The 144,179-nt window shown below is 43.7% G+C and overlaps 3 protein-coding genes and 2 long non-coding RNA genes across 5 annotated transcripts in view; 2 read left to right on the forward strand and 3 right to left on the reverse strand.

The window, feature by feature from the left end:
- Positions 1–4,759, reverse strand: part of LOC138797112 (vomeronasal type-2 receptor 26-like) — an 8,704-nt gene extending 3,945 nt beyond the window's left edge. The window contains exons 1-5 of the mRNA XM_069976913.1: positions 4,274–4,759; positions 3,716–3,718; positions 2,809–3,021; positions 1,379–1,466; positions 1,211–1,297 (exon numbers count right to left, since the gene is read on the reverse strand). Coding sequence (XP_069833014.1) covers positions 1,211–1,297; positions 1,379–1,466; positions 2,809–3,021; positions 3,716–3,718; positions 4,274–4,759 — 877 coding nt within the window. The remainder of the gene's footprint in view (positions 1–1,210; positions 1,298–1,378; positions 1,467–2,808; positions 3,022–3,715; positions 3,719–4,273) is intronic.
- LOC138796685 (uncharacterized) overlaps positions 1–5,898 on the forward strand; it is a 13,471-nt gene extending 7,573 nt beyond the window's left edge. The window contains exon 3 of the long non-coding RNA XR_011363786.1: positions 4,857–5,898. This is a non-coding gene — a long non-coding RNA (uncharacterized lncRNA). The remainder of the gene's footprint in view (positions 1–4,856) is intronic.
- A 31,171-nt stretch (positions 5,899–37,069) lies between these two features.
- DDRGK1 (DDRGK domain containing 1) lies at positions 37,070–71,062 on the reverse strand. Its single transcript, XM_069976319.1, has 9 exons — positions 70,945–71,062; positions 66,663–66,812; positions 60,474–60,598; positions 59,319–59,420; positions 48,333–48,455; positions 42,598–42,636; positions 39,661–39,717; positions 37,781–37,829; positions 37,070–37,423 (listed from the first exon to the last, which is right to left on the reverse strand). Exons 1-9 carry the CDS (start codon positions 71,030–71,032, stop codon positions 37,251–37,253), a joined length of 906 nt encoding a protein of 301 aa, XP_069832420.1. The 5' UTR covers positions 71,033–71,062; the 3' UTR covers positions 37,070–37,250.
- An 8,093-nt stretch (positions 71,063–79,155) lies between these two features.
- LOC138796687 (olfactory receptor class A-like protein 1) lies at positions 79,156–80,209 on the reverse strand. The gene has a single exon (XM_069976321.1). It carries the CDS (start codon positions 80,130–80,132, stop codon positions 79,164–79,166), a length of 969 nt encoding a protein of 322 aa, XP_069832422.1. The 5' UTR covers positions 80,133–80,209; the 3' UTR covers positions 79,156–79,163.
- Positions 80,210–84,251: 4,042 nt separating this feature from the next.
- On the forward strand, positions 84,252–111,268 carry LOC138796688 (uncharacterized). The gene is made up of 4 exons (XR_011363787.1): positions 84,252–84,426; positions 94,753–94,971; positions 106,520–106,648; positions 111,043–111,268. It is a non-coding gene; the product is annotated as an uncharacterized lncRNA (long non-coding RNA).
- Positions 111,269–144,179: the final 32,911 nt, after the last annotated feature.

The raw sequence follows: 144,179 nt of genomic DNA on the forward strand, positions 1-144,179 counted from the left end.
GGGAGCACACAGGGGGTATATACAACTGGGGGCAGCACACAGGGGGTCTATATACAACTGGGGTAGCACACAGGAGCTCTATATACTTCTGGGGGAGCACACGGGGGGCTATATATAACTGGGGGAACACACAGGGGTCTATATAATACTGGGGGAAGCAAGCAAGGGGTATATACTACTGGGGGCAGGACACAAGAGGTATATACTATTGGGGGCAGCACACAAGGAATATATATGACTGGCGGTAGCGCACAAGGGGTATATACTACAGGGGGCCACACACAGTGGTCTATTGTTTTGGAACGTGTGTCGAGGGGGGGGGGACCCAGACATAACTTCGCTTGGGGCCCCAGAAATGCCAAGACCGCCCCTGGCTGATGACCAGCGCCACCTTCTGGATCTGCTTCATATTACTTATCTGGGCTGTTCAGTATCTCCTGGGCTTCTGACATACTGCACCTGCCTCATCCCTGCCTGGTTAGCCATTACCTTAACCAGCACCGCTCTTGGGGTAGCGACATGGTATCCTCTAGCCACATAGAAGACAAAGACCAGCTTCTGCATACTGGAACAGGATAAAGGGTTTGTATACTTAGACTCCACTTCTAAGTTTGGTCCAAAGTCAAACCGGTAGGTAACAAAACTGTTGGGTCATTACAAAAATTTATACTGGAATAAAAAAAAAGACTTAAATATGGTAAAAAGTGAATTCCATTTTTTCACTGGAAAACCTTTGTGATATTTCAATGACTGTACCCACGGCATACAGCCAACACATGACATGACTGCCACCTCCAGACAACAAAAATATATTTGACCTAAATGACCTTATACTTTTTGAACATTTAGCAGAATAGGCCACTATTAAAGGGCAATATGGAAGCTCTTGTGTCTTGCTTATACCTATTTTGGCTGCCATATATGAGTGGTTTGCTATCTTGCCCCCTTTTACCTCTCTGTAAATGCAGCCTACATTTCCCATGATGGCTCAGAGGAGGCAAAGTTCTATCAATGAACCTGTTCTGAGTGATAACTAAGTGTACCTAGTGATAGGTTTTTTCCCTGTTTGCTCTTACAAGCAAGAGTTAGAGAAGAGGCATCACAATGAACACAATGAGGATTCTATAGCTGGAGCTGAGTATGGACTTGCCTACTATATCACTGCACTCCTGGTCTCTTTAGATAGGATAGAAAGAAGAAGTAATTTTACCTGTCTCCTTAGATATTTCTCCCTCTGAACATTCCAAACATTTGAAGCAGCATTTATGTATTCCCGGAGCTAAAACCTTCTGGTAGCCTGGAGGACATGGAGGAGAGCAGGTTGACACTGGAACCTGACATGATGGATATGAAATAAAACATTGTTGTTACTTTTTACCAAATCCTTTTACAAGTTTTATCTTTAGGAAAGCAGAAGAGATCATAGATGTCCTGTCCGGGGCATCTGGAAAAGATTTGTCTGTAAACTGGGAAGATGTACAGTAAATTTTAGCAGCATAAACTGCAAGTTTATTAGTGATTGGACCATGTTGAGTATAGTGCAAAATTTTTACGCAGATGTGAAAACAATGCAGTAAAGTAAGACACTTCTCGTCAGGGGGGCATCCAGCTCCAAATTGTTATTCTGCAGCAGGAAAACCTCCCCAAACACACAGTCACTGTCATTAAGAACTACCATGTAAAGGAAACCCGGAAGTGATGATAGTGCCCCTACTGAACCCCGATCTTTACATCTTCAAATCTGTCTGAGATTACAAAGTCAGAACCAAAAAAAAATAAATTATAAAAATTAAAACTGGTGACATTTTGTATTGTAGCATTCAGGAGCCATGCTCGCCATGATCATGCTCCTATTATGTCCTGCCATAGACAGGGTGCAATAGGGAAACAGAAAAAGAAGAGTACACAACAATATTTTATTTTGTAGTGTTTTGTACAATCATTTACCGGGCCTCCTTGCCTGTCAATCATCCTGTAGAGCAGGCTGACAGGAAGGAGAACCGTGACTAGTCACAGCCCAGATGACCCGGCTCTTCCCGCTGCACGGGACTGAACAGTATTTTACCGGACATAAAAACTATGGAGCCTGGAACCCTTGATACCACCGGAGAGCCGGATGCCAGCTGCATGCAGCCATTCCGGGAGCCCAGTCAGCACAAATGTGCCTATTGGTTCCCTTTAAAGGAAATCTGCCAGGTCTGTACCAGGTACAGAGCTTTGCAGAGTAATAAAATAGCATTTTTCTTTGGAAGTTAAAGTGCCACACAAGTACAGCTGAGCCACAGTATGCACATCTCTCCCCCCCACACACAAACACACACACACACACACACCTTAACTGATTGATGTGCAGGATTTAGCCTCCAGCCCTGTATAACAATAACCAAGGAAGATTCCCTTTAAGTAACCTCAGATTGTGGCCCCCTTGTTTTAGGGTAAACATAATTAGGGGGTGGTATATTGTTTCTAGTTGTGAACCTTCAGATATAATAACTTTAAAGGGGCACACATTGTTAAAATATAAAAAAAATATATATTTGTCCACAGGACGCAGTTATTGTACAAACTTTTATGTAGCACATTTTAGGAAAAGAAAAGACAGCTGTATTATCTTATTCTTTACAGCTGTATTTTGCTTTTATATTACTGTGTGTGTGAACACTTTACATCATTTTATATTTTACCACTTCTATTTTTGAAAGCAATCTTACCTTACAGCATGTTTTTCATACCTGCCTTAAATATTTGCACAGTACTCTATTACATCATGAATACCAATAATGTTAATCTCTAATAATTATCATTTACTTCTCCATTTTTCCAAAAAGTTCCATTATTTGTTAAGACAAGCCCATTTTCTTCAGGGGATGATGAATTAAAATTTCCAATATTGATGAGAAGATAATTCCCTTCCAAAGAAATCACAAAACTGAAGATGTCATAGGACGTGGTCATTTCTCCTTTTTCATTAAAACGCACATGTTCCCCAGTAGGATCCTTGAAAGAAACTCTTCTTACGAACTAGAAATAAAAATAAAAAAATTATTGTGTACGACATAAAAAAAAAAAATCTGCACATAAGAAATTAAAGGGGTATTCCCAGTTGGGAATCTTATCCCCTATCCAAACACTTTTCGATGTTTGCACTATGGCACTGTACCAGCCTCTAAATGCCACACAACGCCCATAACTTCCACTAGCTTTTTCCAGGATATTTTTCCATACTTGGACATCATCTCTCCTGCTGAATTACTGTTCATCCACACGAATGGAGGACAGCTGTGTATCACTACTATAAAGATACTGTCGGTGCCGTGCGCATAGCATGACCACCTAAGGTGAGCCACATCCTATCTGTCACTGCTTATCCTTCCCTACATATTGCAGTCAGGGGAGTAGCTAAGATTCATGGGGTTCCACAGCAAAAAAACTGTACAGGGTCCCCCTTCCCCTATGCTCAACGCAAAGCACTGCATATATATAGGCTCGGTTATGTGGCCAAAAATAAAATCTTTTGTGGCCAAAGGCAGAAACCTGTCTGAATCCACAAGAGTGACTGGCAGAGCAGAGAGCCAATGACTGCTTGCTCTGTCAGTCCGTCCACTGTATTTAACTATAAGGGCTCATTACAGGCCCTTATGGTTAAATACATAGGTGCAGGAGGTACATAACCCCTTATGTACTGCAGTGTGTAAGTGACTCAAAGTTCACTTACATGCTGTAACACAAAAAAGAGTTAAAAAGCAGAAGACAAGTGATCTCTGCTTCACTGCTCTGATAACCCTTGACCTTGAAGCTTGAAGCCAAAACAGAGGTCAGGGGTTATAAGCGCAGTAAAGCAGAGATCTCCTTGTTTTCTGCTTTTTAACCCTTTTTTGTGTTGCAGCATGTAAGTGATCTTTGGTTCAACTACACACTGCAGTACGTAAGGGGTTAAAGCAGAAGGACACAGGATGGCTCTTACCTTCCCTGTGCATCCCTGGGCCCCCCTGCCATCTGCCTCTATGGTAGCTACCCCTCTGTTTGAAGTATTCAACTATATATTGTATAGTGTATAGAGTACATAAAAATATATATAATTTTGGTGTTGGTATTGTGTTTTAATTATTTTAAATTCATGTTTTTTTTCAAGGCAAAGTCACCGAGAAAAACTGAAATTCTGGAATTGGGTACTTTTTTCCCCTTTAAATTATAAATTGTTAAAGGGGATGTTTTACAATTTTTGAACTGGTCTCCAACTGGTCACAACTGTATATTCACAGTCAGATCTTACATTTCTCATATATCTGTGACTTTCTCTGAAGCCCTCGTTGTTGTTTTTTAACAAATATCTCAGCACATTGTGTAGAGAATGGGCCATGGCATAAACTGATTTATACACCAGATAAGTAACATGGAAATTTTCTGATGGGTTTAGGTATCTCACCAGTTCACCCAGTAATAAAGTTCTGTTGCAGCTATGAGGTTGGATTTTATAATATTTCTGATAAAACTTGTTCATATCTGGATCCAATGTTACACAGTTAAAATTATATGCTACAATGTGCTCCATAAAATAGTCACTTGGACGACTCACTAGGATCGTATTCTGGATGTATTCTTTTAATTCTGGAATCCTTTTGGATGGAGGTGAGAATACCAGACTTCCATGAAAAAGAGATTTACTTGTATTAGAGCTCAGCGGTGTGGCTGTCCACCCTACGGGTATAATAAACGTCTTCTCACCAATATGATCACATTGGTCCTGTATAAAGGCCATAATAAGTATTGAAACTTTACCACAAATGATGATGACTTGTGAAGTTGCTTTTTCAATAATTTCCTTTTTCTTTCTATATTGTTTCTTCTTTTCACAGATTTTAACAATATATTCAACACAGATATCATATTTAGCCGCCATTGTCTTTAGCTCCTGGCTCTGCTTCTCCCCGACATCATCATCGGACGCAATAACACCGATCCACGTCCAGTTATAATGTCTGAGTAATCGGACAATCGCCAGACACTGGGTGTGATAATTGGGAAGTGCTTGGAGGAATTGCGGATAGAGCTTTGAGTTGGTTAAAAGAGGATCTGCCGAACCGTAACTGATCTGAAAATATATTATACAATGATTGTTACAGATCCCTACTACTCCACCATTAATACATCAAATATAAAGCAACAGAACAGGCTACGGCTAGAAAATAGAAAATAAACCAAGGAGGGTTTTTCTAGTTTAAAACACTTCTTCAGGCCTCTTCTTTTCTCCCTCTCTCTACTCTTAAGGGTTTCTTGGACCGTTGTGCCCTTGGATTCTGAAAAGCCTTGCAACTCCACCATTTCTCCTTTCTCTTTCTTCTCCTTCACCTTTTTTTCGCTCCATCACCACATTCGAGTCTGTCTGCCTGGGCTCCGTCACTCTATGCCACTTACTTTCCCTCCTCTATGCCATGTTGGGCTCCCTACCTGAGCCCCCCATATCTGAATTTCTGGGAGGGTTATCTTCTCCTTTCCCTATCAGCAGCTAAGGTAACGAGGATGCCTATGCTTACTTGCTTCTCTTCCATTTCTTCATGCTGGCAAGAGGCAGAATAAAAGGTGCTTTCCAGATGCTACTGTGTCCCTATACGCATCCTTAGTATGCTCTCTGAGGCCTCACTGCTGTGCAGGAGGAACTGTGTAGAAGGGGGGTCTCTCCTGCACCTTTTTGGAGCTCCCCAAAGCTGGGTTCTTTCTGGAGGGAGGTATGGCACATAGCCTCCACATTCACAGACCACCAGGCTCCTCCAGCATTTGGCCCCCTGTTGGTGCAATACGCCATTGTTGTTCTTACATTATGCAACGTCATGCCCTTTTGGATATTTGTTTGAACTATACCGGGTGCTGTTTGTAACTTTTTTATATAAAAATTTAATAAATGCAATTTTTAATTTTTTTTTTTTTAAAGACAAATAAATAATAGGTTGAAGGTTTTTATTAAGAAATAATCTGAATAGTAAAATAAACTGAATGTCCTATTAAAAGTCATATTTATGATACTAACCAGAATGTGAACTTTATGGTTATTTTTCAGAAATATAAAAAACATAGATTGTAGGCAGAAAAGAATACAATATAGTATAATGGTAGTGTAGAGGGCAAGTCACAACTATCACAGGCATCTGCTACATGCAAACAACCGTGTAAATATCCCTCCATAACTTTCTGCAGGAGCACCGGGCTGCACGATTGGCCAGGAGTTCCTGCAGTGCTAATTGGTCAGTCTGACACAGCCCCGGCTACTGATTCGCTGCATGGATGCAGCATCAATGGACCGATAGGGTCCCGGACTCCTGATGAAAATTATTTAAAAAAAAAAAAAAAACAATATCAGGTATATCATCTTTATAATGAAAAGGTTGGGGTCTATGAGACTACGGCTCACCTGTGCATATCCATACATTCTTAGTATTTGGGCCATATGTAACGATATCTCTGAACTTAGGTCTCCAATAACACCGACCAAGTGACCAAACTCCTTACAGCTGTAATTGGGAATAAGGTCTCCAGGACCAGAGAGAATCTGTAAGACACTGTCTATAGCCTTATTCACATTGTTACAGGAGTCATACACATGGTATCCCAGGGTCATATTTGGTAAAATATCCGGGTTCTTGTTAATCTCATCGATGGCAAACATGAAAGCCAGGACGTATCTGTAAAATCTAGGTAAAGGTCTGTGGAGAGTTTATTGGCATAACCAGTGAATATGATACTACATCATAATTAGTCATAGAAAACCCTAAGGGGGAGATTTATCAAACTGGTGTAAAGTAAAAATGGCTCAGTTGCCCCTAGCAACCAATCAGATTCCAGCTTTTATTTTCCAAAGAATATATGAAGATTAAAAAGCTGGAATCTGATTGGTTGCTAGGGGCAACTGAGCCAATTCTACTTTAAACCAGTTTGATAAATCTCCCCCTAAGTGTCCACCATTATTCCTCATGTGAGATTGTTTTTGTATGGTTAGATTGAATCTATTTTCAACTCCAATAAATGAACATATTTTGGTAAATAATTTTACCTGTCTGGGGTGCTTTACGCTTTTATTTTTCTGATACAAACTGTCCGCTCTGTTTTCTTCAGCCTAACTTCCTGTCTGGTATACATCATGTAATGGACTTCCTGTTCTGATGTATAGGACACTCTAGTCAGGAATTCAGCCAACTCCATCCCCCTACTATCTTAAAGGACAACTCCCGCGGGACCCCAAAAAAAAAAAAAACACAGACACACACAGACACCATACTCACCATCTCTCCGGTGACGATCGTCACTCGATTCGCCCGCCGTCCGCCTCTCCGTCGCCGCCTTCCGCCATCCAGCGATGTCTCCAACTTCCGGGTCCAGGGGATGGAAAAGGCTGCCAGTGCGCTTGCGCACCGGCAGCCTTTTCATTGGCTGGAGCGCATCACATGGCTTCCAGCAAGCTCAGCCAATCAGGGCTGAGCAAGCTGGAAGCCATGTGATGCGCTCCAGCCAATGAAAAGCCTGCTGGTGCGCATGTGCACCAGCAGCCTTTTCATCCCCATTCACTTTGCATGAAGACGCCGAGGAGGAAGAAGACCCGGACCGCCCCCCGGCTCTGACGTCGTCGTCACCAGATGCCGCCCCGGAGAAGAGGACCGTGACGATCGTAATAGGTAATGTATACATTCCTTAACTTCCGGGGTGGGGGGTCAGGGGTCCGAAAGTGGGGGAAGGGGGCCAGGCCGGGTATTTAACCACATTACAAAGTTATATAACTTTGTAATGTGTGTTAAATGAGCAAAAAAAAATTTTTGTGGGAGTTGTCCTTTAAAGTCAAGAAAATGTAGTGGGACGGAGGGAGAGTCGGCTAAAGTCCTAGCAAAAGTGTCTTATACATTAGAACAGGAAGTCCTTTACATGATGTATACCCAGACATGAAGTTGGGCTGAAGATGACAGAGCAGACAGTTTGTCCGGGATAATTTGAATGAATGAACTCTGTTGGGGCTGCGGGAGACATATCAGTAAAGTACACTCACTTGTATCACTCCCCCACTACTGCCAGATCTCGAGTCGTCCGTTCTCTGCCACTGTCAGTGTTATGGAAACATCCGGTGACATCCCGCTCCCTCTGGAAATAACCGGTCAGCATAGACAGTATAGGATCTATTCTCACTGGCCATTTCTGGAGGGTGCGGGAAGCCACCGGATATTCATTTATTAGATAGTTGAATATAGGACAACACCTTTAAGAATGAATTGATTTACAGTGTGTAGTGATGTGAGCTTGTCACAACGTTCAAGAACAGAATTGTATCTAATGTAGTCCCCTTTCCTGGGTCTTAAAAGTGGACAGTACCAGGACTTTCAGTAGGGCCAAAATTATGTAAGCACCTATCAATGCTGGCAGGAAAAAATAACAAGAATAGCAAAACTATGGTAGATGACAGGAGCCAAGTACTGATGGAATGGACGATGGCACGAACAAATGATAAACCACAAATCTTGCCCTAAACGTTGGTCCTAAACCCCAGATTTCACAGATCCTTGTTGTCCTAAGAAATATCCCAGACTGAAACCTTCATTTCATCATGGTGGACAAGAGCATCCATGTGTTACATGGGTCTTTTATTTAAATGGACTTTATGTAACACTACATAGCTGGTCATTGGAGGTCTCAAAAAGTATTAGGAAAAAATGTAAAAAAAAAGAAAGTTTTTAAAACCAACATAGCCCCTCCCCTTATTACCATTTTACAAATAAAGGCTGGGTTCACACTACGTATATTTCAGTCAGTATTGTGGTCCTCATATTGCAACCAAAACCAGGAGTGGATTGAATACACAGAAAGGATCTGTTCACACAATGTTGAAATTGAGTGGATGGCTGTCATTTAATGGCAAATATTTGCTGGTATTTTAAAACAACGGCTGTTGTATTGAAATAATGGCAGTTATTTACTGTTATATGGCGGCCATCCACTCAATTTCAACATTGTGTGAACAGATCCTTTCTGTGTTTTCAATCCACTCCTGGTTTTGGTTGCAATATGAGGACCACAATACTGACTGAAATATACGTAGTGTGAACCCAGCCAAAACATGTACAAATAAAAAAATAAACATATATATATATCGTAGCATGCGTAATTGTCCGATTTGATAGTGTATAACAATTTTATTCCTGTACGGTGAACAGCGTAAAGGAAAAGAGGAAAAAAAGGCCTGGACTGTGGTGTAATTTTTAGTGATGTAAGACAATGGTAACACGAGTATAAAAAACTTACACATGGCAAAAAGAGGCAAAATTTTCATTATATTTAAGATGTATTAAAAAATTGCTGAGGGTGAATATCCCTCCGATGATGGCGTCTCCATCCTGCAGGTACTGTGTATTAAATAAAGGATCCCTCTTCCTGATGAAGCATTGCGGTGATGTGCTGGGTGTCAGGCAATGAGAGGGTGCATGGCTACAGAGATGCACAATGCTGAGGAGGAGGAGGAGAAGAAATTCCCGGTACATGGCGGAATCATGTAGAAAGGACAATCAGGTGGTAATAAGTCTCGGCAGATCCTGTAACCCTGACACATTCTCTATCCCCTCCTGTATGAAGTGTGAGTCTTATATAGTGTGGAGCGTATAAAGCTGGGTTACTGTGGGTTATTTTCACATCCTTAGATTACTATCATTTTGTCGATTTATAATTTAAAAAAAGATGTCATGACTGAATTATCTTTATTGGTGTAAAAATAACAGAGATAATTTAGTTTGTACATTGTATCTATGTATAAGGTTTATAAGGAACAACAGTGATACCAACAATAATGGGGCTGTCCAGTTTTGTTAGAAGGACCATTAAGCATGAAGGACTATTATAAGTATGTCCACATTGAATCTGCAACAATTCACCACATGCAGCCTAAGGCTATGTTCACACTGCGTATGTTTCCGTCCGTAGTGCGAACCGCGAATATACGCAAGTAGTTTTGAGGTTGATGCGTTCGCTTGAAAGTATACGATATATGCCCGCACAGTGCACACTACGTATGAGCTTACGGCTGGATCGTATACGGCGCCGTGAAAAGTTAACAAGACCATTGTTTGAGGACGGAAATGTTGAAACTCACGGCCATGGATTTCCATGCGGTCCCGTACGAAGTACTTATTTCAGCCAAATTGAACTTGATTTTTCGATCCAAAAGGTTCTGTGTGGTTTATTGGGCTGGGCGAAGATTTCCAAGTAAATGACCTGCCTCAGATCGCTTCGAAACAAGCTAGGGAAGCATAACTCTACTACGGTTCGTACGCATCCGGCCGCGTGACTATTTTTCACGCGCCCGTAGTTTCAGCCGCACATGTACGGCGGCGTACGAAATGCGGCCGGACTCATACGCAGTGTGAACATAGCCTAAATGTGAGAGGAGGAGAGTAATGAATAATTTTACCAATCCACCATAGCATCAGTTTACCATTATGTTAATTTCCTGGTGTAGAAAAGTTGCCTATTTTGTTCTCAAATGAAAGGTTAATCAGCCTGAGGCCTAATCTTTACTTATGAGGGGGCAATAACCCAAAACAGCTGTCTATAGGTGGGCAACACTTCCTTCTGCTAGGGGCTCAGGAGTCAAGGCTCTTTAACCCCTTAAAGACAGAGCCTAAAAGGCTTTAAAGGGGAAGTCTGGGCAAAATAATTTTAAGATATTATGTTATTGCCCAACAAAAGACACGCATTTCCCATAATAAAGGCCCTATTCCACCGGACGATTATCGTTAGAATAATCGTTAAAGATTAACGATCTCAAACGACCGCTATTGCGAAAGACCTGAAAACGTTCACTCATTTCCATGGAACGATAATCGTTACTTATGATCGTAATTGCGATCGTTTCTTCTTCCGTATTTCTTCGCTATTGCGTTCGTATCTATTGCGAACGACCGAACGATGTCTTATTCAATGCGAACGATTTGCGAACGTTTTGCGAACGAGCAACGATAAAAATAGGTCCAGGTCTTATAAAGCGATCAACGATTTCTCGTTCGGTCGTTAATCGTTACTGCATTTCAACCGAACGATTATCGTTTAGATTCGAACGATTTAACGATAATCTGAACGATAATCGTCCGGTGGAATAGGGCCCTAAGTGTCTGTTAGTAATTTTTATAACTTTTGCTGGGCAATAACATATCTTAAAATTATTTTGCTTATCCTTATCCTTTAACCTCTTAAGGACGGAGCACAGAATGGCCTTAAGGACCGGACCAAATGTCAGGAATATGACATGAGTCTCTTTATCCATTAATAACTTCGGGATGCTTTTACCTATCCGGATGATTCTGAGATTGTTTTCTCGTGACATGTTATACTTTATATTTCTGGTAAATTGGAGTCGATACTTACAGCCTATCTTTATGAAAAAAACCAAAATAACATGAAAAATTGCATTTTTCTAACTTTGAAATTTTGTGCTTGTAAGGAAAATGGTTATGCCACATAAATTAGATATGAAATAGCATATGTCTACTTTATGGTGGCGGCATTTATTAAACTTGCCTTAAATTGTTTAAGACAATATAAAGCTTCAAAGTTTAGCAGCATTTTTCCAAATTTTCACAAGAATTTCAAAATCAGATTTTTCAAGGCACACGTTTGAAGTGTATTTGAGGGGGCTGTGTATTATGAAGCCCCGCAAAGCACCCCATTTCAGAAACCGCAGCCGCAAGCTGTTCAAAATCAATTCCAGAAAGTTTTTTCTAACCCTTTAGGTGAGTCACAGAAATAAAAGCTAAGTGTGTGAGAAAATTGAAAATTTCTATTTTCTTTGCAGAAATTATATTGTGATCTAATATTTCTCATAATAGAAAACCTATTTCTAGAGAAAAACACCATTATTTTTATTGCCCCATTTCTGCAGTTTACAGAAATATACAATATGTGGCCCTATTACGCTATTTGACGCAACCACAAGCCATAGATGTAAAGGAGCGCCTAGTAAATTATGATGCCTCCTTACAATTGGCCAATTTTTAAAGTACCACTTCTGGTTGATAGAGGCTGTGGGGTGCCAAAACCAAAACAAACACCCCTAAAGGGACACCATTTAGGAAATTACACCCCTCGAGGAATGTAACAAGGGGTGCGGTGAGCACATGGACCCCACTGGGGACAGACACAATGTGCCGTGAAAATGAAAAATTAAATTTTTTTACACTAAAGCTTGGTCTAAGCCTTAAAATTTTCAGGTTGAAAAGGGGTTAAAAGGAAAGAAAAAAAAACTAAAACTTGTAGAGAAATTTCCCCCGTGTACAAAAATACCCCACATGGGGACATAATGTAGCATGCAGGTGCAGGACACCCCTCCAAAAGGAAGGAGCACCATTTGGCTTTTGGAAGCTGGATTTGGCCAGAAAGGAGGATGAAGGCCATGTCGGGTTTACAAAGCCCCCATGCTGCCAAAACAGTGGAAACACCCCACAAGTGACCCCATTATGTAAATTACACTGCTCAAAGAATGTAACAAGAAGTATAGTGAGCATATGGACCCCACTGGTGACAGACACAAATGTGGAACAATGTGTCGTGAAAATGAAAAAATTTATGTAACTGAATTTTTCATGTTCACAAGGGGTTAAAAGAAAAAATGAACCTTTAATCATGTAGAGCAAATTCCCCTGATTACAGGAGTACCCCACATGTCGACACAAAGTGCAAAGCCGGAACACGGAAAGCCTCCAAAGGCAAGGAGTGCAAGTTGGATTTTGGAAGCTGGATTTGGCCAGAATGGAGGACGAAGGCCATGTTGGGTTCACAGAGCCTCCATGCTGCCAAAACATTGTAAACCCCCCCACAAGTGACCCCATTATGGAAACTACACCCCTCAAAGAATGTAACAAGGGTTATAGTGGGCACATGGACCCCACTGGTGACAGGCACAATGTGCTGTGAAAATGAAAAATTAAATTTTTTTACACTACAATGTTGGTGTAACTTTGAATTTTTCATGTTTACAAGGGGTTAAAAGAAAAAATAAACAACTAATCATGTAGAGCAATTTCCTCCGATTATAGGAGTACCCAACATGTGGACACAAACTGGAAAGCCGGCACACAGGGAAGGAGCGCAATTTGGATTTCGGAAGCTGGATTTGGCCAGAATGGAGGACAGAGGGTTCACAGAGCCTCCATGCTGCCAAAACATTGTAAACCCTCCACAAGTGACCACAATGAAGGAATCTGTGGCTCGTACAGGGTGAGGTCACTTAAGGGGGCTTGTGGGGCTTCCTGGGGCCTAGTCCTGGGGCAGTGCCTTGGTGGCTTGTCATCACTAAATGATGATGATGATGATGATGATGATGATGAGGAAGAAGAGAAAGGAAGAAGGAACGAGGGATCTTCCTCTTCTCCCTCACTGGTTGTCTCAGTATCAGAGGCAATCCAGGCGTATGCCTCCTCAGCTGCCAACAACCTGTGTGGGCCATTTTTTTGTTTTTTTCTTTAGAGGGGAAGTGTAAGTGTAAGTGTTATGATTTTACATGTGTAAGTGTTAGTGTGTTTGTTTTGTGTACTGATTTTACATTTTATTTGTGTGTGGTGTTTTTGACTTTTTTTTTTTTTTACTTGGGAGGCACACTGGGGGGAGACACACAGAAAAAAAATTTCTTTAGTAAAAAACAAACAAACAAAAAAACTGCAGAAGCAGGGGACACTATATCACCACGGATCCAGGGCAGGAGGAAAGGAGGAGAGGGTGGTGGGAGAGGGTAGAGGGTGGCAGGAGAGAGGGTGGCAGGTGAGAGGAAAGGGTAGCGGGTGGAAGAAGAGGGTGGCAGAGAGATTAGAGGGTGGCAAGAGAGGGTGGCAGGTGAGAGGAGAGGGTGGCAGGAGAGAGGAGAGGGTGGCAGGTGAGAGGAGAGGGTGGCAGGTAAGAGGCGAGGGTTTCATGAGAGAGGAGAGGGTATCAGGAGAGAGGAGATAGTAGCGGGTGGAAGGAGAGTGTGGCAGAGAGAGGAGAGGGTGGCAAGAGTGGGTGGCAGGAGAGGAGAGAGGATGGCAGGGGAGAGAGTAGAGGGTGTCAGGAGAAGAGGGTGGAAGTAGAGGGTGGCAAGAGAGAGGAGAGAGGCGAGGGTGGCTAGAGATGGTGGCAAGAGAGAGGATAGGGTGGCAGAACAGAGGAGAGGGTGACAAGAGAGAGGAGATGGTGGCAGGAGACATAGAAACATAGAAGATTGTCGGCAGAAAAAGACCACTGGGTCCATCTAGTCTGCCCTTTTAGTATTTTCTTTCTTTTTATCTTAGGATAGATATATGTATATCCCAGGCGTGTTTAAATTCGGTTGTTGTAGATTTACCAACCACCTCTGATGGAAGTTTGTTCCAGGCATCTACTACTCTATCAGTAAAATAATATTTTCTCACGTTGCTTCTGATCTTTCCCCAACTAACCTCTCACTGTGTCCTCTTGTTCTTGAGCTCAGTTTTTTACTAAAAACACTTCCCTCCTGAACCTTATTTAGTCCTTTAACATACTTAAAGGTTTCAATCATGTCCCCCCTTTTTCTTCTTTCCTCCAGACTATACAGATTCAAATCCTTAAGTTTTTCCTGAGACGGTAGAGGGTGGCTGGAGATGGTGGCAGAACAGAGGAGAGGGTGACAAGAGAAAGGAGATGGTGGCAGGAGACGGGAGAGGGTGGCAAGAGAGAGGAGAGGATGGCAGGAGAGGGGAGAGGGTGGCAGGGCAGAGGAGAGGGTGGCAAGAGAAAGGAGATGGTGGCAGGAGACGGGAGAGGGTGGCAAGAGAGAGGAGAGGATGGCAGGAGAGGGGAGAGGGTGGCAGGGCAGAGGAGAGGGTGGCAAAAGATATGAGGGGGTGGCAGGAGTGGGGAGAGGGTAGCAAGACAGAGGAGAGGGTGGCAAGAGAGATGAGAGGGTGGCAGGACAGAGAAGAGGGTGGCAGATGAGGGGAGAGGGTGGCAAGAGGAGAGGGTGGCAGGAGAGGATGGGAGAGGGTGGCAGGAGAAAATGGGAGAGGGTGGCAGGTGAGGGCAGAAGGCAGCAGAGGATTGGAGAGCGTGGCAGTGAAGAGAGTAGAGGGTGACAGGGGAGAGGGTGGCAGGCGAGGGTGGCAGGCGAGGGCAGAAGGCAGCAGAGGGTAGCAGGGGAGAAGGTAGAGGGTGGCAGGTGAGGGCAGGTGGCAACAGAGGGTGGCAGGGGAGAGGGTAGAGAGTGGCAGGGGAGAGGGTGTCAGGTGAGGGCAGAAGGCAGCAGAGGGTGGCAGGGGACAGGGTGGCAGGTGAGGGCAGAAGGCAGCAGAGGGTGGCAGGGGACAGGGTGGCAGGTGAAGGCAGTAGGCAGCAGAGGGTGGCAGGTGAGGGCAGAGAGTGGCAGGGGAGAGGGTGGCAGGAGAGGGTAGCAGGGGAGAAGGTAGAGGGTGGCACAGCAGTGATTGGTGCTGTCTCGGACAGCACCAATCACCTCTTAATTCTGCGGTTCAGTCCCGGAAACACAGTAAATTGCTGTGATTGGCCAGTTACAAGTTACTGGCCAATCACAGCAATCGTCGTCAGGAAGGCAGGGAAGCTGCACAATATGGGATAGTAAACAAGCCAAGTCAGAACCAAACGGGCATCGCAGTACAAAATCAGCAACCAAATCGGATAGTCAAAAATCAGGCGGAAGGTCAGATAACAAGTCAAGCAATCAGAGGGAGTTAGGAAGGAAAACACAGGAATAGACAAGGGGAAGCTGGGATCAGGGTATTAATCTAATAGCCAGCGCTGGGCTCTGCCTCAGCTTTGTTTCATGCTGAGCAAGAGCCCGGTCCGGATCCTCATTGGACCGGAGCTCTGATCCTCCAGGCTGCAGACAGGCAGAAAAACCAGTCAATCAAACAGACCATCCATCTCTGTTAATCAAATCCCACAGCTTCTCAGCTTAACTCCTGCATTGCCAGGAAGCTGAGAAGCAAGCGGGTATGTCACACAAAAGCAAAGCAGGCCCAGTTCACACCAGGTTACTGCACAATCCCGACACTGGGGAGCCAAAACCTAACAAACACCCCTAAATTGAGACCATTTTGGAAACTACACCCCTCAAAGATTGTAACAAGAGGTATAGCGAGCATATGGACCCCACAAATGAGGAACAATGTGCTGTGAAAATGAAAAATGTAATTTTTTATACTAAAATGTTAATCTAGCTTTGAAATTTTCATTTTCACAAGGGGTTAAAAATATGAAAAAAAAACAAAACATGTACCCCAATTTCCCCTAAATATGGAAATACCCCACATGGGGACATATTGTAACATGCAGGCGCAGGACACGCCTCCAAAAGGAAGGAGCGCAATTTGGCTTTTGGAAGCTGGATTTGGGCAGAAAGGAGGACGGAGGCCATGTCAGGTTTAGAAAGCCCCCGTGCTGCCAAAACAGTGGTCACAAGGACACCCCCACAAGTGACCCCATTATGGAAACTATACCCCTCAAGGAACGTAACAAGGGGTATAGTGAGCATATGGACCCCACTGGCGACAGGCACAAATGTGGAACAATGTGCCAATAAAATGACAATTTAAATTTTTTTGACTAAAATGTTGGTCTAACATTAAATTTTTCATTTTCACAAGGGGTTAGAAGAAAAAAATACCCACTAAACATGTAGAGAATTTCCCCCTGAGTACGGAAATACCCCACATGTGGACGTAAAGTGCCAAGTGGGCGAAAGGACCAATGTTGGGTTTACAAAGCCCCCGTGTATGGAAACGACACCCCTCAAAGTATGTAACAAGAGGTTTAGTGAGCATATGGACCCCACTGGTGACAGGCACATAGGTGTAACAATGTGCCGTGAAAATAAAAAAAAATATATTTCTTTACACTAAAACGTTGTAACTTGAAATTTTTCATGTTCACAAGGGGTTAAAAGGAAAAAAAATGAGTAGAACAATTTCCCCTGAGTGTGGAAATACCCCACAGAAATGCCCATTTGAGCCCCCATGCTCCTAGGACAGTGCAACCCTCCCCAAAGTGACCCTATTATGGAAACTAGGTGTAGGGAGCAAATGGATCCCAATGGTGACAGGAACATAGGTAGGGATAGAAGATAAAATTAGGAGATATACACGGCGTTGGCTGACAGTTGCAAACATTCTCAGAAAAATAAATAGAGAGACGCCCCCAAAAAAAGGACCCCATGAGCATTTCAAAAATGTATTTTCCCTGATTGAATGTGCTACAGTGGGTGAAAAGAAGAATTTCCTATTTTCACACTGGTCAACTGTCGGAAAGTCTTCCCTCCACTAATTATGTCCCCTAAAGAAAAAAAAATTGCATGTGGCTGTATTTCTGTTTCAGGGGTGGGATGAAAGTAGGGTAAGAAACTAATTTAGTCCATAGATGTGGGTATGTTTTGAAGCAATCTCCAATGCAGAGGCCTGGATTGTCGGGACAGGTGTGGCACTGATAACACGTGTCCTTTCAAATCCCTCTTTAACCCTTTGAGGACCAGGCCCAAAATATCCCAGTTTTTGATCTTTGCGCTTTTTCCCTCCCCTCCTTCTCAGAGCTCTAGCACTTTCAGTTTTCTATCTACAAGGCCATGTAAGTGCTTGTTTGTTACAGGAATAGTTGTACTTTGTAATGGTGTCATTCATTTTACCATAACATGTATGACGGAATCCCAAAGTTATTATTTATGAAGATATAAATAGGTGAAATTAGAAAAAAGAATGCAATATGGTCAGGGGCGTAGCTAATGTCTCCTGGGCCCTGGTGCAAGAGGTCAAATTGGGCCCCCCCCCCCCCTTCCTCGACCAAGCGATGCTATTGATATATATATATATATATATATATATATATATATATATATAATCTCAAGACTGATATTACCAATAATACCAGTATATAGGAAATATTGTCACCATGCATATTACCGCCATACTGTCACTAACCAAATCCTGTATACTGAGACCAATATTGCCAATAATACCAGTAAACAAGGGGGAAATATTACCGCCACACCACAACCACTACCATTAGCACCATATTGTTACTGACCAAATCCAGTACACTAAATCCAATAAAACACAGTACCAGATAACAAGCAACAAATAACACCACCACATACTGACTAACACCGCCACATACTGACTAACCCCACCGCTGCTACTGAATAATCCACTGTACACAGATCACTATCACCTCATCCAGTCATATAGAGGTGGATGCAGCTACACACAGGTTCTCTACTCCATATACATTACAGTGCAGATATATTTAGTGACTCACAGGGGACGTCTTCTCTGATCGGAGTTCTTCCCTTTTCATCTTCTCCATCTGCCCTGGGCCGTCATGAAAACTTCTCCGAGCCACGAATCCACAGAATCTGCCAGACAGACATATTAGTCTCCTCACTCTGGCACCATCCTCATCTCTACAAACTGCACATCTGTATTGACCCTTTACACCCTCGTTTAGTGGGTAGGCTGACTCTATGTGATCCCCCTAGTATATGCCCCCTCTTTGTAGCCACTATAATACATGCCCTATTGCATACACCCCCCCAGTCTAGTCCCCCTTATAGATGCCCCCCTGTGTTGTCACCCAGATAGATGCCCCCCCCATGTTATCCTACTTATAGATGGCCCAATGTTATCTCTCTTATAGATGCCCCCCCCTATGTTATCCCCCTTATAGATGGTCCCCCCTGTATCCCCCTTATAGATGGTCCTCCCTGTATCCCCCTTATAGATGGTCCTCCCTGTATCCCCCTTATAGATGGTCCCCCCTGTATCCCCCCTTATAGATGGTCCTCCCTGTATCCCCTTTATAGATGGTCCCCCCTGTATCCCCCCTTATAGATGGTCCTCCCTGTATCCCCTTTATAGATGGTCCCCCCTGTATCCCCCTTATAGATGGTCCCCCCTGTATCCCCCTTATAGATGGTCCCCCCTGTATCCCCCTTATAGATGGTCCTCCCTGTATCCCCCTTATAGATGGTCCCCCCCGTATCCCCCTTATATATGGTTCTCCCTGTATCTCCAGTATAGATGGTCCCCCCTGTATCCCCCCTTATAGATGGTCCCCCCTGTATCCCCCTTATAGATGGTCCCCCCTGTATCCCCCTTATAAATGGTCCCCCCAGTATCCCCCCTTATAGATGGTCCCCCCTGTATCCCCCCTTATAGATGGTCCCCCCCTGTATACCCCTTATAGATGGTCCTCCCTGTATCTCCAGTATAGATGGTCCCCCCCTGTATCCCCAGTATAGATGGTCCCCCCCCTGTATCCCCCCTTATAGATGGCCCCCCCCTGTATCCCCCCTTATAAATGGTCCCCCCCTGTATCCCCCCTTATAGATGGTCCTCCCTGTATCTCCAGTATAGATGGTCCCCCCCTGTATCCCCCCTTATAGATGGTCCTCCCTGTATCTCCAGTATAGATGGTCCCCCCCGTATCCCCCTTATAGATCATACCCCCCTGTATCCCCAGTATAGATGGTCCCCCCCTGTATCCCCAGTACAGATGGTCCTCCCTGTATCTCCAGTATAGATGGTCCCCCCTGTATCCCCCTTATAGATGGTCCCCCCCTGTATCCCCAGTACAGATGGTCCTCCCTGTATCCCCCCCTTATAGATGGTCCTCCCCTGTATCACCCTTATAATTACCCCGTCTGTGCAAAAAAAAAAAAAAAAAACAACAACACAACTCACCTGCACCTCGCTCCCCCGCCGTGTCTCTCTCCTCCTGAAGTCCGGTCTGGCTGTCGGGTGAGGTGCGGCTCTCGTCCCCGGCAGCACAAGCATCAGTGAGCTCTGTGCGTGCCGGGGATGTTACTTCCGGCACGGGGACGCTTGTTATCGACGCACCCTGCGCCGGAAGTACTTCCCCAGCGCACACTGACCTCCGTGATGCACGTGCTGAGCGGGTGGAAGCGGACAGAGCCGGGAGTCAGTCGGGGGCCCGTCCCAGCCTCCCCTCTTGCGGTCACAAGGGGGAATAGGAAGGGGGCCATGCGGTGGCAAGGGGGGGCCCGCAGGGCCCCCCCTTGATAGCGGCCCGGTCGCGGCGGTGACCGCTGCGACCGCGGTCGCTTAGCCACTGAATATGGTAACGATTAGGGGGTTCCTGTGTCTACGTAATGCACTATATGGTAAAAGCGACATGATATCATTATTCTATAGGTCAGCCCGAACACAACCATATGCAGGTTACACAGATTCTCTAATGTTATATATTTTTTTTAATGAAATCCTTTTTTTTTTTTAAATGGGCCTACTGTGACCCTTATAACGGTTTTATTTTTTCACCTACGGGGCTGTATGGGGTGTCATTTTTTCCGCCATGATCCGCCATGATGTTTTTATTAATACCATATTTGTGAATATGGGACGTTTTGATCACTTTTTATTAATATTTTTTTATATATATAATGCAACATAAAATCGGTAATCTGCGCATTTTTTTCCCTCTTTTCGTGTACGCCGTTCACCGTTCGCAATGACGCTTGTTATATTTTAATAGATTGGACAATTACGCACGCTACGGTATATTATATGTTTATTTATTTATATATGTTTTATTTATATAATGGGAAAGGAGGGTGATTTAAACTTTTATTGGGGGAGGGGTTTTGGGGCAGTGTGTTAGTGATTTTTAAAAATCCCCTTTGGGGGATTTGTACATACATAACTTTGATTTTACACTGATCATTGCTATGCCATAGGCATAGCATTGATCAGTGTAATCGGCACTCTGCTCATTGAGCCTGCACAATGACACGCTGCAGCGCGATCGCTGGAGTGTGTCATTAACGGTGAGCTGCCGGCTGCTGATTGCAGCCGGCCCCCACCTGCTGTGAAGCGCGTTCCGCTCCGGAGCTCGCTTCATAGCTCAGGACATACCGGTACGTCCAGGGTTGTCTGGGGACAGACTTCCAGGACGTACCGGTACGTCCTAGGTCGTCTAAGGGTTAATGGCACACTCTGCATCTTTTCTGGGATCTTCCCTTCCTTCCAGAGTGGGGGACTATCCCAGGAAAGTGTAACCCTGGTACAATATGGGGGACTGCAGTTGTAGAAGTACTTGGGCCCAATTCTCCTTGGCTGCCAAAGATTAGAGCCTTTAGTACAACTTCCTGAAACTGCAGGAAGGTCCCTTTGTTGCCGGCACATCGGAAAAGTACAAAAGCATTGTACAATGCTGGCTGTGCATGGCCAGCTTCTTCTACCACGTCCTGGTCTTCCTCATGACACTGTATGGTCTGAGGATTTGATCAGACAGATCAACTCCTCCCATGTACCTATTGTAATCCTAAATACAATCGGATTTCAGTGTCACGGTCGTGGTACCTCGCACAGGGACAGTGGTGGTGCCGTTACCATGAATCGTGGTGAAAAGAAGGACATCACGTTTATCCCTATATTTGACCAGCAACAAATTTTCATGAGTAAGGGCCCTCCTCTCACCCCTTGGGATGTGCTCGGTGTTGGGACTTCTCCGGAGGCCTTTGGCTTTTCCGCATGGTACTGCAAAATACAGTAGCTCGGGCAGCGAGGGACTGGAAGAGTGGGATGCTGGTGTAGAAGTTATCCACGTACATCAAAATTGATTTTGGTTTGGCCAGTAGGGTCAAATTGGATTCCTGAGTGGCCAACAAACTCAGGAATCTGTGGCTTGTACGTGTCACCGAGTGGGGTCCAGGTGGGATCACTTGAGGGGGCTTGTGGGGCTTCCTGGAGCGGCACCTTGGGGGCTCATCATCACTAACTGATGATAAGGAGGAGGAGGGAGAAGGAATGAGGGATCTTCCTCTTCTCCCTCACTAGTTATCTCGCTATCAGAGGAAATTCAGGCGTACCAACGATGGCACAATAAGGTTGGCACAAAGTGGCACAGGAGAAAACGGGCAGAGTCCCTGGAACAGGGGCAGGAGAGGGTAGGAGGATCTGGGAAGGAAAGGGCAGAGGGGGGGATCGGGGCAGGAGAAGACAGAGGGGGGAGGATCAGAGACAGGAGAGGGTAGAGGGCAGGAAAATCGGGCAGCAGAGAGATGAGGGCAGCAGAGGGCAGAAAGATCGGGGCAGCAGAGGAGCAGAGGCAGGGGAGGGAGACACAAGGGGACAGCTAGCAGCACGCAGGGTACTGCTAGCTGATCTCCCTGTCACTATGCCACCACCGATCAGGAGACACTGGAGGAGGCAAAGAGGAGGAGGCACTAAGGGAACACTGGGGAAGCACTGAGGGGGATCAGAGCAGGCAACGGGCACCAGGAGGCTACAGACAAAGGGCACAGTCCTTCTCTGCTCGCCGATTCTGACAGGAATGAGACGAGCAGAGAGAGATCAATATTTTATATTGGCCAATCACGGGTGATCAGGAGCATGGCATCGCGGCCACCGCCCCCCACAGACACATCGGTGATTGGTGCTGTCTCGGACAGCACCAATTACCACTCAATTACGGTATACAAGCCCAGTATACCTATGTATTGCTGTGATTGGCCGGTCAGAATTGACCAGCTAATCACAGCGATTGCAGCACGGGGGCCCGAGAAGCTGCCCCCTACGTGACACAGGAAGAAAACAGAAACAAGCAGCCTTCTTGACCCGATCGCCCCGCTGCGCTCCCTTAAAGGTACGTCATGGGTCCTTAAGTGACAGGATTCCAGAACGTACCGGCACGTCGTGAGTTCTTAAGGGGTTAAAGGGGTAATCCACCCTAAGGCTGGGTTCACACACAGTATATTTCAGGCAGTATTTGGTCCTCATGTCTGGTCCTCATAGCAACCAAAAACAGAGATAGAACTATAACGTTTCATATTATAGAAACCTAGACTCAGGGAAACATGTAAGTTTATGGAAGCAGCACAGGTGCATGGAGATGATGCAGATAATGTCTCCTGGGGTTACCAAGTCAATAGACAGCAAACCCAGCCCCCCAGAGAGGAGATCACATGTCCTGTGACTACAAAGGGAGGGGGGAAGAGGGAGCAGCGTGTTGTCAGAGAGGACACAGAGAAGATGATTTTAGATGTCCAGAGCAGGTATGAGGAAAAAAACAGGGAGTGGCTATGTTCACACAACATCAAAAATAAAGAAAAGGCGGCAGATTTTGATATTTAAAATAACGTCCATTTGTGCCGCGATTTAACTGACTGCAATAGCAATGCATTGAAGTCAATGGGAATACAGATGTCCAATGCACACAATGCGTTGAATAACAGACATTTTTACCGCGGACGTCAAAATAAAGAACATAATCATTATTTCCGAACGTCTTTTGCAAACAGCGGACGTTTTTATTAGTTGTTCACACAGTCACAGTTCACACAGTCTTTCTTTTGTCACCGTTCTTTCTCCATTTTTACTATTAAATTCAATGGACTTTTCAATTAAGCTGCATCCAAAGGACAATTAGTAACCCCAAACTAGATTAATGTACAAACACTAGTCATTGCACTAAGGGGAGGCCAGACAGCTAAATGATGTCCGTTATTTTAGACTCAAAAAAACGGATGTAATTTTAAACAGAGCTGAAAAAAACATTGTGTGAACATAGCCAAAGGGTGCAAGATAGGTTATCCGTGTATTTTAGACATAGGGTGGTTTTGTGAAGGGGGATTGTTTAGAATATATTTTTTGTTACCCGGATAACCCCTTTAAGTGTCAGTCATGGTTTTGATGTGATGCCACCTCCAAAAAGGTGGCAGCGGAGAGCAATTTTTTGACCATCTGAGGGAAAGCTACTTTACTTGCTTATTGTCACTGTCGTTATAATTTTCAAAACTTAAATTAAAAGCAGATGTTATATAAAGTAATTTACATTCATTACTTTTTTTTTTTTTGTTAAGAACTTACCAGAATTCCAGGTCCAGATTTTTAGTCTTGTGCTGACTAAACACATGGCGTCAATAACATGACTGTCTTCTCTGTGAGCGCTCAGATGATCTGGGAAACACTGGACTTCCTGTCTTTGGACTCTTTGGGGAAAAAAAAGAGTCAGAACACAGGAAGTGCAGTGTTTTTCATGATAAAAAAATAAATAATAATGAATGCAAATTGCAAACTTGCTTTATATCCTATCCCCTTCTTATTTAGATTTTGAAGGTTATAATGACAGGGACACTTAGGGGTATCATAAGGACATGACAAGCGTACCCAAATATTTTATAATTATATGTTGAAAAATGTCCTTTATACCTGTCATTAATTTAAAAAAAATAAATTTATAGGTCATAAAAAAATATTAAAAGTTTTTATACGTCAGGTTACAAGTGTTTAGACCCCGACCAATCCTAAAAAAAAATGGTCCAGGAGAGGTCTGCACTCAACCAGTTCCCTCCCAGCTGTGGGAAAGGGGCACACGGCTGCAGACTCCCCCAGCTCATTGTACAAATTGATCAGAGTTCGAGCAATTAGAACCTGACCAATGAAAATTCTGACATGTCGATAGGACACCTCAATTTTTTTTTTTTTTTTTTTTTCCGTTGACAGGTGCACCTTAAAGAATTTTTTTAAAAGGAATGCAATAGAAGATCTATACTTAGTGTATGATATTAAGGATCAATCAGTAGAAGTCCGACCGGTATCAGATAAGTGTGGCAAGTAAGTTTGTGAGTTAGGCCGTGACAACTGTGAGAAGTAAATATGTGAGTAAGGCTGCCTTTACACAGAGAGATTTATCTGACTGATTTTTAAAGCCAAAGGCTATGTTCACACGGCGTATCAGACCAGCCGTTCCGTGACCCGGCCGGGTCACAGAACGGCCAGTCTGTGCCCGGATCATCGCGGCCGGTACTTAAGTACCGGCCAGATGATCCGTCCGGCCGCGAAGCTCTGATGCGGGCACATCAGCGCGCGCCCACATCAGAGCTTTCCATAGCCCACAGTGAAGCAAGCGGCCGGAGCCGCTTGCTTCGCTGTGTGAACTGACAGGGCTTTCTGCGGCCGGAATTCACTGAATTCCGGATGCAGAAAACTGACCTGTCAGTTTTTTCCGGCACTGCATGGGATCCCGGCCGGAGCGCATACGATGTGTGTACACTCCAGCCGGGATCCCATTGCACATAAGGCTATGTTACACACCGCAAAACTACAGCCGTAGTTCTGCGGCGAGAACTACGGCCGTAGTTTTACGCAGTGTGAACATAGCCAAAGCCAGAAACAGACTATAAGCAGGAAACAGGTCATAAAGGAAAGACTGGGACTCTTCTCAAATCCATTCCTGGCTTTCTAGAACGAAAGGGGGAAGTGGTGCAGCTCACAGGTCTAAGTGCAAATGACTGAGGTTAAAATATAGTCTGCCCCTACCTATAGTGGCATATGAGTACCAAGAAGTGTTAACAAAAATGATATAGTCCTCTAAGTCACAGCAGCCCTATGTGATATAGTATTGAAACATAATAAAATAACAATATAAAATGCCGATTTAATTAGAATATAAAAAAATCACATATAATGATCATGGAAACAATAAAATACAATAGAGATACTAGTAAAAATGCCGCCGGGCCCTGGCGGGAAAATAAATAAATGAATATTTGGATACCAGCACTGCGGGCTAAGTCTGTAATGGGTGAAGTCCGAACAGCAATAGGCAGAGTAGCTATAGATATAATAGGCAGCTATGTGCCACGGAGTTTGCTGGTTACAGTAGTTCAGATGCAGTCACGTAGTTGTGGCAGTTTGTGCTCCACAAGATAGCAACCTTGTATCAATCAGCAGCAATGAATGTTTTGCTGGATAATTGGATAGCAACCTTGTATCAATCAGCAACAATGATAGCAATCCATAGATAGTCTATAACCAACAGTAGAAAATCACAAACTGTAGATTTTTAGCAGGATTCTTAGTCATATGCTGCTGCCAAAAACTGCTCTGGAGACATGAGCCTGGTGAGGATCTGTGGTATGTCAGTATACTGGTACTGAAATGGCTGGGATTGCTGGGATCTGTAGTGTGTTTGTCAGTATACCAGTACTGGAATGACTGGGATTGCTGGGATCTGTAGTGTGTTTGTCAGTATACCAGTACTGAAATGGCTGGGATTGCTGGGATCTGTAGTGTGTTTGCCAGTATACCAGTACTGAAATGGCTGGGATTGCTGGGATCTGTAGTGTGTTTGTCAGTATACCAGTACTGGAATGACTGGGATTGCTGGGATCTGTAGTGTGTTTGTCAGTATACCAGTACTGGAATGACTGGGATTGCTGGGATCTGTAGTACAACAGTGCCAGTGCAAGTACATTCTACAGACCCATGCTTATTTGTCTAGGGTGGAGGTTGTGTAGTAGTAAAGAAAGCGTCTGGTGTCTGTGACACCTCTCACCCGTCCCGATGGAGATACAGCAGCAGAAGCGATCCGGGCCGGCCTGTGGCGATGCGTCCTGGTGTAGTGGCAGGAGCAGTTCACACACTCTGCGCGGCCGCGCTCTGGATGTTCTCACCGTCCTCTTTTTGTCAGTTTCTGATGCAGCAATATTCAGGTATAACCAGCAGTTTGTTTGGAGAAAATGGCATATGTTGCTTGGCATATACTTGCTCTTACACATGTGTGGGAGCATAATGTTTAGCCATACGCGTTTCAGAGTGTCGGGTTCACTCCTTCATCAGTGGCACAGTATGCCATTCCTGGCTTTGGCTTCAAAAATGTGTCAGAGAAAGTAAATACATCATGTCCACACTGGCAGGTGTGGCAAATAAATACATGGGTTAGCATTGACAGGTATGGAAAATAAATATGTGAGTTAGGCACTGACTGCTGTGGCAGGTAAATATATCATGTACACACAGACAGCTGTAGCCAGTAAATCACAGAGGGGTGCAAAATGAAGGAAAATGTACATTTTTCATGTTGTCTTCTCAATCCACTGGGACAGACAGGTCTTGTGAGCGAACTTTTCAACAGTTCGGTTTTGCAGGTTCACCAAACCTGTGTCTTTCTTCTCCAGTTTTTGGTGTCCACCGCAGCCACCATCAGTCTGCTCAGCGAATCACTGACTAAGATAGGACAGCGCCACGACCAGTTTTAGCCAATCACTGGTCGTGACATTGTTCCATCTCAGTCAGTAATTGGTTGGGCAGGCTGAAGGTGGCTGGAGACACCGGAGACCTGTAGGAGGACACCGAGAGCACGTACAAAACTGGCCCCTGGACAGTGGTGTTCCTTAGCCGCTGACAGTACAGCATCCTACCCTCTCAGCAATGTGTGAATGACTGGCCTGACAACTGTGTGAATGGGCATTCTTCCTCCTCCACTTCCTCCTGTGGCATCATCACCTCATCCATCATGGCCTGAGCAAACACAGGATGGGGATAGTATTGGTGACTATGATGTCCATCGCTGACTGGGCTTGAGGTTTAGAAGCAACAACCGCTCGTTTGTCGGCTGTTTGAAGAGCCATCTTTCCCATTCGCCATAATCATAACCATGTACTAGGGATGCACGATGCACCGAAATATCGATACTACTATCGATATTCCGGGCAAAAAAACTTTTCAATACCAGGATTTCCTGGTATCGATACTTTACGTTAAGATGCCTAATTGTGCAGCTAAACATAAAGTATAGTACAGAAAACACAGCTGGCGGCTAGCTGAGCGCCGGCCATGTTCTCTGTGTGCCGCCCCCTGCCCCCACCTGCTCTGCTCTCCCTCCCTCCGTTCCGGCGGCGCAAATTTCAAATAGCTGGCACATAGCAATTGCTTGTACTGACTATGTAGCTGTGTAGAGGCCGCTGTCACACTGACACTGGCATTAACCCCTCCTGAGCCCACTCCGTATCCAGCAGGGGTCGGCTACTATGTGTAGCAGACACCCCGCTGCCGGTGTCTCTCTGATAATAGTGTCCCGCTCAGCCAGACTCTGTTATCATAGAAATGATTTATGTAGAAGAGTCAGAGCTGCATGGAGGTGTCCGTGGCTGAAGAAGGAGAGCGGGAGGTCCGGGAGAGAGGAGGCTGAAGAGGGAGAGTGGGATGTCCGGGAGAGGAGAACAGAGGAGAAGGCTGGAGGTGGGGAGGAGATGCGGCCACTACATCTGGCTGCACTGTGAGGTGGAGGCGACAGGACTATGAGGAGGAGCGGCAGGCTGGGGCCCTCAGATAACGTCCCGGGGCAGACATCAGTGGGGGATGAACAGGAGGTTGACCATGCTCTGACGGGGGGAAGGGGGCTGTAACCTGCAGATTACCCTGCCGCCCAAATCCAGGTCACCATGCCCTGAAAGCAAGAAAAGTGCAACTACAGCCCTCATCATCCCAATAGCTGAAGTTTGTGTTACATGACTACAACCTCCATCATCCCCCTGATTGCTAAAGTGTGTATTAGATGACTACAGTCCCCATCATCCCCCTGATAGCTGAAGTGAATTACATGACTACCATCCCCATCATCCCCCTGATAGCTGAAGTGTGTGTTACATGACTATGACCCCCATCATCCTCCTGATAGCTGAAGTGTTACATGACTACAGTCCCCATCATCCCCCTGATAGCTGAGGTGTGTGTTACATGACTACGACCCCCATCATCCTCCTGATAGCTGAAGTGTGTGTTACATGACTACGACCCCCATCATTCTCCTGATAGCTAAAGTGTTACATGACTACAGTCCCCATCATCCCCCTGATAGCTGAAGTGTGTGTTACATGACAAAAAACCCCATCATCCCCCTGATAGCTGAAGTGTATTACATGATGAAAACCCCCATCATCCCCCTGATAGCTGAAGTGTGTGTTACATGACTACAACCCCCATCATCCCCGATAGCTGAAGTGTGTTACATGACTACAACCCGCATCATCCCCCGATAGCTGGTGTGTTACATGACTACAAACCCCATCATCCCCGATAGCTGAAGTGTGTTACATGACTACAACCCCTATCATCCCCCTGATAGCTGAAGTGTGTGTTACATAACTGCAACCCCCATCATCCTCCTGATAGCTGAAGTGTTACATGACTACAGTCCCCATCATCCCCCTGATAGCTGAAGTGTATTACATGACTACAATCCCCATCATCCCCCTGATAGCTGTTGTGTGTTACCTGACTACAATCCCCATCAACCCCCAGATCGCTAAAGTGTTACATGACTACAGCCCCCATCATCCTCCTAATAGCTGGTGTGATCACACACGGTAAACAGGGCAAGTGCAAAAAAAAACCCCACCAAGTTCAGTACCACATGAAAACGTGGTACTAAATAAAACTACAGATCATGGCACAAAAAATCACAGCCATACAGGCTAAAAGATAAAGTGTTAGGAGTCAGAGTAGGGCAATTTTTTTAAGCACATTTATTTTAAATAATGGAAACTTTATTTTTAAAGTAATAAAATGTAAGGAACATAGATGGGTTTGTACGGACCTGACAGTCGGGGTGGGGGGTGGGCATTTCTATTCTTGTGGGTTTTTTTTAATATAATTTATTCAGTATCGAATTGGTATCTAGCATTGAAAAAAAAAAAGTTGGTATTGGTATCGAACTCAAAATTCTGGTATCGTGACATCACTAGCATGTACCAGGCAGGTCCTCAAAAGCAGTGATAGAGTATATTTGGCTAGGGGCGGTCTTGGCTGTGCTGAAGTTGGTGGAGTAAGTGCTACGCTGGCTGGGCAAGGAGGTGGCAGAGGAGGAAGTAAAGTAGTGGAAGCAAAATGTTTGGTATGTACACCTATTACTTGCATAGCACTCTTGAATGAAGTGCGCTTTAAAGTGAATGTACCCTCGCTTTTGTGATTTTTACATGGATAGTGCCAGTGCCGGCCCGGATTCTGGCACTGTGGTCCTTTTGTTGAACCGCGACTCGATTCCCGCCTACGGTGCCGGTCTATTACCAAGCACTGAATGGGGGTGAAGCACTGGAGGCGGGCCTGCCCGCCCCCAGTGTAACGATTGGCCCTCCCCTCTGTCACGCGGCTCAGTGGGCACCTAATGGTGAGGAATCACGTAGAATTGTTAAGTTCTGTGGAATATGTATGGTGCTGTATGAGGAAAATATTAATGTGGGACAGCCCGCCATCAATTTTATAATTACTTTTTTTTAACAGCAACTCTTAAATGCTCCCATTCAGAACCAGGGCACTGGTGGGTAAAGGGGGTACTTACGCTCTATTTATAGTGTTTGGGGGATGGAAAGATGAACGCTTCCCTGTACTGTAACATCTTCCCTTTACTGGGAGACAGGTGTCCCTGTCACTCTGGAAGGGGAGGAAGATTTCAATTTAAAGGCCTATGTCAGGGATGGAGAACCTTTGGCTGGTCCAGCTTTGGTGGTCCAGGCTAGAGATGATTGAACATCGGGAAATGTCAGGTTCTATCGAACTCGAACCTTTTGATTCCCAATGCCTTCCCGTTCCGTGGGGAAGGTAGAGACAGCCCAAGTACCTCCTGGAAAACAGGGATACAGCCTATTACCTAGGCTGTCTCCACTTTCCCCACGGAACGGGAAGGTATTGGGAATCAAATGCTGAAGGTTCGAGTTCGATAGAACCTGACATTTCCCGATGTTCGATCATCTCTAGTCCAGGCATGATGGGAAGTGTAGTTTTGCCACAGCTGGAGGGATGAAGGTTCCCCATCCGTGGCCTATGTATACAGGTTGCTTGAAACATGTCACTTTCTTTATGATTTTTGGTTTTCAACTATAAATCTGAAGCATTACCCATCCATCACTGAACCACCATTGTATTACACACTCAAGGCACATAAGTATTATTTAGGAACTTTTTTTAGCCCTATTATGGCCTGAACAGGAATCCAAGACAATGACTATGTTGCCGTGAGATTGGGTCTCTAGACCCTTGGTTGGGTTGGGCCAAAGTATAAGCATAATCGGAGTCGATGGATCTCCATTTTCTCTCTCTATCCTATAGCCTAATGTATCTTACGGTGAAATTTTATGCTATTTTGACTAGATCCTCAGTAAAATGTATTGGTTAGTTATATTTGTATGGAAAAAGACAGAAGAAATGCCATTTCTCCAACCTCAGACATATGGCAAAACCTCCATACATCTGTTTGTACATTGGGTACAATGATTCAGTGAAGAATCGGTATAGAATTACCAAGAATCATAGTCTTATGTAACAGACAATGGACAAAGTTCATGGTGTAGAGTATCAGTAAAAAGAAAGAGCTAAAAGAAAGTTTCGAGTTGGAGCCAAACAAGTCATCTGCATCCAGGGACGTATCCACATAGACTACTTCCAGGTTTCGGTAACCTCTACGGAGAGCGGTTATTTTCTTCTGTATAAATCTAAGTTGATAATTGACTTTACCAAAACTTTTCCCAGGAAAAAAAAAAGCTTCTCAGATTAAGTGTAAAAAGATAATAATTGAAAAGCAACGAAAACCAGTAATTATCGTCTGGCTTCTGGGCTCTGAGCAGTCTAAAAGAATCGGAGGAGGGACGGGAGGTGTGAACGAGGCGTCAACCTATAGGGAATAGAGACTCCGCTTGGTGTTTTCATTACATCATCTCTCCCGCGACATCAGCGAGTCACAGGATATTCCAGGAGAAAAAATCTACAGGGAATTTCTGCCGGCAATAGACAGCGTTCACTTACACAAACTACTGACAAAGACGTCACAGCAGAATCAATGCTGAATAGTGAGAGAGATGCAGGGACAGAAACATAAGTGCTGGAAAAGACCAAAACACTCACAAATCCTGCAATAAAAAAATTATCCTTATACAAAACAATACCAAAATAAAATAAATTTGAATGGCATCATCGTAAAAAATACAATAATAATAATAATAAATAATATTTTATTGTATTTTTATGGTAATGCCGTTCATTATTATTTTGACTATTTTGTTATTGCATTTTTATGATGATGCCATTAATTAGCTTTTTTTCCCACTATTTTATTTCATTATTTTTTTTTTAATGATAAAATAGTCAAAATACTAAGGAATGGCATTATCATAAAAATAAAAGAAGATTATGTAATATTGTATTATTTTTTATGCCATTTGATAGTATTTTGTTGTTGTTAATAATAATAATAATAATAATAATAATATTATTACATTAATACAATAATAAAATAGTCAAAATACTAATAAATGGCATCATATAAAATACAATAATAAAATAAAAATTGTCAAAATACTAAAGAATGGCATCATATAAAATACAATAATAAAATAGAAATAGTCAAAATACTAATGAATGGCATCATATAAAATACAATAATAAAATAAAAAATAGTCAAAATACTAAAGAATGGCATCATATAAAATAATACAATAATAAAATAGAAATAGTCAAAATACCAATGAATGGCATAATAAAAAATACAATAATAAAATAATTATAATAATAATGGTCATAATAATAAATGGCATTATAATGGAAAACAGTGTAGGAATAAAATGAAACTAATAATGAAAGAGCATCACAAAAAATAATGCAAGAATAATAAAATAATGAAAACAACACTGAATGCCATTATTAAAAACCAAAAACACAAAAATCCTAAGTTATAGAAATTGTCAATCTTCATTAACCCCTTGCCTTTTAATGCCCAGGGCCTATTTTTCAAACCTAACTTGTCTCTCTCTCTGCGGTGCTTTTACCTATCGCGGTTATTCTGAGATTGTTTTTTCGTGACATATTCCTCTTTACGTTTGTGGTATACTATGGTTAATACACTCAGTAGTTTTTTGTAAAAAGCACAACATTTGCGCAGAAATTTGAAAAATTCTTTATATTCAAAGTTCTCTTGTTCTAAGAAAAATAGTCATGCCACATGAACTAATTATTACTGCAACAAAGGAAAAATTAAAAAACAGTCATAATCAGGAAAAAATATAAAATCACTAAATATAAAAAACTGTGATACAAGAATAAAAACAAAACTAAAAACAGTTTTTATGAAAAAATAATCAGCATGAAAAATACAAAGGCAAAAAAAATTGCAAGAAAAAAAAATTGTCACCTTTGTAAAATCAGTGTTAGGCCATGTTCACACAACGTTTAACAGTGTCCGTTGCATAGCAACAGACGCTTACAGACAGCCGGCCACCAGGCTGCAGGAACGTCCTTTTATCATAATTGATTTGCGGCCGCGCTGCACATTGCGTTGTGTGAACAGCTGATGTTTCCGGACGCTGTTCAGTGAACAGCGTCCGGAAATAATGTACAGGCACATTATTTCAACGCCCGATCTTTAGAACAACGATTAGTATAACGATTTGAAATCTGCAATCATATGGCTACATTGTAACACAGGCAGATTCCAGTGCAGGAATAAATGCAACCAGATCACTGGGAAGACCTATTAACCCTATATACGCCATGTGATAACCGCTCACACACATTACTGAGGCGGGCCATGGTTATTTTATTCAGCGGCTTTAACAGAATAACATAAATAAGGCCCTGACAAAAACTGTGGGCATTTCCATGCGGCTACAGAGGACAAGAGTAATGCTGCCATATTAGTTGTCACTTTCTATAATATGCAGAGGTTTTTTTTTTGTTATACAGAACTTAGATAACCTGGGTGATCACGACCTGGTAGAACGTACTGTAAAAATAACATCAACTTAAATAATGTGCAATATATAGGGTTGGGCTGCAATGCTAAACACAGCCTTATGTATATATACCAGTGTTATATGTTATGTATATACCAGTGTTATATGTTATGTATATACCTGTGCTATATGTTATGTATATGCCTGTGCTATATGTTATGTATATACCTGTGCTATATGTTATGTATATGCCTGTGCTATATGTTATGTATATACCTGTGCTATATGTTATGTATATGCCTGTGCTATATGTTATGTATATGCCTGTGCTATATGTTATGTATATACCTGTGCTATATATATATATATATATATATATATATATATATATATATATATATATACATACATGTTATGTATATAAATGTGATATGTGTTATACCTGTGCTGCTTTACAGGTATCCACAGAGTCATTATCATAAGGTTCTATAGAACCTGTCACCATGAAATAAACCCAGGATAAAATCTAGTGCACATTAAGGCCTATAGGGGGCAATCTGCACTTAGCATACAGCCATCTATATAGACTGAGGCTTTTATGTTAGCCTGCATACAGTGTATACAGCACACAGCTAGACATATATGACATGCCAGAGATTGTGGATCTGTTTTGTGGGAAATCTTGCAGACTGTACAATACTGCCATCTTCAGTCTAATACTTGTTTGTTTTGAATTTTAAAGTCAATTTACAAAATGACCACTAGATGTCAGTATTGTACCAGCTAAGAAACACAGCTACAGACACTGTACCTGTATATGGGAAGCCTTACACTACTGTACCCATGCGTTAGGAAGCTGATGCTGTATACAGGGATATACATGAAAAGACAGCACCAGATTCAGACCTCAAGTTACGATTAGTAACCTAGAACGCTGACTACACCAATTCTTAAGGAAAAAAAAATATGCATATACTGCAAGCCACCATGTTTTTGTGATGCGGCCATTGACAACATCGTTTTAATGGTTAAAATTAAATTTTAAAATGTTTCGGTCATGAAAGGGGAAATACCAGCAGGTTAGACGACTCTAACCTGCTGCTATGTCCCTATTGCAGACAGGGCGGCGAGGAGGAAGGTGTGTGTCTTTCCTTCATCCTCGGCTCCCTTCTCATGCAGTGTAAGGCTATGTGCAGACTATGTATTAGAACGGCCTTTCCGTGACCCGGGCGGCCGGTCTCTGAAAAGATCATCCCGGCTGGTACTGCAGTACCGACTGGATGATCTTTAGCGCCGCAGGGTTCTGATACAGACGCATGCATGCGCACCCGCATCAGAACTCTGCACTGCACTCTATGGAGCGTGTGGCCAGAGCCGCTCGCTCCATAGTGTGCACTGACATGGTTTTCTGTGGCCGCTATTCACTGAATAGTGGCCGCAGAAAACTGACATGTCAGTTGTTTGTGGCGCCACTAGGGATCCCGGCCGGACCGTATATTAGGTTTATATACGCTCCAGCCGGGATCCCATAGATGGAGAGGTAACGTATATTTTCATAATAATGATGGCCGTTGTATAACGGCCGTGATTTTACGAAAATATACGTGGTGTGAACATAGCCTAATCTGGTGTCCAGAAAGGCCGTTTGGAGCACTGCTCTGCCCCTGCTAATAATCATGAGTGCGGGGGGCTCTGGGGGCCGGGCAGTGCTCCAAACCTTACCGGACACAGGACATTAAAACCGCGCTGGAATGGCGCGGAGTATGAAGGCAAGAGACACACCTATATACTCAGTGCCTCGTGTGCAATAGGAAGCTATCAGCAGGCTAGGCTGGGTTCACACTGTGATTTTGCAATCCATTTTTTTCCAGCACTATCGCTTTTTTCACACTCCCGGACACCTTCTCATATGTCGAGTAAAGAGTCTGTGAGGAATGAAAGGTGGAATCTGATTGGTTGCTAGGGGCAACTGGGCCAGTTTCACTTTACACCATGTTGGATAAATCTCCCCCAAAGCTTTAGTAATGCAATTTTTTTTCTCCACCAAAAGAAAATAAAAACCTTAAAATAAAAAGTGTAAACACAGCCTTAAAGGAGATATCCCCTTATTCCCACCTTATCCACAGGATACGGCATAACTGACTGATTAGTGTGAGTCTGACTGCTGCGATTACCCATCAATCACAAGGGCAGAGGTCAAGGGAGCAGTAGTGGGCATGCTCAACTACTGTTCCAATGGATAACATAGGCTCAGCATTATTCAGTAGTCCCACAGAGATTGAATGGAGGGGTGGTGGGCAAGTGCAGGTATATAGCAGACAACTGCTCCTAATACAATTTACTAATATAGGAGTTTACATCCTAGCACATGTTGAGCTATTCTTTTAGATTTTTTGGATGGATTTATATATACCTCTAACTCTTGTGTAGTAAATATTAATAAGTAATAAAAGTTTTTTTTTTAAACACCATTTTACAAATGGTCACTAATAAAAAGTGAGTTGTAATAGTAGTAGAGATGTAGTAAAAAGGGGTGTAGTAAAACAAATGGCCACTGGGTGTCAGTGTTGTCCTTCTAAGAGAATAGAGCAGCAGGTTATGGTTAGGCCCTGAGGCTGCTATCATACTCCGCACACATGATCAGGATCTAAGGTGTCACTCCGCCTGTATGTCCTGCAGGAAGTGATGTATTCTTTCCAGTCTGCAAAAGAGGAGCCCGTGGAGCCTCATTGAAGAGTCTCAAAACACAGGACTAGCCAGATATCCCTCCGGGAAGGCCCCAGCCAAGGGGCGGCTCCTGTAAGGAAACCACCAAATCCACCATATTATGTGGCCCTATAAGTCAGTTTAATGACAAGGGATAAACCAAGGCTAGGTCTCCCTGAGTTCAGCAATCTGTTTCTCTTATGGCTCTACTAGGCATTGCTCCCACCTAGCCAGAATCCTGCTCCACACTGATGAGGGGCAACACCCTGAAACAGCTGTATGTGGATGGTAACCTAGCCTTGATTTATCCCTTGTCATTACATTGACTTATAAGGGCCACATAATATGGTGGTTTTGGTGGTTTCCTAACAGGAGCTGCCCCTTGGCTGGGTCCTTCCCGGAGGGATATCTGGCTAGTCCTGTGTTTTGAGACTCTTCAATGAGGCTCCACGGGCTCCTCTTTTACATATTCATGTTTCCCAGGGGGAAATGCACCTAGGACTTCACTGCATTGAGCGCTTTCATTAGCAGCCAGCAGGGTTGTCGTTTGGCTGGTCTCCCTGAGTTCAGCAATCTGTTATTCTTTCCAGTCTGACGCAGTGCTCTCTGCTGCCACCTCTGTCCATGTCAGGAACTGTCCAGAGCAGCAGCAAATCACCACAGAAAACCTCTCCTTCTCTGGACAGTTCCTGACATGGACAGAGGTGGCAGAAGAGAGTACCGTGTCAGACTGGAAAGAATACACCACTTCCTGCAGGACATACAGCAGCTGATAATTACTGGAAGACTGAATTTTTTTTTTTAAGAAGTTAATTAGACTTTCTTACACTTTTTGGTGAACAACCCCTATAAGACAATGGTAAAATAAATCATCTCACTGCACACGGGAAGATTTCAGTTCTTTAATGCTGGTAACATCCTCGGCACAGGAACCATAGCTGGGAGGTACGCCGACTCCACACAGGAGCTATAGCTGGGAGGTACGCCGACTCCACACAGGAGCCATAACTGGGAGGGACCCCGACTCCACACACACCACAGTCCTCCATATAAAAGAAGATCCGGAGATCTACGACACGGTGACGGGAGCCGCGCTGGACTCGGGGTTCAGGTTGATCAGCTTGTTTGTGGCCTGAGCCAGCTCTGAGATGGAGACCCGGCCCCTCTGGCGGATGAACTGCGCCACCGCCGCCATCTCCTCCGCCGTGATGTAGATGAACTTCCCTCTATCGTCAATGACGCCTGCGGGAGGAGAGGAGAGAATGAATGGGGGTGGGGTCCATTAGAGTCACACTCCCTACTGCTTCAGTATCTCTATACATTATGGGGGACATTTATCCACGTACGCCACGGAAAAGGGATTGTGTACACCGGGGGGGGGGGGGGCATGGCACAGTGGGGAGGAGGCGTGGGCCTCTTAGTAAATCCAGCCAGGGAAAGGAGGCAGGGCTTTATCTAAGACTGCCGTACGAGTACGCCCCACATCTCCTTCAATGCAATACAGCGGAGTATCACATATTATAGGTTTCCCCTACATACAGTAGATATGGCCCTATGGGTGTATGAACACTAGGACAGGCGGCTGTCATATACACTCACCTGTAATGGAGCCGTCGGCCAGTAAGTCCTGTATCCTGCTGATGGCTTCCTGTTTGCGAAAGATCAGAAGAGAGGTCAGAGGGTAACAGGGAAAATATGGGATCAAGAAATGGCTACAAATGTTACAGCTGCTACAGCTGAGTACAATAACACAGGACTCCACTGAGATTTACTGAATTTTCTTAAAGGGGTTGTCTACATTAGAAAACCATGGCTTTCTCCTTCTAGAAGCAGCGCCACACCTGCTTAAGGGTTGGGGTGGTATTACAGCTCAGCTACATTGGAGTGACTAGAGCTGCAATATCACAAACAACCAGTAGACAGGTGTGGCACTGTTTACCTAGGAAAGGGGACATATATTTTTCTAATCCTGGACAACCCCCTTAATTCAGAGAAGTGCACAACAAATTCAGCTCTGCTTTGTCTGCTATGTCATGTGTAAGGGTGGTGGCAATACACACTACAGGAATATGGCAGGCTGAGGGATTCAGGGGTTAGATGTAACACACAGGACTCTTGTTTGAAGGAGTCTGCTCCTTGTATAGCTGCGGCTGCGGTAGTCCCCATAAATAATTAGTCTAGGCAGGGGTGGAGTTTTATTACAGGCTCCGCCCCTTCTCCTGGGCCCCACACCTGGGGAGCATCTACCATCTATAGAAGGATTGCTCCTGCTTGGTGAGACTTTTAAAGGGGTATTCCCCACAAAATTATTTTTGCATTAATACATTGCCCACCCATATCTTTCCATCTCTCTAATATAAAGTTATTACGGATTCTGCACAGTTTTGCTGTTATCTAGATGCATTCACCCCCACCAAATGCATAGAATCATCTTATCTCAGTCCAACCCTGACACGCTCCCTGCTCCTGGCCCCCACCCTCCGAGACGGCATCACGTGTCCTCCCTCTCTTCAATGGGCCGGGTTAGTGCTTCTAACCCAGCACACTGAAGCGAGGGAGGACACTGAGACAGTGACAGCCGCTACTGCTGATCACTGTCTCCCTCTGGACGCCCCCGCCGCATGTCACCTTGTGCTGGCTGCCCCCCCCCCCCCAGTCGCCCCCAGCAACTGACTCGGTGCTGCCCGCCCACCTGCGGCACAACCCCCCCCCCCCTCACCCCGCAAATCATCCGGTGCTGGCCGCGGCACCCTCGCCCACACACCCCCACACCCCGCCGCGAGTCACCTGGTGCTGGCTGCGGCACCCGCCACAGCCACGATGCTGTCCACTAGTGGCATCCCCCCACACCCCGAATCACCCGATGCGGGCCAGCGTCACCCTCCACCCCCAGCAACTGACCCGATGCTGGCCGCCTAGGGCGATTCACCCGTTACTCACTACCTGCTGCCGCCACCGGACTGTAGGACCGTCCCCAGCACCACCAGAATACCGGGAGAGGTGAGATCACCCCCCCCCCCTCCTCAGAACTAAAACTCCCACCATGTCCTGCTAACAGGTCATGATGGGAGTTTTAGTTCTGCAACCTGAGGGCATCCAAGTTGCTGAACTACTACTCCCATCATGCCCTGCTGACAGGTAATGGTGGGAGATGTAGTTCTTCAACCTGTATAGTCATCCAGGTTGCAGAACTACATCTCCCATCGTGTCTTATTGGCAGCTCCCAGCAAGCAGCAGGAGGACTTGGTGAGTAAGACCAGCTCGGTTTGGGAGAGTTTCATTTTTTGGCTCTTGGGTGGAATACCCCTTTAAAGGGATCCTATAACAATCATTGACTGCTATTGTTTCCAGGCGCTCAAGTTGCTAAGCCCTTTTGGGGTGCCCCCACAAACAGGCCCCCTATGTCCATGTACAGACCTGCTGGCTTGTATCTTAATGGACCAGCAGCCCAAAATCAAATCAATCAATCAATCCCTTACCTGAGCCCTGAGCCCGAACTGTGCCCCCAGATCTTCCAGAATCACCACTTTTGTGTCCTAAAAGAAGAAAATACAGCGTGTTACCTGCAGTGAGGGATGGAATTAGAGGTAACCCTCCGACCCCCCCAGAGCTATGTACATAAAGCTCAATCACTGCACATTGAAAACTACAGCTTGGGGAGGCGGAGCCTAAAGATGCAGATACTGGAGAGCTGGATCCCGCATCACAGAGGTGGATTCTTTACTGTAAGAGCGGTGAGACTATGGAACTCTCTGCCACATGATGTTGTCATGACTGATTCATCACAAGTACAAGAAAGGTCTGGATTACAAGTTATGGGCATTAGATCTCATGTGATAGGACGCTGATCAAGGGATTATTCTGATTGTCATCAGAGTTGGGGACAATTGGCATCTGCCTCATAAGGGTTTTTGCCTTTCTCTGGATCAACACAGCAGGGTTATACTATAGGTTGAGCCTGATGGACTCGTCTTGTCTTTTTTCAACCTTAATAACTATGTAATAAGCAGCGTGGATGTAAGTATAAACTGCTACTTGTGGTCTTTAAACTGACAGCACAGATATTATATATATTCTATGTCCTACATACATATCTGTCATACAGCCCGGCTGGTGGGTTTGTCGTGCCGTGCAAAGGCTCTGCAGACAAGCACCGATCTTGCTGACTGGCACTCATTTGTGGTCACCCGTGACCAGGGAAATCGTGTAATACAGAAGGACCTTTACACCCATGTACTTTCACTTAAAGGGGTAGTGCGGCGTCAGATGCTCAGCGGCGATTGGCTGAGCACAGTTATGCTCAGCCAATCGCGGCTGAGCAGCCGATGACGCGGCAGAGGGTGGCCGGCACTCAGGACGCTCGGAGGGATTCGGCCCGGCCGTCCGAAGACGACATCGCAGACTGAAGATCGGAAACGAGTCGGCACGTGACAGGTGAGTATGGCGCACCACACTTCAGGGTACACGGGTGGGGGTGGTGGGACACGGGGAAGGGGGCCATTCACAGACATAACATACATTACAAAGTTGTATAACTTTGTAATGTGTGTTATTCTGTGAATAAATGTTTACCGCCGCACTGCCCCTTTAAAGGGGCATTCTCATTTCAGAAAGTCAGAAAATGATCCCCCTTCTCCACAGGTAGGAGGATAACTATATCAGAGTCCTTGGTTGGATAGGGAACCCCTTTCTGAAATAAGAATACCCCTTTAAGACTGGTCTCTAGTACATTTCCCCTTTGTGTTTTAATGTGCAGAGCTCTATCCTGACCGGATACAAAGATGAAGAAGGTTTCATTATACACTAAATGACAGAGAACCCCTTTTATTTTTCACCCCCACCTACAACTGTGCAACATCATAGTCCTACAAAAGCTCCACCTTAAGAGATACTACTGTTCATGTTGCATCACGCATTATACAGGTACGATCTATACTACAGAATATCTTTTAGTGTAGTAACCTATAGATGCCAGCAGATGGCGCTGTTGCCCCATGATAACGTGGATGTGAACACTAACTAACCTGACATTAGAAATGCCTACAGAAGTCTATATAGATTATAGTCCTATCTAGGACGTCTAGGTCACATCCACCATTGGGGCCAATACTCAAGCCACAGGAGTCACTCACCTTTACCAGGACCCTGAATGGTAATTTTAGTTTCCACTATAATATTTAAAGGGAAACTATCAGCAGGCGAGACGAATCTAACCTGCTCATAGCTCCCTACCACGCACGGAGTGTTAAGGATGTAGGGAAGTCTCTTACCTTCATCCTCTGCGCCATTTCTGTACAGTTTATAGTGTAATTCACATAAATAAAATTTTCTAAAAAATTTTAATTTCTGTTTTTGCCCTTAAATGTGTAGATTTTGTTAATTATCTAAGTTTGCCACCTAGACAAGTCTTATACCGATCTTGTGATCTCGCCACCAGAGAGGAGAATGCAGTGTGTACAGAATGGTAGCCGTGACGACGTCATGGGCAGCCGAGCTGGAGGACTGGACTCTATGGGCTGCAGATACTGTACTGGAACAGTCCATGGAATTCAGTTCTCAGGGCTCGGACCTGCCATCAATCATCTCCATCTTCTGAGCTGAGACCGGCCCTGTCTGCACCGAGGAGCACAAGGAGAAAACAGGACGGAAGGCGTGGAAAATAAAGACTAAAGGTCAGAGGTTACCAGGACCCTCATCATTATGGGCAGGTGGGGCCTCAGTCAGTTCGGCTATGCCCAGCCCTCTGACCTTCTCTCTTATTCCTATTTCTGAGAAGTCACTGGCCGCGGAGGAGTCCCAGCAATGGCTCAGAGACAGGAAGAGGGGGAGAAGTGGGGGGCCGGGGTTAGGTAAGTATGATTTTTTTCTTTTGTTTTTTAATTTCCTTCCTGCCCCCCGCAGCATATCCATTATTACACAGGTGAGTGACCGCTGAGACACACAGCCAGCTTCATATCTCCACAGTGCATTTTATATAGTTTTATATCAGAAGGAAGTAATTTCACCCATTATAACATATTATTCAGGAGAACCTTCCATGCTGCCTGAACCAAGAGTCATCGGGGTAGTCCCTGCTAGCTGCCCCCTGCCCCACCAGCCCTGACTGATAGATCTCTCCTTATACACAAGGGAAACCTTTATCAACCGAGACTCGGTCAGCAGACGGGAGTCACTGGAGACCGATCTGGGGTCAGGCAGCAGAAAAGTAATGACAAGACTGCAGAATTGTGGACCACCACATCCCTGTGTACAAGGGGGTATACAAATCTACAGCAAAGACACTGTGATGATTATAAAGTGCAATACATCATATATCATATAATATATATATATATATATATATATATATATATATATATATATATATATATACACAAACACACACACATAACGTCACATCTGGGACCACCACTTACCTTAATGTAGTTGATAAATTCAGTGAGGAAACTGCGGGTCTGAAAAGGAGAAAGTGTCAAGTGAGGGATATACTCCATACATATAACAAATACATCCTTAGGCCATGTTTACATGGCGTGAGAAATCGGACGTTCTGTGACCCGGTTGGGTCACAGAACGGCCGGTGTCAGAGAAAATCATCCCGGCCGGATGATCTTAATTTCTGATTAATTAGGATGTAGGCTCCTCTGCACACAATGGAGCGTCCGGCTGCACACTCCATTGTGTGAATTGACATGTCAGTTTTTTGTGCGACCGGATGGAATCACGGCCGGAGCGTATACTATGTGTCTACACTCCGGCCACGATTCTATTAATTAAAAAGACAAATGTAACCTGCTGATATGTCCCTATTGCACAGGAGATGCTGAGGAGGACAGCATCCTCCTCGGGGCCGTTTCTGTGCACTTAGTCATTCCCCTCCTCGGTTCAGTAAGACCGCTAGCATCCCTGCCCCGCCCCCGGCCAGCCAGCTCCATTTCCCCATCAGCATAAGGATGCAAAACCCCTTTATATATACATATAGATAGATAGGAGATAGATAGAGAGGAGATAGATAGATAGATAGATAGATAGATAGATAGATAGATAGATAGATAGATAGTAGATAGGAGATAGATAGATAGGAGATAGATAGATAGATAGATAGATAGATAGATAGGAGATAGATAGATAGATAGATAGATAGATAGATAGATAGATAGATAGATAGTAGATAGGAGATAGATAGGAGATAGATAGTAGATAGGAGATAGATAGATAGATAGATAGATAGATAGATAGGAGATTGATAGATAGATAGTAGATAGGAGATAGATAGGAGATAGATAGATAGATAGGAGACAGATACATAGATAGATAGATAGGAGATAGATAGATAGATAGATAGATAGATAGATAGATAGATAGATAGATAGATAGGAGATAGATAGATATTTAATACTGTTTGCTGTTGGTGAAATGATGATGTTGCCAAATATTCCTAATTTTTGCATAAGGTCCATAGCACACAAGTATTTATGATCTGCTATTGTAAAGGAAAGCATTTAAAGGAAAGGGAATTACAGCTGTACAAAATCTACATTTTTTTGAAGTTCTTTGTATTTTGCTCTTTACACAAAGATTTGTGTTGTGTTGTAGGTTGCGTTTTTATTCTACCATTTACCACAGCTCTGCAAGAGGTGGACTGAACCTGGAGCATTAAAAAAAAATGTTTTTGTGTGGCCTAAGAAGCTTGGTAATAAGGTATGTCCGACCTTACATCTAAGCAGGGAGAAGCAGTGAAAGGGTTAACCACGACTCCTCCACTATGGTGCTCAGATGTGGTCAAAACCCAGTCTGTGAAGAAAGCAAAGGACCGGCGTGGGCTCCATCAGCGTTCAAGGCAAACGCGAAGCCTGAAGGTCATACAGCCTAGAGTCATACAGTACGTTATCAAGAACGCTTCACAAACTATTAAGATCCAGATCCACACGTCTGCTGAAGAGATTTAGGGGGCAGCCAAGACGCCCACAACATGAAGTTATGAAGTTCACTCACTGGAGTCACAAAAAGTGAAAAAAAAAAAAAAAAAAAAAGTTTGAAAAAAAAATGTAGTTAAAAAGAATCAAAAATCAACAGTTCATCAAATGAAAAAAAAAAAAGAGAGGAAAAAATAAATAAATAAATAAATTATATATATATATATATATATATATATATATATATATATATATATATGAGGCTGGACTAGTAATAAATAAATGTATATTTTAATTTAAAAAAAAAATAGCCATTTCATAGTAACATTTTTGAAAAAAAGTCATTAGGGAAAAAGGATTACAAAACAATAATGTCCATAATAACCATAAAGTATGAAAAGTGTAAACAATGTGTCAAAAAAATAAAAATAAAAATGATTACATAAGAAGGGTAAAAATGCTTATTCCCAAAAAGTTTCTCGGCCGATTTCCCGTCTTTAATGTTTCATTTAATGTAAAATTAATTTTGTATACTATAACAAAAAAATTAAATGTATAAAAAAAAAAAAACTGATGCTACACACATAAAATAATCACAATGGTTCTTGTAGCAAATTAGTAGCATGAAAAAACTGATTCCGGAAATAAAACTCTAAGGGTAGCTTCACACGTACTGTACCGCAGTGGATTTCTGCTGCGGATCTGCAGCAGATTTGACTAAATGAATAAACACAGCATTAAATTTGCACTGTCAAATCTGCTGCAGAAAATCCGCTGCGATACGGTACATGTGAAGCTACCCTAATACAGATAAATTTGGTATTTAGAGACCGCCAATAAACGGGTAAAAAAAATAAAAAAAAAATAAAAAAAAATCACAACTGTGAGGGCCCTGATGTCCACCATATCATAACACACTATGTGCCTAACAAATGTTTTAAGCCAATAATTTTTTTTTTTTTATTTTGAGTTTTCGATATCTGAATTTTGATTTTAAAGTTAAATTTTGGTTAAAGTGGAAGTTGGGAGGGGAAATTCCTGTGACATAATTTGGCGCCTAAGCGTATATTTACTTACATCCACTAGGGCTAAATGGAGAAGGCGCTACACGGCTGGTTTGTGACAACGCCCCAACTAAATAATATTTTATGGTGAGAGTACACCTAGAGCTACTAAAAAAAGTGATCAGTGCTGTATTATCTGTAGTTGTTTTGTATAATCAAGTTAAAATGTAAAATAAATTATATATATATATATATATATATATATATATATATATATATATATACATACATATATATACATATATATATATATATATATATATATATATATATATATATATATATATATACACACACACACACACACACACACACATACATGCTGTACGTGAAATATTAATAGGCATAAATGTTTGCTGATTTTTTTTTCTCTTTTTTCTATCTTGTTATTTTTTTATTTTTGACACAAAGGAGAAACTTTTTTTTTTTAATCCATATGATTAGATTTCTCAGCAGATTTATACATGTACACGTTTCACGTGAATCACGTTGTGGGTACACGGCCATGATGAGATAAATGTTTTGGCTTTAATGCCCAGGGCCTATTTTTCAAATCTGACCAGTCTCTCTTTATGTAGTGATAACTCTGCGATGCTTTTAACTATCGCGGTTATTCCTCTTTATTGCTCTTTATGTTTGTGCTATACTTTGGTCGATACACCCAGTAGTTTTTTGTAAAAAAAAAAAAAACATTTGTGCAAAAATTTAAAAAATTTACATTTCTTTATATTCAAAATTCTATTTTCCTAAGAAAGATAGTCATGTCTCATAAACTAATTAGTACTGCAACATCTACAACATGTCTACTTTATGGCGACGTCATTTGGTGAACGTCCTTTTACTTTTTAGGATGTTAGAGGGCTTTGAAATTTTGCAGCGATTTTTCAAATTTATTCTTAATTTATTAGGGACCAGTTCAGTTCTGAAGTGGATTTGTGGGGCCTGTATATTAGTTACCCCCATAAATCCCTCCACTGTAAAAACTGCACCCCTCAAAGTATTCAAATTTACATTTCATAAGTTTATTAACCCTTTAGGTGTTTGGAGGGGAAATTTAAAAATTTCATTTTTTTGGGCAGATATTCCATTTTAATTAATTTACTCCCCTTTCAAAGCAAATACTAACTGAGAAATACCACTCATTATTGATTCCCTTTATTCCAGTGTTTCTAAAAAATCCCCCATATGTGGCCGCAGTGCGTCACCTGACTCAACCACAGGCCGCAGACATGACAGAGACCTGGTGAATTTTGGGTCCTTTTTTATTTCAGTTTTTTTTTTTTTTAGCTATTACACCATGTCACAGAGGCCTTGCGGTGCCAAAATATTTGTGTAATACGAGTTGACGTTTTCATCTGTACAATTCTGGGGGACATGTGACATCCTGACCATTTTTCATAACATTTTTTATTAAGTGGTATGAATAAAAAACACAATTTAGCAGCTGTTTTTTTTCCATTTTTTTGCACGCCGTTTACTATACAGTACATATGACAGGTCGGTACGATTACAGTGAGATCCATTTTATATCGCTTTTGTTATAGTTTATGGCATTTATACTATAAATACTGTTTGTGTCATGCATATTGTAAGAGCAGCAATATTTTTATTTTCTCGCCAATGGAGTTATGTGAGGGATTTTTTATTTTTTTTTGCAACATAAGTTGACATTTTTAGTGGTACACCTTTTTGGGTACATGTGACGTTTTGATCTTTATCTATATTTTTAGGGGGTGGGATTAACAAAAAACTTTCATTTTGATTATTTTTTTACGTATTTTTTTGCAGCGTTAGTCGGGCGGTATAATTAATGTAACGGGTTAATAGACAGGGTCATTACGGATGTGGCGATACCAAATATATGTATCTCACTTATAGGGGATCATTTATAAAGAGGGGATGGAGAATGTGTAAAATTATTTTATTTATTTGTGTATTTATTTATGGGGTTAAAGGGGTTATCCAGCACTACAAAAACATGGCCACTTTCCCCCTACTGTTGTCACCAGTTCAGGTATGGTTTGCAATTAAGCTCCATTTACTTCAATGGAACTGAGTCTCAAAACTGAAGACAACTGTAGGGGAAAGTGGCCATGTTTTTGTAGCGCTGGATAACCCCTTTAACTGCCCGTGGGGGGGGGAGCGCAGCTGCCCTCCAGGCAGTGGCAGCAGGAGGAGGCTGTGTGACACAGCCTCCTTCTGCTGCCGATCATCATTAGGGACAGCAGGGGGAGGCAGGGACAGCATAATGTTTGGGAAACGTCCTGTTGCAGGAACTATCTGCATTACATGACATTTCCCAAAAGTCATTTTGCGGCAAAGGGTTAAAGGGATCCTGTCCCTCAGACAATGATACCTAATCTATTATCATCACGTTATAGAGCAGAAAGAGCTGAGCAGATTGATATATAACCCTGGGGGAAATGATTCAGCATATCTTGTAACTTGTTGAATAAAATCCTTGCCCATTTTGTTATAAGGAGTCCAGTGGGCGGTGTCACTCAAAGCACTGGACTCTTTAGCATTTCAATCAATAAATTACAAGTTATAATGAACCTTTTCCCATAAACATATATATCAATCTGCTCAGCTTCTCCTGCTCTATAACATGAAGCTGATAGCTCAGGTAGCATTTTCATGGTGACAGGTTCCCTTTAAATATAATCAAATTTCTGCAATTAAACACTGCTGGGACCTGATAAATTTCAGATAATTAAAAAAAAAAAAAAAAAAAACACTAAATATTTTTTCTTTTCTTTCAAATTTTCAGATTTTCTAGATGAGACGTAACAGTATCAGACTGTGTATTTAGCCGTCTGTTTACACAGGCACACAGATGTATACATTCGGGTATATACAGAATTATTTTTTTATTTTAGCCATTTATGATTATTTTATTAATTATTATAGCTTTCTGTGTTTTCGATCCACTCCTGGTTTTGGTTGCAAAATACTGAGAAAATTTACTGGGAACATAGCCGAAAAGTTTTTGCAGTCTTTTTATCTAACCATATCAATGACACCAAGGTCAGCCACCAGTCTACAGTGTAATATATAGGTGCTCACACACGGCTATATACTCACATGAATCTAGGCTGTGTATACAGCCATAAATAAGGAGCTGTATACATAGATATAGCAGAGTGGATATTATAGAAATATTTCCATTACCTGCTCCTCGTCCATGGTCTCGGCCACCCCTTCCTCATCCACCGTGAAGCTTTCCTTCAGCTTTAGGTACTCCTCGTAGTCCCGCTTCTCCTGCTCCTCCTTGGCTTTCCTCTTCTCTTCCTCCTATGGGGAACATAAGACACCAGTGAGAGCTGTAGACAAGTCATGTACATTGTCACTGAGGAAGAGAGGAACCTACAGAGCCTGCACAGTGCTTATATAATATACAGGATGCTGATCACCATAGTCACACCCTCACATATAATGTACAGGATGCTGATCACCATAGTCACACCCTCACATATATTATATAGGATACAGATCACCATAGTCACCCTCACATATATTATACAGGATACAGATCACCATAGTCACACCCTCACATATATTATACAGGGTACAGATCACCATAGTCACCCTCACATATATTATACAGGATACAGATCACCATAGTCACACCCTCACATATATTATACAGAGTGCAGATCACCATAGTCACAACCTCACATATATTATACAGGATACAGATCACCATAGTCACACCCTCACATATATTATACAGAATACAGATCACCATAGTCACCCTCACATATAATATATAGAATACAGATCACCATAGTCACACCCTCACATATATTATACAGAATACAGATCACCATAGTCACACCCTCACATATAATATATAGGATACAGATCACCATAGTCACACCCTCACATATAATATATAGGATACAGATCACCATAGTCACAACCTCACATATATTATACAGGATACAGATCACCATAGTCACACCCTCACATATATTATACAGAATACAGATCACCATAGTCACCCTCACATATAATATATAGAATACAGATCACCATAGTCACACCCTCACATATATTATACAGAATACAGATCACCATAGTCACACCCTCACATATAATATATAGGATACAGATCACCATAGTCACACCCTCACATATATTATACAGGATGCAGATCACCATAGTCACACCCTCACATATATTATACAGAATACAGATCACCATAGTCACACCCTCACATATATTATACAGAATACAGATCACCATAGTCACACCCTCACATATAATATATAGGATACAGATCACCATAGTCACACCCTCACATATATTATACAGGATACAGATCACCATAGTCACACCCTCACATATATTATACAGGATACAGATCACCATAGTCACACCCTCACATATATTATATAGGATACAGATCACCATAGTCACACCCTCACATATATTATACAGAATACAGATCACTATAGTCACACCCTCACATATAGTATACAGGATACAGATCACCATAGTCACACCCTCACATATATTATATAGGATACAGATCACCATAGTCACACCCTCACATATAGTATACAGAGTACAGATCACCATAGTCACACCCTCACATATATTATACAGGATACAGATCACCATAGTCACACCCTCACATATAGTATACAGGATACAGATCACCATAGTCACACCCTCACATATAATATATAGGATACAGATCACCATAGTCACACCCTCACATATATTATACAGGGTACAGATCACCATAGTCACACCCTCACATATATTATACAGGATACAGATCACCATAGTCACACCCTCACATATATTATATAGGATACAGATCACCATAGTCACACCCTCACATATAGTATACAGGATACAGATCACCATAGTCACACCCTCACATATATTATACAGGATACAGATCACCATAGTCACACCCTCACATATATTATACAGGATACAGATCACCATAGTCACACCCTCACATATATTATACAGGATACAGATCACCATAGACACACCCTCACATATAATATATAGGATACAGATCACCATAGTCACACCCTCACATATATTATACAGAATACAGATCACCATAGTCACACCCTCACATATATTATACAGGATACAGATCACCATAGTCACACCCTCACATATATTATACAGGATACAGATCACCATAGTCACACCCTCACATATATTATACAGGATACTGATCACCATAGTCACACCCTCACATATATTATACAGGATACTGATCACCATAGTCACACCCTCACATATATTATACAGGATACAGATCACCATAGTCACACCCTCACATATATTATACAGAATACAGATCACCATAGTCACACCCTCACATATATTATACAGGATACTGATCACCATAGTCACACCCTCACATATATTATACAGGATACAGATCACCATAGTCACACCCTCACATATATTATACAGGATACTGATCACCATAGTCACACCCTCACATATAATATATAGGATACAGATCACCATAGTCACACCCTCACATATAATATATAGGATACAGATCACCATAGTCACACCCTCACATATAATATATAGGATACAGATCACCATAGTCACACCCTCACATATATTATACAGGATACAGATCACCATAGTCACCCTCACATATAATATATAGGATACAGATCACCATAGTCACACCCTCACATATATTATACAGGGTACAGATCACCATAGTCACACCCTCACATATATTATACAGGGTATTGATTCAGTGGGATTTCTCAAGCACAATCTGCCATCTGCCTAAAGAAATGACATATCAATTCTTTGGGTGGATGGCGCACTGTGCTTAAGAAATCAATGGGACAAGCGAAATTTCAAGCAGAGTCCGAGACGTGAACGCCACTTGGAATTCCTCGACAATTCCGTAGTGTAAACATTCCCTAATAATAATAATAATCATTTTATTGACATATTCTGCAGCACTTCACAATTTTGGGAGTATGTACATAGACATAAGCAGACATTACAAAGAAACAAATGTACGTATCAAGTCATACATGAGGAGTGGGGACCCTGCTCACAAGAGCTTACAATCTATAAGTGACAAAGCGCTAGTTCTTATTCCACCAAAGCATGGTATCAGGTTAGGCACATACAGCGGTAGGCAAACATATGTCCAACCACAATATAGTGCCCACCACCACCTCTGCAGTGCCCAGGTAGACCCATGCACAACATTTTTGGGCACTGGGACGGCGGTGTCACAGCCTTTATGGTCGCCTTATGGTAGGAATACCCACCAACTCTCTTACTCAATGGATGTCAGATCACTTTAAATCTGGCCTAAAACTCAATTTTTTTTAACCATTTAAAGGCGCAAAATTTTATAAACAGTCTAAAAAAGAAAAAAAAAATCAGTGATGAGAAAAAAAATAAAAAGTACAGCCCTGTTGCTGTGTGTGCACAGGAAGAAAGGACCGCAGCGATCTGAACAGACTTGTGATCTTTGGCGAGGCGCACTGTTTTGCAGTGAAAAGGAAGCGTTCTCTCGGTGATAAAGTGTCAGTTGGTAAACCATTTCCTCACCAGAAAAACTCCACCGGGCCAAAGGGAATTCCCCAGCAGCAGGGTGCCGGGCCGCAGCGAGGAAAGGTAAGAGACACCAACACGGAGCACAGATGGTACAGCCCAAACCTGGCCCTGTCAGGCTCCACCCAGCCCCCACCAGAAGAAAAATAACAAGAATACTATAAAATGAAAGACTATAGAAAATATAAAAGATTAATAAATATGAAGGTCCGTTCATACTTCGGAATTTCAAGCCACGGACTCAACTAAAAATTCCACACAAATTCCGTACAGTGAACGGACCCTAAAGCAGTAAATATATAGGGGGTCATCTAGGTAGAGAGAGGAGGGTATCGGACTGATCGGTCGGAACACTCAGACACTGATCAATAAAAACTTTTGCCATGTCTTCCTGACAAATGAAAAGTTTGTTTTTTTAGTTTTTTTTTACTAACAGGGATCGACAGCAATTAAGGCTGGGTTCACACTACATTTTTTCCAATAAACGGACGTATTTATATGCATCCCTTTTGATCCATTTTTCCATTGCTTCCAGACTGCGTTGGATTATGCTGTGTCAGCTTTGGATGATTGAGCACCACTGATACCCTAGGGGTGTACTGGCCGTTGTTAACACAGACTGCATCCATTGACATTAGTAGTGGCGAGGAGATACTTTGTAGGATATCTTGCCTGCGTCTTATATTCTTCAGACAGGGCGCCCCGACACTGTCAGACATCCCTGACCCCTATCCTAATGGTCGGGCTGATCCAGTGCTGTGCCTGACTGCTGGGGGAACCATCCTCCGTGTGAGCGATCAGTGAGATCAGTGCAGGAGAGGAATCTGATGGTGATGTCCATCACCTCCGCAAACCTGCATGTAAAAGCCGCAGGGAACCTACCCAGGACCTGCAGGACCTTCAGTTGTGTCCCAGTCATGTGATAGGTCATATACCTCTGAAAAGGCCTGCATAGAGATACTGTGTAAGTAGGGACAATCTGCAGCACGTCTGTCTGTCTGCATGTGTGTAGGTAGGGACAATCTGCAGCACGTCTGTCTGTCTGCATGTGTGTAGGTAGGGACAATCTGCAGCACGTCTGTCTGTATGTGTGTAGGTAGGAACAATCTGCAGCACGTCTGTCTGTCTGCATGTGTGTAGGTAGGGACAATCTGCAGCACGTCTGTGTCTGCATGTGTGTAGGTAGGGACAATCTGCAGCACGTCTGTCTGTCTGCATGTGTGTAGGTAGGAACAATCTGCAGCACGTCTGTGTCTGCATGTGTGTAGGTAGGGACAATCTGCAGCACGTCTGTCTGTCTGCATGTGTGTAGGTAGGGACAATCTGCAGCACGTCTGTCTGTCTGCATGTGTGCAGGTAGGGACAATCTGCAGCACGTCTGTCTGTCTGCATGTGTGTAGCAGATGTGTTTGTGATGTAGCAGAGTGTATCTGTATATTGGGGTGGTAGCACTGTGTGTGTGTTTTGTATCACAGCTGCATGTGTGTGTAATACAGCAGAGCAGAGTGTGTATGATGTAGCAGAGCTGAGTGTGTGTTTTAATGTAGCAGAGTTAAGTGTGTATTTTGAAGTAGCAGCACTGAAGGTGAATGATGAAGCAGAGACGAGTGTGTGTATTGAGGTAGCAGAGCTGAGCGTGTGTATTGATGTAGCAGAGCTGAGCGTGTGTATTGATGTAGCAGAGTTAAGTGTGTATTTTGAAGTAGCAGCGCTGAAGGTGAATGATGAAGCAGAGACGAGTGTGTGTATTGAAGTAGCAGAGCTGAGTGTGTGTATTGATGTAGCAGAGCTGAGTGTGTGTATTGATGAAGCAGAGCTGAGCGTGTGTATTGATGAAGCAGAGCTGAGTGTGTGTATTGATGTAGCAGAGCTGAGTGTGTGTATTGATGTAGCAGAGCTGTGTACGTGTATTGATGTAGCAGAGCTGTGTACATGTGGGTATAATATACAGTAATGGAGAGTGTTAAAGGGGCCCTGTAAATTCAATAAACTGGGCCCCTTCACTGCATTAGACCACCAGGGAAGTCTGTTAACAATAAATATTTTTTTTCCAGTTTGTCTAAATCAGGGTTTCGTCTTATAGTCAGGAGCGTCCTGTAAGGAGACAAGAGTCAGCAGCCATCAGTATATAATATACAAAGAGGGATTTGAAGCAGATTTGTTTGCCCTCTAATTCAGCTCAGTCCATATTACAACAGCAAACCCTGAGCCTTGTGACCATGGACCTCAGTCCTCTCAGTGTTCTTGGTGCAGGTGATCAGATGGATTTGTGACCCTAATCTGTACACAGGAATATGTTAAATCATAAAAAAAAAAAACTGGGGGTGTCCTGACTTTCCCCTAAGAGGGGTACCCAGCTGCATCTTATCTCCTCCGCCCATGCATGCTCAGCCAAACCAAGTACGCGTGTGTACGGAGGGGCAGGAGTAGTGTTGAGCGGATTTGACAAACTGTTCGGGATCTGCAACATCCTCCAAACCCGATCAGTGACATGTCACTTCTTTCGAATGGTGTCTATGGAGCCGGCGGAAAGGCACGCGGCCTTGCGTGCGGACAGACAGCGGATTTCCGCGGAGTTTATCCGTGAGAATTCCGTAGTGTGCACCCACCCTACCAGCTCTGAGCAATATGTACCCTGCTACAGCTTTACAAGGCCTAAAGAATACACCAAACTTCTACTATGGATTTTACTACGCTAAAATATATAATAACAAAAAATGCAAATAGTTATATAAAAAAAAAAAAAAAAAAAAGAGTAATATACAAAAAAATTAAATAAAAAAATGCTAAGAGTTGAAAAAAAAAAAAAAGGAAAATCTAAAAAGATCTAAATAACTCAAATCGTACAACCCGATCTGTACATGAAAGGTCAGAATGAGCTGTACAGTTGTGTAGGAGGGCAGACCGTGCTCTTACTTTCCTGTCTTTTCGCTCTGGTATAAGGGCGTTTGCTTGAGCCAAAAAATATATATATAAAATACCACAGAACTAAAATGTACCACAAATATAGAGAAAAAGATAACACAAATGCAGCCGATAACAAAAGTACTGAGGCGAGGTAAATGTCATCTGCAGGCCGAGCTCATGGAGAGTGTTATACTTTATTATCTGAATTGTGGAGATTCTAGACTAACAAATAAGACAAAGTCTATAGATCTCCACACAGGTTATAAAGAAAAGCAACGGTTATTACAATACAGACCCTTCAGTCTTCTCTCCCTGCCAACCAAAAAAAAAAATATATATATATATTATATATATATATATATTATATATATATATATATATATATATATATATATATATATATATATATATATATATACAGGAGACGGCTATACCACAGCAGGTGAGCTGACCAACAAACAGACTTTTGCATATATATATATATATATATATATATATATATAAAATATTAATAAATATAAATGAAATTAAAAAAATAAACAAACAATAAATTAATATAAGTTAAAATAAATTAAAATAAAATAAGAACAATAAAAAAATAACTATACAACTCACCTAACCCACATTCGCCAATCATCCTGCACGACGCCGACATTATTATGTTGCTCTTGCCCAGAACATACCTGACCCCAAAGATAAAATAATTACCCCAGACCCTAATTTTCATCTTTTCCACCCATGCCTGTAAAATTAGCCAGATACTAAAACATTTTCTAATTTTTTATTTTCTGATTTTATATTTTTAGTTCATTATTATGGGAACTAGCAGCTTGTTGTTTTTTAAAAGGAGTTGTTCACAAAAAATTTTTTTTTAGATCAACTGGAGCCAGAAAGTGCCAGGGATTTGTAATTTACTTCTATTTAAAATCTCCAGTATTCCAGCACTTATCAGCTGCTGTATGTCCTTCAGGAAGTGGGGTATTCCTTCCAGTCTGACACAGTTCTCTCTGCTGCCACCTCTGTCCATGTCAGGAACTGTCCAGAGCACCAGCAAATCTCCATAGAAAACCTCTCCTGCTCTGCAAACTGGAAAGATTTTTTTAATAGATGTAAATTACAGCTCGCTGGCACTTTCTAGCACCAGTTGACTTAAAAGAAATTTGTTTGGGTGAACAACCCCTTTACAGGCATAGTGAGCATTAAGTTCCCTTTCCATCAAGCTCCCTGGCAACAGTGATTATCCCACACTATTCTTTGTATGGGGCAGGTTTTATAATACATATTATACAAAAGAGGGGAGATGAAACTGCCATTGTCTTCTGTACTTACTGGTGTCACCTTTTGCTGTAATCCTGTACAGATCACTTCCCAGCAGCCTCCTCCTTATCATCACAGACAGAACAGGAAAGCTTAGTTTTAGGCTTAGTGGTCAGAATGAAAACTAAAAACTAATTTTAGAATATAGACCGTTAAATGGAAAATTGGAATAAAACATCAGAAATAATTAGATATGTTTAACATTACAACTTGAATTTAAACAATAGGTAATTTTCTCATGATACTGCCCCTTTAAATGAGCTATAACTTTTGTATTTTCCATTTTTGTAGGATAAGTTTTGTGTTACCAATGGCCCCCAGTTTGAGTACATATAACCTACTTTTTTACTTTTTTTTATGCCACACAAAAAACAAAAAAAAACAAAATTCTGCCTTTTTTCCCACTAATATTAACTTTATTCTACAGGTCGGTCAAAATACACAGATACAAAACTACCTATGGTTTGTTAACAGTCCCTTCTTCCCCCACTTAATATCTGTATATGCCATGTCAGAAGGGAAGTACGGTGTAGGCTCAGAATTGGTAGCAGTCAGCAGCATAGACTGGAGATAGCTCTGATCTTGGCTGTATAACTCCCTAGATGCCACAGGCAACAGTATAACTCCCATGGGCAACAGCAGCATCTAAGGGGCTAAGCAGAGGAGTTTTAGCTGCCCACCTGCAATATGACTGCAGTGTACTGTGCAGCCAAGATGGCAGCAGGGCTTATAGTGATGGCAGCTCTTAAACCTTAAAGGGGCACTTCATTTCTCCAAGGAAGACCCAATTTAAAAAAGAACCCGCAAAATAACATTCACTTACCTTCCCAGCTCCAGCGCTGCCACCTGTATTCCGCCACTTCCTGGCCTTGAGCTTGCTGAGACATTTACCCTCTGTAGCAGTGTCCCACCTCGGTCACTGAACAGCTGAGCAGGCCTGCCACTTCATGTCCCCGGTCACAGCTCAAGACCAGGAGCGGCAGAATGCGGACTGCAGTGCTGGAGCAGGGGAGGTAAGTGGATGTTTTTTGTGCCCAGCCCCTCCCCAGGCATTTAAGAAAAAAAAACAATGGTCCCAGCCAGAGTTCTCCTTTAGTACACTACCAATACATTATTAGAACATTAAAGAAATGATTTAAAAAATTCACACACTTAAAAATAAATAAATAAATGAAAATAATAAAAAAAAACTATATAATAATAATAGAATATATTTAAAAAAAAAATCTAAAATATCCAAAAAATAATTTTCTGTCATAAAAAAAAACACCTTATGCCTGAATCGCTGTATCCTGGTTACGTCGCTTCCTAAAATACATGAATTAAAGTGTTTAAAAGAAAAAAACATTACTATGGTGCCAATAAAAACTACAGCTCAACTCTGATAAATCTGCCCTCATACAGCTCTATAGGCAGAAAAATTATAAAGTTTTTTATAGTAAAACATATAGTAACAAAAACTGAGACTGATGCAGACAGATCCTGTATATTGTGTCTGTATGTATATTATCAAGCAGTCTCCCCTCTCTCTCCGCTCCCATCATGTCAGTCCACACTGCAGTCCTAGTATTGTGTATATGGTGTCTGTATGTATATTATCAAGCAGTCTCCTCTCTCTCTCCGCTCCCACCATGTGTCAGTCCACACTGCAGTCCTAGTATTGTGTATATGGTGACTGTATGTATATTATCAGTCTCCCCTCTCTCTCCGCTTCCATCATGTGTCAGTCCACACTGCAGTCCTAGTATTGTGTATATGGTGTCTGTATGTATATTATCAAGCAGTCTCCCCTCTCTCTCCGCTCCCATCATGTCAGTCCACACTGCAGTCCTAGTATTGTGTATATGGTGTATGTATGTATATTATCAGTCTCCCCTCTCTCTCCGCTCCCATCATGTGTCAGTCCACACTGCAGTCCTAGTATTGTGTATATGGTGTCTCTGTTTATTATCAAGCAGTCTCCCCTCTCTCTCCGCTCCCATCATGTCAGTGTGTCAGTCCACACTGCAGTCCTAGTATTCTGTTCAGAGGCAGAAAGTTATTTAAGGGGCTTCATGGACAAGATGAATCAGGGTCTGCACTTAGCATAGACCATCAAAAAAGTCACACATTTACGCAAAAATTGTGAAACTTTGTCGTTTTGCACCGCACTCATCATGTGGGTGGAGAGGGGGGGACAACATTGCAAAATTTAAAAACCACAGCTCGATACATCTGCCCCTAAGTGTTAACAAAAACGTGATCTTTTGCAAAACTGCAGGTTACACCTCTTTCACGTCTACATAGAAAACACAGAGGGGGCTCCACAGCTGCAGCCCACACAGGACTGTGAGTGACTCTTCACAGATGTGTGGGAAGACATGTCTGCAGCTGGAGGAGACATCACCCGGGTCTGACCCTCTTACAGCCACGTTCAGTATTAGATGTCATGTGAAGAGGCTGGTGATGTCTGAATCCCCTCTGCCTGCACCCATGTCCTGCTGAGCACAGCTGCAGTGTAAAGCATGGAGTACACGTCATCACATAACATTCCTACCCTCTACGATAGCTTTAGGATACGATCTGGTTTCGCTACGTCACTATGTAGACATGCAGCAGATATAATCTGCATAAAATAAAGTTGTAAACTTCCATCCAGACAGTGAGGATAAGAGCAGAAATTTAAGGGCACAGGGTCTTAAGGGGCATCGCCATCTTGGGTACAACAGTTGAACCTACAACTGCTATAAACTATAATGGGGTTAAAGGGGATATGCAACATTGGAAAAACAGGGACACTTTTTTCCCCAAAGACAGCACCACTCTTGTCTCCAGCTCAGGTGTGGTTTGCAGTTAAGCTCCATTCACTTCAATGGAAATGGGTTGTAAAACCTGCATTCAAACTGAAGACAAGAAAAGTGCTGTGGAAGAAAGTGGACATGTTTTTCTAACATTGGATAATCCATTACAGGCCGGCTCTGAGGATAGAATGCCATAGGCAGGACACTGACCCTCAGGACTTCCACCGAAAGTTACTGATCGCACTGGTTCTCACTTCTGACACTGCAATCAGAAGATACAGCCAGGCGAAGTGTGTATTGATTCTTTCAGTTAACAGCGCCTCCACTGGTCTCACCACAGACATCGTGTTTCTTCTACTGATCTGCTATACTCTGAATTCTAAAATGGCTAAGGGGTGTGGCTTAACGAAATTGGTGCCCTAATGCACAGGGGGGAGGCTCCTGCTGCAGGAACAGGGGAGACATGATCTTCGGGGACACCTACAAAGGGCTCCATTAATACTAATAATGACAATATGATGAAGATCAGTAATAATGACAACGTGTACAGCTATAAATTCAGAAATAATTCACAGACCTCTCTTTCTTCCTCCTGTCGGATCCGCTCTTCATCTTTCTGTCTCTCTTCTTCCCGTTTCATATCCTGTTTTTTGCGTTCTTCTCTTTCAGCTTCTTCTGCCTTTTAAAAAAAAAAATAGCAATAATTTAAAGCGCCTGAACTTGTTTATTAAAAACAAAATAAAAAAAATGTCCTAGAATACCCCTTAAACGGCATGTCATCCTTCAGTCACATCTATAGCAGCACTATTCTGTTCTCCTATTCCTGGTTCTAAGGGGCCTATTCCACGGAGTGATAATTGGCCGAATCGGCCCAATTCGGCCGATTATTACTCGGTGGAATAGAGAAAACAATCAGCCGATGATCGGGTCATCAGCTGATCGTTTATTTAGGCCCAAACCTTAAATCATTGGTCACCCACCACGCATAGCTGAGTGGAATAGCGATGCGCGGCGGGCAACTGATGATTCAAGCAGCATACATTACCTAGCAGGGCTTCTCCTCCGCTCAGTCTTCATCCTGGTCCCACGCCCAGCAGCAGCAGCTTCGGTGCCGCCTGACTGAGCTGTCAGATGCTCAGCCAATCACAGGCCAGGACCGGGATGAAGAGGGAGCGGAGGAGAAGCCCTGCTAGGTAATGCATGCGGCAAGGACATCGGTAACAATGTCCCTGCAGCCCTCACTAAACTAACATCGGGCCATGGAATAGGCCCAGTAAACGAGTGCCGATCTAGATCGGCGCTCGTTTACATTATGGATCGGCCAGTGGAATAGGACCCTAAGGCTGCAGGGTCTTCCATTTCAATCATTCAGTATAGAGCAATAGGACTGCTCTTTAGGCTGTAAAGGCTGTTTAAGTATGATCAGCACTTACTATTCCCCTACAGCAGGAAGCTGAACTCTGAATGCAGCTCTGGTTGTGAAGCAAGTGGTTATTTTTAAGTAACAATATTAGACTGTATTAATTCATGTAGGTTTCTTAGTCCTAGGCACATTTAGAGGGTAACCTTCGTTATGATTCAAAACTCCCAACAATTCCATAGTCCACCACTAAAGCAACCAGTATATGGAATACCTATAGACTTGCATTGCCATCCACTAGAATAGTTTTCCATCCACTGACAGCCAGCTGAGATCTTAAATGTGAGCCATATTCTCACACTATCATATTACCTCGCGTTGAGCTTTTCTCGCCTGTTTTTCCTCCAATTTTTTCTGTTTCTTTGCTCCGATCTTCCCTGTAGCCTGTGTAGCTGGAGACGTCTCATCATCGTCCTCTTGTTCTTCCTCCATCACAGCTAAAAATAACATAAATAGACGCACAGGTAAGATCCCAGGCGGCAGTGACATTTTACTAATCCAGAACCACTCAGAAACAACTGATGTCTGATTGAAGAAATATAAAAAAATCTTTAAATACTTTAAAGGGGTGCTCCAGCGAAAATCTTTTTCCCAGTAATTGAAACACATTATAAAGTTATAACTTTGTAATATGCTTCAACCACCTATCTGCCCCCCCCCCCCTTCCCTAGCTTTCCCCCCCTCAATCCCCACCAGGAAGTGAAGTAAACTCATTCCTACCCAATGACTGTTGACCCCAGGCTGCTCTGTGGCAGCCATTTTGTGACAATGACATCATCAAGAGGGAGGCGGGTCTAAGCGCTGTTAGGCCAGCCTCCCTTTATCAGATGGCACAGGTTGCTCAGCTCTGATTGGCTGAACAAGCTGTAAGCCATCTAACAGTTTTACAGAGTCAGTTAGACATCACAGGAGACAAAGTGCATCATGGGAAAGCCCAAACCAGGAAGTGAAGAAAAAAATGAAGACACTAACTGGAGGTTCAGGGACCTGCAAACAGAGACAGAATCCGGAGGGATGGTAAGTGTAAAAACTATGTTTATGATTGATTGATTGATTTTTTTTATCAGTGCCGGAGTACCCCTTTTAAAGTAGATTTTCCTGCCATTTCAGAAAACTTTTGACATATCAAATTTTTTTATTGGTGCAGGTCCAGGATTGGAAACTCTCAGGGCTAATAAGAATACAGTAATACCAATTCATCTATCTATCTAACTATCTACACAATTATATATATTTATTTTTACTACTTTTGTACAATATATTATTATATAACTATTATATTAATAATAAATAATAATAATACATTTATTTGTATAGCGCCAACAGATTCCGCAGCGCTTTTTTTTTTCTATGCATACAGTACAGAGGTACATCATACACAGTTAAATTGTAATAAATAAGAACATAAATAAGAACAAAAATACAAAGTATAAACGAGACCTGCTCGTTGGAGCTTACAGACTATAAATTTTTGTTGACACCAGGCATAAGTGCTTTATTTGTCCATGGTCCGGCCATTGTACATAGTTAGAAATACAGGATAAGCCAGTAACAACGCCAATGTCCGATGCAGGTAAACATATAAAGTGCAGGAACCGTCAGAGATAGAGCAAGGGAAACAACAGAAGCTGTTTAGGGAATGTTATAGGCAAGCCTGAAGAGATGAGTCTTCAGGGCACGCTTGAAACTGTGAGCATTGGGTATGAGTCTGATGTGTTTGGGTAGGGCGTTCCAGAGAATTGGTGCAGCACGAGAGAAGTCTTGGAGGCGGGAATGTGATGTTCTGATTATGGAGGATGTTAAGGTTAGATCATTTGCAGAGCGCAGAGCACGGGAAGGATGATAGGTGGAGACGTATGGAGGGGCAGAGTTGTGGAGAGCTTTATGGGTGAGGGTGAGGAGTTTGAAGTGGATTCTGGATTTAATGGGTAACCAGTGCAGTGACTGGCACTGAGGGGAGACGTCGGTATAGCGTCTGGAGAGGAAGATGAGCCTTGCTGCTGCGTTCAGGATAGACTGGAGAGGGGAGAGCTTAGAGAGAGGAAGACCGATTAGTAGGGAGTTACAGTAGTCAAGACGGGAATGGATCAGGGCGATAGTCAGAGTCTGAGCGGTGTCAGTGGTGAGAAATGGGCGGATTCTGGAGATGTTTTTGAGATGAAGATGAGAGGAGCGTGTAAGAGCTTGGATGTAGGGGGTGAAGGATAGATCAGAGTCTAGCATAATCCCCAGACATCAAGCCTGATGCACAGGAGTTATGCTAGTACCACAGACTGAGAGTGAGATGTCGGCTTTAGGTTTGTTAGGTTTGTTACAATAACATATATATATATATATATATATATATATATATATATATATATATATATTTTTTTTTTTTTTTTTTTTTTTTTTTTTCCCAGCGTGTATTTTGAAAACAATTTGGGTTGTAAACAGTAAAAAAAAAAAAAAAAGGAGCTAAAGTCCAGGAATTGATCAGAAAGTCTTGTGAAGTGAGCGTCCCTGACTGCTGAATATTTGGAGCAGTGCAGCAGGAGGTGGCCTCATCCTCCATGGCCTCCTGGTTGACCTGTTGGCACAGTCCGCTCTCCCTGGGCATACAGCTCTGTTGGTGCCGCCCTGGCTTAACACTCAGACTGCTTTCATGTCATTAGAATATGACAGGTCTTTCTGGATTATCAGCCACAGCAAACTGCAAGACTACAGAATAATGCTATAAAGCAGTAATAACTGGGTCATACTGACTCACATCCATCACGTATCTGGCCACTTGCACTGAACCCCCAGAAACAACCATAGATGAGAATAAGAGATGAAGTAGATGTGCGAGGTGTCAGGTGTCAGGAGATCAGACCCCCCCCCCCCCAGCCAGCAGACTTCCCACGTGTGGTGGGACCGAGAACCTGCTCGAGACGCCCACACCCTGTCTGTCTTCACTGATGCTCGGAGACGACAAGAGCCCAGATCTGTGCACAAATAAAACGGCCATGAAACAAGAGGTACGGAGCAGCCCTGCAGTCCTCTATGGCCGTGTATGTGACTTATTGTTGGGATCACAAGCTGCTGCTCATAAAAGAGAGTCAGTATACATCATTCCATACTCTCTAGGTAACACTTACCATCAAAACATTCTATATGAGACTAGCTACCCTCTCCTTACAGACCTCAGATCAGACCAGTCTCTGGCTGTAGCAGCTCTCCCCCACTGCCATGGCAGATCAGACACATTAACCCCTTCATGACCGAAGGTCACAATGAAGCTTCCGATTTTATACCAGGTGCAATCCAGTCACCTGCCCCTTGGTAGGACATCAGAGGCGTGCGGCATGACTGTAGATTGCGGCAGTCAGGGCAGAGAGGGGGCACAGTGTTGCACAAAGTTTATCACGTTTTGTGCCAGAAATAGCATACAATTTTTTTGCCAGCTGTGCAGCACCCTCCGCTACGGAAAAAAATGGCAAAAATCTAAATAAGACGTGAGCACGTAGATAAGTGAGCCCCATGGAGTTCATCACTTTCACAAAAAAATAAAAATAATAATTGCTGCAATTTTTGGACCTGGCTTTAAAAAAGGTTAAAAAATAAAAAAAAAGTATGCTTTATATGCAATACATAATTTAAAAAACAATTTAGAAAATCATAATTTATGGACGTACCATGCCGTAAACTTAGACTTAGGAGGAATCGATGTTACCAAAAACGTTTTTTTTTCCCCCCCTCAATATAGAAGCTTGGCCCCCACTCCTGAGAGCAGAAGGCTATCTGTCCGGTGACTAACCCCCCTCATCATCTATACCAACGCCCCCAGACCTAACAAAATCCAGAACAACTATAAGGGTCCTAATCCACGGGCCGATGGGGGCCCAATCAACGATGTAAACGAGCGCCGATCTGCTAGATCGGCGCTCGTTTACTGGGCCTATTCCACGGCCCGATAATCGTTTAACGAGGGCTGCAGGGACATCATTATCGATGTCCTTGCAGCCCTTGTTTCATACTTTACCTGTCCGGGCTGCAGGTCTTCTCCGTCTCCTGCTCCCGCGGGGCAGCATCAGCTTCGGAGCGGCCTGTCTGAACTGACAGACCGCTCAGCCAATCACTGGCTGCGGCGGTCCTGGCCAGTGATTGGCTGAGCGGTCTGTCAGCTCAGACACGCCGCTCCGAAGCTGCTGCTGCTGCCGTGCGGGAGCGGGAGACGGAGAAGACCTGCAGTCTGGTGAGGTAAAGTATGATACTTTCAATGCGCGGGTGGCGACCAATGATTTTAGGTTTGAACCTTAATGAACGATCATCGGCTGATCATTTTCTCTATTCCACGGAGCGATAATCGGCCGAATGGGGCTGATTATCACTCCGTGGAATAGGCCCCTAAAACAAGAGCTGAACCTATCCCAGCATGGAGATTTCTGTCTGTCTTTCCCTATATCCCAATCATGCTTAGCAGCTTAGTGTGGGAGGAGCTGTGAGAAGATCGGCAGCTCTGCTCTACAAGCATTGATGGATGACGGTTTTACGATAGGAATCAGCTATATAACATTACACAAGTCCACCGCCAGCACGCTACTCGCACATCAGCCTTGAACATGTGGACCCTCATAAATAAATGGGAGCTTGACCCTTTAAACCGCCAACCTTGTTGTCAGGTTGTGTGCGGTATTACAACTCAGATCCATTCCCATTCCAGTTTAAGTCCCCCTCCCCAAACAGGTGAATATTAGCAATATGAAGCAATAAAAGTCAATATAGCTCTATATACCATACTGTGATATCACATCAGTGCGGTACTTTTACCTACTTAATGGTGAACTCCAGCGGGGGGGGGGGGGCTTCACTAATTATTTTCTGTGGAGAGAACGGTAATGTTTTGTGGACTTAGGTCCATGACCAAGACAGGAGACTTGCATCCAGTGGGGGTAAATAGTGAAAGTTCCCACTGCATGACAGCAAGCAGAGGTCTTAAAAGGGTACTCCAACAAGAAAAGAAAATCTCTTAAATCAACTGGTGTCAGAAAGTTATATAGATTTGTTTTTTACTTCTATTAAAAAATATTAAGACTTCAAGTACTTATCAGAAGCTGTATGTCCTGCAGGAAGTTTTTTTTTTCCAGTCTGGAGAGCAGGAGAGGTTTTCTAAGGGGATTGGTTGCTGCTCTGGACAGTTCCTGTCTCGGACAAAGGTGGCAGCAGAGAGCAGTGTGTCAGACTGAAAAGAATACACCACTTTCTGCAGGACATACAGCAACTGATATGTACTGAAAGACTGGAGATTTTTTTTTTTTTTTAATAGAAGTAAATCTCTGGCACTTTTTGACACCAGTTTATTTGAATAAAAATGTCCGCCATATACTACCTGGTTCTGTTTCAGGGACCAGGATCAGCAGAATCCATTGCTTTCAGGGAAGAACTCACTCATAAGGACAGGCCTACACAGCGACATTCACTGACAGAAAGCAGAGGTCATGAAGAACAGAAACACATAACATTAGTACTTTCCAGAAGTTCTTATTCCCCAAGATCTCTGCTTTCTGTCAGTAAATGTGAACGCTCATGGTTAGAACAGGACTTAAAGAGGTTATCCAGGCTTGGAAAAACATGGCCGCTTTCCTGCAAAAACAGCCCCTCTGCTGTCCTCAGTTTGGGTGTGGTATTACAGCTGAGTTCCACTGAAGTCAATGGAGTTGAATTGTAATACCAAACACAACCTGAGGAAAGGTGGACGCTGTTTTAAAAGAAAGTAGCTGTGTTTTTCCTATTCCTAGATAATCCCTTTCACTTAAATTGACTCTGTACCCACAATCTGACTCCCCAAACTACTTGTACCATCGGATAGCTGCTTTTAATCCAAGATCTGTCCTGGGGTACGTTAGGCAGGTGATGCAGTTATCGTCCTAAAAAACAACTTTTAAACTGGCAGCCCCGTGCCCAATGTGTATGCATTAGGCTGACACAACCACTCTGTCCCTCCTCCCCACCCTCCTCATCATTAGGAATGCTCCAGGCAGATTGTCTCCTATTCATCACCTGTGTTAGCCCGGCACATTGTCTCCTATTCATCACCTGTGTTAGCCCGGCACATGGGCTGGATCGTTAAGGCACCTGTGCAATGTTCAGACAGGAGAAAATGTTTTAGGGGCATTCCTAATGATGAAGAGGGTGGGGAGGAGGGACGGAGGGGTGGTGCAAAGTTAGGGCACAGACACTCCCATTAGGCACGGGGCTGCAAGTTTAAAAGTTGTTTTTTAGGACAATAACTGCATCACCTGCTGAATGGACCCCAGCACAGATCTTGGATTAAAAGCAGCTATCTGAAGGTACAAGTGGTTTGGGGGGGGGGGGGGGGGACAGATTTTGGGTACAGAGTCGCTTTAATGCTTTTCACAGAACTGGACTGGGTAAGGACAATTTATGTGAAAGAAAATACTGTTTACGGTGTTTTGTTATTCCGCCATCTGCAGCACCGGTACATATAATAATACATAATGTGCCACTGTTGGTTACAACCTTCTCTCTCCTCCTCCATGCGCTGGGCCCGTCTCTGGGCCTGCATACTACGGTTGACCCTTCTCCTCGGCATCCCCTCCGCACGCGGCTCTGGCTGGGGTCGGGGTCTCGCTGCGGCCGCCGCCACGTTCTGCTGGTGCTCATGGTCAGCTGTAAGTAATAAATAAGTGCAAACAATCAAAAAACATTGCAGGTGAATCCATTGGTCTACAAAAAGATAAATAATTCATAAACACAGGTCAAGTGGACGGCACTGGCATAAGAACTGTGATCACATCAGGGGAGTCCACTTAAAGTCGCCAGTCTTCCAGTACTTATCAGCTGCTGTATGTCCTGCAGGAAGTGGTGTATTCTCTCCAGTGTGACACAGTGCTCTGCTGCCACCTCTGTCCATGTCAGGAACTGTCCAGAGCAGGAGAGGTTTTCTATGGGCATCTGTTACTGACCTGGATAGTTCCTGACATGGACAGAGGTGGCAGCAGAGAGCACTGTGTCAGACTGGAGAGACTACACCACTTCCTGCAGGACATACAGCAGCTGATAAGTACTGGAAGATTGGAGATTTTGAAATAGACAAAAATTACAAATCTATATAGCTTTCTGACACCAGTTGATTTGAAAAAAATATTTTTCCCTGCAGTACCCCCATAATAAACAACCAACAATGGGGGGCACCAGAGATACCTTTAACCCCCTAGATATTGAGGTAAGAAATAAACAACAGAATCGAAAGGCCCTATTACTAGAGATGAGTGAACCTGGAGCATGCTCGAGTCGATCCGAACCCGAACTTTCGGCATTTGATTAGCGGTGGCTGCTGAAGTTGGATAAAGCCCTAAGGCTATGTGGAAATCATGGATATAGTCATTGGCTGTATCCATGTCTTCCAGACAACCTTAGAGCTTTATCCAAGTTCAGCAGCCCCCGCTAATCAAATGCTAACGATCAGGTTCGGATGGACTCGAACCCGAACCCGGTTCGCTCATCTCTACCTATTACACGAAGCAGTTATCGGCCATATTTGGCCCATATCAGCGCTCAGCTACATCCAAAAGCCTCATAGAGAAGGGATAGAGCACTGGTCACACACATGGTACGCTCCACTCATTTCAAGGGCATCACACCCCTCACAACCAGTATAGCAGTGGCAGACATATCACTTGTGCAGCCTGTTCAGCTGCACAGGGGCCCAGGCCAATAGAGTCAGACTCAAAAGTTTCAGCTCAGCATGGCAGATGTCTGTAGTGGGCCTTCTGGGTGGCATCAGCACCCGGGAAGTGCGGGCACCCTGCTCCTGGAGGGCCCACTTAGTCACTGGATGCTGTGCCCGGCTGGGCTGGCTCCTCTCTCCTCCTGCAGGCTGCTGCTGCTGCCAGCCCCTCCCCCTCCTGTACTCCACTGTCCGGCATACCTTGTGTGAGGAGGAGAGGACAGAGAGCGTGTGGAGAGGGGGGCTGGAGGGATCCTGCAGGGTTATGGCCGCCAGGGACGGAACTGTGAAGAGGAGCAGCAGCAGCTCTGACAGTGAGTGATTATTGTCAGTGTGTCTGTCAGGCTGCTGGAAGGTGTAAGATAGAGGGTGGACGGTGTAAGAGAAAGCACAGAGCCCCCACCCCCTCTCTGGTGCTGTAAGTTTTATTGTAAGTTTATGCCTCTTAGCCAACATATGTGCCCCCTCCCCCCAGCAGCATGGGTGTTTTTCTCTTTCATCTCCCCCTAAGCAGCCACACACAGTACATGTCTCCCACCTGTGCAGCCACATACAGTACATGTATCCCACCTGTGCAGCCACATACAGTACATGTCTCCCACCTGTGCAGCCACATACAGTACATGTCTCCCACCTGTGCAGCCACATACAGTACATGTCTCCCACCTGTGCAGCCACATACAGTACATGTATCCCACCTGTGCAGCCACATACAGTACATGTCTCCCACCTGTGCAGCCACATACAGTACATGTCTCCCACCTGTGTAGCCACATACAGTACATGTATCCCACCTGTGCAGCCACATACAGTACATGTATCCCGCCTGTGCAGCCACATACAGTACATGTATCCCGCCTGTGCAGCCACATACAGTACATGTATCCCGCCTGTGCAGCCACATACAGTACATGTCTCCCGCCTGTGCAGCCACATACAGTACATGTCTCCCGCCTGTGCAGCCACATACAGTACATGTCTCCCCCCTGTGCAGCCACATACAGTACATGTCTCCCCCCTGTGCAGCCACATACAGTACATGTCTCCCCCCTGTGCAGCCACATACAGTACATGTCTCCCCACCTGTGCAGCCACACACAGTACATGTCTCCTACCTGTGCAGCCACATACAGTACATGTCTCCCACCTGTGCAGCCACATACAGTACATGTATCCCACCTGTGCAGCCACACACAGTACATGTCTCCTACCTGTGCAGCCACATACAGTACATGTATCCCACCTGTGCAGCCACATACAGTACATGTCTCCTACCTGTGCAGCCACATACAGTACATGTATCCCACCTGTGCAGCCACATACAGTACATGTATCCCACCTGTGCAGCCACATACAGTACATGTATCCCACCTGTGCAGCCACATACAGTACATGTATCCCACCTGTGCAGCCACATACAGTACATGTATCCCACCTGTGCAGCCACACACAGTACATGTCTCCTACCTGTGCAGCCACATACAGTACATGTATCCCACCTGTGCAGCCACATACAGTACATGTATCCCACCTGTGCAGCCACACACAGTACATGTCTCCCACCTGTGCAGCCAAATACAGTACATGTATTTCACCTGTGCAGCCACATACAGTACATGTATCCCCACCTGTGCAGCCACATACAGTACATGTCTCCCACCTGTGCAGCCACATACAGTACATATCTCCCACCTGTGCAGCCACATACAGTACATGTCTCCCACCTGTGCAGCCACATACAGTACATGTCTCCCACCTGTGCAGCCACATACAGTACATGTCTCCCACCTGTGCAGCCACATACAGTACATGTCTCCCACCTGTGCAGCCACATACAGTACATGTCTCCCACCTGTGCAGCCACATACAGTACATGTCTCCCACCTGTGCAGCCACATACAGTACATGTCTCCCACCTGTGCAGCCACATACAGTACATGTATCCCACCTGTGCAGCCACACACAGTACATGTCTCCTACCTGTGCAGCCACATACAGTACATGTATCCCACCTGTGCAGCCACACACAGTACATGTCTCCTACCTGTGCCTCTACAGTGATTAAGGGCCCATTTGTTGCATCCCCTATTAGTGATAACTCTGATCCCCCACACAGCATACAGTGTACAATGCACCCAGGACCCTCCAAGTACAGCAGCTGCAAACACTGCAACTCCCAGCATGCACTGCAGCCCACAGACCTCAGGATATGCTGGGATTTGAAGTGTAAATGAGCAGACAACTCAAGTGGTTGTACCCTCAGAAACTACAACTCTCAGCATTCTCTGAGAGCTTCATAAGTGTAAGGCATTCTGAGAGTTGTAGTTATTGTGGTCACAGATACATCAGTACAGGATGGGACCAGGTCAGCATGTCGCATCTGGTAAGATCTTTATTTGGGTGCACCCCCCATTATCAGTTCTATTGGTGGCCACAGGTATCCCAGTCCCACACTGGGGCCTGCAGAGACTACAGTACAGTCCTTTAGTGGGCCCTGTGGGCATCTGTGCTGTAGGGGCCTCCCAAGAAACCAGGACACATGTACCGGATACCCGGGCGTACATATGTGTGTGCACCTTTAAGGCAGAAAGGTGGAGAAACGAATAGGTTATGGGGGCCCTAAGACATCTTTTGCACAGGGGCCCCTGCAGTATAGCGATCATCTAAAAACATTCAAAAAGAAAATACTCCCTAATACCAAAATACAGCGGGCTCTAACACAGCATATGTCCTGGGTGTCAGGCACCATTGTGCTGGTGCTTGGTCTAGCTAGTCACATGACCAGGTGATCACATGGCCTCATGTGTATATAGTGTATACAATGCTCAGCATGATACCATATATATGGCTCTATTCTTCTGGGTTACTGAAGGGGTTAAACCAATTTTATTACTCCCCACAACTTGTTACATGTGTATGCAGAACTTTAGATCACGTGACCCAGCGCTGATAGCACAGGAGGAGCCGGCACGACTTAAAGGAGCAGTCAGCTGCCACCTGTAACCAGGCTGGGAGCTGCCCATTCTACAGGTCTCCCTATTTTATATAGGAGGGCATTAGGACCCCGCTCACCTTCCTCCGCCTGCCCCCTTATCCGGGTTATAAAGAAGAGCAGCACCGCCAGCAGCGCGGCCGCCACAGCGTACAGCACAGCGTCCATTCTTACTGTACACGTCACTGCCCCAAGCCCCGCCCACACTGCGCCCCGTCACCAGCCGGCAACTCTGTGCGTGGACGCTACCAAACCGCTTTACGGGGGAGGACAGTTACTTAGAACTACTTATAAAGTGTGCAGATTCGTGTATTCCTCCTCGCGTATTCAAAAATATTTAATATAAATCGCACATAATTGTTATTTAGGCTTCTGTACGTACAGAGGTTACTGCAGGCGTAAATCATGTAATACGTCCTCACCCCCCGGCAGAGCCTGGTGGCTCCTTCCAAACATTGGTCTTGTGGTACTCGCAGCCGGTGATAGAGAAACAGAGTGGGGAGGGAGCGGCTCGTATCAGGTATGTGGTTGTCGGGGGCGCGCGCTACTGCTTTATTACTTCGGGGATTTTTTTAGTCGTGTTTTTATTTTTTTTTTTAGTCAAATTGTTTTGAAGCTACATTTTGTATATCTTTATGTGGCGTTTAATAGAGTAAAAGAAGAAAATTAAGGTCAGTTATATTGGGAATTCCCTATGAAAATAAAGAAATAATACCGCCACACAGTGCCAATATAATACTACCGCTACATGATACGTATACGCCCTTCGTGTTTCTACCCTAAAAAGAAAATTCCCAGAAACGGCAACTTCTATGTTTTCATGACAACCCAGTTTGTGTGATTCTCCAGACAAAACAAAGCTATATTGTAATAAGATTCTGTCTGTATCCCATAGCAACCAATCACAGCTCAGCTTTCACTTCTCACATTGCGCCGCAAAAAATTTAAGATAGCCGTGATTGGTTACTATGGGCAACGAACAGAGGAACTCCCCGCTGATCTGGCGTTACAGGTACACTATACTAAGCTGTTTACAATATGGCCGCATATACCGAATGGGCCTACGGGACCAGTAAATACCCGTAGATTATCCGCGCAGTAGACATTTTATTAAAATATATATAAGGGTTACCCAGGATTAATAAAATATGGCTACTTACTTACGAAAACAGCGACACCCCTCTCCTCAGGCTGTGTATGGTATTACAATTCTGCTCCATTCACTTCAATGGTACTGTAATGGTAATGCCACAAATAACCTGAGGAGACAAGTGGTGCTGGAAGACAGCAGACATGTTTTTTTTTTTTTACTTTATTCTATACTATTCTGCTCAGCTCCTCAGTTACAGGCATTCCACGTCCATGTTCCGTGCCAAACACGGAAAGTATGAATGCAGCCTTCGAGTATGTTCACACTGACTAACTCAGGCGGATGCCTTAGCCAGGTGCCATAGCCTGTCTAATGGGATACATAGCCTGTCTAATGGGATACATAGCCTGTCTGTGACCGGAGAGCGGTGGCAGCGGAGGTGCGCAAGATCTCCCATAGACAGGCTATGGCATACTGAGGCAGGCGAGATTCCATGGTGTAGAGTTCCGCCGCGGAATCCCGCCTGATTTTATTCAGTGTGAACATATCCTAAAGGTGCTTTCACACATACAGGATCCGCAGCAGAATTGATGGTGCAGATTTGATGCTGTGTTCAGTTATTTAGATCTAATCTGCTGCAATACGGTACGTGTAAAGCTACCCTAAGGCCGGGTTCACACATACCATATCCGCAGCAGATTAGAGACCTGGCCATTCACTTCAATAGGATGACCTACTCGCAGCAGGAGTATGTCAAAGTCAGCACCCCTAACCCCCCCCGCTCCGGCTTGCTTTGGGGGCTCCCGACGCTCAACCAATCAGTGTGCTGCACTGCAGGTATGTTATCCCATTGAAGTGAATGGGTACGTATCCGCAGTGGATTTGGTACCTGTGAACCCAGTCTAAGGGTACGTTTGCTCCTGCTCTGGACAGTTCCTGACATGGACAGAGGTGGCAGCAGAGAGCACTGTGTCAGACTGGAAAGAATACGTCACTTCCTGCAGGACATACAGCAGCTAATAAGTACTGGAAGACTTGAGATTTTTTAATATAAGTAAATTACAAATCTCTGGGACCAGTTCATTTGAAAGAAAGAACATTTTGGGGAACTACCCCTTTAAAGTCACTGTACCAGCAGGCCCAGGCTGAAGCACTTAGGCCCCGTTCACACGTAGCAAAACTAGCGGAATTCCGCGGCGAAATGCCGTTAGCCTCCCTCTCATTCTTCAGCGCAGGGAGAGCAGCAGCGGGCACCTCACATAGACTCCCATTATGAGAGGGAGGCTAACTGAATTCCTCTAGTTTTGCTACATGTGAACGTAGCCTTAGTGGGAGAAAACCCTAGCCCCTCCATGACGTGACTCCATTAGAATCAATGGAACCCTATCATAGAGGGGTGGGGTTTCCCCCCACTGTGGGTCGGCCGCCTCCAGTGCTTCAGCCTGGGCCTGGTGGTACAGTCACTTTGAGGTCCTATTACATCTGCCCTGTGATCTGTGATTCTCTGCCTAGTCAGGCAGATGTGGTCCCATGTATAATGGAGACAGCGATCAGCCATAGAACGAGCAAATGTTTGCTCATCAGTTGATCGCTTAATTTCAACCTGTTAAAATAATCTGCCGTCACCTCCCTAACTCTCCCTGTCAGAGGAGATGTGTGGCTGACAGCTGATGGGAACGGAAGCAGAGTGCTGTTTCCTTCAGCTGGAGCCAGGATGTATCTAAATACCCCAGCCAAGGTAGAGTTGTTGGTGTATGTAGTACTCTAGGAACACTAGTGCCCCCTAGCTGCAGGGCAGTCACAGCAACTCAGTGCCCCTACACTGCTGCTTCTTCATGTTAGTTTCCAACAATGTACTACTGTGCACCCCCAGACTACCTACCCAGAGGGCAATGCACCTAGGATTTCACTGCATTGAGTGTTTCACTAGCAGCCGACAGTGTTATCGTTTGGCTTGTCTCCCTGAGATCAGCGATCTGCTTCTCTTATGGCTCTACTAGGAATTGGTCCCACCTAGCCAGAATCCTGCTCTGCACTTATGAGGGACAATACCCTGAAATAGCTGTTACATTGATTTATAGGGCCACTTAATATGGTGGTTTTGGTGGTTTCCTTACAGGAGCCACCCCTTGGCTGGGTCCTTCCCGGAGGGATAGCTGGCTAGTCCTGTGTTTCCAGACTTTAATGAGGCTCCACGGACTTTTCTTTTGCATACCCAGGATGAAAGCTGTCACTCCTCCTGCCCTTCACCCTCGCTGGTATCTAGAGATACCACACTAGAAGTGAATTGGATTGTATAAGCTTTAATTTACCGCCTGGACAGCAGATGGTAAATTAAATATAAATAAGAGAGCATACTATTTTTTATTGATCATCCCCAGCATTAGATGTGCGGTCATAGTTCTACAGCTTCTAGGTCAGTGCTTCTCAAACTGTGAGGCGCCCCCTAGTTGTTGGTGAGGCCCAGCTGGGGAGCCAGTTTTCACAAAGTAACTATAATCTACACAGTCCTTTTGCTGTTTGCAGAAATCTTGATTTTGACAACATTACTACTTAATTTATTACTATATAGAGCTTGGGAGATGGGTGAAAGGTAGCCCTAGTATTATTTTCAGCTTTTAAATGGACTTTTACCACAGAGAGTGAGGCCCAGGAGCCCTCTTGGTCAGTCTGGTGAGGCCCAGGCATTGCCTTGGTCTATTGGGTGAGGCTCCAGTAGAAAAAGTTTGAGAAGCACTGTTCAAGGTTATAAAATATTAATAGAACAGCGTCACCTAGTGGTCAAGATAAGAAGTGAAGGAAGCCACCTTGGTACAAAGGTAGCAGAGAGGAATTTGTTGTAAATATGAGCTCTGCTACGTCCCTGACTCCTCTCTGTACAGCGGATGCAATGCAACACGGCTCTTTTCAATATTATGTATATTCAATAGTACAGGCGATTTTAAGAAACTTTGTAATCGGGTTTATTAGCCGATTATTTTTATCATGAAAAAGCAGTTTGAAGCTCCCCCCCCCTGTCTTCATGGTTCTCTATGGAGAGGGGAGGGGTGGAGGGAAATGAGACACCAAAACAGGACAACAAAGAGTTAATTTACAGCTACATCACTGGGCTATCTCCTCTGACAGTCAGCACTGACTTCTCTGACCTCTGAATAGAGGCTTCCACACATGTCCCACTGTGTAATCCTTTGTTCTCTGCCGGTGACTAATCTCCCTCCTCCCACCCTCCCCTCTCCATAGAACGGACAGGGCACGACTGATGTAAAAGAGTCTAGATTTCCTGATAATGAGCAGTGAATGGGAGAGAGAAAGAGGAGAGGGGGGGGGGCTGGGAAAAGTCTTTGTGAATGCACATAATGGCATATTTGCCTAATAAACCCAATTACAAAGTTTCTTTAAATCGCCTGTACTATTGATTTCTGCAAAAACAAAATAATGAAACGACAGTGACTCTTTAACCCCTTAGCGACCCATTACGTATCTGATACGTCATGGTGCCGCGGGGGGTGTTCAGAGCGGGGTCCCGCCGGGACCTCGCTCTGAACGGCGCTGATCCCGGCTGACACGTGCAGCCGGGCAGTGCCTCTGTTAGCCGGCGCGGGTCCCGTTGCCGCGCCGGCTAATTAAGCACTTCAATGCAGCTGTCAAACCTGACAGCTGCATTGAAGTGCTTTATGCACACTATCCCTGGTGTCTAGTGGGTCGGATCTCCCCCCCGCGATGCGATCGCGGGGGGGAGATCCGTTCTTCTGCCCGTGCCGGGCCTCAGCGTCGGAATGACGCTGATCCCGGCTCGGCAATAGATTGCTATGGCCTGCAGCAGGCCATAGAAATCTATGACCAATCTAATCGATCTTTGCTGTGTATATACACAGCATTGATCTCTATGAGAGATCAGTGCTGTCTATATACAAGTCCCCCAGGGGGGCTTCTAGTTAATGTAGAAAAAAAAAGTAAAAAAGTGTTTTTATTAATAAAAAAATCCCCTCCCCTAATAAAAGTCCAAATCACCCCCCTTTTCCCATTTTATAAATATAAATTAATAAATAAACAAATAAATAAACATATTTAGTATCGCCGCGTGCGTAATCGCCCGAACTATTAATTAATCACATTCCTGATCTCGCACGGTAAACGGCGTCAGCGCAAAAAAATTCCAAAGTGCAAAATTGCGCATTTTTGGTCGCATCAAATCCAGAAAAAATGTAATAAAAAGTGATCAAAAAGTCGTATATGCGCAATCAAGGTACCGATAGAAAGATCACATCATGGCGCAAAAACTGACACCTCACACAGCCCCATAGACTAAAGGATAAAAGCGCTATAAGCCTGGGAATGGAGCGATTTTAAGGAACGTGTATTTGTTAACAATGTTTTGATTTTTTTAAAAGCCATCAGATACAATAAAAGTTATACATGTTATATATCGTTGTAATCGTAACGACTTGAGGAACATGCATAACAAGTCAGTTTTACCATAGGGCGAACGGCGTAAATGCAAAACTCCCCGAAATCAAAACAAATTCGTTTTTGTTTTCAATTTGACAGCGCAAATTATTTTTTTCCGGTTTCGCAGCATATTTTATGGAAAAATAATGCCGGTCATTGCAAAGTACAATTGGTTTCGCAAAAAATAAGCGCTCATATAAGTCTCTCGGTGAAAAAATGCAAGCGCTATGGACTTTTAAACATAAAATGGAAAAAGCAAAAGCGCAAAAACGAAAATTGGCTTTGACCTTAAGGGGTTAAGCACTTTTTGGCCTGTATTTCGTGGGATGTGAAAATCTGAAATTGACTGTATTTTTTATTTTTATTTAGAGTGTTCACCGTGTTGGATAATAACTTATTTTATAGCTTATTTAATTTTATTTATTTACTTCCTTACCTCCTGGTTATGGCGAGTTATACTAGGAGATCTAACCAGGCAGCCACAGAGGCCTATAGATGTCTGCTGTCACACCCAATCAGCACAGTGTTATTGTGTTACAGGAGCTCTGCCTGGAGATATAGCAGGACCCGTGCCTGTCATCTAATACCCCAGATCTGGTAGTCACTACTCACCCCGACATCTAGGGCATTTAGTAACCTGTACAAGTGATCTCTGATGCCAATAGGTACGGGGCAAGTTCACCCTATGAGCCTATGCCATACTCACTTCCCAGCATTATGATATAGGTCAACTGTGATTGTGGACTCTAGGCTGATGGTGTCTGTGGACTGACCTATGTAAAGGGGTGCTCATATTCCATACATTACCTACAGCTCATTTGCAGATTTACATGTATAAAATAAAATCTCATACACTACAATCCTGTTGTTGTTTCTATCCTTACCATATTCACCATTAGGGTGGGTTCACACTACGGAATCCGATCAGAGAATTTCCGACGGATTTCATAGCTCGTACCCGTTCACGGCCGTGCGCCTCTCCGCCCGTGCCATAGACACCATTCTATGGGTGGGCGGATTCCACATTCCGCCGAAAGAATTGACATGTCAATTCTTTCGACGGATAGCGGAATCGGGCCGCCCATAGAATGGTGTCCATGAAGCCATGGAAGCTATGGAATCCGGCGGATTTTTTTTTTAATACAACTATTTTTATACATATGGCCTACCCAGTCCTGTATGTCTGTAACTGAGCAGTGTCTTAATGTCATAATCATTGATCCCCTTAAAGGGATTTTATAGGAAAAAAAAAAAACTTTTTAATCAACTTGTGTTAGAAATCATTTACAAATCTGTATAATGTTCTATAAAAAAAAAAATCTCCAGTCTTCCAGTACTTATCAGCTGCTGTATATCCTGACTCCTGCGGGAAGTGGTGTATTGTTGACACAGTGCTCTCTGCTGCCATCACTGTCCATGTCAGGAACTGTCCAGAGCAGGAGAGGTTTTCTATGGGGATTTGCTGCTGCTCTGGACAGTTCCTGACATGGACAGAGGTGGCAGCAGAGAGCACTGTGTCAGACTGGAGAGAATATACCACTTCCTGTTTGCTGAGTGCAGAGTTTTATGGCGTCCGTTCTGGTGATTAGCCGGCAGTATATCCTTCCCTGGCCGGTGTTAGAAGCATATTGATAGTGCCCTATCTTCCAGAGCCAGACATTAGTTTCAGCCCATGGATTTTCCATCTCTCTCTATTTGCTGTGATATTAAATAGTTATTAGCGGCTGTCATCGCGGCAGCAGTGAATGGAGTGGCGTCAGCTTTACAGAGTCAGATTGCTCTATCATGTGCCTGCCATTGAATCAGTAAACAGTTATTCCTCGCTTACCGCCATTAGGGCTTCGTTGGGGAGAAGATGTCGCCATTAATCTCTCTCCAGAAAACGCACAGGCCGCAGGACGGAAACATTTCTCACTTATTGGATAAACCTGTTTGTAGCCGAGAAAGGAATAACTTATAATCGAGTGATAAATAAGGCCAGAGAGAACGTCCTCAGGGGGGGGGGGGGTGTCGCAGTATGCAGGGGTATATATATCAAATGACTTGTCATTAACAGGGTATTCCCTACCCACAATATAAGGAATAACAAGCTGATCACGGGGGCCAAGACACCGGGAGCTCCCATGATTACCCAGTGAGTGCAGCTCTGGAGTATAATACAGGATGTAACCCTATGTAGATGTAGGGTTTATAGTGGATATGTGATAACATTGGGGGAGATTTATTATGAATAAATCCAAATGAAGCATAAATTTGGCAAAGTTCATGACTTCCACTACTTCTCTTCTTTCAATACTTTTTAGATTTTAAAAGCATCTAAAACACATAATAAATTTGTCCTCATTGTGCTCAGTGAACATTCCCTCATTCCTCTTATGTCTTTGCCCCTGATGCCTCACATAGGAAACTCTCTAAGAAGTCTGATCCAACGTAGGTAAAGGAGAAGGCATCTTCGGCTATGGCTGTTGAACTACACGTCCTATCATGCTCTGACAGCTGCAGTCTCACAAGGCATGATGGGGGTTATAGATTTGCAACAGCTGGGGAGTCACAGGTTAGAGAACCTTACACAATAAGGCCTGTCCTTCCAGTGTGTTAATTTTGAGGACCAGAATATTAACTAACTATATATATATAAATTTTTTACCCTTTTCGGATTTAAAAAAAAAAATACAAATAAGAGCACAACCAACATACAAAAATAGTAGTGGATGATATACTATGGTGCATACATAAGAGCATGGAGGTGATACATGTAAGTCACTGCTGTTCCAGGCTCTGGACTGTTGTGGGGGTGCGTCCCTTTCGACAGCAGTTTCCGGCTTCTGTCAAGTAGTCTTTCACTTGTCTGTAGCCAAAGACCATAATACATGAGCTGACCGAGTAGTATATGGAGGACAGTATGCCATAGAGAGCCGATAGCATGTTATTCTCATAGTCATTTGCCATGAGCCCGGAGACTATGGCTATCCAGACTACATCGCTGGAGATCCAGCAGATGACGTACAAGCACAGGAGGGATAGCAGGATCTTTGTTGCCTGAGCCGTGTGCTTGTTCCAGCCTCGTCTTGCGCACATGGTGTCCCGTACTTGCCTCCTGTGTCTACATATCAAGTCTATTATAAACCAGTTTAGGAGAATCACCAAGAGGATCAACAAGAAGTCTACACTCACCGTAGCATAAGTGAGGACCTTCAACAGTTCACTTTTAGATGGGCCAATGCAGTTGGTACTTGTCATCAGGATGTTACTCTTGTTTAAGCTCAAAGACGCGGGGTATAGAAGGTATGGCGTATGGAAAGTGATGCTTATGACCCAACATCCAGCCAGCGACCAGTTGACATACTGCGATTGGTGTCGATGGATGAACTTCGACCACCTATGGCCGGGTCTCCGTATCTTGATGAGATGGAGGAAGCTGAGGTTCTCCACCGACGATATACTGATCAGCCGGAAAGTGTGGTAAAAGTAAAGCAAGAACCTGCACCCATCCGGGCCGAAAACCTTGGCGTTGAAAAAAATGAGGAGCCCGGGGATCTCCTTGTAACAGCACAACAGAAGGTTGACCACGGCCATGTTCACAATAATCTTATCCAGGGGCTGAAACACTTTGTTCTTCAAGGCATTGCTGACAAAGGCGAAGATAAGAACCAGATTTGCGATGGTCCCAAAAAGAGCAGAAAAATAAATGGTGAGAGAAACAATATCTGGAGCACTTAACAACATCATTCGGGTTGTTCCCAAGGGTCTCCAGTAGAACCATCGTATTTACCTACTGGATAAGTTGTGATCTGGCTGGATGGACGGACTGGTCCTTTATAAGGTCTCCTGCGGTGAGAAGCAGAAGGTGCAATTGCTTTATCTGAGTCACCATGGCAGCGTTTATTTCCACTGAGATAGCTTGCATGTCCTGTAGAGCCATGGAGGGACCAGCGGCAGATGTGTGCTCACAGTGTAATATGTCCCTCTACACGAGAGTACACAGTATACACGCTTTACTACAAGGAGGAAGACAAAGACGTCTATTTGCTTGTCATTTTTGTTTATTTTTGATTATTAGTGTGTCATGCTGTTACATGCCAGTAATGTTTATATAAAAACTCTGGTTGTTACTTCGGTATCTACCTTTCTCAGCAGCGCTCATTGATGTAATAGTGTGAGCCAGAAGAAGCGCGTAGCTCGAAACTGTCATAGCTCGTCTATTGGAATGCACCTGCGTACACACTGATTGTTTAAAGTGAATGTACCAGTGGTACATCGCTTTTCTGTTTTTTACCCTCCCCTCTATGATGCGACTACTTTGATTCTAATGGAGCCCAGTCATAGAGGGGAGGTGGTTTCCTCCCACTAGGGTGGGCCGGACCACCTCCAGTGCTTCAGGCCAGGCCTGTGCTCGGTAGTAGACCGGCGCTGTGCATGGAAACCGTTCCGGCTCCGGTCAATTTATGGTAAAAAAAGAAAAGCAATTTACCGCTGGTAGATTCCCTTTTAAGGGTGCTGTTGCGTTTCTTTTCTATGTAATTTAAGTAAATAAAGTTTTAAAGGCATTGGCCAAGCTGGGAATCCCCATTCATGTAATTTTAGAACACTTGGACATCATAGATCCAGGTCCCCAATGAACCGTTATGATGCTATAGCAAACTCAGTGCCTGGCATGACTTGGCAGGTGGTCAAATAAGAATGGACACCTGTTTTCCAGGCAGCTAGATGCCTCTCCTCTATTCACTGTGGCGTCAGTTTACCAAGACCCCTGGCACTAGAAGATGATGTAGATCCACCCCACCCCACCCTTGTATTCGTACCACCTTAAAGGGGAACTATCAGCATGTTAGGCAAAGCTAACCTGCTGATAGCTCCCTAGTAGGTACGGGGCTCTGAGGATGCGTTATGTCCCTTACCTTCATCGTCACCTCCATTCCGGTGCTGTTAGCTGTGCCTGATAAGCCTTTGGGAGCAATGGGGCAGTGGCTACCACCACTTCAAGTACCGATCTGGTTGGCTCCACGCCCTTATGCTCCTAACGGCTTACCGGGCACAAGTAACAGCACGAGAACGGTGCTGAGGGGGAAGGTAAGAGACATACCTCCATCCTCAGCACCCTGTGCCCACTAGGGAGCTATCAGCAGGTTAGATTCGTTCCCCGTTATACATTCCTTTATATGGACGTCTCCAGGCAGCTCCGCCAATCAGCGGCCGTAGCGGCGTCCCGCCTCGGCCGCTGAATGGCAGAGCTGCCTTGAGATGTCACGTCTCATGTGGCAGCTCTGACCAGGAAGCGGCCGTGGGATGGAAGTACCAGGCGGCTCGATCCAGGCACCGGCGCTGGAACGGGGGAGGTAAGTGACCTCCGGCTTAAATTTCCACCCCTCCCCGGCGATCCACCAAAATACCCCCCGGCCCGGAGTACCCCTTTAATTGCAGATCCATTACAGTTTTGTGGCTTCAGTTATGAGGATACAATTGTAACAAACCCTCAGCTGCGAGGTTGTGTTAGACCTTTCCTGTAAGCACCATATACATAAAGCCAATATACGGGAAGCCCTGGCTGTATCCTGGACACCAGATCTGTGGGTCACATGGGCTCTGGGTGTAGCTAGGTGATGGAAGGCTTGAGAATATGCAGGTGCCTGACACATTAAGATAAAGAGCAATCTATACTATGTGTACACACCGGACGAGCGTAAACAGTGCGATGGCCATTACCACGAGCGGACTCTATAAGGACCTGCTAATGGGACTTTATTCAGCCACTTTGATGTCTCGTTCGTGTCAGTAGTGTTTACACATTAACGCCTCAATGGTTCTGCTTTCCACCTACTCCACATACAGGAGAAGCCGCACTCATACAAGGCAGACACACAGACACGACTGTGCTGAGAACACCTTGTTCTTTCTCTGTGTTTTCTTTCCTTATTAGTCTGATGTCGTCTTCTGGGTCAAGGATGGAGTTAAAGTGTACCTGTTGTTTACTCTTTTTTTTTTTTTTTTTTTTTTTTTTTGCAGAAATCAATAGTACAGGCGATTTTAAGAAACTTTGTAATTGGGTTTATTAGCTGAAAAATGCATTTTTATCGTGAAAAAGCAGTTTGAAGCTCTCCCCCCTGTCTTGATGATTTTCTATGGAGAGGGGTGGAGGGAGATATGGCACCAAAACAGGACAACTAAGAGTTAATTTACAGCTACATCACCGGGCTATCTCCTCTGAAGTTAGCACTGATCTCTCTGAATCATTTGTTCTCTGCTGGTGACTAATCTCCCTCCTCCCCTCTGCATAGGTTACACAGGGCTTGACTAATGTAAAAGAGTTGAGATTTCCTGATAATGAGCAGTGGATGAGAGAGAGGAGGGGAGGGGGGACCTAGGGAAAGTCTTTTTGAATGCAGATAATGGCATATTTGCGTAATGAACCCCAATTACAAAGTTTCTTAAAATCGCCTAGACTATTGATTTCTGCAAAAAAAATAAAATACGACAGTGACACTTTAAATCACTGGATGTTCAGGTACTATGTGTAAATCTCTTAAAGTGTAAAATCCTCATTTCACTGAGGGCCAGTGGCCACAGTTGGCCACTTTATAAGAACATCGTCCAGTGTACAGTAATAGTAAGTGTCCTCACAGCTGCCCCCTGTGTACCTCATAGAGCTAAAATCAGACTCCCCTCCTCTGGGTTGCGCTGTCCTGCTCTGTGGTGATTCTGTCCTAAAGATGGCCGACATGGAGTAGCATGTGACCATGCCTCGCCCCTTAGTGGCCACCACTGATTGTGTATATGCCTATGGAGAACACTGGGGGGGGGGCAGGGCATGGTCACCGTGAGTTCTTCCTGTCCTGCATTGTAACAACAGTGGCAGCAGAGAGGCCTGTGTTGCCCCTTACATTACAAATAACACACTTATTTCATTTAAAGGAAAAAAGAGGAATCTAACCTGCTGATATGTCCCTCTTGTGCACGGGGAGCTGAGGATGAAGGTATGTCTTTTACCTTTTATCCATAGTTTGTATTTATATCCACAGGCTAATGTAGTATGGCGCATTGAGGGTGATTGGGCTAAGATGGTGTCCTAGGGGCAGTCGTCCCACCCACAGTATTAGCCTGTAGGTATAACTACTAACTACATGGAAACGGTGCCGAGGATGAAGGTAAGTTTATTACAAAATTGTCATATCAGCAGGTAACATTTGTCTGACCTGTTGATAGTTTCCCTTTTGTTATATTAAAAAATCTAATTTGATTAAAGCAATGTATTTTTTTTTTTAAAGTTCCTCTCTGGAGTACCCCTTTAAATATGTTTTTATCCTCTTTAGGTTATAGACTATAGCTAAGATACTTAGAATGGAGAAGTCACAGCACTAGATTAGCTTTTCCCCAAACAGCGCCATGCTTGGCCACTGGCTGTGCAGGAGATTGCAGCACAATCCCATTGGTCTGAATTGTACAGTGAAGCGGACATGAGGGACAATGGGCTGAGCACAATGTTTCCTCCTGCTGGGATCCCCTGTCTGTAATTCATAGGGTGAAGTAAGTTTTCTTTTTTCCTGCAGCGCCACCACAGGGGGTGTTAAGAATTACACTGATGAGACATCAACTCGATGAACTGAAATCCATTCAGTAAGGAAAAGCCACTATATACTGAGCGAAGATAATGGCACAACGGCCACAGCGTTCAATTAGAGACATAATGGGGGAGATTTATCAAACATGGTGTAAAGTGAAACTGGCTCAGTCGCCCCTAGCAACCAATCAGATTCCACCTTTCATTCCTCACAGGCTCTTTGGGAAATGAAAGGTGGAATCTGATTGGTTGCTAGGGGCAACTGAGCCAGTTTCACTTTACACCATGTTTGATAAATCCCCCCCATTGTGTCTGATATGCTGTATAACCAGGAGAGGGTAATAACCTGCAGAGCACTGACACTCCTCTATGTATATACTGTGCACATACCCTAAGCAGCCATAACATTAATACCACCTGTTACGCACTTATCATTGGGGCCTGGACTCAAAAGGAAGGAGTCATGAGGTATCTGGGACAAAGGGGGAGGGTGGGCTGTAATATAATGGCTATTGAGCGGAGTGTATATAGGAAATGATATCTCCTCAGGTGGCTCAGTAAGACTCCATGAATTGGACGTGTTCCAGATCTGTAGCATTCAGCATTTCAGGATGGATTCCTGCTAATAAGGATGGGGAGCTCATACATTGGTGGACTTAAAGGGATACTCCGGCAAAAACTTTTTTCTTTGAAATCACCAGGTTTCAGAAATATACAGATTTGTATTTTACTTCTGTTTTTAAAATCTCAAGTCTTCCAGTACTTATCAGCTGCTGTATGTCCTGCAGGAAGTGGTGTATTCTTTTCAGTAGCAAATCCCCACAGAAAACCTCTCCTGCTCTGGACAGTTCCTGACATGGAGAGAGGTGGCAGCAGAGAGCACTGTGTCAGACTGATAAGAAAATTTCACTTCCTGCAGGACATACAGCAGCTGTACTGGACATTTTTTTTTTAATAAACGTAAATTACAAATCTATATAAATTTCTGGAAACACTTAAAATATTTTTAATGGAGTATCCCTTTAAAGGGGCCCAACACCTATTATGATAATGGTTCATATGTGTCAAATCATTGGTGTGATTTGTGTCAAATTATAATGACATGACCTTGATAGGGACCAAAAGGTACCACCAACCATCAGCAGCCGGGAAGTGTATTCCATGTCCCCTCTTCTTCCTCCCAGAATCCGGGATAGTATGATCACCTTATAACCAGGTCCAATCCTCTTACACCGTCCTATAGGCGATGAGTGGAGTGTGACTGCAAAACAAAGGGCTTGGGGCCCTACTCACAGGACTCTGCACAGTCTGACACTCGTCCTCTATCTTGTGGATATGGCATTAGTTACTTTGGCTTGGAATACCCTTGTAGCCATATCTGGCCCAGCACCATGGAATGACGTGTTATTACATGACTGTAGCGTCTTCACTTGTGATTTGAATGTGAAAAGTCCTCATTTCCTTCCCGATTAGAATCCCTCTAAGGCAGTGCTTCTCAATTCCAGTCCTCAGGCCTCACCAACAGGTCATGTTTTGATGATTTCCGTCATATTTCCCAGGTGATATAATTATACTTTGTATGAGATATCCTCAAAACATGACCTGTTGGTGAGGACTGGAATTGAGAAGCCCTGCTCTAAGGAATATCCGGAGCTGCTGTCCATGGTGCTGAAGGTTACACACAGGCAGGGCCAGTTTTCTGAATTCAGCTAAATGGAACATGTGATAATTTTAGAGAAACTTTTTTTTTTTAACTTTCTTTCATTTTAAGGGGAACTATCAGCAGGTTAGACTAGTCTAACCTGCTCGATCACAGTTAGGGGATGTAATACTAGTTTAAAATATAACCTTTAATTCTCCATATTAAAAATGCCCCACATACAGTACATAGACCAACATACACAAAACACATATATAGCCACTGTATTAGATACACAACCAACCAAAATATCAAACATTATGAGAATCAACATGGTCAGGTATATCAATCAGTTTATATGTACTAAGTTTAGCAATAAAAAAAAAATTCTTAAGAACATCAAGGTGGGTTTACCTCTATAAGGCTGGGACCATCTGACCCTATTACACCCTGTTATGATCCTCAGCCCGGAGCACCAAACACTCCCCAGAGCGCCGATCTGCCCACTCCTACTAATGATAATTAATTAAACAAGTGGGCAGATCGGCACTCTGGGTGGTCGGGGAGTGCTCCTAGTTTAGTTCTCCTCCAGACTGAGGATTACACTGTTAATAGCATGGGAACAGTGCCGAGGAGGAAGGTAAGAGACATAGCTTCCTTCCTGAAGTATTGCACAGTGCTTAGTCATATCAATGGGTTGTCTGTGTAATAGAAGACACCACATGTCCTCCAGAACAAGAGACGTTGTCTTTGTAACCGCTTCTCAATAGGGTGTGTACCTTTTTATTAACTGCCTCTCCTCAGCACAGACCATCAGTATCTGATTGGTGGTCTTTGGAGGGTGCTAGTGATTAGTTGTTTGCCAGAGCCGTGACACCAGGGAAATGAGCCGCAGTAACCCAGCACAGTCACTAGACAATGGCCACTATCCCCATCAATCATCCTGAGGACAGGTCATCAATCAAAAAGTTGTGGAAAACTCCTTTAAACTGTTTGACATAACTGGATTTATGATGAAGTCTGACTTCTATGCAAAAAAAAACCCTTTAAATTTCCTAAAACTTCAGTGACAATAAGTAATCTGTGGGCATGCTTAGACGGGGAAGGTGAAAACAACAATAATAGAAGAGAAGGAGGTGTGAAAACAACAACAATACTCCAAAAATACACAGCAAAAGAAGCCGACCCCCACCGGGAGTGTGTTCTCCTCCTAGGCAGGGGCTGCCACTATTTATAGCTGCCCCTACTGTACTTTCTGCTTTGTTCTTCCTATAATTGCTGAACCTAGAACAAGAACACCCCGAGCATCAGGGCCGAACAATAGCGATGTACCGGCACCGCTCCATTATGTAACAGCGCACAGAAAAGGCTTCTGTTCTTCTTACAATTAGAAAGTAGTTCTGTAACTTTGAAGGTTGCATAATATGGTGGGATGTATATTATGTATAGTATGTTAAGTTTTATACTCAAGAGTTTAGGCAGGGGCGTTTGGGCTACACTGTTCCCAATGGCCTTGTTCTCGCTGTATAGTTCTGTGCAGTATTTGGTGACCCCCATAGAGAATGAATGGAGTGCGAGCTTAGGCGGTCCACAAGAAAGGGGGAGAAGCGCTCCTACTGGTGCAGTATGGGAACCCCAACCAGATTGGTACCACCTACCCTGTACACTTGTGCAGATTAGGCAGTGATTCACGGAGGGGGCAATGCAGTATCACCTACCCAAGGGCCTCTGCTGAGACCCCCCCTGAAGGTGACATACAGCCCCTACAAATTCTACAGCCTTCCAACCCTCCAGACAACTACCAGCACCCCCCCCCTGCCATACAAACAACTACCTGAACACCCCCCAGCCATACAACTACCTGACCACCCCCCAGCCATACAAACAACTACCTGAACACCCCCCAGCCATACAAACAACTACCTGACCACTTCCCAGCCATACAAACAACAACCTGACCACTTCCCAGCCATGCAAACAACTACCTGACCACTTTTCAGCCATACAAACAACTACCTGAACACCCCCCAGCCATACAAACAACTACCTGAACACCCCCCAGCCATACAAACAACTACCTGACCACTTCCCAGCCATACAAACAACTACCTGACCACCCCCCAGCCATACAAACAACTACTTACCCCCACCACCACCACTGCCGCCAAGAGGCGGGCACAGCAGTATGAGAAGGGAGGTATAGAGTATGGAGACTACCTGCAGAAGGAAATGTATACAGTATAGGAGAACAACTATAGAGGGGGGGGGGGGGGAGTATACAATATGGAGACTACCTGCAGAGGGGGATGAACACTGTATGGCAGAACAACAACGGGGTGGGGGGGGGGGCTCTATAAAGTATCAGGACTACCTGCAGAGGGGGATGAATACTGTATGGGATGGAACAACTACGGGGGGGATTGGGTGTAAAGGCCTAACTACAGCGTAACTTACTGTGTAGATGGGAACTTGCACAAAAGTGGGACATACAGTATGGCAGTGTACGGGAATAATAATAATATGACTGTGTTTCTCCAAAAATTAGCCCTACCCTAACCCTACCCTAGCCCTAGCCCTAGATCTATTTACAGAGAAAAATATAATATGAGAACCCTGTCTTATTTTTGGTGAATTGCAGTCATATTCTATCACAAGGTTATATAACTTAAAGAAAATAAAACATAATTATTATTTGCCGGGATACAATGAATCCCTATTAGCACTGACAGAACAGATACGGAACACTCCACAATTGTGTGTTTGTGTTTCTGCTCCTATCTGTGGAGCTCGCTGAGCTCTGACCCTCACAGACACCCTGTCCTCACATCCACAATGGTAACTGAAGACTTTTATAGAGGCATCATCATTTTAGAAAAATTGACACCAGGCCCCGCTGGTTCTACAGCCATGGCCAAAAGTTTTGAGAATGACACAAATATTATATTTTCACATGATCTGCTGCCCTCTGGTTTTATGTGTGTTCTCTATGTTTTATTCCCAGAGCTATTTAGTTATCACCTTTGCTTTATGGCAAGGTGCTCCATCATGCTGGAAAAGGCATTGTTGATCGCCAAACTGCTCTTGGACGTTGGGAGAAGTTGCTCTTGGAGGACATTCTGGTACCATTCTTTATTCATGGCTGTGTTTTTAGGCAAGATTGTGAGAGAGCCGATTCCCTTGGCTGAGAAGCAACCCCACACATGAATGGTATCAGGATGCTTTACAGTTGGCATGAGACAAGACTGGTGGTAGCGCTCACCTCGTCTTCTCCGAATAAGCTGTTTTCCAGATGTCCCAAACAATCGGAAAGGGGATTCATCAGAGAAAATGACTTTACCCCTGTCCTCAGCAGTCCACTACCTGTACCTTTTGCAGAATATCAGTTTGTCTCTGATGTTTTTTCTGGAGAGAAGTGGCTTCTTTGCTTCCCTCCTTGAGACCAGGTCTTGCTCCAAGAGTCTCCGCAGTCTCACAGTGCATGCAGATGCACTCACACCTGCCTGCTGCCATTCCTAAGCAAGCTCTGCACTGCTGGTAGCCCGATCCCGCAGCTGAAACACTTTTAAGAGACGGTCCTGACGCTTGCTGGTCTTTCTTGGGAGCCTTTTTGGCAACAATGGAACCTCTCTCCTTGAAGTTCTTGATGATGCAATAGATTGTTGACTGAGGTGCAATCTTTCTAGCTGCGATACTCTTCCCTGGAGCCTTTTTGGCAACAATGGAACCTCTCTCCTTGAAGTTCTTGATGATGCAATAGATTGTTGACTGAGGTGCAATCTTTCTAGCTGCGATACTCTTCCCTGTTAGGCCATTTTTGTCCAGTGCAATGATGACTGCACGTGTTTCTTTAGAGATAACCATGGTTAACAGAAGAGAAACAATGATGCCAAGCACCAGCCTCCTTTTAAAGTGTCCAGTGGTGTCATTCTTACCTAATCATGACGGATTGATTTCCAGCCCTGTCCTCATCAACACCCACACCTGTGTTAATGGAGCAATCACTGAAACTATGTTAGCTGGTCCTTTTAAGGCAGGGCTGCAATGATGTTGAAATGTGTTTTGGGGGATAAAGTCCATTTTTGTAGGCAAATATTCACTTTGCAAGTAATTGCTGTTAAGCTGATCACTCTTTATAACATTCTGGAATATATGCAAATTGCCATTTTAAAAACTGAAGCAGTAGACTTTCTAAAAATTAACATTTGTATCATTCTCAAAACTTTTGGCCATGACTGTAGAGGTTTAGCATACTAATAAACTGTAACAGACTGGTTTCTGATGTTTTGGTGATGTTCACACACATCACAGTCACTAAAGGTTTTTTATGGATAAGTTCTGGGCCTGAAAACGTTACGGGGGAAAAGTTTTAGCAGAATCCACTAGAGGTCAGTATAGCACCCAGTATACAGCACAAGCCCAATGCTTTAATCCTTGCTGAGCTTTCCTATAAATAAATTATTTACAGAAAATATATGAAAAGAGCGCTGTGCTTTATGTGTTATATATAGACTCCGCTATAGACATTTAAAGGGGTTGTCCAAGATTAGAAGAACATGGCCGCTTTCCTCCAGAAACAACCCTGCTCTTGTCCTTAGTCTAGATGTGGATTTTGAACTTCAGTTCCATCAAAGTGAATGGAGCTGAATAGCAATACCACACACAACCTGGGGACAGGGCTGTTATTGCAAGAAAATAGTTGTGTTTTCTAACTTTGGACAACCCCTTTAAGTGGTCAAAGTGACCACTAACCATGTAATCATGCACCCCACCCCCCAAGATAAGTTTTTAGGAACCACATTTTAACACTTGAAACCATTATAAAATAATACTAGGACTATAAGATATCGAAGACTGAACACACTATTGCATCAGTTTACAATCCCTGATAGACGTTCCTTACTGCTTACTACATGATTTGTTTTGTTTTGCATACTATACATTTACTATTTCCACCTTTGAAAGCTGTGTTCACACTGCGTATATTTCAGTCAGTATTGTGGTCCTCATATTGCAACCAAAACCAGGAGTGGATTAAAAACACAGAAAGGCTCTATTCACACAATGTTGAAATTAAGTGGATGGCCGCCATATAATGGCAAATATTTGCTGTTATTTTAAAACAACGGCTGTTATATTGAAATAATGGCCGTTATTTACTGTTATATGGTGGCCATCCACTCAATTTCAGCATTGTGTGAACAGATCCTTTCTGTGTTTTTAATCCACTCCTGGTTTTGGTTGCAATTTGAGGACCACAATACTGACTGAAATATACGTAGTGTGAACCCAGCCTAAAGGGAGACTATGTTATGTTATGGCGGCACACAGAAGCATATAGGGCTATACTATTAGATAGGAGCTGCCCTAATACATTGTCCTTCTGTTGTATTACTACCTTTTGTAATAAAAGCATTGAAGACCCGCAAGGATTTCACTTCTGCGCTGGCCGTCAGCTGGCTTATGACAGATCATATCTTCTGTGCTATGAACAATGTAACTGTGTAATCCTTCTACTTTCTCCCCTATACATATATATGACTGCATGTGTATCCAGTTAAAGGGAAACTCGGCTGCTATTCGGGTTCTGACCTTCTGGCACTGTTAGGACACCGGTTATTCATAATGAGCGTTCCACCGGAGGAAACGCTCATTCAGCGGCTGATTGTATCAATACGTTATATTGCATTTAGATGGCCGCACGAAGGATCCAGCAATCGTTCATCTGGCCCGTTCACATGATTGATGGATTGTGCCAGAGTAAAGGGCCTTCAGAGAGCTGCTAGGTTAAGGAGACGCATCCATTATAAGGATATAGCCATCTGTGCTTCCATAAGATAGAAAGTGTCAAAGAGGCGTTCCCAGGTGTAACACCTCCATTACGGTGGCTCCAGCACTAGGGGCCCACATCTCACTGCGATGGGCCCTGCTCTCTAGACTCTTCCTGAGGCTTGAGACGCTCCCCGAAAATAAGACATGCTCCTAAAATAAGACACCCCAACTGGCCTAAAATAAGGCATCCCCCCAAAATAAGGCACTCCCTGAAATTAAGACAGTTAACCAGCCCCACCCACAACTGATCGCCTCGTGGACCATGAAATCCAGTGCTGCAGGCATACTAGTCAATGGCCGTGTGTCCTGCCGCTTGTCCCGATGCACGCTCCTGGTCCTGCTGCACTCCTACAGGGCATTGGTGAGTATGCCGGGGGAGGGGGGGAGAAGACATCCCCCAAAAATAAGATATTGTGCCTCTTTGGGAGCAAAAATTTATATAAGGCACTGTCTTATTTTCTGGGAAATATGGTGGCACCTGCTTTATTTAATTCAAGGGTCTGCCCAGAAACCAAGATGCTCATGTGGTGTCCTACCACGGGTGTTACTACTGTATACAAGTTTCGCAAAAGTCTGTACTTATGTGGTGATGAAAGTAGTACTAAAGTTTCGACACTAGATGTCACTGTATTAGATATGTGTGTGTTTAGATGCTGCACAACTGAACTGTATGAAGGGTTTTTGTTTCTGTGTGTGTCACACGGATCTGCGGACCAATAGGAATCTGTTCTTCTCTTCTATCAGCTCTCTCTTTACTTCTTCTATTGCACTCTTCACCCACTCACAGCGCACGTTAGTCACATTAGGAGTATCACAGAGCAGGAGAGTATCCACAGACAGCAGTAAGCTAGGAACTGATCCGGATAGAGCAAAGTTGCGCAAAGCCTAGGAACTCTATCTCGCAACGCGGTTGTCAGCAGGGAACCCTCAGCATTCTGCTAATCCTAGGTAACAAGGTATGGGCCTTGTGTCACCCCCTAGGACGGTTCGGACAAATCTAGTGGGCATAAGGTGGTGTGAAGACTAACAAAAGGTCAATACACGGGCACAAGTGTTCTTCTTCTTCTAAGTATTGTTCTACCTCATCCTCAAACATCCTGGCAGAGCACAGTACTATTTGGGTTGAGACTCATAACATCCTCCTCTCTGCTACTCTGCTTCTTTGTATCACTCAGCACGCTACCCAGTCGGCACGACTGTATCCTACACAAGTATTTGTCTACAAGTGTTATCAAGTGCTTTATCAAGAGAACTTTCTAGTGTAACTTACCTTGTCTATGCACAGCTTATATGTCTTGCCGCACACAAGTACCTGTGGGAGTACCACCTTACACCGACACAGCACACACCGCAACTTCCCTTTTCTGTGGGTTGCAGATCCGATAGTCTGGGAGGGTCACTACACCGCTCTGGTCATCCGTGATTACACTAACCCAAGGGACCCCGTAGCAGCCCAGCAGGACACTGACCAGAGGGGAAAAAGGTACAAACGGCCTTGTAAAATAAAAGCAGGCGCGTCATCACACCTGGGTGGCATTGGTGTCATGAAATAACACCTCAAGGCCCAGCAGTATCTCGGCCAACCACCAGCAGAGTGGAGTCACATTTCACCATCTAGCAAGTGACCGGCCAATCCACCGACACAACATCACCGGGGGCTCACACCACACTCATGCTTTCAGCCATGACTGTTGCTAAAACGTCCAGGAATCAGCATTTCTGGGAACTCAGGGACTGGAGACGTTTTACACAGGAAACCCAAAGAAAATGTTCCATCTCCTTTCACTTCCAGAAACATTTGTTGGGGAAATGGGGAAATTGGGGAAATTCAACAAGGCTGTCAGCATTGCGGCTTCCTTGGCTGTTGGTAACAATAGGGCAGAACGTGGTGTCTCTTTGATACAAGACTTTAACAAAACTTCGGAAATAGGAGAGGAACGTCTCCCATTGTTACTACAAGTCACCACAAGTAAACTCGCTCGTCACCCTAGCTCCCTTGCTCGAGAACACATAAAAAGCAGCAGTAATTTTTTTAAATAAAGTATATTTTATTTATTTTTTATTGAGTGGCAGCAATAAGGAGTGACCTCTGCTGCCACCAAAGGCTGTATCCAGAACTGCATGGCTGCTCAAGACAAGTCCCAACACAGTTGCATATCGCTATTGCTGCTGCCTTTCCTGATGTCTATATAATACATGTTGGCATTAGACTATACATTACAGTGGGGGAAGCTGCCTGCGTCACTAGTGCTGCAGCATCATGAGCAGAATGAGCAGGGTTGACTGTCAATCACTGCTCATTCTGCTACACAGTGCCGATGCTGCAGCACTAGTGACACAGGCAGCTTCCCCCAATGTAATGTAAATTCTAATGCCAACATGTATTATTTAGACATATAGGACAGGCTCAGTATCTGCATGCACTAGCGATAGTAATATTCATCTTTGCCAAGTCTAAATTCTTATTCACACCGCCTTTACTTCAGCCAGAAAAGGCTTCTGACAGGTTGGCTTTCCCTGACAGGTTAAGGCTATGTTCCCACTACGTATGAGACTGGCCGTTCCGTGACTTCCGTACTTAAGTACCGGCCGGATGATCTTTCCGGCCGCAGAGCTCTGACGCGGGCGCACCAGCGCGCGCCCGCATCAGGGCTTCCCATAGCACACAGTGCAACAACGGCCATACATTTACGTAGTGTGAACATAGCCTAAGGCTGGGTTCACACACAGTATATTTCAGGCATTATTTGGTCCTCATGTCAGGTCCTCATAGCAACCAAAACCAGGAGTGGATTAAAAACACAGAAAGGATCTGTTCACATAATGTTGAAATTGAGTGGATGGCCGCCATATAACGGTAAATAACGGCCATTATTTCAATACAACAGCTGTTGTTTTAAGATAACAGCAAATATTTACCATTTGTGGCGGCCATCCACTCAATTACAACATTGTGTGAACAGATCCTTTCTGTGCTTTCAATCCACTCCTGGTTTTGGTTGCTATGAGGACCAAATACTGCCTGAAATATGCGTAGTGTGAACCCAGCCTAAAAGGGTTATCGAGGATTAGATAGAAACACAAAAACAGCGCCATCCCTGAGTGCTGTTGTGATTGCTATTGCAGTTCAGATCCATTCACTTCAATAGAACTGAGCTGCAAAAACCCACAGGAAAGGCACAGTGCTTTTTCTGGAATAAAGTGGCCATGTTTTTGTAAGCCTGAATATCCTCTTTAATTATATGGAAAATTATGCCATGCACTGCAGAAGCTCTATACTTTTTGTTCTCTGGCAGCTGACAATATAGTTCTATCTTCTTTTGCAGGAGTCTTCTCAGCTATCCTGCCATGAGATCTGTTTCTCCTCCCCCACGGGAGAAAGCTATGTCTATTGGATGCCCTGCAGTAAACAGAGGATCGCTATGCAGGGATCTGGCTGCAAAGAGAGCGTCTGAGCACTGAGCATGTGTGTCCTCCAAAGCTGAGCTCAGGCGGTGGACCTGCACATTGCTTTACACTTTGAACACCAGAGGGCGCCATACTATGTAAGTAAATGTTATAACACTTCAGTCAATCATTTTTAAACAGCATTAAAATGGCAAATATAATTCATATATTGTAAATTAAACAGTAAATATGATAGTTAGTGGTGAGATATAACAGGTTAGACGAAAACCGCGTTGATAGCAGTTTAATCCTTTGTCAGGTGAACCGTTAAGAGCACTGTCCCGCCCCAGGAGCCATCCCCCTCCTACTAATAATAATCAATGGAGCGGGTGGTCCAGACCGGCGCCATGGGGTCAAAGCAGTGCTCCTAAACGGTGCTCCGGAACAAGGATAAAACTGCTAACAGCACGGGAATGGCGGCAAGGAGTAAGGTATGAGGCATACCTTCCTCTTTGGTGCGCCATGCAAAATAGGAAGCTATCAGCAAGTTAGAGTCATCTAACCTGCTGATAGTGCCCCTTTAAGGAAATAAACAGCACAAGGTGGACAGTCCTTCTAAGGAGGCAATTCCTCTAAGTTAAAGTTGTGAAGACAATTACTTCAGTTCTTGTTTTGAAACCTAACGCATAAGAGACGCGATCTATTCTTACATGTTCCATTTCTTTATAGATTAAACCTTATGTTCAGCCGCAGTGTGACTGTGGTAACCTGACTTTTGGCACAGTGCGTGGGAAGCCTTTGAAGAGAATGTGGAAAATTCCATATGAATTCCTTAATTCATATTCCCACTCACGTCTCTTAATTGTATTTATATGCAAAGTGTAATTACCGGAGGAGAATGGAGCATTGTTCACAATGTCCCCCAAAGTCTTCATCTGCGCCCTTGTGCTCCACGTATATATTGTACTGTCGCTGTTGTCAGCTTCCATGATTATTATTCCGCCGGTACTGTATTTCACTGTTGGGTTTCATACAACCGGTGACTGACGAAAAGTTAAGAATCCAAAAGTTAAAATGATATATATTACATATATAATAATCACCTTCATATAGAAGTATAAACTCGGCTTTTGGGAATTTGATGCTCCAAGAAACTTACAAAGGACTGGGGGTAACATTTCATGGAAGAAAATGAGTCACTTTTGTAAAAACATACATATTTTACCAATGTTAATTTACAGGCTGTATTACACTCCAGAGCTGCACTCACTATTCTGCTGGTGGGGTCCCTGTGTATATACATTACATTACTTATTCTGTACTGATCCTGATTTACATCCTGTATTATGCTCCAGAGCTGCACTCACTATTCTGCTGGTGGAGTCACTGTGTATATGCATTACATTACTGATCCTGTACTGATCCTGAGTTACATGCTGTATTATACTCCAGAGCTGCACTCACTATTCTGCTGGTGGGGTCCCTGTGTATATACATTACATTACTTATTCTGTACTGATCCTGAGTTACATCCTGTATTATACTCCAGAGCTGCACTCACTATTCTGCTGGTGGAGTCACTGTGTACATACATTACATTACTTATCCAGTACTAATCCTGAGTTACATCCTGTATTATACTCCAGAGCTGCACTCATTATTCTGCTGGCTGGGTCACTGTGTACATACATTACATTACTTATCCAGTACTGATCCTGAGTTACATCCTGTATTATACTCCAGAGCTGCACTCACTATTCTGCTGGTGGGGTCACTATGTACATACATTACATTACTTATCCTGTACTGATCCTGAGTTATATCCTGTATTATACTCCAGAGCTGCACTCACTATTCTGCTGGTGGGGTCACTGTGTACATACATTACATTACTGATCCTGTACTGATCCTGGGTTACATCCTGTACTATACTCCGGAGCTGCACTCATTATTTTGCTGGTGGGGTCACTGTGTACATACATTACATTACTTATCCAGTACTAATCCTGAGTTACATCCTGTATTATACTCCAGAGCTGCACTCATTATTCTGCTGGCTGGGTCACTGTGTACATACATTACATTACTTATCCAGTACTGATCCTGAGTTACATCCTGTATTATACTCCAGAGCTGCACTCACTATTCTGCTGGTTGCGTCACTGTGTACATACATTACATTACTTATCCTGTACTGATCCAGAGTTACATCCTGCATTATACTCCAGAGCTGCACTCACTATTCTGCTGGGGTTTCTGTGTACATACATTACATTACTTATTCAGTACTGATCCTGAGTTACATCCTGTATCATACTCCAGAGCTGCACTCATTATTCTGCAGGTGTGGTCACTGTGTACATACATTACATTACTTATCCTGTACTGATCCTGATTTACATCCTATATCATGCTTCAGAGCTGCACTCACTATTCTGCTTTAATGGGGTTGATCTGCCACGCAATATCCGAATGGACATATGCAGGAGCACAATCACCAACTCGACAGTCAATCAGCACTGACTCCCACTGTAGGCCTCCGTATGCCAGGGGACCCTTTCCCAATTCTTTATCCAGCTGTGGACTAGAAAAGACTTCTCATTGGAACAGAAAACTTTATAAACCTCTCTCCTTGTAGCATGGGCTTGTATAGCAGTGATTTGCTGGTAACAGCTTTTAGATTTCTGGTTTTGCCCGGCTTATTTAAGACCACCCCTTCCCAGGTTAAATTGGCTGGATTAGGAATTCTCTCATTGATTTAGAGAAACATGTGACCAAGGCTTCCTTCTTTCATACACAAATAATAACCCTTTCTTGGCAGTTTACCTTAGTGTATGCTGTTTAGCAGTGTGACACCTAAAAAGGTCAATACATACAAATGCAATGCACATATAATATTATTTAGACATTATATTTCACTATTCGGTTGCATTGTGTATGAAGGTGTGATATAGTCACTATATGGTGGTATTATTTGAGCACTTTATAGTGGTATTACATAGTCATTACTGTTACTTGGGCACTGCGCAATGGTTTATTTTTTTTTTGTGTGGTGTGATGGCAGCTGTCTGTGTTTGGCTGCTGTATACACTGTATGATCTGGTTATTTGCCACAGTACACTATATAGGGAGGGCGCAAGAGAAGGTGCTTAGAGTACCATCCAACAAGCCTAAAAGTGAATCTACTATAACTCTCGTTTATAGTGATGCTGTATAATCATGAGTTATATAAGCTTCCGTATCGGAATAGTGAACCTGTCAGATCTCTTGTCTGACCACTAGGTGGCAGTAGTGGAGTAGCTGCCAAGTCCTGTGGCCGCAGAGTAGATGGCTTCCTGTAAAATGAGTCACTGGTGTTCAGCGGTTAATAATGTGTGTTCTGATAACCTGCGGAATAGATCTTATAATTGCTTTGCCTTTGCAAGTGACAATTAGCAGCAGGGTAGATCATGACATGGAAAATAACTACACACTGTGCATATATATATATATATATATATATATATATATATATATAGTATTATACTATTGTGGAACTTCATTTTCCATTACACCACCAGTCCCCAGTATAACAATTTAAACAAATGTGGGGAAAAAAGTAAAGGGTTTGTGCAAACAGTGTGGACCCGAGAACACGGAGCTCTGCTCAAAAAGTAAGGTAGGGTCTGTCCGCACACTATTTGTAGACAGTCTTCCCCCAAAAATACATATGATGCATCCATACATGCTTCTCGACAGAAAGTGATTGACGTGGACATTGATTGATTTACAGGCTAACGACCTATAGGTGGCACTAAAGTGATTCTTTGAGTGAAGCTAATTTGCATACCCCTTTTCCCAAGAAGCATCAGCCAGATCTCCTCAATGAGAACTAGCACCTTCCGAAGCTTGGTAAAGGAACGGCATCTCATTGAGCCAACCTTGTTTCATACTACTGTGTGTGAGATCATTAAGTTCATCAGCCTAACTTAAGGAGATCATTAAGTTCATCCTCACCTCAGTCTCTAGTGGAGACTGAGGTGAGGATCAAGATGGGCTGTCTCTAAGCTTCAACAGAGTGCGCCTCTGCCACTATCCTTCCACTCCATCCCGCTGTTCAGCCACCCTGGGGCTGTGACGTTGCAGGCCCTCCCTGCCAATCAGCGGATGGAGTGGTGTCCCGCCTCAGTCACTGATTGGCTGTCACAGCCCCATGACCCAGAAGAGGCCATACAGCAGTATAAAGTGGCACGATAGCAGCAGCAGCGCTGGAGCCAGGGAGGTAAGTATGATGTATTATTTAAAATAAAACATCTCCAGGCATATGTAAGAAAAAAAAAGTACAGTGCCCAGGGTATCCCGTTAACACTTGAGATGCTTTTGTCATGGATTGCAGTTGCTAGAAACACCATATGCCATGTTCCTCTTTAAAAAAAAGTTCTCCAGCGTTCCCCTTTAAATTTGTCCTATTCTATATACAGTAATTGAGCTTGGTATAGATTAAACAATATTGTGTGCAAAAGTAAGCAAGTACGACAAAGACTGTGTCAGGATGCGGAGACGGATGAGGAGACGACATTCATCTGTGGGTACCGATATATACAGTGATTCTATTTCCATAGAATTATACAAACCTCCCCCCCCCCATCCATTATAAGTTATAGATGAAGGGCAGCCTCTGCCGCTATAACCCAGCACAGCCTCTACAGCCACGTTCCTGGATATTATAAGGCTATAACCGCTCCTGGGAGTTCACTGCGTTCCATTCACTTTGCTTTACCTGCACTTCATGAAGCCACAGGCGGCTGATGTGTTTGAGTTAATAAGTTTGAAGTACACTCGGAAATGCGGAGACAGAGCCAAGATCCTGATGAATCCGCAGGAGATAATTATCCATTCCACAGGCGGCTTATTATGGATATTATACAACACATTTACATAACTTTACATCACTTTCTGCGGGGAGCAAAACAGGTCGAAAAATACATCAAACCTGCCTGTCTCCCCAGCGGGGTGGTATATATAGTGTATAGTGTCTGCTTAATGTGCCGTCTGCAATGTACACGAGACAGAAGAGTGGTATAAACATTATAATTATACACCCGAACATGCCCAGGTTATAGCAACATGTCTGAATACAGCTGTACGTGTATCATTATGTACAGGAGATACCCAGGTTATACCAGCTATACATATATAATTATATACAGGAGATACCCAGGTTATACCAGCTGTACATAGTATATAATTATATACAAGAGATACCCAGGTTATACCAGCTGTACATATATAATTATATACAGGAGATACCCAGGTTATACCAGCTGTGCATATATAATTATATACAGTATATACCCAGGTTATACCAGCTGTACATATATAATTATATACCAGAGATACCCAGCTTATACCAGCTGTACATATATAATTATATACAGGAGATACCCAGGTTATACCAGCTGTGCATATATAATTATATACAGTATATACCCAGGTTATACCAGCTGTACATATATAATTATATACCAGAGATACCCAGCTTATACCAGCTGTACATATATAATTATATACAGGAGATACCCAGGTTATACCAGCTGTGCATATATAATTATATACAGTATATACCCAGGTTATACCAGCTGTACATATATAATTATATACCAGAGATACCCAGCTTATACCAGCTGTACATATATAATTATATACAGGAGATACCCAGGTTATACCAGCTGTTCATATATAATTATATACAGGAGATACCCACGTTATACCAGCTGTACATGTATCATTATATACTGGAGATACCCAGGTTATACCAGCTGTACATAAATAATTATATACAGGAGATACCCAGGTTATACCAGCTGTACATAGTATATAATTATATACAAGAGATACCCAGGCTATACCACCTGTACATGTATAATTATATACAGGAGATACCTAGGTTATACCAGCTGTACATATATATCATATACAGGAGATACCCATGTTATACCAGCTGTACTTATATCATTATATACAGGAGATACCCAGGTTATACCAGCTGTACATATATATTATATACAGGAGATACCCAGGTTATACCAGCTGTACATATATACTTATATACAGAAGATCCCCAAGTTATACCAGCTGTACATATATAATTATATACAGGAGATCCCCAGGTTATACCAGCTGTACATATATAATTATATACAGGAGATCCCCAGGTTATACCAGCAGTACATTTATATAATTATATACAGGAGATACCCAGGTTATACCAGCTGTACATATATAATTATATACAGGAGATACCCAGGTTATACCAGCAGTACATTTATATAATTATATACAGGAGATACCCAGGTTATACCAGCAGTACATTTATATAATTATATACAGGAGATACCCAGGTTATACTGCAGTACCAGGCACAACCTAATAGACAAGTGTGTTTCTGTAACTATACTACAGGAAGGGAGTAGCCCCTCCATTGTGTTATTAGAAATCTGGATGAACCCTTTAAGTTGCCATTTCCCCCTCGCAGTGGCAGATAACATGGAGTCCTGGCCGAGTTCTAGCATCGTGTGCCAGGGTAAAAACTTCCAGCTTGAGGTCCCGATGGAAACTTGCCGAGTAGTTCAGCCCGCGGTTTGCTGGGTATGAGCCGCTGCCTATTATGCGGTGATTGCCAGGCTTTTACCTACTTGTCAAAACATTTCTGTAATGGAGCTCGACTGCACCCGCCAAAGAGTTTCCGATTTCCCCGGCGCGCTCCATACCGACAGCTAAGTGCTCTTATTAAAAGGAAAATACCGAAAGTAATATCATGAAAATTTCCCTCTGTGAGATGGAAGAGATATTCAGGGCCGGACGCAGCCACTCTCTATCAGTCATTTGCATATTAAAGCCGGCCGCTGAATATATTTGGTTATCACACGTTTTGGAATTTTAAAAGCGTCTTATGCTGATGACAACCCCCCCTTCATAAATGGAGGCCGATGCGGGAAAAGTTCTAAGAGCTCCCAGGGTATATCTGCGGTGTGACAATATCCAAGGTCATCCTCAAGGTCGAGCAAACACGTCTACTGGGAGCCAAGGGCTGGTGACTGTGCTGTGAAAACCTTAAGTTTTTATTGTTTTATGTCTATTTTTTTTGCTCTTTTTGTCCTATTTACATAATAGCACATACATTGTGCTATTAACCCCTTCCTACTGTAAAAATAGTTATATTTCTTCAGCAGTAGTAAGTGATCGGGCAGGTAAACCTTATTTTTGATTTTAGGCGACACTGTCATTATAACTAGAGATGAGCGAAGCAGACGGAAACTCCTTTTGTGAGCTTCGCGAATTTTGGGTCAAACTCGTTAATATTCGCTAATCGAATCTTAACGAATTTTAATAAAACAACCAAAACTATAGTAGCTACAGTCCTGGGACTATTACAGAAGGGCAAATTTGTTAACGCATGTTCTTATAAAAGGGGCAAAAATTGGAAAATCACAATTTAAAAATTCAAAACCAGCCAGTCAGTCATCCAATCTAATGAAACCAAACTTGTATAACACAGTAGGAGTGGAGTGCGAGCACTGATTATGTAAGGCGCACACTCAGTTCACTAATGAAACCCAACTTGTATAACACAGTAGGAGTGGAGTGCGAGCACTGATTATGTAAGGCGCACACTCAGTTCACTAATGAAACCCAACTTGTATAACACAGTAGGAGTGGAGTGCGAGCACTGATTATGTAAGGCGCACACTCAGTTCACTAATGAAACCCAACTTGTATAACACAGTAGGAGTGGAGTGCGAGCACTGATTATGTAAGGCGCACACTCAGTTCACTAATGAAACCCAACTTGTATAACACAGTAGGAGTGGAGTGCGAGCAATGATTATGTTAGGCGCACGCTCCATTCACTAATACCAGTAACTTGGTATAACTCAATAAGAGATTACTGTGCCCAGTGAGTGAATAATATAAACTGTGTCTTCACTGGTTCCCAGTGAATTCCTATAGGCACCCAGTTATATGATAAACTAGACACTTGGTTGACAACTGCAACAAACAATCCCCCACAATCAGCCCTGTTATCCCCTCCTCTCTGTCCCTATATAGCTCTGTAAGGGTACATGCACACTAAGGAATCCCAACGTAGAACCCATCGCGGATTCCGCAGCTCACAGTCTCTCGTGGTCTTTGCCTGTGCCACAGACTCCATTCTGTGGTTGGGCGGATTCTGCCGTCCGTCCAAAGGGGAATCTGCCGTACATAGAATGGAGCCTATGGAACGGGCGGAAATGTGCACAGTCGCCAGAGTCTGCGAGCTGAGGAATCCGCGGCGGGTTTTCAGTCAGGATTTCGTGGTGTGCACGTACCCTTAGTCTCTCCCTGCTCTGCTGTAACTGCCTGCTGCCATCCTGCTCTCTCCTCCACACACAGCCGACCGTCCGCCTCCGTTACCGAACTTCCTTATATAGAGGGGGAGGTGCTGACATCACAGAGGGGCCTGCAGCTGCCTGACGGGTGCTAGGGATTATGGTTAATCCCTTTCTCCCACTCAGTGATGCTCCAGACAGCATGTGTGGCCGCCATTTTGGTTTTTCTGAATTTCCCTAACGAATGGGCAGGAATTCGCTTCACAGAATGAAGCGTGTGTAACACAGACGGGGAAGCCCTGTAGTGGAATCTTTTCACCGCCCGGCCTCATGTATCAATATGATGCTGGGAGCAGGGAAAGGGCTTGAATATTGGCAGCACTATAATGACAGAGCCGCCCAGCTGTATAATTACAGTGCCCCCAATATTCAAACTCGCTCCCGGCATCATATTGATAAATAATGCCGGATAGGAAAAGGTTCCACTACAGGGCTTCCCCGTACTGTCTTCATTGAATGTAGGAATAAGGCCTAACCCATTGAATCTAACCTGCTGACAGCTCCCTAGTTGGCACGGGGCTCTGAGGATGAAATGTGTCTCTTACCTTCCTCCTTAGCACTGCTCCAGTGTTGTTAGTTGTGCCCAGTAAGATGTTAGGAGCACAGGAGGCGTGGCTACCACCCTTCTGAGCACAGATCTGGCCTGCCCCCTCCATTGATAATCAGAAGGGGCGGACAGCAGGAGGTGGAGCTACAGCCCCTGGCTGACCCGCCCCCTCTAATGATTATCCATGGAGAGTGAGGGCAGATGGGTGTTAGTTACGCCCCCTGTGCTCGTAACATCTTACCGGGCACAACTAACAGCACAGGAGCGGCGCTGAGGAGGAAGGTAAGAGACATACCTTCATCCTCAGCACCCCGTACCCACTAGGGAGCTATCACCATATTAGATTAGTCTAACCTGCTGTTAGTTCCCCTTTAAGTTTGATTTATTGATATCAGCTGCGTCCTAATGAAGATGGATCCAGCATGGATCCAACATTTAGGTTGAGTTTCCGAGCATGTTCAGTGTCCGGCAATGTTTGGAGTTCCATCCAGAGGGAGTAGGTCAGTGGTTGGGTGTGCATGGAACTTGTGGGCAAGGTGCCCGCCATTGTTGTAATAGGTAGGAGTTCCAGAGGTGAGTCCCCCTGTGATGTGTCTGTTATTGATAGATGAGAACGCTAAAAGGCTTGTTCACCGAAGGTTTTTTTTTTTTTTCTTTCAAATGAACTTTTGCCACAAACTGCCACAGATTTGTAATTTACTTCTATTAAAAAATCTCCAGTTTTCCAGTACTTATCAGTTGCTGTATGTCCTGCAGGAAGTGGTGTATTCTCTCCAGTCTGAAACTGTCCAGTGCAGCAGCAAATCCCCATAGAAAACCTCAGCTGCTCTCCAGACTGGAAAGAACACACCGCTTCCTGCAGGACATACAGCAGCTAATAAGTACTGGAGATTTTTTAATAGAAGTAAATTACAAATCTCTGGCACTTTCTGGCACTTGTTCGTTTGAAAAAATAAAAAATAAAATAAAATGTGTGAACAACCCCTTTAATTCTTAGGATAACCCCCTCCTCTTTGCATAACTTCCTATTGTTCCACATTCGCCGACCACTCCAGTAGTCTGAAGATACCTTGTAATGACCAGCAGGACGCTCATCTATAGAGAAGTCTTGTAATAATAGTTTATTACATTGTTTTCCGATGGTGTAGTAGTAGTAGTATTACAGAGGAGGGGAGCGTGGCCGTCTCCTCCGCCAGCTCCTCCATTAGGATTAGGACGCTTGAGTAAGGTGACAGTGAATGTTCCTACATGGATGTCACTGGGAGCGTTGCATATGGTTGGTGATGATAACAGGATTATTACAGCATGGCCGCGGACGCCTTATATTATTCTGCCTCCGAAACAGGATAGAAAATTTTTTTTTTCCCCCTATCCTCTCATTCAGGAAGATGCCATACATCACCATGTAGATACACATCTCCTGTCTGTATACACACTATGCCCAGCTGCTCCATAGGAAGATCACGTCTATCGGGTTTCTATGATTTTTTTCCGGCTGGGGTTGATCACTTTCATGGGGCTTTGCTCTTCCTGACCCCACAGGAGGCGATCAGCGGATATAGCATATTATCCCGCTGTCCGCGTCCGGCCTTATCTCTATAGTAGCTGCACAGATGTATGGAGCACAGACTTACATGACTTATGTTAATACCTATTGATAAGATTTGCTGCATGGCCGGAGCCGCAAGATTACAGAGAAAAGTTCACGGAGGAGGAACCGACGCCAAGCGCCCACGCAGAAACTAGAGATTGACTTTTAAAGGACACTCTCTGACCATATGACAATTTAAACATTCATGGAATTTATGTAAATATGTGGAGTCACTTCCTATAATACTAGTACATACTATGAAATACTCCAGAGCTGCACTCACTATTCTGCTGGTGGGGTCACTATGTACATACATTACATTACTGATCCTGTACTGATCCTGAGTTACATCCTGCATTATACTCCAGAGCTGCACTCACTATTCTGCTGGTGGGGTCACTTTGTATATACATTACATTACTTATCCTGTACTGATCCTGAGTTACATCCTGTTTTATACCCCAGAGCTGCACTTACTATTCTGCTGGTGGGGTCACTGTGTACATATATTACATTACTGACCCTGTACTGATCCTGAGTTACATCTTGTATTATACTCCAGAGCTGCACTCACTATTCTGCTGGTGGGGTCACTATGTACATACATTACATTACTTATCCTGTACTGATCCAGAGTTACATCCTGTATTATACCCCAGAGCTGCACTCACTATTCTGCTGGGGTTACTGTGTACATACATTACATTACTGATCCTGTACTGATCCTGAGTTACATCCTGTATTATACTCCAGAGCTGCACTCAATGTTCTGCTGGTGGAGTCACTCTGTACATACATTACTTCTCCTGGACTGATCCTGAGTTATATGTAATAGTTACATCCTATAACACTTACTTCCCTGTGTCCCTGTGACCTTCCAGTATAAGGTTAGATATAATGGAGGACGTACAGTAATAAGAACGGACAGAGGAGAGACGGATGAGTCACTTGGATGAGTATGAAGCCTGGGTTACTTTTGCCGGCCTCTCCGGCTCCTTCCTCTTTGATGGCTTTGTCTCTTTGTTCGGTCAGGTTTATTAGCGGGGAGAAGCACCTGAGAGGAGAGAGGCCTGCGCCGTCCCGGAGCCTCACATCTCCCAACCTCACACAACCAATTATTCTATCACCTCTAACCAGATGCTTCTCCTGCTCCATGACAGGGTGTATTCATCTTGTGATGTGACTAGCAGCAGCTCCGGAAGGGGGTGTCATTTATCAGCGACTGCAGGAACCTGATCCACCAAAGAGGACGGGAGGGAAGAGAAGAACAAGAGGAAAGATGATGAGAGGTATAATAGGTATAGACATGGTATTCATTAAAGGAGACCCAGCAGTGTAACAGACTTCTGATATATCAAAGTGATGTCAGGAGATCTGATCGGATGGGAGACCCCCGCATCTAGGCATCCTTTAAAGGAAGAGTGGAGAGCTGCTAGGAGAGAGTCCATCTTGGGCACTGTTCACATCTTGCGTGTGACTGTCTATTTTTCATGTACATCTGTATATCTTTATCACTATACAGGAAAGTGTTGTCTGCTATATGCTCCTATACACATGACACAGTAATACATGTACACCATGCATTATATTCTGGCATATTGGCACTGTATGTCTATACAAAGGAATATGTCAGAGTCTTCTGACGTATAGATACTCTCATTGGATGGCTCTCTTCTGGTAGACTGACTCTACCACACATTACATAAGCTACCAATGGCTATGTTTGAAACTGCAGGGCGTTTCAAGGGTTACAGTATGCTCCCTACACTGGGTGATGGGTTACAGTATGCTCCCTACACTGGGTGATGGGTTACAGTATGCTCCCTACACTGGGTTAGGGTTACAGTATGCTCTCTACACTGGGTGATGGGTTACAGTATGCTCCCTTCACTGGGTCAGGGGTTACAGTATGCTCTCTACACTGGGTGATGGGTTACAGTATGCTCCCTACACTGGGTGACTGGTTACAGTATGCTCCCTACACTGGGTTAGGGGTTACAGTATGCTCCCTACACTGGGTTAGGGGTTACAGTATGCTCCCTAAACTGGGTTAGGGGTTACAGTATGCTCCCTAAACTGGGTTAGGGGTTACAGTATGCTCTCTACACTGGGTGATGGGTTACAGTATGCTCCCTACACTGGGTTAGGGGTTACAGTATGCTCCCTACACTGGGTTAGGGGTTACAGTATGCTCCCTACACTGGGTTAGGGGTTACAGTATGCTCCCTACACTGGGTGATGGGTTACAGTATGCTCCCTTCACTGGGTGATGGGTTACAGTATGCTCTCTACACTGGGTCAGGGGTTACAGTATGCTCCCTACACTGGGTTAGGGGTTACAGTATGCTCCCTTCACTGGGTCAGGGGTTACAGTATGCTCCCTACACTGGGTGACTGGTTACAGTATGCTCCCTACACTGGGTGATGAGTTACAGTATGCTCCCTACACTGGGTGACTGGTTACAGTATGCTCCCTACACTGGGTGACTGGTTACAGTATGCTCCCTACACTGGGTGACTGGTTACAGTATGCTCCCTACACTGAGTGATGGGTTACAGTATGCTCCCTACACTGGGTTAGGGGTTACAGTATGCTCCCTACACTGGGTGACTGGTTACAGTATGCTCCCTACACTGGGTGATGGGTTACAGTATGCTCCCTACACTGGGTGACTGGTTACAGTATGCTCCCTACACTGGGTTAGGGGTTACAGTATGCTCCCTACACTGGGTGATGGGTTACAGTATGCTCCCTACACTGGGTGACTGGTTACAGTATGCTCCCTACACTGGGTGATGGGTTACAGTATGCTCCCTACACTGGGTCAGGGGTTACAGTATGCTCCCTACACTGGGTGACTGGTTACAGTATGCTCCCTACACTGGGTGATGGGTTACAATATGCTCCCTTCACTGGGTTAGGGGTTACAGTATGCTCTCTACACTGGGTGATGGGTTACAGTATGCTCCCTACACTGGGTCAGGGGTTACAGTATGCTCCCTACACTGGGTGACTGGTTACAGTATGCTCCCTACACTGGGTGATGGGTTACAGTATGCTCCCTTCACTGGGTCAGGGGTTACAGTATGCTCCCTACACTGGGTGATGGGTTACAGTATGCTCCCTACACTGGGTCAGGGGTTACAGTATGCTCCCTACACTGGGTGACTGGTTACAGTATGCTCCCTACACTGGGTCAGGGGTTACAGTATGCTCCCTACACTGGGTGATGGGTTACAGTATGCTCCCTTCACTGGGTCAGGGGTTACAGTATGCTCCCTACACTGGGTGACTGGTTACAGTATGCTCCCTACACTGGGTGATGGGTTACAGTATGCTCCCTTCACTGGGTCAGGGGTTACAGTATGCTCCCTACACTGGGTCAGGGGTTACAGTATGCTCCCTACACTGGGTTAGGGGTTACAGTATGCTCCCTTCACTGGGTCAGGGGTTACAGTATGCTCCCTACACTGTGTGACTGGTTACAGTATGCTCCCTACACTGGGTGACTGGTTACAGTATGCTCCCTACACTGGGTGATGGGTTACAGTATGCTCCCTACACTGGGTGACTGGTTACAGTATGCTCCCTACACTGGGTGACTGGTTACAGTATGCTCCTTACACTGGGTGATGGGTTACAGTATGCTCCCTACACTAGGTGACTGGTTACAGTATGCTCCCTACACTGGGTGATGGGTTACAGTATGCTACCTTCACTGGGTCAGGGGTTACAGTATGCTCCCTACACTGGGTCAGGGGTTACAGTATGCTCCCTACACTGGGTCAGGGGTTACAGTATGCTCCCTACACTGGGTGATGGGTTACAGTATGCTCCCTACACTGGGTGACTGGTTACAATATGCTCTCTACACTGGGTGATGGGTTACAGTATGCTCCCTACACTGGGTGACTGGTTACAGTATGCTCCCTACACTGGGTTAGGGGTTACAGTATGCTCCCTACACTGGGTGATGGGTTACAGTATGCTCCCTACACTGGGTGATGGGTTACAGTATGCTCCCTACACTGGGTGATGGGTTACAGTATGCTCCCTACACTGGGTCAGGGGTTACAGTATGGTCCCTTCACTGGGTTAGGGGTTACAGTATGCTCCCTACACTGGATGACTGGTTACAGTATGCTCCCTACACTGGGTGACTGGTTACAGTATGCTCCCTACACTGGGTGACTGGTTACAGTATGCTCCCTACACTGGGTGATGGGTTACAGTATGCTCCCTTCACTGGGTCAGGGGTTACAGTATGCTCCCTACACTGGGTGATGGGTTACAGTATGCTCCCTTCACTGGGTCAGGGGTTACAGTATGCTCCCTACACTGGATGACTGGTTACAGTATGCTCCCTACACTGGGTGATGGGTTACAGTATGCTCCCTACACTGGGTCAGGGGTTACAGTATGCTCCCTACACTGGGTGACTGGTTACAGTATGCTCCCTACACTGGGTGACTGGTTACAGTATGCTCCCTACACTGGGTGACTGGTTACAGTATGCTCCCTACACTGGGTGACTGGTTATAGTATGCTCCCTACACTGGGTGATGGGTTACACTACAGTATGCTCCCTACACTGGGTGACTGGTTACAGTATGCTCCCTACACTGGGTGACTGGTTACAGTATGCTCCCTACACTGGGTGATGGGTTACAGTATGCTCCCTTCACTGGGTCAGGGGTTACAGTATGCTCCCTACACTGGGTCAGGGGTTACAGTATTACAGTATGCTCCCTACACTGGGTGACTGGTTACAGTATGCTCCCTACACTGGGTGACTGGTTACAGTATGCTCCCTACACTGGGTGATGGGTTACAGTATGCTCCCTACACTGGGTGATGGGTTACAGTATTACAGTATGCTCCCTACACTGGGTGACTGGTTACAGTATGCTCCCTACACTGGGTGATGGGTTACAGTATGCTCCCTACACTGGGTGATGGGTTACAGTATGCTCCCTACACTGGGTGATGGGTTACAGTATGCTCCCTACACTGGGTGACTGGTTACAGTATGCTCCCTACACTGGGTCAGGGGTTACAGTATGCTTCCTACACTGGGTGACTGGTTACAGTATGCTCCCTACACTGGGTGATTGGTTACAGTATGCTCCCTACACTGGGTGACTGGTTACAGTATGATCTCTACACTGGGTGACTGGTTACAGTATGCTCCCTACACTGGGTGACTGGTTACAGTATGCTCCCTACACTGGGTGACTGGTTACAGTATGCTCCCTACACTGGGTGACTGGTTACAGTATGCTCCCTACACTGGGTGACTGGTTACAGTATGCTCCCTACACTGGGTGACTGGTTACAGTATGCTCCCTACACTGGGTGAAGTGCAAGAAGTGGTGTATTCTTTCCAGTCTGACACAGTGCTCTCTGCTGCCACCTCTGTCCATGTCAGGAACTGTCCAGAGCAGTAGCGAATCCCCATAGAAAACCTCTCCTGCTCTGGACAGTTCCTGACATGGACAGAGGTGGCAGCAGAGAGCACTGTGTCAGACTGGAAAGAATACACCACATCCTGCAGGACATACAGCAGCCGATAAGTACTGGAAGACTGGAGATTTTGTAAATAGAAATAGTTACAAATCTGTATAAGTTTATGATCTTTGTGAAAACCCTTTGCATCATGGGCACATTTTCTCATCCCTGCAGCATGGGGGCGCCACTCTTGTACTTGTCTCAGGTGGTCATTGTCACCGTGCTGCCACGTTCCTCAGCAATCACGGAAGCTGGAATAAGGTCAGGTTAGTTCTGTGACTGCATCCCACACAGGCGGGTAAGACGAGCAATTCATGTGTTCTAAAGACATGCCCTTGGAGAGCGGCTGTGCGCTGAGTCGTGTTCCTCTCCACATCCATATTAAATAGCCTTGAGAAGCGAGATGGAGAGATTTCCAGGTAAAGCGATATCCCGGTGCCATCATTCTTCCTGAAGGCTGCGCTCTGCTTTGTTTGCTTTCCCTTCGCTGTTTTATAACCTTTTCTGCATATAAAGTGTTGTTAATCTCCGTCATTGTATCTTCTGAATACACCGGGACATAGCGGAGCCCGAGGCATCGTACACAGAGCCGGCTCCATTATATGTCACTTATAGCCCTAGTGTGTGGTGACAACCGCATTAAAGGGGATTACAGTGTATAGCTGCTATTAGTGCCCATGGCTCAGGAACCATATTTAAAGAGGTACTCCACAGGAAAACAAAGTTTTAAAATCACCTGGTGCCAGGAAGTTATATAGATTTCTAAATTATTTCTATTTTGAAATCTCAAGTACTCATCAGCTGCTGTAAGTCCTGCAGGAAGTGGTTTATTCTTTCCAGTCTGACACAGTGCTCTCTGCTGCCACCTCTGTCCAGAGCAGGAGAGGTTTTCTGTTTTAATCTTTTTTATTAATTTTTCATATAATAAATGTCAGAAGTACAACATCATATTAAAGATGCATCAAAGATATTTAAGTTATATCATAGACAAAGAGAAAACTTCTAGGTGGATTTCCTACTGTCCTGGTCAGTTCCCGACACGGACAGAGGTGGCAGCAGAGAGCACTGTGTCAGGCTGGAAAGAATACACCACTTCTTGCAGGACATATAGCAGTTGGTAACTACTAAATGATTTGAGACTTTTAAATACAAGTAAATTCAGGAATGATTGTAGATTTTCTGCCGCCAGAGGCAAACCTCAGGCAGCACAGTTATCGTACATCCAGTGACTCACAAGTGACGTCTTCTCTGATTGTCATCTTCCTCCTTTGTCATCTTCCCCATTTGGCCTTGCCATCATGACAACTTCTTCTGGTCACAACTTGTTTCCATACTGTGACTATGACATCCATCTCATCCCTGGTACTCAGGAAGGTTGAGAGGACTGTAATGAAGAGGGAAAACAACTGTAGTACTAAGCAACAACCAGGTATCACAGTAACAAAGTACATATTTAAGATCCCCGAAACAAATGGACTTTTGGTGGTTTCAGAATGGAGGCAGACTGGCAAGTAGAGATGAGCAAACCTGCCGAGGTTCGGGTTCGTATGAACCTGAACTCTCGGCTTCTGACTGCCGCTGTCTGCCCGCTCCGTGGAGAGAGTGGATACAGCCGGAGGACCGCCTGGAAAACTGGGATAAAGCCTATGGCTATGGCTGTATCCCAGTTTTCCAGGCGGTCCTCCGGCTGTATCCACTCTCTCCACGGAGCGGGCAGGCAGCGGCAGTCAGAAGCCGAGAGTTCAGGTTCATACGAACCCGAACCTCGGCAGGTTCGCTAATCTCTACTGGTAAGCAATGCTTTATGTTTTTTTACCTGATGTCGATGTACCCCTAACAAGATCCCCCAAGCAGAATCTTGCAGATCTTGAAGTATTACAACAAACATGCAAACACAGAGCTGAAAGGGAACTCCTCTTCTTATATCACCACATAACCTGCCGAAAAAGACTTTAGTACCATCGGTTTCATCGCCCTAGAATCTGCAGTCTGACGTAATCGCTGTCATCTGACTTTGAGCACTCTTGCCATTATGTCCTAAAGCAAATCTGAAGACAATATTTAGGGCTGCCATCGGAGTCCATTCCCCTGCAGGCAGCGCTCCGTGGCCACCCTTAGCCTTTCCTTTGGCGCCATCAAAAGTTTCCCGGCAAGCAATTCATCAACAGCAGCCTGCGAAGAACCTTCTTGTCAAAGGTCGCTGATATCTACCTAAGGCTTCTTCCCTCTAGAAGAACAGTGAGAGCTCATCACAAGGACACAATGAAGAGTAGAGTACATGAGAATGGGAGGCCGCCACAGAGTCATAAATACTTCTCATCCGACGCGTTTTCAGATTTCACAAAGATGTTATAGCTATTTAACAGGGCCATAAGTGAGAACGAGGTAACTAACACGAGGAACTATAGTATCTGAAATAGGAGAATGAAGCTAATAATGATTCTCCACAATATAAATGAAACCATAGAAGTCTGAATGGTGGGTTCTGACCACTACAGAGAGGGGGGCTACAGACCTCAGAGAAAAGGTGAGAGAGCTCTCATTAGGCTGTTTGCATCCGGAGAAAGACAATGCAGACTCAATCGGACTTAGACAGAATCAGAGTCTGAAACGGAGAGTACAATCTACTCAAGGGCTGGTGGAGGCCCAATGTACCAGGACCGAGGTCTGTAGAGGGAAGGAGTTGAATATATCACCCAATCTTTAAGGGTTTAAGGGCTTTGTGGGGTCCAGAGCTCAATCTATAAGAGGCTAGGAGCTCTGTGGGGTCAGGGGCTCAATCTATAAGAGGCTAGGAGCTCTGTGGGGTCAGAAGCTCAATCTATAAGAGGTCAATTGCGGCTGAGCAGCTGATGACGTGGCAGAGGGAGGCCAGCCGGAAGATGACGTAGTAGATGACTCAAGATGGCGGCCGGGGTCGGGGAAGGGGGCCATTCACTTAAATAACACACATTACAAAGTTGTATAACTTTATAATGTGTGTTATTTAGTCAATAATTGTTAAACGCCACACTACCCCTTTAATCTATAAGAGACCAGGAGAAGTTTTACACTATGCCTGGGAAGGATAAGTAGTTATTGGGTACAATGAAGTGACCCAACGTATTCATAGGAGGCTCTATTAAGTTTTTTGCTATGTATTGCTTTCTATGTTTTCATGTTTACTGTTTTGTAGGTTTGCTGCCTCTGTCTTGGGTGAGAAAGTCCCCAGCTCCTTTGGTTCTATATGAAAACTTTGTTTTTCAGTTCATCCTAATGAATCTCCTCCTGGTTCCCTTCAGAGAAGCCGCTAAAGTGTTTTGTATAGAATCTAAATATGATACGGACAATCAGCAAATCAGCATTGACACCGACACCGACTGTAATAAAGAGACGCTATTAGCATATAGATGACATTATTGTATAGTGTAACAATTCCTATCCCCTGGATGATTTCATTTCCTCTTCCTGAACTAATCTATTGTGAGCTATGCTTTGGAAGAGTCATGGATTCTAGAGTTTTGTCACTCAGTCCCTGATGTTCGAACCCTTGACAAGGTCCTTGGCCACCAATGCATCAGACCTTTGTCCGAAATGCCACCATTTACACTGACATAGAAAATATTGATATATTTACAAGAGTTTCTTCTGACAAAAGATGTCAAATATTCAGGTTAGCCATTTTCCAACTTCAAGAATTTTACGTCCACCATTTGTACTTAGTCAACCAAACCCAGGGTCAACTTCCGATGTATGTGGGCCCTTGGGTAACAGAGTCGCAGTGGGCCCTGTACTTGAACTTTCAGGAATGATCTAGCTGATCAAGTGTCTGTAACCCTCTTTAGTTTTGGGCCATCGGGCAATGCCAAAATGGCAAGTCCACCTTACCATCACCTACTTCCACAGTCCAGTTCATCCTGGAAGCTTGGAGCAGGCCTCTGACATTATAGTGCTCTAGTAGTACAATGTTTTGTGGTTGTTGAGTGAATGCCATGTTGTTAACTTATAGTCAGAATTTTTCTGATATATTTTAAGTTTTTAACCTATTTTATAGCAAAATGTGTGATCAGGTTTATTTTGTTTTGTTATACTGCTGATCAATATAGATGGAACATGGTTACAAAGTGAATTTGCCCATTATGTGCATTTCCTGTCTGATCTAATTTCTGCTTTTCTCGGTGGTCTGGCTTGAACTTCCCCTGTGGAACACCAAGGAAACTCCATGACACCATCATCTGGACACTGTAATTAAGTGTACCCTAAAGAAAGGGACAACTGTGGTTTCCCACCACGGGTGTTACTAGTTTATACACCCCTCGCAAAAGCCTGTACTCTAAGTAAAAGTGGTAATGAAGTAGTACCTACGTTTTGCCACTAGATGTCACTAGTATGTATGTCTTGTATCTATGTATTGCACAGCTGTAGTACTCAAGGGGTTATTGTTTGTGATTTGTCCACCAATGAGAGCTCTTTTCTCTTCTCTACCTATCTCTGTTCTCCTTCTTTGCACTCTCTTCTCACCCACTCACAGCAGGTATAACATACCCTGTAGGAAGTTGTCACATGGGGAGAAGAAGTGTAGTCACACACTTCTCTCTCAAGCAGCACTTCTACTCACTATGCAGTGCTAAACACTCACAGAGGGGACAAAATCAGAGATCATCCCAGCCCATGCCGAGAACAAGTCTAAAGGTGTAGGACAGTATCCTGAAGCAAGAGGAACTGATCTGGATAGAGAAAAGTTGCTAGAAGCCTACGTACTCTATCTCACAGCTACCATCACCCAAACACGGGTGAAGCCTTATCTGAGTGCTTCTGGTGGCACACTGCACTCTTATAAACCAAGAGCCCTTAGGATCTTAGTAAACTGCCCTAATGCCAGTGGTCACTCCACTCATGCCACAATGGGTCTCCCAAGTCTAATAGGACCAAGTATTTTTTCAGTTTGTTTTATGCTTATGTTTTCGCATCATAGGCTCATACTTAATTTAATAGCCCAGTAATGTAGCAAGCTGAGAAATGGTTGAGCAACAACTGGATAGAAGAGGGCTAAAGGCTGCGTGGCATTTTTATAGTTTGAAATTTGCCCAACATGATTACTAATTCCAGTGCTTGCAATAAATGCAAAGTTCACATAGTTTCTGGGGTCATTTTAATAGTGACCTCTGGTTTACGAAAAATTTTTTATTTTTTTTCAATCTTTGCGGCAACATCCGCAGAAAAACAAGGGGGATGAATTACTATGGCCAATTGCATCAAATTAAAGGGGTTTTCCGGCATTACACAACTTTTTATATCTTGCTGCTATCATATAGAAAACAATAAAGAGCCTATACTTACCTGTCTGCGCTTCTTGGTGTCCTGTTGCTGTGTTGTCTCAGGAATTACAGCCCCTCAGCCAATCACTGACTGAGACGGCAGCCAGTGATTGGCTGAGTGGGCTGTCACTCCTGTTCAGAAGTGGAGGTGCTGAAGTCAACAGGGAACACTGGCGACACCAAAGAAGAGACATAGAGGGAGTGTGGAGAGGTAAGTACAGGCTGTTTATTGTTTTCTTTATATATTAAATACAATATATTAAAAGTTGTGTAATGCCAACACTACAATTAAGTGCAAACTAAGAGCAAGGTGTTTTGCTGTGATGCAGCAAATCAAACGGCGTACAGCACTGTGATATATGTGGCACACCATCTGTCTGTTTCCTTCAGGTTTATGTGGTTTTTATTTTAGATAGTATTAATAAATCTTCTCGTATTTCCTCCGTTGATACTCCTCTTATCGGCCTCCTAAATGAAGCTTGGGGGACTTTATAAATCCTGGAAATATCCTGATGCTTTGTTCCCGATGAGATCAGCACCTCAATTTATGGGTTTGACTAGCACATCAGAAATAAATTGTCCTTCAGACCATCCCTTAATAGACAGATCATTCCGCCTGCTCATTCATGAGAGAGCTTGTAAGAAGCAATTTCAGCTGTAGTTCATTCATCTGCACCATGTTCTGGAGCAGCTGGAGCACAAAGTTATTTTATTTTGGTGGAAGAAGTTCCTGAAATGGTCTGGAAGTATTGATGAGCGCAACTCGAACATGCTTGAGTCCATTCGTTTGGCATTTGAATATCGGTGAGTGAAGAAATTGCATGCAGCCCTAGGGAGTCCTAGAATACATGGATACAGCATAGCGACTGTGGTAGGGAATCTCTGGGGTAGGGATTGGTTTACTTTCTTCAAGGGGAACTCCAGCAATCCCATAAAAAAATAAAATGCAGAAAAAGTATTTAGGTGCACTCACGGATCCCCCACTGATTCTTTGACACTTTCCCCACTTGTCTACGCTGCTCTTAGCCCCAGATTCAAACTTTTACAAATGATCCTAGTTTTACATCATGGCACCCGGCCAGGAAACTACATCTCCCAGCATGCATTGCACCTCAGAGCCAACTGCCGGGTACATGGCCCTGTCTTGTAGTATCTTCCTACCACTGGCTTGATGACTGCTTCTGATTTGCACAGTAAACACATTATCTATTTATCCTTTTGTCAATCTATCTCCTATCTATTTATCTACATAGATAGATTAGAGAAAGTGAGAGAGAGATGAAACAATAGTCTCTCCTTTCCCCTATACTACTCAGGAGAGGCTGTTGATTCCCTGTGCCTTGGCCCTGTGTGATGTCAATGGTGGGCGGGGTTACAGATGAGGTGTTACAGCTTGCCTGGCAACAGAGGAGAAAGAGATCATGTGACCTCTGTCTCATAAGGGAGGGGGAGAACATAGGAGGAGGCAGTGAGGATTTTCAGCCGTGTCAGGGTGTAGGTCAGGATGAGCTGCAGACAAACGGACCAATTCATGTCATAAAAACCTATTACACACAAGATTATAGGTGGGGATTGAACAAGGTTAAATCTTTCTTAACTTGAGTTCCCCTTTAAATCCTTTGCATTCTTGTCTTGGTGTCAAATGGGAGGACATAACTGGAGAAGAATTAGCATATACAGTGCATGCAAACCTGCAGAGAACAGAGTACTAGTGTTTTACACACACACATACACACCTACATACCCTAACATTCCACTAAGGAGCACCTCCTGCTATTGTCTTCTCTTGTGTTCTAAGCAATGAGATAGATACAAGGAAAGCCACACATCTTTATCTGATTCTAGATACAGCCTGGCCTGAAGCCCCAAATGGGCGACGATCAATGAGATTGATACTCATTTGCAGATGGTTTACAAGGCTCAGCCAATACTGCAGCCGGGCCACATGAATGGTTTGTGGATTGTTTGTGTGGCCCATTAACTTCATCATAGTCGGTTGCATGGTCCTATTAGCATTGGAAGCTATGCAGCTGACTGTTGATGATTTTATGGGCGGCACAAAACATGTGATCAGCTGATGAAAAAAACAAGCATTTTGTAATTCATCGACTGTCTGCGGACCAATTTACACAGGTCATTTATCGTTGATGAGAGTTTCTGGCATCTGAGAGTTTCTGGCAGTCCAAATGTAATTCCTGTTTAGTCCTTGTCGCCCTTAGCTTTCTCTTCCTCTATGTATTACACACGCTCAATATAAAGGGACATTATCACGGCACGTCTGGTTGTGAACCCCACGGTGGAGACGGCTATTTAGTGGTGGAGACCACAGGTGGTAGTGAGGACGTGTAGAGTCCAAAGGGAATTTTTACTTCACCCCATTGGACCCCTTTTTCCTGCTATGTTGACCTATTGGTACCTTCTTACCCCTATAACTTTCTGATCAAGGTGATTTTCCTTGGACTAATTTGCCCAATTAAGTAGGTAGGAACTGATTAAACTTAACGCTTGATATGGTTTTGTGATGCAGTTTATCAAACCAAGGCAAGGAGTGAAGAAAAAAAAAAAGAGGCAGAACATTTTTACATACTGTATATATTGTGCCTTTAAAATCCATTTGTGATATTTGCTTAAAAACTGTCAACGCACCATAACAATTTTGTAGGTAGCAATGGGACAAAATTGTAGTTACCTACCCTAGCCATCAATGGTTGTTCAGGTCAAGTCAGTAAAAAAAATAAAATAAATGTTAGTCAGGCAAGGGGAGGATGGCAGCCATCAGGCACCGTACTACTGATCCGTAAGACAGGACCAAATCAGGTCACCAGGCAAATGATTAGTGACATCTCAGCAAACACAGTACAGGAGAGTCAGGAGAAATAAGGAGCAATCTGGGTCAGAAGTCCTGCGGTATAGTAGACTGGAGAAATAAGGATGGAGAGACCCTTGTCCTGTATAATAGATAAAGACGTCTGGTTGAAAAAGTTATGTCGGTAATCAATAGCGGGGTCACAATCTAGAGCCCTTGATTCCTGAGCGCTATACAAAGCAATAGGGGCTAACAAACAGGAACATTACAAGACCGAAAACACATTACATGAAGGAAAATGTCAGACAGTTACGTGAGGAGAGAGGACCCTGCCGCCGAGGGCTTACAATCTACAAGGTACTGTAGGGAGGGAGATAGAAAGTAAAGTGCAGCCAGTCAGGTCTGATGCAGAATTGTTATAGGTTGTAGCCTAGTTTGAAGAGATGGGTTCTCAGGTTACTTTTGAAGGTCTTGATGGTGGATGAGAGCCGGATGTGTCGGGGTAGCGATATACAAAATGAAGGATTATTCAGGTCACCACACCCCCAGCAGTTCGCTCGCCCCGTTGCATGGCAGTGTAAGTTTCAACAACCGTGTTGCGGTCTCTCAGCCTTACTCATATCTATGAGTAAGGCCGAGAGACCGAAACACATCAGCTTCTGTCGCTGATTTTGTTATTTTTGTATGTAAAGATTCAATACCGAATTTTGGATGTATCCCAGGATTGCCAGCTTTTATCCTATTGTTGGGGTAGTGAGTTCCAGAGTATGGGGGAGGCTAAGGAAAAATCTTGGAGGAGGTTGTGTAAGGTACGAAAAAGGGGGGAGCAGAAAATGAGATCATTGGAGGATCGAAGGGTGAGTGAGGGACGGTAGTGGGATATAAGGTCAGAGATATACGGATGTGCAGTAGTGGCGTAGCTACCATAGAGGCAGGGTAGGCAGCTCCATTGTTCTAGTTATATTCCAGAAAGGTTCATGTTTTTATTGTTAACTTATGTGCATTGCAACATCAAGCTCTTGTGTCCACAAGTGTGAACTGCAACCTGTCACGCTCACTGCCCCCCTCCTTCCCCTCAGACCGGCTTGATTGACTACCCAGATGCACTCAGGCTGTCAATCAAACTGGAAGCCGCCAGGTCTACTCCCCTGTGATTTGATACTAGTCATTTGCAGCTGATCAGAGTTTATTTATGTAGACCTCTGCTTATTCTGGTGTCTCTTTGCCAAGTGGGTGGCGCTACTCAGTGACTGACAGTTATCTGCGAATAACCATAGAGAAAGCAACCGATTAATGAGTAGGACTACCCACTTAGTTAGCTGGCTACTTAGTCGAGTATGAGTAAATTTACATTAATAAATGGGGCCATCCTTCAAAACCATATATTAGTCTGCTTAGCTCTTCTTGCTCTATAACATTTTGCCTACAGGTTGGACTGTGTTCTCAGTGTGACAGGTTCCATTTAAGTGTAGTCTGGCTATGGGTATAAAAAAGTATGTGTTAGATCTTTTCCGATTGTAGATTCCAACCGTTGATGCCTGACTGTGAGATGCCCAGGTGCCATAGGCTTTCCCGATTGTTAGATAAGAGATAGCCTCGGCTCATCCCGAGACAATAGATGGAGAACAGAGTTGATGGGTTCAGTACTTTTGACGTTCTTGTCAGCTCTGTAACGTACTGAAAGTGATTTTTCCTTTTAATGACAGGACTAGCTGTATAAAATAAGGTTGTGTCAGAGTCTTCTGCAATCATTTCGGGGCGTGAAAGGTAAAATCTGCTGCTCCTCACTGTCACTGTGACATTTACATTACATTTGTTATTCTAATACGATATGACTTACTGTACACTGCATCTCGTGTTCCAGATGTCGGGCAATGTGGTACGGCTCCGGCATATGTGCCCCTGGCACACATCGATGACTTGGGACTATAATTACGTATGAACACATTCTGAATGCCAAGTATATAGAATGTGGATTCAGCACTGGTTACAAATTGAACATAAAGGTGTCTTGTACATTTCTCTGAGACTTTTTGATGGGGGGGGGGGGGGGGTTCGATGCAAACATAGGTAGACCTATTATACTTGCTGTACACTTGCTGGTTCGGGAGTTGCTTCGGACTTGGTGTTGGGCTAAGGAAGAGTCCTTTTATATGGGATGTGGGGCCATGCAGGGAAAGTTTTCCCACTGGTTGGCCAATTTTAGCCATTAAAGGGGAACTATCAGCAGGTTAGACAAATCTAACCTGCTGATCAGTGGCGGACATACCGCTTGTGCAGTTGGTTCGGCTGCACAGGGGCCCAGAGGGGGACAGGGGCTCGCCGCCTGCTCAGTTGTCCCCCTTTCAGCATCCCTAGAAGATGCGGCTCTGACCCCGCTACAGTCTGTGAATAGCTGAGGGGTCCTGCCACCATCATGTCTCATGCCCTGTCTTAGACCATTAAGCAGCCAAAGGCCGGGAACCTGAGCAGTGTGATGTGGGCCCCAGTGCTGGAGTCGGGGAGGTACGTAGATGTAATTGTTTTCATCTACCCTCTCCCGGCAATTGTTAAAAAAAAAAACGTGTCTCGGACGGAGTTCCCTTTTCCCCAATATAAAAGTTGCTGTACACATAATCTAAATGCAACATAATACTTCCTAGGATCTTGTGTTTCTTGGTTGTTTCTTAAATTATGCAGATAATAAACAAAATCAATTTTTCATCATTACTATATACATTATACATGATGTCTGACACAACATAGAATAGCTATTACACAGAGCAGGAATTACTAGAAAATTATTTACAGTTCCTATGTCATCTGTAAGATAGTAACATTATTCCTATAGTGGACAGTAAAACAAGACTTCCCTATAAAATTAGGTAACCGCCTGATACTTTTACCAGGTAAACATGTAGACCACTGGGACCTCCTCTAAATGTTATCCAAAATTTTAATAGAATTTACCAATCTTTTTTTTCATCAAGCGGAACATCTTGAAGTGGGGAAAATTTCAAACTTTTATTTTTAATAGCCACCCTAGCCTATCATCATTTGAATGAGCTTCTATAATGTAAAATGACCTTAAGGCCTAAGAGGATTTTTGGCATTCACCCTTTAACCACTTTATTGGTCTTCTCTAGAACTTCCAGGTTGCTACCCATAGAGTAATCTCTTATAACAATGGCTGATGCATTCAAGCCAGCTTCCATAGAATTGGACAATAGACATAGTGTATCAAGCAGAAGGTCGGAGCAGGTGGAGATAAGTCAACATGGTGGACAAGCTGATGTTAGGACAGGCGGACTTATTGGAGAACAGAAAACAAGCAGGAGGTCAGGGCAGGTGGCAAACATACAGACCAGGAACCTAGCTTGGGTCAGGGTTAAAGAAGACATACCATACGTAGTCAACAGGAACCCTTATAAACTTTTTGCACAGGAAATGAATGCTGGGGAGGTCCTTTAAATAGGTTCTAACCACAATACAGTTGTCGGAGAGCATGTGTTGTGGCCCTTTAAGAGCCTCAGAACTTTAGGAGAATGGTAGTGAGAAGGGTGCAGCAACAGGGGACTAGGGGATAAAGGCTGCAGATGTGGACCTACTGCACTAGCAAACTGGCTTGACACCAAGAAGGGAAATTTATGTCTTCACCCTTTTTCCTACTTCTGCTGCTAGAGGACACCTGGTCGCTCTATTATTGGGATCCCAGTATGGGTAGCAGCTGGTCCAGAGAACAAGCAGGTGTCGGTGCAAGGCATCGGAGAAACAGGCAGTCTATATGAAGTCAGCAAGGTGGGTCATCAACAGGAGAATCCGAACAGTACCAAGGATGTGGCATTGATATAGTCAACCAGGTGGAGGACCAGGGCAAGTGGCTCAGCGGGTCATATAGTCTGGGTCAGCAACAGTAGAGAAAAATGGTATTAAAGGGGGCAGGCGTGCAAGCATTGTCCAAGGAAAGGGCACAGGTCAAAGGACACAGAACAGCAAACATGGGCACAACACCTTCACTTAGGGACACAAGGAATCAACAATACTTATGTAAGGAGCAGTGGGTGGAACAGCTTTAAATAGGTGTAAGAGGAACAGGATAGGGGGTGGAAATAATAATTAGGGCATGCTGTCCCTTTAAATTTAGGATGGTGGCCCTAGAAGACAGTGGAGGAACTACAGCTGTGCTGGAAGCATAAAGCCCCAGCGGGGAGGAGAGAAGATGACTGCTGATACCATGGACCGTCTAAAAGTACGGCAAAAGAAGAGGCAGAATGGGGCTATAAGTGGTGAGCTGCAGCAGAATAGCAGGCATGGACGGGACCAGGACCAGGAACACTGCCCCGCGGCATTATAGCTGCTAAAAGTAATCTTATTTATGGGAATAAACCAATACTTACAATTTTAGCTTCTTAAAAAGAATCAGTTACAATAATCTTAAGTCACACTGAGCTAAATATCAGTATTAACATTGTAAAGCAATTTTCAACCTAAGAACCCAAAGCTCTGTACACAACATAGAATAAGAAAACAACATCGTAAAATTCTGAATGATTCCCAAAGAACTGATGAAACAAATAAATGGGGAATTTACTAAGACGGGCATTTCATATGGCGGGCTGCCTTCCATTTCACTCTATTTATTAGGAATTGGACACAATTTAGCGTCTTGCTATGTCTTGAAATCTATACTACCTCTTAGCGAATGTAGATTTTAGATGTAATTTACACCAGCTCTTTAGTGTTACGCCACTTTGTGGGTGTCATGTAAAGTTGGGGAAAAAAGCTAAAAATTCTTACACAAACCATTGAATTCGTGCAAAAATTGGCAACTATTTTTCTTCTGGAATACCAGCTTCATAAATTCCCCTCTATGTCAAGTCTTAAGGGGGAATTGAGAATTTTTGTCATAAGGATTTTATGTCACCTACGTAGTGACGTTTCACAAAGGTTTTCTATAAAGTAGCTGGATATAATACATGTGGCTAAAAACTCTCTACACTTAAAGCAAATCTGTTACTAAAGCCCCCAACCCACCAATACCATTCCATAGCTTGTGTTGATTCATGCCTGGTCAAAGGTCCAATTCTCTCCTGGTGCCAGGATTCAGGGAAAAAACATTTTTATTTTGGTGGCACAGGGTCATAGAGGTGGGGCCTAGAGCATCCATACCCTAGGCCTGCAATGTGTCTCTCTTCTATAGCAGCTGAGAAGATAATCCAGACCAGGGGCCTAGCTATGAAGGATGGTCTACTTCACTCTTCTCTGACTCTTTTGGGCTGCCAAAAAGGTTTTTCCCCCTGGCAGCAGGAGAGAAGTGGACCACAGGACTAGGCATGAATCAGTGCAAGCTGTGGAACAGTACCGGTGGTTTCAAGGGGGTCGGTTGGGTTACAGATTAGCTATAAATGTTGTCCCTTTCGCACACTGTTGACAAAGTGGTCATATGTCAAATAAAATTTCACATGGACAGTGATGAAAACCTAGTAGGCTACACTGTAAGTGAATGAGAGCCATCATCTGGGCTTTGTTTGGTTGATTAGCTGAGTGGTGTGTCAGCTCAGAGAAGATGCCGGGAAGAGACCAGGAGGAGACTGGGGAAATGGAGAGGTAATATGTGAACTGTTTAGGGCAAGGGCTGCACGGACATCACTAAGGATGTCTGTGCAGTCATTGCTGAATGATAATCAAGCCGTGTAATTGGCTCAGTAAAGGAGCACTGATCTAGCAGATCGGCGCTTGTTTACATTATTGATCGGGCCGCCATTGGCCCATCTAATAGGACCATTTGGCCATTAAGGCCATTTGGTCTTTTGTAACACCAAGAAAAAAGACCAAATGCAGGAAGTGATGTCAGTTGTCCCTCTGCTCTGCACAGACTGCACTGTGAAGATGAATGCTGATTGGCCAGCAGCTGTACACACCCCTCTACACACCTCTGTACATACCCCTGTATACACCCCCTCTACATACCCCGTACACGCCCCCTCTACATACCCCTGTATGCTGAGTAAACTAACTATACATAAAACGAAAACATATTATTTAGTTTACATTCATCCTTAACATTAAACAAGCAGAACATTTTACCCCATAAAACGGATGTGGTTTAGAAAGGGCCCCTGCTGAGGGCACAGATGGTGCGGCTGGTGGCTCAGTGTTGATGATTGGCACGCTTGATTTATATCCAGGAGTCTTGATCCTACAGATTTCCTAGGAACCTGAAGTTTCAAATTATAATTAATATGGCATCTTTTATTCCATGCCAACCATCAGCTAGTACAGGCACATCGGCTCCTTACATGTGATATCCAACATATGTGACTGGGAGCTAATACAAATGTCTTATCACAAGCTTCTCCAGGGACTTGTTATCCACACACCAGATCTGTCAGTGGAAACAGCAGATCCCTGGTGAAATCAGAGACATCATAGGAGGTTAAAACAGTAAACAACAGTTAAGTAAGCATAATACTATATATATACTATAATAAAGAATGTAACCAAAATGTCACATCACTTTGATTGTCTCCTGCTTCTACTTATTAACTCCTTCCAGGTAATATTCCTTCCTCTCCACCCCGCATTTCCTATCATTTCACATCTCTTATATCTTTTGTATTCCCTTTTCTTTGTATTTTCTTTTCTTGTTATACTTAAATATTTTTCTTCATATACATTTCTCATCTTTTTCTATTGTCAATTCTGTGCTACTTCCTTTTTGCCTTCTTCATCCCCTCATCCTCCATGTTCTTCCCCACTCTTTTTTATTCTTCAATTCTTTATTCTTCTTTACCTCATATTTCTTCTTCACTGCTTTCTCGTCTTTCTCACACTCTTTTCACTTGTCCTGTCTATATTTTTGCTCCTTCTTAATCATCCTCTCCTTCTCACACTCTGCATTCTCTTACTACTCTTTCTCATTCCCTATTTATCTTTTGTTTATCCTTCATCTTCTTCTCCACCATTCTTACCCATATGTTTTACTAATTTTCCTTGTCTGTTTCTCCTTTCATCTCCCTTCTTTGTAGCATCTCTTTCTTATCATCTTTCTCCCTATCATCTTCCTACTCTTCTTCTTCTTATCTTCTTTCCCCCATCATCTTCTCATCTTCCTTCTTATCTTCTTTCCCCTATCATTTTCTCATCTTTCTTCTCATCTGCCTTCCCTCATCATCTTCTTATCTTCCTTTCCTCATCATCTCATCTTCCATCTTCTTTTCCCCATCATCTTCTCATCTTCCTTCTTCTTATCTTCCTTTCCTTTTCTTCTTCTCATTTTCCTTCTTCTTATCTTCTTTCCCCATCATCTTCTAACCTTCCTTCTTCTTATCTTCTTTCCCCATCATCTTCTAACCTTCCTTCTTCTTATCTTCTTTCCCCCATCATCTTCTAACCTTCCTTCTTCTTATCTTCTTTCCCCCATCATCTTCTAACCTTCCTTCTTCTTATCTTCTTTCCCCCATCATCTTCTAACCTTCCTTCTTCTTATCTTCTTTTCCCCATCATCTTCTCATCGTCCTTCTTATCTTCCTTTCCTTTTCTTCTTCTCATTTTCCTTCTTCTTATCTTCTTTCCCCCATCATCTTCTAACCTTCCTTCTTATCTTCTTTTCCCCATCATCTTCTAACCTTCCTTCTTCTTATCTTCTTTTCCCTATCATCTTCTCATCTTCCTTCTTCTTATGTTCCTTTCCTAATCATCTTCTCATTTTCCTTATCCTCTTTTCCCCATCATCTTCCTTCTTTTTCTTTTTGCTTCTACTTCTTAGCTTTTCCCTTTATATTCATTTTCATCTCTACCTTATTTTTCTTCTCACATTCCTTGTTTTTTTCATTTTTTTTCTTTATTTTTTTCTTCCATGACTGATTCTAGATTATACAAAAGATTTGCTAGAAATCTGTGGCTTTGTCTCTATATGAGAGGACCGCCCTTGGTCTCAACCAGCTTGTTTTGCAGTGATTTGAAAATCCACTTTTAGCTTTTATACTGTATATTGTCTTCTTTCAGAGAACCTTCCTTTCAGATGATGGTTTTTCACTGTTCACTGTGTTAGCGGTTTCCGTCTTTAAAAAGTTTCACTTTACTTTATCGCGTATGACCCAACTAGACGTTGCAGTGTAGTGTCTTTGTTAGAATATATTGGAATATATAAGGCATATGAATGTAAGTAAAAGACAATTACTAATAAATCAAGCGCTAGATCCATATTTTAGCTATCTTTAGATAGATCAAAATTTGGAACTTGAATGCAGCCTATGACCTATGACTGTATCCATGTTTTCCAGGACTCCCTATGGTTGCATCCATCTTCTTCAGCCAATGGTATTCAAATGGCAAATGATTGGGCTTGAGCGTGATTGAGTTGTGCTCTCATCTCGAATAGAGAATTTACTTCCATTCCTTCCCCCATCCATTGGATTTATGTAATGGCTCTAGCACTTCTTTCTCTCCTAGGATGCATATGACCTAGGGGAATGCTGAAGGAATCATGTACAACCGAAGAGTACAAGAAGAGTTTAGAAATGAGATGTTCCTTTGGAAGTCCAGATGATAGAAGTCAGCACAGCAATAGACATAATTAGTTATTTTCTGTGTTAGGTACATGGATGAAAGGCAACATAGGTATGCAGGAGCTTGTGTTCATATGACCTAGATAGCCATATGAGCGGTTTGGTAGGCTAAAAAGTTCTGACAGACTCCCTTTAAGTGGCTGCTAATTATAACATCTTTTGAACTAGATGATTGGTGTGTGCAATATACAATGTGACATCTCCGTATTACTTGTTGATAGGCATGGAAGGAGCATTTGTGCCTTAATTATAACCTGGATTGGGAATTTGAGGAATCTATCAGATCAAGACACCTGGATTCAATACAAATGTGTCAATCATTGTGACTGTGTCACTGGTTCTACCATCTGTGGCCCTTTGGGGTTTGAAAATGTCCAGAGAAGTCAATTTTAAAAAATTTAATTGGTGTCTAGTTAATCTTGACGAATTTGTTTATCAGCATTATTTTTACTTTTTTGAACAATATCAATGGGTGGCGCTAGAGAGATGCCTCTTTTTCTTTTATCCCAGGAACCAATGTTTGGCTTGTAAGACTCCCTAGGCTGAATGGTTTTCTCCACAAGGTGAATTAACAGCGATAAAAATTAATTATGCTACTATATAGAAAAGGTTTGTGGGTTTGGCTTTTGGAGAAAAATCTGTCCCACATGGGAACCCTTTCCAAAAGAGTAAGCTGGACTATTAAAGTGAGATATACAGAGGACTGGAGGTTCTTGGGATGTGCGGTGACCGAGAGGAGAGCATGAACTTTATGAAATAGCCTTATAGGACAAATCACATGCTCCCTTGGCCTGATGCCAGGGAGAGAAGGTCACATAAAAGTTCACACATCCTAGTAAGGATATACTTGCTAACTTAAGCACATCCTGATAAAGGTATAATTACTAACTCAAGAAGTTCCAATGCAAATGGGTAACTTTACTGAATGACATAATTTGTTCTGTAGGATGGAGGTAAAAATGCTTTAACAGTCCCTGAAGGGGTATTCTCATCTGGCTGATGCAGCTCAGCATTGCTGCATCTCACTTCCTGGTTTGGTTGGGGTGGGTGAGAATGAACGTAGCAATGCTGAGCTGAATCAGCTCTGCATCTTTGTGTCTCCCACTGAGATCACAGATGGCTTCAGGGACAATCCATAGGCCTTGGAGCCATCTGTGATCTGAGTGGGAGACATTGTTGCTGGCCGAGAGTACTCACCAGCTGAAGTTTTCTCCTGAGGTCTCAGCCACCGAGTGATGTCAGCAGCCTGACCACCATTCACAGAGCTTAGAGGGGTGGACAGTACCTAGGCAATGAGCAGTAAACAATAGGAACAAAGCACTGGGCACACCAGCAAAAGGAAACAATTATGCTAATTAAAAGCATTTGCATGATTGCTTACTTTTGCATAAGAATACCTCTTTAAACTTCTTAAGGCAGTTGTGGCACAGGTGGTTACTGACAGTTAAAGGCTATCACACTTATCACATGGAGAGTGTTGTGCTGCTAGCACCTGGTTCTGTCCTGCTCTTAAGTATGATGTTCACACTAGCTGCCTCATACTGGCTTTTAGTACTCACTACAGTTGCAGTTTCCTATTGCAGGATGTAGGTCTTAAAGAGGTTGTCTGGGCAAAATTAATTTGTCCCCTATCCACACTATAGGGGACAAGTAAAGGCCCTATAACATGGAGCGATTATCGTCCGTATTTGGCCAATATCAGCTGTTACAACCGATAATTGTCCTGTGTAATAGAAGGCAATGATCAGCTGACCTGAACGATGTCGGCTGATCGTTACTGTTGTTTGTCAACATGTTGAAAGACAAACAACTTAGAGAGCAGCTCTGCTGAAAAGGAGTGGCGGCAACAGACTGCTGCTATCCTCTATGGGCTGTCCGGATGATCTAGCGATGACGTGGGAAGCCCCCCGCAGCTCCCCACAGCCTCCCCTGCACTTACCCGCTCTCTGCTGCCGCGAGAAATAGCGGAGGCAGCGAGTGGAGAACGTTTTGCTCCTCTCACTCGCCCCGCGTATAGGGACTTAAGAGATCGCGGGGAGTCCTACTTCCGTAACGTTCATTGTTGTGAATACAGCCACCGATAATGCGTGCACATGACCCGCGGCTCTATTCATTCCTATGGAGATGCCAGTAAGAAACGAGTAAACAATTTCTGGCTTACTCAGCTCTTTCCGGAGGCTCCATAGGAATGAATAGAGCCACCAGAATGAGCCGAGTAAGCACTCTCCACCAGATCCATAGGAATGAATAGAGCTGTGGGTCATGTGCCGTACCCATGGCTGTTTTCATAACAAAGACGCTGGGGGCCCAGATGTCGGACCCGCCGCAATTTCTTTTTTAAAAAAAGTTACTTTTGCCCGGACTACCTCTTTATTGGTGATATTGATAGTTTGTGGGAAAATATTTAGAAAACAATTGTATCTCGTTTGAATTTTATAATCATTTTGGGCTTAGGAGTCCAGTGGGTGGTGTTATTCAATGCCAATCACTTATTAGGACAGCCCACTGGACTCCTAAGCCCAGAATGAGCAAAATGCAATAAAATACAAGTTATTCTTAATATTTTCCTATAAGCTATAAACTTTGTAGAAACTCCTATTCACTAAATGGATATTTCTTAACTGCAATCTCAACCAAAATGACGGTGATACATCGAGTCTGACAGCTCGGTACTTTAGATACCACACAATGAATTATTTACCGCAGCCATTCGGCCACTCCATTCTTTATAGGAAATCTTATTAATTTCTCATTGCAAGCATTCTATATTGTGCGTGGCTTTAAGTTATGCTGCAGACTGTCATACCAGATGTCAACCTAAATCACTGCAAGAGGAATATCCAGGACACCAGCCTATAAAAAAAAATACAATCCAATCAACGGAATAAAGCCTTTCCCATTCGGTGGTGTTCTGACGCATTTCGGGGCATCATTGGATGAGTGATTATTACAAGCAATTCTTGTTTTATATGGAATAAGTCAATTGTCAATCCCGGGATGTAATTAGTACATTGTAGGGCAGAGCCGTCACCGGGCAGTGAACCTGTTTTGTTTCTCACAGTTTTACGGGATTTAGACGGATAGATTTATAGTAATATAACAGACATTAAAATCAATCTTCATTAAGAGGTTTAGGGCAGAATAAAGAGCTTAAAAGAGGCCGTCCCATTCTGAAGGAAGGACTAGGGATTAGGGATAATGGTTAACATGGTTTGCTACAAATTTAGAGCGGGTACTTTGTACGGTAGTTTGGTGAATTACGTGACGTACGATTGAAGGAAAAAAATCACATTGTGTTGCGAGACACATAAATAGCAGTGAAATCTTAAGAATTCTCATTGACATTTTTTACAGAGTGAAGCGTTAATCTACTCGTCAGCCGTGAATGAAGATAATCCAGTAGGTTTGCTGGGGATTATTACATTAATTTAAAAAAAAAATTAGCAAATAAAGAAATGTATACATTTGGTCCTTTAGTAAAAGTGATTTTGTCACTTAGTCAGATTGCCCTCACCCCCCGGCTTGGGTCTACTCCAGTCGCACAGAGCCATTAAAGTTGCTGCCTTTCAACTTGCCTGGAGGAGACCACCACACTCACATTGAATCCCCTTGGGGTTTTGGGTGATGTCAATTGATCATGCATCATTAGAGGGGATGGGGTGCATCATATCCAACTGATCCTGCCAGGGGCCAAAGCAGACCCCTGACCAATATGCCAAATGGACAAAATAAAAAGTACATGGGGATATATGTCATTATAAACAACAAGATGTTGCTGGAATTGGCAGAGGCCAGTCCTGTGCAGGCAGGGGTGAACATAATAAAGAAAGTATACTTACCCATCCCCGTTTCTCCACAGCACAGCATCACAGCTTCTGAATCCATTGTCAGGACTCATTTTCACCTGGGATTCAGAACTCGGGTGAAAGTTCTCAAGCCAGCTGATGGATTGCCCATTCAGCCAGTCAGTGTCTACAGTGATGTCCTGAATCCTGGCTGATCTGGCAATCGAGTCATGCCATTGCAGGAGGAAGAGCTGAAAGAGGCAAGCTGGGAGCGGTAATATGGTGCTGTGGGGGCATGGGGACAGGCAAGTATGCTTTCTTTATATGTCCCCCCACCCCCCCCCCCCCCCCGCATGCACCAATTTTTTTTACTTGGCTTTTCCTTTAAGTTACAATGGCACCAGGTGTTAATAAGAGTCCTGGTCTGTACTCTGTTACGTGCTACACTAATAGCATAGTGTGCTACTGAATTTAAATACAAGAGCAGGGACCTCAGTGCTACTAAGTGTGGACTCCCTGCTCCTGTACTGTACTACAGCAGCACACAGCCTCTCTAGTGGGCCAAACCAGATGCTGTCTTCTTCATAGGTGATGGTCCTTGGCCGCTCCAGGTAACTGTTCAAGTCCTCCCACTGCATGATACAGCAATGTGGATGTTTACACAGTTTAATAAGTTATGGTCAGTACTAATGTCCGTGTGATATTACCTTAGAGAGATTGTGTTTGCCTATATTCATCTTAGATAATCTGACCACATTTTATTAGAAATCAATGCAAAATTCCAGGGTTTCCATATTATTTCCTAAATCGGTAGCTGCCTTGTCACAACGGATTCCTTGACGCTTTTTGACGACTATTATCCGCAAAAACTTCAACCAAATCCCAGTTTTACAAATGTCTTTCTACACAATGCCAAGCCAATTATTCCATGAAATATGTCAGTTGTGATAGAAATTATGTGTGGGGGAGGGGGATGTACTGACAACACATAATTACTTCCAGGTACCTGCAGAAAGGAGATAAGAAATCACAAGAAAGCAATTATTTTTGTTTATGGCAGCTTTCAATAAAGAAAGGAAACCAGAGTTCAAGAACACATTTTTTTTTTTCATCTAGTATATTAGCGGAAAAGCAAAACTTGAGAAATTGACACCATGTGGTCACTATAAGCGGGAGATGAAATGATTTCTGCTTTATTTGAAGATCATGAAAAAAAATAATAAGATCGGGTTATGAAATGCAAGAGCTGTTCATCCGCGGGCAGCGCAGAGTGCCGACACCTGGGTTTATATAATGGAATTCATGATGGCGCTTCTGAAAACTGGACTTGCCTAAAGTAGTAGCAGACCTGTAATGATATAAATTGGGAAATGTCGTCGGTGAAGGATACAGTTCTCATTGACTCGAAGGTTCCTACTTTTATTGTAAATGCTATGTGTTTTAACATATAGATGCATATGGACCTGAGGAAGAGGCAAAAAATTCTTAAAACACGTTGGCCAGAATTTTAAATTAAAAGAGAAGTCTCACGGAAGTACAAAAACTGCAGGCAGGCTGGTGGGGGCAGGAAAATAATAAACACTTGAACTCACCTGCCCCCGTGCCTCTGATGAGCCGCTCTCGGGTCCCATTCATATCAGAAGGTGACTTGCCACTCTGCTAGCTGCAACGTCACGTCCCCGACTGAGTGATCAGTGACTGGGGCAGAACAACAGACCATGAAGTTTCAGCTGGAGAAGCCAGGTGTGTGACATATCCAGTTTCCAGGTGAAGCTGAGAGCCGGCTGATGTGAATAGGACCCAGGAGCAGCACATCAGAGGCACAAGGACAGATGAGTTCAGTGGTTTATTATTTCCTGCTGCCCCCACCAGCCTGTCTGCAGTTTTTGTACTTCCGTGGGACTTCTCCTTTAATAAAACAATCCTGCTATTTCATCTCTTGCCTGTACGTGTCTTCCTGAAGCTTACAGGTTATATCTCTTGGACAAGTGTGTCGCAAATTCCACTGGTTTTACCTAGCCGAAGCATCATCTATCAATTTGACACCAGTAGAGGAGCAACTTGCTTTATTTTTTATGCTTCTGGTAGTTACACACCCATAGCACGACCACTCCAGGTGGGTGTCCTCCTACAGCTCAACTGATATTTTTTTTATGTTACTCCATGTGTATTTTTTGTTTGTTTGTTTCACATATAAAGTTCTCTATGGAGTAATGGAGCCACAGTTGGTTTTGAACTGGCTTAACGGTTTTGAACATGGGAAAAGTGGCCATGTTTTTGTAGCTCTGGATAACCCCTTTAAGAAACATTTCAGCCAGTTATGCCTCATTTATCGCTTTAAAAAAATGGATGTGGCTTCACGGCAAAGAGGCAACTATGGCCTGACAAATTTACTATAATAAATGCCACCAGCTATGTAATTTTCTAGCACACATCTATGCCAGCTCATAGCTCAAGGATGCTACACGGTCAGTAACGGATGTATGTAAATTTTCTTCTTAGTGTGTAATAATGTCCCTCATTAAATAACTTTTTCAAATAAATTACATCAAAGTATTCCCAAGGCTATTACCATATACTGTGCAATGCACTGTTGGAAGACAGGGCAAATACTCTCTTGACATGGACCCCCTAGGGTGCACATACAACAGGCTGAGAACCTAAGCTGGAGGAGACCAGGAGGTTAGTGGCCACCAATTCTCCTCAGGCAAGTGATCATATCAGAATTCCCCGCTCATCACACTAGGCTCGGCCTCCTTCTCTGATGGTAAGTTTTACCTCTTGCTGACTTCCCGAGGTTGTATACGTTTTTTTTTGTCCTAGCTCTTTATTCCTCTTCTCTTTCTTAACACCACATGATGTTCCATGCAGGGCATGTTTCAAGGCTAAAGAACTGACCACAAAAGATCAACTGTATAAATCCAGCCTTGCTTTCCTTTCCCTGCAGTAAAAAGTTACATTTGCTCTTTTCAAACACTGTTCCTCAGAGGCATATGTTGTGATGTGCCAAAACAAAAGTCAAGAATCGGCTAAAAAGAAAGAAAAAAGGGAAAAAAAAAAGTTTTCCAAGGCCCAGAGCTCAACGTCAGGGTTGTCACAGCGGCTCAACTTACTGGAGGAAATGAAGATTATTTTATCTAAGAGAAAAATGGCTCCAATGAAAGAATTCTGTCCCCGGTGCTTAGCCTCCGACAGTGATTTGTCTCCTTCGCGGACGTTGCAGGAGATGAGACGTGCGGACACGGTGGCCTCACATCTGTAGGAGACGCTAATAATACCTGCTGCCGGATGCCGACTCATTCAGCCTGGAGAAAATCTGGACAATGTTCAAGAAAGCAGTGGAAGAATACATTTCTATTTGTAATCGATGTCAGATCTTTTCAGGCACATTTTAACAGTGGCAGTTTTTTTTTTTTTTAAATATTGTAGATCTTAACAAGTCATGACAAGCAAGAATGACGGCTCTAGAGCTTCATATACATCGAGATCCATTATTGTGGGGTTGTGATGAGCGAATACTGTTCAATCGAATAGATAATCGATCAAATAGTAAAGTATTCAATCTAGCGAATATTATCGAATAGTTTGCCGAATATTCGATAAGCGTTCAAATCCCCCAGTTTCCGGTTTTTACCTCCAAGTGGTCGATTAGATGTTTTTCAACAATCGAATATACATTCCCATAGACTATAATGGGATTGAATATTCGAACGAATATTCGAATATTCAGTAGATATTCGTACGAATATTTGAATATTTCACTATTCGCTCATCCCTATTGTGGGGGCTTTCAAAATTATGAACAAAAAACGCTAACATTTAATAATGTCTGTGAAAAAAATGCATAAAAAGTAAAAAAGAATTACACAAATTTAAGGAAAAGAAAGACCAAGGGAAAGGGGTTTCTATAATACTGTCCCCTATGTACACAGATATAACTACCATAATACTGCCTCCTATATACAAGAATATAACTACTATAATACTGCTCCTATATACAAGAATATAACTACTATAATACTACACCTATATACAAGAATATAACTACTATAATACTGACTCCTATATACAAGAATATAACTACTATAATACTGCTCCTATATACAACAATATAATTACTATAATACTGCCTCCTATATACAGGAATATAACTACTATAATACTGCCTCCTATATACAGGAATATAACTACTATAATACTGCTCCTATATACAGAATATAACTACTATAATACTGCCCCTATATACAAGAATATAACTACTATAATACTGCTCCTATATACAAGAATATATCTACTATAATACTGCTCCTATATAGATGAATATCACTACTAGAGTACTGGCAATCCTTCTGATGTGTCCTTCTTTACATCTTGTGAATTTCTTCTATTCGTAGCTGATTGGTTAGCTTTTTCTATGCTTTGCTTCTATATTGCTGCTGTTTACTTTGTATAATTATCATCTATTATATTAGAATTGGGGGGAGAGGCGTCATATTATAATTTAGCAAAATACCAGATGGATTTTCCGGGGCTTCTGTGTTTGTGTCTTTGAAAAACAACTCGTCTTGGAAGCGAGATTAACATTCTACAAATTATTACAAGCGGTTAATTGCCGGGATGAGTCACACGACTTATGTGCGTAGGATATTTCCTGAATTAAAACGGGAGTCAGATTTATACCGAACCACAAGGTTGTTATTATTTTATCCAAGACCTAGGAAACATCAGTCATTCATTATTACCCAGAATTCTCTGCTGCCTCTTCACCTCATCAATTAGTACAGGCTGTCGTTATATTCTACTTTATAGATCACTGGAACCTCATCCAGTGAAGGGTGACACCCCCTATATGCCTGCTTAGCCAATCAGTCATCACTGTGGTAAACTCCTCTGATTGGCTGAGCAGTCCTTGTGCTGATCCTGATTGCAGAGATTTACCACCTGCCTAAGCACCATTATTTATTTAATAGAGATGAGCGAACCGGGTTCGGGTTCGAGTCGATCCGAACCTGAACGTTCGGTATTTGATTAGCGGGGGCTGCTGAACTTGGATAAAGCTCTAAGGTTGTCTGAAAAACATGGATACAGCCAATGACTATATCCATGATTTCCACATAGCCTTAGGGCTTTATCCAACTTCAGCAGCCACCGCTAATCAAATGCCGAAAGTTCGGGTTCGGATCGACTCGAGCATGCTCCAGGTTCGCTCATCTCTATTATTTAATTATTTTTACTTATTTAATGTACACATTGTAACAAACCATCTCTGCCTTTTTCTTGAAAGTTTGGCTGTCGACACCCGGCTCTCCACTCCTACATCTGTGCAATTTTTGTGCAGCTACAGACTATGTAAAGACATTAAAGAGAGACTATCAACAGGTTAGAAGCATCCAAGATGCTAATATGTTCTTGTAGGGCACCGTAGAATGAGAATGAGGGTACGTTCCTTACCTCCATTCTCTGCACTGTTTCTGGGATATTAGGGATATCTTCTATACTAACGAGTCCCCCCCTCCAGTGCACCGGTCTGCCCCAGGCCAGCCCACCTCTCCTAATAAATACCAGAGGGGTGGGTGGGCGGGGCGGAATGGTGCTTTGGGGACAGCTGCGGGTCCCACCCTCAGAGCACAAAAATGCCCCATTAGAATAGCAGATAAACTTTAAATATCATAGAAATGACGCTAAAGATTAAGGTAAAAATATCTTCAGTGCCCTGTGCACTATTGGGACATATCAGAAGGTTAGATTCTTCTGGCATGCTGATAGTTTTCCTTTAAAGGAGAAGTCTGGTGAAATTTTTTATTGAAGTATTTTATTTTCCCCTCAAAAGTTATACAAATGACCAGTATACACTTATTTCGGGAAGTGCACATAAAGTGCTTTTTTTTTCCTGCACTTACTACTGCATCAAGGCTTCACTTCCTGTATAACATGGTGATGTCACTTCCTGGATAACATGGTGATGTCACAACCCGACTCCCAGAGGTGTGCGGGCTGTGGCTGCTGGAGAGGATGATGGCAGGGGGACACTGAGGGACACAGGGCACTGGAGGGACACTGAGCATCCCCCTGCCATTATCCTCTCCAGCAGCCACAGCTCGGACAGCTCTGGGAGTCAGGTCGTGACATCACCATGTTATCCAGGAAGTGACATCACCATGTTATCCAGGAAGTGACATCACCATGTTATCCAGGAAATGACATCACCATGTTATCCAGGAAGTGACATCACCATGTTATCCAGGAAGTGACATCACCATGTTATCCAGGAAGTGACACCACCATGTTATCCAGGAAGTGACATCACCATGTTATCCAGGAAGTGAAGCCTTGATGCAGTAGTAGGTGCAGGGAAAAAAGCACTTTATAAGCATTTCCTGCTATAGGTGTATATTGGTGATTTGTATAACTTTTTTTTTGGGGGGGGGGGGGGGGGCAATACAATACTTTAATAATAATTTTCACCAGACTTCTCCTTTAATATTGTTGCAGTATTACTACAGAATAGCGAGTGCAGCTCTGAAGTATAATACAAGATAAAAATCAGGATCAGTACAGTATAAGTAATGTAATGTATGTACACAGTGACCCCACCAGCAGAATAGTGAGTGCAGCTCTGGGGTATAATACAGGATGTAACTCAGGATCAGTACAGGATAAGTAATGTAATGTATCTACACAGTGACTCCACCAGCAGAATAGTGAGTGCAGCTCTGGGGTATAATACAGGGTGTAGCTCAGGGTCAGTAATGTAATGTATGTACACAGTGACTCCACCAGCAGAATAGTGAGTGCAGCTCTGGGGTATAATACAAGATGTAACTCAGGATCAGTACAGGATAAGTAATGTATGTACACAGTGACTCCACCAGCAGAATAGTGAGTGCAGCTCTGCAGTATAATACAGGGTGTAACTCAGGATCAGTACTGGATAAGTAATGTAATGTATCTACACAGTGACCCCACCAGCAGAATAGTGAGTGCAGCTCTGGAGTATAATACAGGATGTAACTCAGGATCAGTACAGTATAAGTAATGTAATGTATATACACAGTGACCCCACCAGCAGAATAGTGAGTGCAGCTCTGGAGTATAATGCAGAATGTAATACAGAATAAGTAATGTATGTACACAGTGACCCCCACCAGCGGAATAGTGAGTGCAGCTCTGGAGCATAATACAGGATGTAACTCAGGATGGAGCGGTGTCGTCACTTGGGGGGAGGGGGCATCATTTCAGGTTTCACCTCAGGCAGCAGACAATCTAGAATTGCCCCTTTATTTTATATAAAAACTACGAGGACGTGAAACCGATGTGGATGTACTATGTAATAATCCTACAGAACCGTTTTCAGTCGTTTTAAAGTTGGTTTGAAGTTTTGAGGCTTGTTTTCCATCATTTTTACCAATTTGTCTATTTACAAGGACATTCATTGGTTGCCGTGGCGACTGATCAGCTAAGTGCACATATACTTACTCCCCATAGCCATGGAAACACTCACGGTACTTGAACTCCATCCCGACTGAATATACGTAGGCACCAGTATAGTCTATAGTTAGTCTATATGAAAGTCTCTGTTGGCCATAAAGTCTCTTTCAGAGCTCTCCACAGAGTCTCTTATTATCACAGGCCTCTATTATGGCGGAAAGTGATCTTAATGGGGGATCGGATCCTGATGACTGTGAAGCTTGGCTCATTAGCATCTGTTTAGCCGTCTCAATGAAAAGTCGATAGCAGGAATTATTAGTGAGAACAAACGTCTTGTGTCTCAGAACATAAGGTCAAAAATATAGAGTAACTGTGATGACTGTCTGCTCCGAATTACAGCCTGACTGTGCCTGCCAGTCACCGCCCCCATCTACAGCACGCACCGCTTGGCATCAGGGATGGCAGACTCATTCAGTGTCTACTACTTACATTTACTTACTCTGAATATCTGGTTCAAGCTTTAAAACCTTTTATAGCAAGTAAGAGCTGACTAAAAGAGTACACATATAAGAGATAGTATGCTAAACAGGCCCGTATTTACCACTAGGCACCTGTGGTCCGGTGCCAAGGGCAGTACCTTAGAGGGGGGGGGCAGCACCAGGGAGCAGGGGGAAGGTATGGGGGTAGTGGTCAGGTCTGGTATGGCAGTGTTATCCAGTCACAGTATTGTGGTATTCCCCAGTAGTCATGTGCTGTTACCAGGATTATTAGCCATACACCAATTGGTTACTGCATGAGGGTCTGGTTTCGGCTGTATGTGGTGTCATACAGTAAATGTGGAAACACAGCCTGAGGCTATGTTCACACTACATATATGTCCGGCCGCATATTTTCGCGGCCAGACATATACGTGTTAAACTCTGGCCGGGGATTTACGTAAGTTGCAGCCGGCAACGTACGGTCCGCGAACTTACGCCCGTAGTCTACTTACGCTTCCCGAGCACCCTACGTAGTGATCTGACAGCGGTCTTTTACTTGGAAATCTTCGCCTAGCCCTGGACACCCCACAGAACCTTTTGGATTGGCAAAGAAAAGTGCAAAAATGAAGAAATCACCACTCCGTACGGGACCGCATGTTACGCTACGGGCGTAAGTTACGGCATTTTCGTCCTCAAACAATGGTCGGGTTCATTTTTTACAGAAAAAGAGCGCTGCACCTCACACCTATGGCTGATACTAGTGCCCCTAGGCTAAATAAAAAACACATCAGAATTTTGTGTATGAATTGATCAAGCCATACTGCCCCATGTACTGTCGTGCAGGTATCTGATATACATGGGTCCCTACACTAAGTCCACACCGTGCCATTCAGTGACTACCGACCCCGCAGGCGTGCACAGTCAGGGAACGGGGGCCATGGGACGGCCCTGCGACCCCCATGCCACAGGACCAGACCTAAAAACACCACACCAGAACCCGGCCAGCACCGCCGGCGGAGAAGGCCGCCCCCAAACAGCACAAGTCTGGATGAGGTATTGCGCTCACCATAGCTGCTGCAAACAGAATGGAAAAAGACAGGAGGGATTAAAACCATGTGCACTCAGGTGTCTCCTGCTAATTGTGGTCATGTGGGTTGCCAGGAGGAGTGCAAAAACACTGAGAAAAGAGAGAAACAAAATACGGTTCAGGGAAGAAAAAGAGCGCTGCACCTCACACCTATGGCTGATGTTAGTGCCCCTAGGCTAAATAAAAAACACATCAGAATTTTGTGTATGAATTGATAAAGCCATACTGCCCCATGTACCGTCGTGCAGGTATCTGATACACATGGGTCCCTACACTAAGTCCACACCGTGCCGGTCAGTGACTACCGACCCCGCAGGCATGCACAGTCAGGGAACGGGGGCCATGGGACCTCATCCAGACTTGTGCTGTTTGGGGTCGGCCTTCTCCGCCGGCGGTGCTGGCCGGGTTCTGGTGTGGTGTTTTTGGTTCTGGTCCTGTGACATGGGGGTCGCAGGGCCGTCCCATGGCCCCCGTTCCCTGACTGTGCACGGCTGCGGGGTTGGCAGTCACTGACCGGCATGGTGTGGACTTAGCGTAGGGACCCATGTGTATCAGATACCTGCACGATGGTACATGGGGCAGTATGGCTTGATCAATTCATACACAAAATTCTGATGTGTTTTTTATTTAGCCTAGGGGCACTAATATCAGCCATAGGTGTGAGGTGCAGCGCTCTTTTTCTTCCCTGAACCGTATAACTACTATAATACTGCTCCTAGATACAACAATATAGCCACTACAAATTTGTTTCCCGTGGACGTAAGTAGAAAATTGAAATATTTGGCAGGGATTCCTATAATATTGGAGTTAAATTTACTGTTATATATTTCATTGCTTTAATTTGAAAAGTTTGGAGAGTGTGTGAAGCTGAGCGGAGCACAGATGGACTGCAGCGAGCGATCAGTGCTGGCTGCTGAGTTGGATGAAAAGCCACTGGCTCAGCATGAAGCGGGCCGTAGCTGCTCTTCCTGATCACTCGCACGGAGATGCAGCATCCGCACCATTCACCTTTCACATAGTTTTTGCTGTATTTTGCAGCAGGGATCTTTTCTACTTTTAGATCTGTGTTTATCTGTAATATATATGTGGTTTTATGCCAACTTTATAAACAGCCAAGTGCATATCTGAAATCTGATACCCCGGCCCCCAGCACAGCATAAAATAACACCTCAATACAACCTCAGGGTTCCTCTCAGCGGATGATAATCCAGCTACTGGCAGCAATGCGTCACCGGATATCACAGCTCTGGTAACTCCATGCCCCATGGGCTCTGTCATGCCCACGCATCGCCTAGGGATAGTTGGCCAGATGACACAGATCAGAAGCTATAGATCTATAAGAGGTCCTGAACTGTGAGCTCATTGCTGGAAATACTTATATACAGGTCCAAGGCACAGAAGGGAATGAAAAAAGCTATGACGCACATGCTAAGGAAGGTCAGGGCCCCCCATGTCATGGTAGTGGGGGCTCCAGAGGTCAGACCCCCTTTCTCTAAGGTCTTAGTTATGTCCTGTATTATATACACTGTTGATAAGGCATAACTACCCCAAATCGGAATACTCCTACATAGTGTGGACTGAGGTGTTTTGTGTTACATGTGGGGGGATGGGGGACGACCTCCTGTTGGCTTGCACTCCACCAATGTCCTGTGGGTGCGTTAAACAGAGATTAATTGGATCCTTCAGGCCCAGTCTGCAGGCTTAACGTGAGCCCATTGTAGGAACCATCTCTCTGGGGTTCACCTTGGCGTGATGAGATGGCACATTCTATTTGATCAAATAGTTTGATAAGAACTGTGGCATGGTGTGACTTGAATAGTTCTGTGTCTCTGGAGTTGGGATTGTGACTCCTGGGTTATATTCTCCTCTCCAACCAAGAAAGTTAATGAGGCTCTGAAACCCACCTGGTGGAGTTCTTTTAGAGACTATAGAGCTTCCCAGGTGAAGACTGCCAGGGTGGCAGAACATAGGCAGGAACAGGCCTGTGGGAGCTTCAGCCATGAGGACTTGGTGAGACCAGTGAGTGTAACTGGTGAGGTTTAGCAGTAGGCTCAAAAAGGACAGCTAGGGAAGCTGTGGTGTATAGTCAGTGGCCAGATGACCTAGGAATTATTTTAGGTGCAATGTACTGCCTATGTCTATATCTTGTTTTTGTTTATATCTCTATGACATGTAAAAGTTTTTTATAATGACCGTTACACTTACAAGACTATAGCTAGACACTGCTCACCCTTGCCCCGCATGCTGTACTCCTATACTGTTCTCCCGTTGAATTCTCCCTGGGGGGTCTAACACCTACTTTTCCTTGGCTCCAACTTAGGCTGAACTGCACAGAACTGACTGCTCCTCAGGCAGACAACACTATCTGCTTACATGTCGTCAGCAGAAGCCCACAGTGATATCTGCAGGCTATCCTCTTCTATGACTAGTTTATCCTAGGGAATATCAATGAGAGCTCCTACCTAATGGCTGGATGACCGTGTCTTATCACCACAGTCCGCATATACTCCACTGTGACCTCCAGTCCACCACTTGTAGTAAACCACTCACATCAGCCTCCAGTCTACTGATCCTAATGGATTTCCACTGCCTGACCACTTGTTCCCGTAAAGATGGGGCATGGGAATTCCAGCCTGCCTGCCAGTCCAAGCAGGCATTGCCCAAGCATCAGCCTGGGCAACTTTTCAGGAACTTTTTTACACAAGACCATATCTTATACCCAAGACCATTATCTCACGAGTGCGATATTCTTCTAGCCCAGATGTCTCTATACTGGAACATAAACATTGCTTGTCTTCCTTCTTTTTGTAAAACCCATTAATATTGGTGATGGGAGGGGGGCAGCATTATTAAGACATTTCTTGCTGCCGCTTTGTTCAACAAGGAAAAACATCATTTTGGGTTGAATGGGAGCTCGCTTCCTGGCTAGTTCTAGCATGTTCTGGAGAAGTTGACAGCTGCGGAAAATTATCCTTTTGTATTAAAATGTTGTGCGGTGCACCTGTCAGGCGGGAATTAGTCACATTAAAATGTGTCATTTGTTTCTTCAGTCCGCAATGAACGGCTTACCGAACGGAGCCATTCTGCTGCCGAAATTTGTATTCTGTTTTTTTATGATCTTCATAACTCCAGGTTAAACGCTCTCTTGATATCATTTGGTGCTAATTTAGTTTTATATATCACTTAGAGGAAAATTCTGGAAATTAGAAGAATAATTAGAAGGTAGTTAAAGAGTTTGCTATATTTATAGACGCAACCAGGAGCCATTGCAGAAGCAAAATCTGCCACATCTCTATCTATCCAAACATAAAGTTAAAAAAAAGACTAATAGGACTCTAATGGGACTCTACCTATTAGGACTCTAATGAGACTCTCTCTAATGGGACTCTCTTTAATAGGACTCTTCCTAATAGGACTCTAATGAGACTCTCTCTAATGGGACTCTCTTTAATAGGACTCTCCCTAATAGGATTCTAATGGGACACTCTCCCTCATGGGACTCTCTCACTAATGGGTTTCTCCCTTATAGGACTCTCCCTAATAGGACTCTATCATTAGGAAAATAAAAATGTTATGAACTATATAATTCGAGTAGATTTTTTATTTTGCTGTGGTGAAAAGAGATTAGTGAATTATAAGTTCCATAGATCGTTCTATACATCTTACATGTGTAATTAAAGTAAAAGGGGAAGACCTGCCGGTAAGTAACAAGCAGCTTAGAACTTAATGTATTGATGTGTGAAATTTAGTTTTATATATAACTTAGAGGTAAATTCAGGGAATTAGAAGAATAATTAGAAGGTAGTTAAAGAAACAGTTTTTTATATTTATAGACATAACCGGGACCCATCGCAGAGGCAAAATCTGCCGCTAAACCAGG

The sequence above is a fragment of the Dendropsophus ebraccatus genome, chromosome 7 (assembly GCF_027789765.1).
Source record: "Dendropsophus ebraccatus isolate aDenEbr1 chromosome 7, aDenEbr1.pat, whole genome shotgun sequence".
Taxonomy (NCBI): Eukaryota; Metazoa; Chordata; class Amphibia; order Anura; family Hylidae; genus Dendropsophus; species Dendropsophus ebraccatus.

Coding starts and splice junctions, on each gene's coding strand:
- LOC138796687 (XM_069976321.1), bottom strand. CDS start 80,132: ATGATGTTGTTAAGTGCTCCAGATATTGTTTCTCTCACCATTTATTTT.
- DDRGK1 (XM_069976319.1), bottom strand. CDS start 71,032: ATGGACGCTGTGCTGTACGCTGTGGCGGCCGCGCTGCTGGCGGTGCTG. Junction 66,813..70,944: donor AAGGGGGCAGGCGGAGGAAG/GTGAGCGGGGTC, acceptor TATTACTTACAG/CTGACCATGAGCACCAGCAG. Junction 59,421..60,473: donor CGAGAAAAGCTCAACGCGAG/GTAATATGATAG, acceptor TTTTTTTAAAAG/GCAGAAGAAGCTGAAAGAGA.